This window comes from Lepidochelys kempii, chromosome 1 (genome assembly GCF_965140285.1).
Source record: "Lepidochelys kempii isolate rLepKem1 chromosome 1, rLepKem1.hap1, whole genome shotgun sequence".
Lineage (NCBI taxonomy): Eukaryota > Metazoa > Chordata > Testudines > Cheloniidae > Lepidochelys > Lepidochelys kempii.
In genome coordinates, this window is record NC_136380.1 from 60,621,118 (window position 1) to 60,765,296 (window position 144,179).

The following is a 144,179-nucleotide window of genomic DNA, read 5'->3' on the forward strand; positions in this document are numbered from 1 at the left end:
ATGGTTCTAAAGTGTGTATTAATGTTTCACAAAAAGAAAAGGAGTACTTGTGGCACAAATGTCCAAACAGCCACTAAATTGGCAACACTGCATGTAACTAGTTCACAAAACGGGGTGGGGGGGGTGTTGGGGAAATTCGGGGGGGGGTGTAGGAGGGAGCTTAGGGAAATCCCTGCCATCAGGTGCTCACAGTATGACCTCATCAGGTAAAGAGAGAGGGCCAGTTTCTCTGCTGCACTCAGCATCCTCTTGGGACTGCAGCATAAGAACTAGTTACAGCTTTCTAATCCTGGGACCAGTTATTCACCAGCCCTGATGTCCTTTACAGTGCCTCGGGCTGCTCTGAAATAGGTCAGGCTGGTTCCAGACACACCCCGGGGCTATGGGAGAGCAGTGTAAGAACTACTGCTACTTCAGCTTTTTATCAGCTGGGGACTCCTCCATTTGGGGGAGCTCCGGGAGCTTTCCAGCAATGCAAAGGGGATAGAATCTGGCCCAGCGCTTTCATTGCTTGAACCTCCTTTGGCTCCACTAGCCCCTAAGTCAGAGAAACCAATTGGGACTGAGATGGACTGTTCAGACTTGTACATCAATACAAAATGTTTTCGTGCTCACACTCAAGCCTTTGCTTTTTCTGAATGTCTTTTTCTTTCCAGTGATCAAGTGTTGTGTGCTCTCCCACGATCAGACAGACAAGCTGAATTCCTTCAGAATTTAACCACCAACTTTGAGGTAATTTTTTTCTCTATAAACTCTCGGCTAAATTCTGCTCTCAGGCACACCAATGCCATTCCACTGGGAGGAAGATTTAGATCCCCCTTTCATTCTCTTATGTTATATATTTTTTTAGTTTGTAGAAGCGCAATAGATGCTTTATTTCCATCAATTTAATGTCTACTGATTGAGATGAGCAGATTCTGTTGACTGATAACATTTTATCATATTATATCAAGCACCCGATTTCAGAATTATGTAATTGATTTTGTATATTAGCAGCAACAAAACAAAGATGATAAAGTACTGACATGTGATGGTTGGTAAAATCATTTGTCAGGAAGTCCCAGGAGCATAAGCTGATGCAATTTCTGACTGTATGACTTCTAGGACCCCGACACGCAGGACTGGATTTTACAGTACTTGGTGGTGTTTTGCTAAAGACAGAGTTTAGATAATAAGAATCTCTTCATCTAGAACTCATAATCTCTTAGAACACCAACAGGATTTTGTGATTTCCATCTGCCATTACAGGAAAGAGCATTTAATTAAAATAAGGCATCCAATTTTGTTCTAAAGCACTTCCCCCATTATTTCATCATATTTTCGTTTGAAGTCAGCACCCCATAATGAAAAGCATAACCATTTCCCCAATCAGTGTCGTTACCAGGATCCCTCATGATGTGTCCTGATCATCAGAGCCTTTAACAGCCCCTGTGCCCATAGCCTGTCTCTGTCCAATTTGCTCCCCTGACTCCTGTTGCCCTCCCACCCTTCACCTATCCTTCCCCGCTTCTTATCTCCCTCACCAACTGCTCCTATCCACCTCCTCCACACCAGCTCCCGTTTCCCTCCCCTTTCTGCTGCATCCCACCCTCTACCTGTGGATCACCCTCCTCTCTCTCCAGCTACTGTAATCCCCTCTTCCCTCACTCTGCATTCCAGTGTGGCTGGGGGTGTGTGGGGGGGGCACGGAAAGCAGAGGAGAGACAATCTCCCTGTACGCAGTTCCAGTCCATGGTGCCACACCCCCTACATGCCAGAAAGAGTAAGTAAAGGGTTTCATGCTGTCTGGAGTGCCTCACAACTGAGAGTGCCAACCTCAGGACAGACTGTCAAAGACAGGGCAGACACCCCAAACTGGTGGTATGTTCTGTAATTAGATTTCACCTACCCAGTAACGAGTGTGAATTCCTGGATCACTATAACAGTCTTACCATGAAGTCACAGACAGTCCTCTTTGACTCTCCAGTCTATCTTGCCACTCAGACAAACTGGACTTAGTGATAAATGGTCACTTACACCAAAAACCACAAAATAATCAGGTTGCTTTCAATCCCAAAAGACCAGTCACTTACCACAGATCAATTGGTACCCTAGCTCCTACACCAAAGACAATGCCTGAAGCCAATCTGTCTAAAGGTGTAATAGCTAGGAAGAAAATTGAGAGAGTTATTTATAGATTAAAGCAAGCAAACATACACAAATGAGTTACCATCTACAGTTCCTAAAGATGACAGAGATATAGTTATCTGTCAATTCAAAATGTCTTTCCGGGCAGACCTAGGGATAACTCCTGGGGATTAGTTTAGTGTCTCTGGCCCTGTGAAAATTCAAACAGCAAAGAGATCACCATTTCTTCTTGTGAGCATCTCTATATGACCTTCCCCCAGAGATCAAGCCAATGGGATGAGGGCTCCTGCACGTAAATTCTTCCTGGGTGGCTGGGGCAATCAAAAAAGCTTTTTGTCCTTGATGGCTCATTAAGTCTTGATAGTCCTTCTCGATGGGCAAAGGAACTACTCTTCCCGTCTGACCTCACAAGTTCAGAGCAGGCATTTTACAATTATAAAACAAACTTATATTTTACCTTTTAGCATGGAATGCAGATGTTACAAATGAGATTAATGCATGCAGCAACTTACAAGCATTTCATAGAGTCTAAACACTAAATACATTCTTATAAGACTAATACCTATTTTGAACAAAATTAACATACAGGTGAGCTGGTTTGGTTTCCAGCTATGGGTTTGTCAGTTCTTAGTTAAAGCCTATGGCCTTGGCCAGAGCTGGCATTTGATTTCCAGCATCACAAAGGGAAAGTCTTGCTCAGTTCCTGCAGAACTGGGTTGAAGCATGCTCAGTGAAGGTAGAGCATTCTGTGATTTTCCTGCCAAATTCTAACTAGCCTCTACTGATCATGTGTGAACTGAGAATGTTCAGAGGGTTATAACTTGGCCACATTTGGGTGGATTTTCAATGGGGATGCCAAAAGGCATAAAGGTCAAACCCATGCCAAATTTCAAGTCCCTGCTCCAAAGCATGAGGGCACTAAAGCTTCTTAATTAAACAGCTGTAAGAACTTTTTTAACATGGGCAAAACAATGAATTCTTGTTCTCAGAAACAGTGGAGCTATTTTAGCTGAAACTTAAAAAATAAAAATCAGCCTGAGGCTGTCATGTGGCATGGAAATTTTTACCACAATTTAGTAGGCCAGTTTGGCAAAGTTAAAAGCAAATGCAGTGGAAAACTGGGTCTTATAATGGGAAATATCAGGCAACCTTAAATATAGGCAGTGCTGCCTTTAGTAATTAATGGTATATAGAAGATAGAATGACCACTGCCGTTCATCTCCTAATATAAGAACAAAAAATGTCTATTGAAACTGAAAGGTTTCAGAATATGTAACATTTAAGCATAACTGACAAAGGAAATAGTTTTTCACACAATACTCAATTAGCCTGTGGAATTCATTGCCAGAAGATATCACTGGGGTCAAGAGGGTGGCAGGATTCAGCAAAGCATTGTACACTGACAGAGTTATAATAATAAATATCTGAAAATTAATGAGAGTTTTGGAAGGGATATAAACTGTCATGCTTGTGGGCATAAGCTAACCTCTCTCTGGGGGCAAGTTAGCCCATCACTGCCTCCTGCAGAGATTCTTGTGTCTGCCTCTGACATTGTTAGTATTGGCCACTTTGGTGACAGGATACTGGACAAAATGGACCAATGGTCTGAGCCATTCTGACAATTCCTGTGTTACCTGGATTACTTCATTCACCTGCTAGACTCTATGCTAACTTACTTATACCAACTTAGACTTCATTGTACTTCCTTATACTCAGACTTAGTAGGCCAGATTTAGAGAAATATGTACTAGAAGGTTGCATGTTCTTAAAGTGGTTATTGAACAAATACATACGTTGATGCAATATATATTTTAGTGGGGCTGGAAAGAAAGTGTAAGTTATACCAGTTTACACTCCCTCCAGATTTAGATTCACCTTTGAATACGGCCTTCATACTGGGTATTCAAGACTAGCAGCTTAATTGATTGCATTCAGATTGTATGATATGTCTCCTTAAAACTAATTTAAACCTCTATTGTCCTGCCTATACTACAGACTGAGGACTAGATTCACAAAGGTACTTAGGCATTGTGGGCCAGAGGTGCTGATTTTCTAATGTCCCAGGGGAGTGCTTGACTCCCATTCCGCCCCAGACCCCACCCACACTCCACCCCTTCCCCCAAGGCCCTGGCCCCACCCACCCTGCCTCTTCCCCCCTATCCCCAGGCACCTCCTGCATACCATGGAACAGCTGATCACAGCGGGTGGGAGGTGTTGGGAGGGAGGCGAGGAGCCGATTGGCGGGGCTGCCGGCAGGCGGGAGGCACTGGGGGTGAAGGGAGAGATGCTGACCTGCAGGGCTGCCAGTGGGTTCTGAGCACCTCTATTTTTTTCCCATGGTTGCTCCAGCCCGAGAGCAACCACGGAGTCAATGCCTATGTTGCAGGCCTTACCCCTAGTCTGCCCCTGAGATAGGCACCCAAGGCTAGATTCATATAGGGGACGTAGGCATTGCAACTCTTAATGTTTTGTGCCTTGACCCTGGTCCATGCCCCTGTGTGGTGTAGTTAAACTGATCTAAGACCCTATGTAGATAGCGCTAGATCGGACGGAAGAATTCTTCTGTCAACCTAGTTACCATAGGTATAGGTAGTATCTACATTGAAGCACAGCTGAGCCACTGTCACATTTTAAGTGTAGACAAACCCTAAGAAAGAAGAGTGAGAAGCAGCCTAAGCCAGCCAGAACGGAGGAAAAGTGAAAGGTTTCAGAACATGTAACATTTAAGGATAACTGATAAAGGAAATAGTTTTTCACACAATACACAGTTAGCCTGTGGAATTCATTGCCAGAAGATAGCAGAGGAAAAGTGTGGGGCTTAGAGCCCAGGTCTTCAAATGTATTTAGGTACCTACCTCCCACTGATCTGGATCTTAGGTGCTCCCCCTGCCTGGAACCTCTGCATCAGGGCAGCACTTTCTCACAGAAAAATAGAATGACACCCTTATTATTATTTTTTTAAAAGTGTGTGTGCCCCGAATGCCCAGCATTTCCATAGGATGTAAGAAAACCAGCTTTGAGTTCCCACTCAGCCTGATTTAGAGCAGGGACTCTAACCCAGGTTGCTTGAATCCTAGGTTAGTGCCCTCATCACCATGCTATGAGGTATTCTCGGGTAGGTCTCTTGCTCTCTCTCTCTCTCTCTCAGTCGCCTGCTGAAGCTGTTCCAGTTTAAATGAATAATTAACTATTCACTGAGTCAGAGGGAGACTAACTTTATAGGCCAGAAGTCAGGGCACTTAGCTAGGATGTGGGAGACTCAGGTTCAAGTCCCTTTTACAATAAATATTTAATTATTTTATACAAAGAGGAACAGCTTCTGCAGGAGAGGTTGAGAAAAACCCAGTCCAGTGTACCCAATAGCCCCGTGATTAGGGCACTCATCTGAAGTGTAAGCAGAACTGGGTTCAAGTCCCTACTCCAAATTAGGCAGAGTGAGGATTTAAATGTGGTGAGTGCCCTAACTACTAGGTACTCTGAACATGTACTCTCTCTGTGTGTGTGTGTATATACGTGCATGCAGGGCCCAAGCCTGAAGGTGTGCTGTGCATGTGGCTGTGGGATCAGGTCTGCTGGAAAGACAGGCAAGGAAACACACAGTTTGAGAATCCCGCTTGGGGACTGCTAGGACTTTGGCTTGCGCTAGGTCTCCAAGTAGCTATTTAGCTATGGGGTGGCATCAGGACAAAGGCAGTTTTGTGCATGCCCACCAGCAGCAATGTCAGTGCCTATTGGGTTAGGCAGAAGCTAAGCACTAGTTCTGAGAATGTCTCCAGCCTCTAATGGTGGACATAAGCACCTAAAGAGGTGACTAGGTAGCCAAGTACCTTTCGGAATCTGGCCCTTCATCTTGTTTAAAATTTAGAATATATTCTCCAGAGGCTTTCTGTACGTTGGTTGTTTCAAAGGCTATAGCTACATTGCACTGCAGTGCAGGCTATGGAGGTATGAATTGCAGAGCACACCAAAATGTTGGGTGCTAACTGCCCCATGTGGATGCTGCTGGTGTGAACTAAAAACTACCTAGTTTGCATTAACATCATAGGCGTCAACTCCATGGGTGCTCTGGGGCTGGAGCACCCATAGGGAAAAAGTGGCAGATGCTAAGCACCCACCGGCAACCCCCCTCAACTCCCCTTTTCCTGCCCCAGTGCCACCTGCCCGTCGGTGGGCCCCACCGATCAGCACTTCCCCCTCTTTCCCCGCATCTCTTGCCTGTCACGGTCAGCTGTTTCACAGCGTACAGGGGCTCTGGGGAGGAGTGAGGGCACCGCACGCTCCGGGGAGAGAGCGGAATGGGGTGGGAAGAGGCAGGGCAGGGGTGGAGCGGGAAGAGGAGGGGGCTTGGGAGAAGAGGTGGAGTGGGGGCAGGGCCTGGGACAAAGTGGGGGTCAAGCACCCCCCAGCACATTGGAAAGTTGGCACCTGTAATTAACATAGTCCTGTATGGTGCATCAAAATTAATACAATATTCAAAGTGTAGTTGCACCAGATCCAAGGAGAGAAGAGCTATTATTTACCTACTTCATGACACGTTGATGTTGAATATGCAGCAAAAAAATTGCACTGGCCTTTTTTCGCATTATAAATTCATGTCTAATTTGCTGTCCACTACCACCCCTAAGTCTTTTCAACATTATTGCTTCCCAATTTTCAATCTCCCACTGAATAGCTGAGTTTCAGATTATTTTATTTCATTAACTTTCATTTTCCTAACTTGAATTTTACTAAAATGAATTTCATTTTATTTTCTGCCCAATTTTAATCTCTCTAGGCCCCTTTATATTGCTGCTTCATCTGGATTTATTTTGAAATCCCTTCTGGCATTTGGTTCAGCTCTAATCAAAGTAATCACTGAATACAATAACTGCAAAAACTAGTCTGAGCTGCATTAATTCCCCAAATACCCTCAGGAAAAATAACCCTCCACTGATTTGAGGATTTGGATTGTAATAATCAGCTAAACAGATATATTAAACTAGTAATATTATATCATGAAAGGTGATGTTCCTGCCTTTGTTCTTGATTTATGAATTTATATTCAGCTGTTATAAATTTTTCTTACCCACACACTTTTCATTTTCAGCAATAGCATGATGTGACAGCACAACACATGAAACTGCTTCCCACACATGACCTACTAGATTGAAAACATGTATTGTGTTTTGATCATGTTCAGAATGTTTACTAAATGGTAAAGTATTTTTTCTTTCCTTGTGAAAAAAATTGTTCTTGGAAACTTTGTAGGTTATTCTCTGGAAACCTGATTCAGCTGAAAACATTATGAAGAACAAAGAAGTCCATTTCTATGTCAATGTGTCCGATATAAATGATGTGAAAGCTGAGCTAAACCGATCCACCATCCGATACAAGTATGATTCTTATTTCTTGCTGTGAAGATATGAAATCAGAAATTCAAGCCAATTGGCGACACTGCTTAAGAATGGTTTATGCTTTTTGTTTGTTGTTCAGAGTTTTGATGGACGATGTTCAAGAAGTTATCAAAAAACAAACTGTCAATGATACAGTCAACCCCCGCAGTTCTGCATCCTATTATGAACAATATCACTCTCTGAATGAAGTAAGATACGTTATATTTTTCTCATGATCCTTTATGCATTTATTGTTATTTCATTAACAAGGGCTTAAATTTAATTTGATGATGATGGTGATATGGACTGTCTGGTGGAGATATGGACTGTTACATGACAGCCCTATAGGGGAAACAATTAGATTTGTATTGATTAGCTAATAATAGTTCACTTTAATACAGTACCTTTACTAAAGAAGGATCCAAGCACCTTACAAAACACACTACATAAGAACCACTTTACCCACCAACTGAAATCATATGAGAAATTTAAGGTAGGTGCAATGTAATTACCTAAAATGAAATTTGGTCAAGACATTTTAGATTTCATGTAAATGCTCACACTAAGTCTACAATCATAACTTCAGTTGCTTCTGAAAATGGTAATTCCAATGGATCATTCTGTAGTTCACCTAAAAAGGCACTCTGCATGGTGCAGTTGTGTATTTCTGCCAAAATTGCCTTAACATGGATTGAATGTTCACTCCAAAGAAGTCTTTAGTAAGAATAATGTGGAAAGCTCATTGAAAGCAAGGTTAGGGAAAATGCAAAGATAGGAATATGTTTTTCTTTCTTGATTAATATCTTTTCTTCCTTGCTGCTGCAAAAAGTTATGCTAGATGACCTGCTGCGTGTTTTACATCTCTAATCTTCCACCTGTGATTTCATAGAATCATAGAATATTAGGGTTGGAAGAGACCTCAGGAGGTCATCTAGTCCAACCTGCTGCTCAAAGCAGGACCATTCCCCAACTAAATTATCCCAGCCAGGGCTTTGTCAAGCCGGGCCTTAAAAACCTCTAAGGATGGAGATTCCACCACCTCTCTAGGTGGTGCTTCACCACCTTCCTAGTGAAATAGTGTTTCCTAATATCCAACCTAGACCTCCCCCACTGCAACTTGAGACCATTGCTTCTTGTTCTGTCATCTGCCACTACTGCGAACAGCCTAGCTCCATCCTCTTTGGAACCTCCTTTCAGGTAGTTGAAGGCTGCTATCAGATCCCTCTCACTCTTGTCTTCTGCAGACTAAATAACCCCAGTTCCCTCAGCCTCTCCTCATAAGTCATGCCCCAGCCCCCTGGTCATTTTCGTTGCCCTCCGGTGGACTCTCTCCAATTTGTCACATGCCTTCTGTAGTGGGGGGGGACCAAAACTGGACACAGTACTCCAGTGGTGGCCTCACCAGTGTCGAATAGAGGGGAATAATCACTTCCCTCGATCTGCTGGCAATGCTCCTACTAATACAGCCCAATATGCCGTTGGTCTTCTTGGCAACAAGGGCACACTGCTGACTCATATCCAGCTTCTTGTCCACTGTAATCCCCAGGTCGTTTTCTGCAGAACTGCTGCTTAGCCAGTCAGTCACCAGCCTGCAGCGGTGCATGGGATTCTTTCTTCCTAAGTGCAGGACTCTGCACCTGTCCTTGTTGAACCTCATCAGATTTCTTTTGGCCCAATCCTCCAATTTGTTTAGGTCACTCTGGACCCTATCCCTACCCTCCAGTGTGTCTACCTCTCCCCACAGCTTAGTGTCACCTGCGAACTTGTTCAGGGTGCAATTAATCCCATCATCCAGATAATTAATAAAGATGTTGAACAAAACTGGCCCCAGGACCGATCCCAGGGGCACTCCGCTTGACGCTGGCTGCCAACTAGACATCGAGCCAGTGATCACTACCTGTTGAGTCCGACAATCTAGCCAGCTTTCTATCCACTTTATAGACTTTTCATTCAATCCATACTTTTTTAATTTGCTGGCAAGAATACTGTGGGAGACCATATCAAAAGCTTTGCTAAAGTCAAGCTATATTACATCCACCGCTTTCCCCATAGCCGCAGAGCCAGTTATCTCATCATAGAAGGCAATCAGGTTGGTCAGGCATGACTTGCCCTTGGTGAATCCAGGTTGACTGTTCCTGATCACCTTCCTCTCCTCCAAGTGCTTCAGAATGGATTCCTTGAAGACCTGCTTCATGATTTTGCCAGGGACTGAAGTGAGGCAGACTGGTCTGTAGTTTCCAGGGTTCTCTTTCTTCCCGTTTTAAAATATGGGCACTATATTTGCCTTTTTCCAATCGTCCGGGACCTCCCCCGATCACCACGAATTTTCAAAGATAATGGCCAGTGACTCTGCAATCACATCAGCCAACTCCCTCAGCACCCTTGGATGCATTAGATCTGGACTTGTGATCTGGAATGGTGGCCAAAGCATGAAGGGGCATACAAGGATGGAGTTCCAAGGGGTTCCAAAGAGGATGGAGCTAGGCTGTTCTCAGTGGCGGCAGATGACAGAATAAGAAGCAATGGTCTCAAGTTGCAGTAGGGGAGATCTAGGCTGGATATTAGGAAGCACTATTTCACTAGGAGGGTGGTGAAGCACTTTCAAATATTACACTTTCATGATAAAGAGATTGTACTTGTCTGAAGTGAATTGAAAAATACTATTTCCCTTGTTTTTCATTTTTACAGTGCAAATATTTGTAATAAAAATTATAATATAAAGTGAGCACTGTGCACTCTGTAATGTTGTGTTGTTACAGAACTCAATGTATTTGCAAACGTAGAAAAACATGAAAAATATTTAATAAATTTCAATTAGTATTCTAGTGTGTAACAGTGCGATTAATGATCAATTTTTTAATTGCGATTAGTTTTTTTGAGTTAATCGTGTGAGTTATTTGCGATTAATCAACCGCCCTAGTTTAAAGTATGTTACCAAAATGTTCCCCTTTCTGAAAAATTAGGGTGAGGTTCCCCTGCTTGGCCCACTCTTAAAATGCAGTGACAATTGTCAAGGAGAGATTACACAGGGTTACTTAACACAGGGGGTCATCACATAAAGATGGGAATGAATTGTGTATACTGACTATATTTGGGTGTACATTAGGGTGGTCTCTTAAGACAGGAGGTCACCCAGGGCTTGATCCAGTGCCCACTGAAACCAGTGGAAAAAGCTCCATTTACAGATTCTTAGATTCCAAGGCCAGAAGCGACCACTGCACTCATCTAGTCTGGCCTCCTGTGTAACACAAGCCATACAACATCCCCAGAATAATTCCTAGACCATCTCTTCTGGAAAAACATCCATTCATGGTTTAAAAATAGTCAGTGATGGAGAATCCACCATGAACCTTTGTGATTAGTTCCACTAGTTAACTACCCTCACTGTTAAAAATTTACACATTATTTCCAGTCTGAATTTGTCTAGCTTCATCTTCCAGCCATTGGATCATGTTATGTCTTTCCCCGCTAGATTGAGAGCCCATTATTGAATATTTCTTCCCCATGTACTCATAGACTGTCATCAAGTCACCCCTTAACCTTCTCTTTGTTAAGCTAAATAGTTTGAGCCCTTAGAGTCTATCAGAATACAGCATGTTTTCTGATCCTTTAATTGTTCTTGTGGCTCTTCTCTGAACTCTCTCCAATTTAACAACATCCTTCTTGAATTGTGAGCATCAGAACTAGACACAATTTTCTAGGAGTGGTCACACCAGTGCCAAATGCAGAGGTAAAACAACTTCTCTGCTCCTAATCAAGATTGCCCTTTTATGCATCCAAAGATCGCATTAGCTCTTTTAGCCACAGTATCACATTAGAAGCTCATGTTCAACTGATCATCCACCACGACCACCAAATCTTTTTCAGAGTCACTGCTTCCCAGGATAGAGTCCCCCAACCGGTAAGTATGGTCTATATTCTTTGTTCCTTCATGCATACATTTAGAGTTAATCATATTAAAACACATATTGTTTGCTTGCATCCAGTTTACCAAATAATCCAGATCACACTGAATCAGTGACCTGTCCTCTTCATTATTTACCACTCCCCGAGTTGTTGTGTCATCTGTAAACTTAATCAGTGATGATTTTACTTTTTCTTTCAGGTCACTGATAAAAATGTTAGATCGTGTAGGGCAGGGATCGGCAACCTTTGGCACGTGGTCCATCAGGGAAAGCTGCTGGAGGGCCAGGCCAGTTTGTTTACCTTCAGTGTCTGCAGATTTGGCCGATTGTAGCTCCCACTGCCCACAGTTCGCTGTTCCAGGCCAATGAGGGCTGCGGGAACCAGGGCAGGCTAAGGGATGTGCTGGCTGCTGCTTTCCACAGACCCCATTGGCCTGGAGCGGTGAACCGTGGCCAGTGGGAGCTGCAATTGGCCGAACCTGTGGACGCTGCAGGTAAACAAACCGTCCTGGCCCGCCAGTGGATTTCCCTGATGTGCTGTGTCATAAATATAAAGGGATGGGTAACCACCTTTCCGTATACAGTGCTATAAAATCCCTCCTGGCCAGAGGCAAAGTCCTTTTATTTGTAAAGGGTTAGGAAGCTTAGGTAACGGGCTGGCACCTGACCCAAAATGACCAATGAGGGGACAAGATACTTTCAAATCTGGAGGCGGGGGGAGAAAGGCTTTGGTCTGTCTGTGTGATACCTTTGCCGGGAACAGAGCAAGGATGGAAGCCCTCCAACTCCTGTAAAGTTAGTAAGTAATCTGGCTAGAAAATGTGTTAAGTTTTCTTTGTTTTGGCTTGTGAAATTCGCTGTGCTGGAGGAAATTTGTATTCCTGTTTTTGTGTCTTTTTGTAACTTAAGGTTTTGCCTAGAGGGTTTCTCTATGTTTTGAATCTGACTGCCTGTAAGATTATCTTCCATTCTGATCTTACAGAGTTGTTCTCTTATCTTTTTTTGTTCTTCTAATAAAGTTCTGTTTTTTAAGAATCTGATTGGGTTTTTTGGATCTTAAAAATCCAAAGCTGATCTGTGCTCATCTTGTTTATTCTCAAGACTCCCCAGGAAAGGGGGTGTAAGGGCTTGGGGGATATTTTGGGGAAATAGGAACTCCAAGTGGTCCTTTCCCTGTTCTTGGTCTAAATCACTTGGTGGTGGCAGCATTTTATCTAATCCAAGGGCAAAGACTTTGTGCCTTGTGGAAGTTTTAACCTAAGATGGCAGAAATAAGCTTAGGAGGTCTTTCATGCAGGTCCCCACATCTGTACCCTAGAGTTCAGAGTGGGGAAGGTGTTATACCAATAAAATAAAAACCAGCAGGAGCTTATTAAAGTGGAAAAGGCAAAATGCCACATTTATTATGAATACAGAAAGAATCATAGTAAGCAGTTAGTTATAGCTTTAACATTCCATTCAATTTCATATTTATTCATACATTCATTCATACACACACACACACACACACAGGTTCTGCAAGGTTGTTATCATAGTTACCAGCCTTAGAGTTGCTCATGCCAAGCCACTGGCCAGGTGGCCTGGACATGAGGAGGGAGCAGGGCCTTGTCAGATGCTCAACTGATGCTCCTGGAAGTTGGTTTGCAGAATCAGACCCCAAAGTTCTCACTTTCTAGAGTCCATTTTTATAGGAATTTTTTCCTATGCCAGTCTACAGGAATTGCTTCATCATGCTGTTGCTGAATCAATCAGCAGATGTCACATTCCTGATGGCTCCGTGCTGCCAGATGTTATCTTGTTCTTTGGTTCTCCCATTCTTGAGGCTGTTGGGTGGATTCCAGTCTGCCCTCCGGGGGTCCTCTGTTATTTTTACTTGACGCCTTCTTCGGCTGATGGACACTGGATTCTTAGGCTGGCACCTCCCTGATCATTCAGTTATTATCCACACCAAGCATCCATCCACATAAATCCTCTATCTCTATTTTAATCACAATTGTTAACAAAGCGAGATGAATACAACAAAAGGGCGGGGAGTCTCTGGGTGCTGTTTCTGTTGTTACAGAGTATTGCTTTGAGTCTCTCTCTGAGTGAGTAGTTATTGTTACAAAGAATTGCTTTGAGAACAGAAAGAAAAGGAGTACTTGTGGCACCTTAGAGACTGCACTGAATGCATCCGATGAAGTGAGCTCTAGCTTATGCTTAAATAAATTTGTTAGTCTCTAAGGTGCCACAAGTACTCCTTTCCTTTTCTTTTTGCGAATACAGACTAAAACGGCTGCTACTCTGAAACCTTTTGAGAATAGACTCTGTCTTAGAATGTACTAACACAATTAGCAGCTTGCAAGTTTCACACATAGAGGGAGAGAAACAGTACCAAAAACCAAGAGACCTCTTAATTAGTAATACCCTGGAATTTAAACTATGGGGAATCAAACTCATTTGTGATTTTAATACAGAACTTCTTTAATATGATCCAACAAGGGAACCCTGACAGGCTGCATGCCAAAGGTTGCTGATCCTTGGTGTATAGCCAGGAACAGATCCCTGTGGGACCCCACTAGAAACACATCTGCTTGATGATGATTCCCCATTTACAATTACATTTTGAGACCTATCAACTCACCAGTTTTTAATCCATTTAATGTGTGCCATTATAAATGTGAATCTTTATATCACTCTAGTTTTTTATTCAAAATGCTATGTGGTACCAAGTTGAATGCCTTACAGAAGTCTATTACATCAACACTATTACCCTTATCAACCAAACTTGTAATCTCATCTAAAAAAGATACCAAGTTAGTTTGACAGGATCTATTTCCCATAAGGTCATGCTGATTTGCATTAATTACCCTCCTTTAATTCTTTATTAACCAAGATCTGTATCAGCCTCTCCATTATCTCGCCCAGAATCAATGTCAGGCTGGGACTGTAGCTTTTTGGGCACCTAGTAAGGTGTTCATAAAAGATTCCCAATTACCATTCACATTCTTGTGATTGAATTCTTCCTTCCAGCTGATCAGGATCAAAATTGTTTTAATCTTTGTGAAACTGGCCTTCAATGAATGTTAAATTAGGCTCCTAATAAAGATAATCTTTTGTGCAGGTTATACTGTATATTTATATTCCACACAAAAAACTATGTTAAAAAAACATTATTAAGATTGCAAAGTCAAGCACTCAGAAGTTAGAAAATGCCAGAGTTAAGGTTCCTGTGTACTCTTAATTTGGCCCTTTGTGGATATGCATTAGCACACAGTCTTCAAGTATCTGATCACATACTATTTATTCAGCACAAGGAGCTATGAGACGCTCGAGCATGCTCAGTGAGGCTGGAATAGTCAGCGATTTTAGCTGGTAAAATCAGAGAAGTCTCTACTGAGTATGTGCAAACTGTGATTTTTCAAAGGCATATAACTTGGCCATATTTGGGTGGATTTTTACAGGGATGGCCAAAGGCACATCCTTGACACAAAGGTCACCCCCTGCCAAACTTCAAGTACCTGTTCTAAGCATGGGGGTGCTAGAATATTACGAAAAAATATTAAAAAGGTAACTAGAATTTTTTAACATGTGCAAAACAACATTTTCCTTGGGCCTTTTTGGCAGTTGTTGTTTTTTTTAAACAGCCTGTGGCTGACATTTGGCATGTAAAATTTCAGCCTAAACTTTTAGAGTTTAACAAAATTATAAGCAATTGAAAATAGGGTCTCATAATGGGAAGTGTTAGGCAAAACCTTAATAAATACCCAGTTCTACTGGCCTCACATACAGTCAGGGATGATTGAATTTTTTTTTCTAAATCATGGAGGAGAAACAGAAGAACAGCTTAAGAAACTGTATTTGTTGTAAAATGTCTTACACGTCTATGTTACAGGTGTAATGAATTGAGTAAAAATTCAGTTTGAACTAAAGGCTTTGGTCCTAGATAAATTATCCTAGTATAATCGTATTTTAGCTCCTTTCCTAATTTGATCTTGCAATGTCTTGTTTAGGGTTTCTGTGGTGGAGCTGGGAAAGAACAGATAAATCACAGAGTACTGCATTAATAACTTTATTAACAGTTTACACGTTTTCTAATTAAGCTAAAAAATGAAGGATCAGCAAACTGGAAAAAAAATTGAGAACATAGTATTTCTGCTCCAGCTGATTTTATATCTGTTGACATAACATGTATTCAAGATAGCTGTCAGAAAGTATCCACTTTTCAATCTTCATTTAATTACATGAAAATGCACGCACAAATTACTAGAAGTGTAACTAGCCATTTGCATATACAATTACTTGATGTGTGCAGTAAATTAGATACACAAATATGCCTGTATTTCTCTAAACACCTAATTTTGAACATAAGGCCCAAAACATTTAACTTTTTTTCCACATCCAGTTAATATTTCCCCATAAAAACCTTCTTAATGAATATTTTGTTGACATTCTTCCAAGTTTCCATATTGTGTTCAGTACAGCACTTTTAATTCATTCTTTGGTTTTATATATTGCCTTTAAAAAGTCTGAAAAAAATTATCCAAAAGCGTTCTCTGCCTTTTCTCCCCTACTCAGACAGCTTTTAAAGAAACCTATCTTGTCTCTTGAATGTGTTATTTCAGGCCACTTTACCTTGAATGGTCCCTAAAAATACATGCTAAATACTTATGCTAAACTATCTGTTGGAACTTGTATTTAATTGTGACACTCTTGGTACCTTTCCCAGACGTGACAAAGAGCTCCGTGTAGCTCGACAGCTTGTCTCACTTATAACAGAAGTTGGTCCAATAAAAGATACTACCTCACTCGCCTTGTTCTTCTTTTGTCTCTCAAATTGTATGAGATAGAAGAGCTGGCTATGGATAATTAGCCACTGATTGCGAGTGGGAACTTGTGCCGCTAAGTCATGTAAGCACTTTGGAAAAATCCCTCCTTCCCTTTCTAAAAAGAAGGCACAGCCATGCATTCCTTGCAATGAATGGGAAACCTGCCATTAACTTCAGTGGGAATATTTCCTGTGCATGGAGAGCAGAGTTGGGGCTGAAGACTTTTAAACTGAAACTATATTTGCTAACTGAGCCACTCCATCTTTATAGATATATTCTTGGATGGAAGAAATAACAGAGATGAATGCTGATCTCCTCCAGAAACTGTATATTGGATCCTCGTTTGAGAAACGCCCACTTTATATATTGAAGGTACCGTTATGATTTAATGTGCGCTCTTTTTTCTGTAGTAATTTAAACTATAGGTCTAGGGTTTTTGTCAGAGAGAATTTTAAAAAATGGTACTAGTAGCTCAATCAAAAATGGTTTTGATAGAAAAATGTGTGATTTTTTTTTTTTAAGTTTTGTACTGTTCCACTCCTCCCTTCCCAAAAGTAAACAGGGTGCCGCTAAACTTTGGCATACAGAGTGGGTCAAATACTGCTCTCCTTTACACTACAGTAAGTCATTTGAGATACTGGGCACATAAACTAGTGTCAATGAGATCAGCATCCAGCCCAGTGTCTCCTTGAGAATGCCATGCAAGAGAGAGGGAAAGAGAGCACTTCCTTTTCTTGTCTCTTTCTTCTTTTTGTTTACTGTTCTATTTCCATTCTCATGTGCCCTTTCAACATAAATAAGGCTGTAAGAAAATCGCGGGCCACAATTTTTGTGTGGAAACTGCATCTTTTTATAGTTGCCGCAAATTTGAGTGGTGTTGCGACCCTGTGCACCACATTGCAATGACACTCACTCAAATTTGGCCCAAATGGCCTTCTGCCATGCTTGCCTCTGAGAGCAAAATAGGATACACCATGTGTCCTTTTGTGCTGCTGCCCTGCTTTGGAAGGCTGCATGCCTTGGAAGAAGGTGCTGGAGTTTACATGTGGGTGTGCACCCAGGGCTGCTGCTCCTGTCCGGGTACTCAGAGGGGGTCTTCATTCCTCATCAGGAAACAGGCTGAGAGGAAGCCTGAGAGACCTCCAGGGGAGTGTCTGCCTAGTGCCATGTTGACACGCTGATTGCACCAAAACCACAACTTTAATAAACAACAACTTTAATGAAACCAACAAACAAACAAAAATCCACAACTTTCTTACAGCCTTAAACATATCATATTCTTTCATTAGCTTTCGTCTAATAGAGACAGAACACCAAAAAGTGCCATATGGATTGACTGTGGTATCCATGCAAGGGAATGGATTTCTCCTGCTTTTTGCCTGTGGTTCATAGGACATGTGAGTAGATTTCATTACAATATTTAAAACAAAACAAAATACCTTGATCCTATTTTCCTTCTCTTGCAAACTGTGCTCTATCTCAACAACTTCCTATTCAATTTAATGCAACAGCACTGAAGAATAAAGTGTCTGCATAAGACAGAGATTAAAAAGCTCAGTTTGTATAGCAGATATAAGGGTAAATTTTTCACAATAGCAGTAAGTTAGGCCAAGTCTTTCATATTTATGGAATGGTCAGGAGTGGAGAACACAGGTTATTGTATTTCAAACTAAACCTATGTCTACACTTCAAGCTGGAGGAGACATACCTATGCTAGCTCTGACTAAGCTAGTGAGCTAAAAATAGGAGTGTAGCTGTGATGGTACGAATGGCAGAAGGGCTAACTACCCTGCGTACGTGCCTAATATCTCGGACGGTATCATACTCAGGGCAGCCAGCCCCTCCTGCCACTATAGAACATTATTTTTTGTGCACTAGTTCAATCAGAGCTAGCATGGGCATGTCTCCTCCAGATGGAATTTACACCTCCAGCTTGACAATGCAGACATACCTTAAGAGTGCATTTGAATGGTAAAGTCCAAATGTAGAGTTACCCAACTAGAAGGTGGAATAACAGTTTGACCACTATGAAGTTGAATGGTATATAGAGAGTAAAGGCATCAGAATAAACACAAGGGTCTAACTTCAGCCCTCAGTTACACCTATAAAACTCCACTGAAATCAGTGTGGATCCAGAATTGGCTGGCAGTATGTGAAGGAGTTTAGATACGAGATTTCAAAGGAGCCTACAGGAGTTAGGTTCCCAAATCTCTTTGAAAGTCCATAGGATTTGGGCACCTAACTCCATCAAGCTCCTTTGAAAAAGGTCAGCCTTAAACACTCCCTTAGGAGCTAATGCTAATTAACCTCTTGTTGTTGGTCTAAATGATGACCAACTGTGCTGCTGTCATGCCACTGAAATGTACCTGTAACATCTGTAAGCAGTTAACAAATTGAGAGAAAATGTAAACTCCCTATCTCCTTCATCTAATTTACCTGAGCATTTTAAATTCAATCCAAAACTTTATTCCCATGTCACTTTATGAAGGAACACTTTTATTAAAATTGTCACAAACATAGCCATACACATTCCAGGTAGTAGCTTCTCCTTAATGATGTTTTGAATTGTGTTTATAGGCACAATAAAGACTGCCACTTTATATTCACATCAGAGAAAAACAATTGCCAGGGAATAAAAAGGACAGGAGAAGTTACAAGAATAGGACATGCCAAATGCAAGACATACGAGGGGGGAAAAAGATACTATTAAACTTAACTCTTTATATTTAGTAACCCAGCTAAACCTATTAGGGTACAATTTACCCTTATGCAGAGGACAAATAAAAGGCTTAGGTGCCACTTATGTCCCACTTGAGCCCTCAACATAGGTCTTAGATGGGACGTAAGTAGTGCTAGGTCTTGTGGTGGTCCTTTGCACAAGGATGTATTTCATTTTTAATAATTTTAAAAACCCCAAACAATGCATACTTGCAACAGCCATTTCAAATGCTATTATTAAGCAGTTTTAGTGCATGTGGCAACTTTGGAGACTTACACTATTTATCTGCACAAGCAGCAAAAGTACAAGCTTCCTCACCAATATGCCTCAGTCCTGGCCTAGAGTGACCACCCAGTTGGGTAAGCGGACAGCTGAATCTCCATTTTAATTGAATTCCAAGCCTCTCCCTGCTAACTAAGGTTTTGGTTGTAGTGGTGTCTTCTGTGATGGGGGTATTTTTCCTCCAGGGGCTGGACTGATGCCGCCACCACCATCCCATTATTATTTTACATAGGGCCAGCTGAGGACCTGTCAGGTGCCTTTCAAGGATGGTGAGGAAAACATTATTATAAACATTATGAACAAGTTCTTTTCATGTTCTATAGACAACCTACTTCCGTGAGAAAGATCGGATCATGACAAGACTTCTGCAGCATCTTGATTTCTACGTCATGCCTGTGATGAATGTAGATGGCTATGAATACACATGGACTACTGTACGTAGGTTTCTAGACAGACCGTGGAATATTCCAGCATGTTATTCACAAGTACTGTGAGGGCTGATATACTGGACAGATTTAAAGGCATACTTTTCAAAGTGCCATATGGCAATTTTGAGCCCAAACCTCTTAACTCGCACTTGGAATTTCTCTATTCTTTGCCCCTTCACAATAGTTACTGCAAATTTGTATTTTTAACTCATAGAACACAGGCATTTTCCAAATCCCAGGTCAAACCAATGCTCTGGAGTGTCAGAGCATCCACCCTATGATTTTAATTCTTTTGGATGTCAGGTGATAACTATGGTAGGCTCCATCAGCAAGACTGCCAATACTATGACAATCCACCATAAGGGCGCAAAGGCCTGACTGAACAACTCACTTCTCCTTTCTGTGGTCTAAGGCCAGATAGTATAGTTTTCCCAAGACTTGTTGTTTCAAGTAAATGAATGAGAAACAGGTAAGCTCAGACAACATCCCAGTGTCTTATCAGGTATTTTACTTACTCACTATGAGAAGAAAGTTCAACAATCCCAGAGGCTGAATGATTCATTTGCTTTATGAATTTATCTTTTTTCTTAGTTTCCAGATTCCCTTTTTAGGCAGAAACCTGTCTTTTCCATTTCTATAAACTTTGGGCTATGTTTTTAAAAGGGCCGCAATCCAGCCTCTATTTGTGTATGTTCAACTTTATATATACAGTCTTTACAGGCTACCAGTTGCACCCACAATTCATAGACTTTACATCTGATATACCCAATGGATCTCAATGTGTGCATGCAAAAGAGTTTGGTGTATGAAAATTCTATCATTAGCAGTAGTTCACCTCCTAGTTATAATGCATAGTGCCATTGAAATCAATGGAGTGAGATTAAGGTAACAGGAGAATTTGGGTCATGGAGCCACATTCTAAAATACTGACTCAATTTTTACTTTGTCCTTATGTGGGCAAACTCCCATGGACCTCAATGAGAGTTTGACTGAATAGAGACTGGTTAAGAATGTCACGATTTCCCCTTTTGTATGCAAGAATTGTGCAATCTTTATTTTAAACAGCATCTTTTGAAATTCTCTTAATTACCCCCCTCAGAAGACTTTTAACAAACTCTTTCATTAAGCTCAAATGTGGTTTTGATTTGCAGCTGTCAACTTGGGTGTCTGGACAAATCTTTTGAGTCCTCCCCTATTTGTGTAGTCCAAGTTCTAGTCAAATCAGAATCATTATACCAGACACAACCAGGCGTTGTGCTGTACACTTTTCGTCTTGTTACCTAGCATGTTTAGCATTACTTAATTCCAGTACCTGGAAAGATAACTGGGAGCAAATAATCATGTAATCAATTTGCAAACAGCTAGAAGATAATAAGGTGACAAGTAAGTCAACATGTTTTTCAAGAACAAATTGTGTCAAACCAACCTAATAGCTTTCCTTGACAGGGTAATAAGCCTTGTGGATAGGGAGGAAGAGGTAGATGTGGTATATCTTGACTTTAGTAAGGCTTTTGATACCATCTCGCATGACCTTCTCATAAACAAACTAGGGAAATACAACCTAGATGGAGCTACTATAAAGTGAATGCATAAATGGTTGGAAACCATTTCCAGAGAGTAGTTTTCAGTGGTTCACAGTGAAGCTGGAAGGGCATATTGAATGGGGTCCCGAAAGGAGCAGTCCTGGGTTCGGTTAAGTTCAATAGCTTTATAAATGATTTAGATAATGTCATAGAGAGTACACTTATAAAGTTTGTGGACAATATCAAGTTGGGAGGGGTTGCAAGTGCTTTGGAGGATAGCATTAAAATTCAAAATGATCTGGACAAACTGGAGAAATGGTCTGAAGTAAATAGGATGAAATGTAATAAGGACAAATGCCAAGTACTCCACTTAGGAAGGAACAATCAATGGCACACATATAAAATGGGAAATGACTGCCTTGGAAGGAGTACTGCGGAAAGGGATCTGAGGGTCACAGTGGATCACAAGCTAAATATGAGTCAACAGTGTAACACAGTTGCAAAAAAAGCAAATAGCATTCTGGGATGTATTAGCAGGAGTGCTGAAAGCAAGACACGACTTGCTTTCTTCCACTCTGCTCTGCACTGATAAGACCTCAGCTGGAGTACTGTGTCCAGTTCTAGGAGCCACATTTCAGGAAAGATGTGGACAAACTGGAGAAAGTCCAGAGAAGAGCAACAAAAATGATTTAAGGTCTAGAAAATGAGGGAAAGATTGAAAAAAAATGGGTTTGTTTAGTCTGGAGAAGAGAAGACTGAGAGGGGACATGATAACCGTTTTCATGTACATAAAAAGTTGTTACAAGAGGAGGGTGAAAAAATGTTCTCGTTAATTTCAGAGGATAGGACAAGAAGCAATGGGCTTAAACTGCAGCAAGGGAGGTTTAGATTGGATATTAGGAAAATCTTCCTAACTGTCATGGTAGTTAAACACCATACAAATTGCCTAGGGAGGTTGTGGAATCTCCGTCATTGGAGGTTTTTAAGAACAAGTTAGACAAACACCTGTCAGGAATGGTCTAGTTATTACATAGTCCTGCCTTGAGTGCAGGGGACTGGATTTGATGTCCTCTGGAGATCCCTTCCAGTCCTTCCCTTCTATGATTCCATGCAGATAACTAGCTTATTGTTTTATAGGCTCCCCAAATCTGCTTTTTTGCTCCACTTCATTGGAGGTTTCTAGCCTCGACATCTAGGCATGTAAAAGTTGCATTTTCACTAGCAAGTGAAATAGTGATAAGCATTTTTCTAAACTTTTATGTAAACCCACATTTTTGTGTCTCTGTCCACAGAATCGGTTGTGGAGGAAGAGCCGCTCAAAGCATGGCAACAACAGGTGCATTGGTACCGACATGAACAGGAATTTTGATGCAGGCTGGTGTGGTACGATGCAATTTTCTTTATATTTTATTACAGACATTTCCGTTTTAACCTTCAAAGTTCTTCACTTTGAAAATATTTTTATTTATCTATTCATAAAGTCATTTCTGATATAACGATAATGTACCTTAGTAATGAACTTAATAAAAATGTTTATAACAAGGTCACGAGTCCAGACAACAATTCCCAGTTTTGCCATATACTTCCTGTATGGTTATCTGCAAGACACTTAAGCTCTATGTGCCTATTTTCCCATCAGTAAAATGGAAATAAGGAAACTTCCCTACCGAGTGTTGTGAGGATAAATTCATTAAAGTTTGTGAGATGCTAAGCTACTATGCTGTTGGGGACCATATAAGATTTAAGAGTAATATCAAACGTAAAATACTTAATCAGTACAGAAGTTGGAGAAATCAGTACGTTTAATAGGAAATGTATATGCTGTGAATATTAATTACAGCAGGGATTCATATAGCACATTTAATTTTCAAAGTGCTCAAAATGCTTAGCAACTCCAACATCATCTCTATTTTAAAAGTGAGGAAACAGGCACACTGAGGTTAGAGCATAAGTGGGCAACCTGCGGCCTGCAGGCCACACGTGGCCTACCAGGGTAATCCGCTGGTGGGCCACCAGACATTTTGTTTACATTTGCACGGCCGCCTGCAGCTCCCAGTGGCCACGGTTCGCCGTTCCCAGCCAATGGGAGCTGCAGGAAGCGGTGGCCAGCACATGGCAAAAAAGGGCACCTTTACATGCAACAGACTTACTTTCTGGGTATACTGAGTCATATCAGATGACTTCAGTAACTAAAGTAAGTTTCTATTTTGCGGAACCAATATAGCTACCAGAAAGCAAACAGAATTCTATTCCTTCTTGGACATCCTCAATAGAATTGCTTATTACATTTCAATAATATACACCTTAGCAACCCCATTGAAAGTAATGGGATTGCATAGGTGTAAATCACAACGTAATCTTGGCTGCAGACTCTTCATTATCGATGATGGTTGAGTTTTATAATTCTTTTTAAAATATTTTTTACTTAAACTGAACGCATCTGACACACAATCATTGTGAAACAATAAAGATGGAACTCAACAATTTCAATTTAACAGGTATTTTTCAAAGTAGAACCACTCTTTAAAGGAAGGGCTTCATTTTCAGAGGTGTTGAGCAGGTACAATTACAACTGACTTCAGTTGGCATTATGGACCAGAACACATTAACTTAAAGCAGAACCAGATCCTGCCAGAACAAGATATGCAAAACCTGTCAACATATCTCCACTGCTATGATGATCACCACCCCAACAACACAGCTATTAAGATCCATGGGTCCTACACATGCCTATCACAACGTGTGATGTACCTCATCCAGTGCACTAAATGCCCAATAACAATTATATGGGTGAAACCCTCAAACAGAAAAATGATAAAAGACATAAACACCATATTGCCTGTGTGTGAACAATTTTTTACAAAACAATCACTCTATATGTGACCTCTCAATCCTCATTCTCAAAGGAAATCTGCCCATGATCTTCAAAAGATTAGCTTGGGAGCTTAAATACATAACTTTGCTAGACATTAGAAATCATGGACTGAATAGAGACACTGGATTTATGGCATATTACAACAATCTGCAACCCACTAACAATGCCCCCACCTCCGCACCCAGCTGCCTTTTGCCCCCATCCCTTCCTTTCCCCTCTCTGACTGGAGGTGAGTTAATGGGCCACTTCTCCTTGAATGGTCCCTTGAAATATGTGTTAATTATTTATGCTGAACAATTTGTTCCACCTTGAATTTAGCTGTGAAACTCTGAGGGCTGTGCCGCTGTAGCCCTTAAGTGAAGACGCTCCTCTACTGACAGGAGAGAGCTCTCCCATTGGTGTAGTTAATCTACCTCTCTGAGAGGCAGAAGATCTCCTGTTGACATAGCGTTGTCTAAATGGGAGTCTAAGGTCAGTATAACTACATCATTCAGGGGTATGGATTTTTCACACTCCTGAATGATGTAATTATACCGACCTAAGTCTGTAGTGTAGATCTGGTGTGACCGTGGTGCCTGGAAGGGCTTCACTGAGAATGCTTATTCAGGGCAAACTACAAAGTATAGGGCAGACAATCCCCAAAACTAGTGATTTATTCTGTAATTAGATTTCACCAAGCCAGTAACCAAACATCTATCGGGTTACCAAGAAGCCAAAATACAGTCCCCTTTAAGCAATCCAGCCTTTGGCTCCCACCCACACAGCCAAGTCTAATATATTGAGGACTACTAAAAACCTAATTCACATTATATAAAGTTCTACCAGTGCCAAGAGACTGGACACATTGCTCACCAGGTCAATGAATATATCAGATCTCACCCAAATACACACTTATAGTCAATCTGTATTAACTAAATCTAAGATTTATTAATAAAAAGAAAAAAGAGAGTTGCTATGGTTAAAAGATCAATATACATAGGGATATGAATAAAGTTCTTAGGTCAGTTTCATAACAGAGATGGTGAGGCTGCTGATTTGTAAAAATCCTTCTGGAATCAATTTAAAAGGTTATAATCCAACAGGCAGTCCATGTGCAGAGTTTGTTCCAATTTTACCACTTCCCCCGGTAGTTTGTGCCAATGGTTAATCGCCCTCACTGTTAAAAATGTGTGCCTTATTTCCAATTTGAATTTAGCTAGCTTCAGCTTTCAGCCATTGGTTCTTGTTATGTCCTTCTCTGCTAAATTAAAGAATCCCTTCGTACCCATGTTTTCTCCCCACAAAGGTACTTATACACTGTAATCAAGTCACCTCTCAAACTTCTTTTTGATCAGCTAAACATATTATGCTTTTTAGGTCTCTGAATGTAAAGCATTTTCTCTAGCCCTCAAATAATTTTTGTGGCCCTTTTCTGTATCCTCTCCAATTTTTTTAACATAAGGCAAGGTAGAGGAGAATCAGGCCAAGATGCTTAAATGGTGCAATAATGATACATGCAGTAATGATGCATCCAATGTCTCCCAGATTCTATGCTCACTTGTATAGCATCCTAATGCTTTATTTTGTCACTGAGCCATGAGACAATTCAGTATATACTATAAGAACTCAACAGGTGACATTGTATCCTCTATTTTATTACAGGTAGAGGTGCCTCTCATAATGATTGTCATGAGATATACTGTGGACCCTATCCTGAGTCTGAACCAGAAGTGAAAGCTGTAGCTAATTTTCTCCAAAAGCATAAAAATCACATTAAGGCATATATAACTATGCACTCTTACTCACAGATGGTACTGTTTCCATATTCCTACACTACAAATAAAAGTAAAGACCATGATGAGCTGGTAAGTGTTACCACTTATTAAGTTTCGTCTATACCTCCCACCTTCATCACCTTGCAGGAATGGACATTTAATGAGAAATGTGAATGACGCCTTCAGTAGGCTTTAAGTCTGCTCAAGATTTGGGAAAATTGATTTTTTGATGGATAAGAGCATAAGGAAGCTGGTTGTTGGCACAACCGCTATATGATTACAAGAAAGTATTCTAGTTTTGGAGGACACTGATAAGATGAAAGTGTTTATTCTGGATGAATAAGGTAGCCTGACTTTCTGATATTTTTAAGGCATCGCTAAGGGGGCAAAGTAAAGGTAACTTGGGTACCTTAGTACTGCATTTCAATACATTCAAGTGCAGGTTTCTTGTAAGTTTTTCCCTATATCTGAACCTACTGAGTCTGTAACATTTTTTAACTCTGTTGCTCTTGAATAGTGTGCATCCATAACACTGATAGGTGCCTGCAGCCTTTACTGCACCTTCTGTAAATCTTTTTCTATGGGAAATATGTTTAAATGGTCTTAATGGTCTGATGGAGACAAGCCCTTTTTTACAGATCTTGAGGTCCTCAGGAGGACAAGCAGATCATAGGTAGTCCACTGAAGCAGAACACCTCTTTGATTCTGCAGGTCATGAAGTTGTCCGCTAGCCGGGGTCCTGGGGCTAAAGGTCTCCTAAGGCCTATATAAAAGAAGTCTAAGTCCTGTGAAGTTCTGGAGGTCCACACAATCAGGGATCCTCTCTCCTGCAGAGTCTAGGAGTTGCGTAGGATCAGCTCCCGTTCTATTAATCAACAGGATAAACAGGGGAAGCTGGGAAGTGAAGAACACCATTGTTCTTTTTCCTCCACTGGTTAGCCCCCAAGTCTTCAGGTTTATCTAGATTAGGAAAAGAGATCCAGGCTAGGTTGGAGTTAGCCAATATATGCAGGCCAGTTAGGCTACTTGGGTTGCTGAAGAGCCTCACAAGATTTCCTGGGGTAAGGAGTAAAAAGAGAAGCCCCACAGAGTAAAGAATCCTTTCCTTGCTCCCTCTGGCCAATTTCCTAGTGCTTTCCGTGCATGGAGGAGTGGGTCAGGGGTTCTTTACTCCAAGTGCCTCCTGCATGGGACCAGGGAAAGAGCAGGAAGTGGCTGACAGAATGGGGAAGGGCTTTTCACTCCATGGGACCTGCTATGTGGAGACACAGGACATCATCAGGGTGGACATAGAATCATAGGGTTAGAAGGGACTGCAAGGGTCATCTAGTCTAACCTCCTTCAAAGATCCAGGATTTGGATTTTCAAAGATCCCCCCCCCCCAGCACCTCAATCCTCTGCCCTAGCCCCGAGCCCCCTACCACACTCCAAACCCCTTGGTCCCACTCCCATCACACATCACCTCCCTATTGGTACACATAACAAAATCATTCCACACATGGATATAAAAAATTGGAGGGAACATTGCTATCCAGCCTCCTTTTGAAATCCTCCAGAGAAGGAGCTTCCACAACTTCCCTGGGCAGTCTCATGACATTCTTTATGCCACAGCATCCCTGGCATGGAGCCAAGCAACAGCAACAGGTGATGGGTATTTGGGATTGCTCCTCCATGTTGCCTCCAATCTTCCCATTCCATCCGTTCTTTCCCCACACAGATCTTAGGTCTTTAAGGAAGATTTTAAAAATTAGCTGTTACTGTCTCTTTAATGGAAGTTTTTTTTCTTTTTTTAAATTAATGGGCTTTGTACAGTGATACAGTAGGAACATAGACACTGTCATATTTGATCAGACCAGATCTCTAACCAGTCCAGTATGCTGTTTCTAGCAGTGACCAGTGCCAGCCTTCACAGGAAGGAGTAAAAAATCTTGTAGCTAACATGAAATAACTTGCCTCTAGGGGAATGTTTATTCCTAAGCCTCCTCAATTAGTGACCATCTTATGGCCTGAAAGTTGAGGGTTTATATCCCTTTTAAATTATTTTTTTATCCTAGCTAATGCATTTGTGAAAGAGGGTAAAGAAAATATAGATTTGTCACATCTTTACCTGTGAAGCAGAGATGTGACATCCTGTAAACTAATTACAGAATAGTTCATTCTAGTCAGTTGTTCAAGGGTAGTGTACAGTTCCATTATTAAATCCTTTTTTGTATGCTTCAACATTAACTTTAACTTAAAATACTTAAAGGTTACTTAAACAACCTTTTGGAATTGGAATTGGAAAATACAGGACAGCTACACAGAATCATGGATTTGGTGATGAGTTTGCTGTCCAATTGCAGCATAGATGCTATTTGTATCATGGACATAACCTAACCATGTTTAGCCACATCTTATAAGCATTCTAAAGCCAACCACATATTCACATTACAAACTGCAATGCAGCCAGGTCTGGGGACAACCATGCTGTAAACAGATCCTCTCTCTTTATTATACCCATAGTGGATGGTTACAATGCTCTAACAGAGTCAGTGTGAAACACTTTTACTAAATTATAAAAGTTAATTAATATTTTATTGATTTCAGCTATCTGTGGCAAATAAAGTAGTTCAATCTATTAGAAAAACAACTCACAAAATATATGAGTCTGGCCCTGGTGCACAAACTATCTGTAAGTATCATTTTTAGTACTATAATCAGTATGACAGAATATCCTCTCTACCACAAAGCAGTGTGTAGGACTGAGACCACGGTTGCAGATAATAATCTGTTTCCTTTTCATTCTCCTACAGATTTAGCTCCTGGAGGTTCAGATGACTGGGCTTATGATCTTGGCATTAAGTATTCTTTTACCTTTGAACTTCGGGACAGAGGAACACATGGATTTTTGCTTCCTACAAATCTAATTAAACCCACTTGTATGGAAGCACTTAGTGGTATCAAAGCAATAGCTTTACACGTTACCAACAATGTTTAATGTGCTATATTTTAATTTGGCATTTCATTGCTTGAATTGGTAATTTAGGTGACCCGATGGGCAGTGTCATTCATTCGAGTGTGGTTTTTTTTTTAGTTCACTCAAATAAAAGGAATTACTTACTGAGTTATTATAATTATTATTTGTTTAGGAGCAACAGGTTGGTGTTTCATTCATTATCTTTCACCTTGACATATATTAAATTGCTTCACAATTTGGCTTAAATGTAGCCATCTGTAGAGTGAGAAGGGTAGTGACAGATAAACTACAACCGTGCAAATGCAACCTCCCAAGCCCAATAATATTCAAACAAATACATGTTGTCAGTTTTAGTACCTCTTTAGTGTTTGCTTTTGGAGAATTTTTGAATAATCCAGTTCACTCACACCAACAATGGTGAAAAGCAACTTTTAAAACAAATTGTAATATTTGTACCTGAAGTGCTTGTGTAACCCACTGATGACAATGTTACAGGTACCTCCCTGTGCCAGATCCACAGAGGGTATGAATGTCTTACAACCCCAGCTAGAGAGCCATGGCTCTGTAGCCATGATGTAGCCACGTATGTTTTTAGCACTAGAAGTCCCTGGTTTAATCCCTCATGTTTCGGCCAAGATGGTGGCAGTTACCTTTGAGGTGCCTCGCCATGGAAGTGGGAACAACACCATATGACTGAGCTAACCACTCACTATTACGCAACACAGCTCAAATGTCCAATATTCCCAATCAGGCCAGCATCTGAACAGACTGAAGAGATATGCCTATGGAAAGTCCAGTCAAAAAGGGAAACTCGCAGTATCCAGTCAGACGTACTGACCAGACACCAAAAGTCTGCTTACTGCGGGGCGCTGGAGGTATCACGTGATTAACCCTCGCCAGTCCCTGCATAGCCAGGGCCGCCTCCTACCTACAGGCAGGCACCTTGTCAGGCTGCAGCAGCTCCTACCCCAGCCTCGGAGCAAAGGACGGCCAACTGGTGCGGGAGGGAGATGAAGGTGATCCAGTAAGCGATGGGGAGAAGGGGTGAGTGACGAGGGCGAGGCTTTGGGGAGAAGAGGCAGAGGAGGAGCGAAGCCTGGGGGAGCAGCTGGTGAAGGGGGCAGAACCTCAAGGGATAAAGTGGAGCAGGGGTGGAGCCTTGGGGGGAAGAGGCAGGTCAGGGGTGAGGCCTTGAGGGATCCCTTTACCAGCAATTAGAAAGGCGGCAACCCTACTTCTCTACCCCAGGCTAGGCCCCGCCCCCCTCATTTCAGGCCCCGCCCCTTCTCTTCCGCTGACCAGGCTCCTCCCTCATTTCAGGCCCCGCCCCTTCTCTTCCGCTGACCAGGCTCCTCCCTCATTTCAGGCCCCGCCCCTTCTCTTCCGCTGACCAGGCTCCTCCCTCATTTCAGGCCCCGACCCCTTCGTTTTCCCTGACTAGGCCCCACCCTTCCGCATTTCAGCCTCGACGTCTCGTCCCCCGCCTCATCGTTGCCCTGCGCGGCCGGAAGTTGCGCTGCTACGCATGATCATGGCGGCCCGGCGGCTTCCGGTGAGCCAAGGCTCCTCCTCCCGACGGCGGCGGCAGCAGCGGCGGCGGCGCTGGGGCCGGCCGGTTCGTTGCGCTGCTTTCCCGGCAGCCCCTGGGCTTGGGAAGCGCCGTTCGGTTGCCGGAGCGGGCCGCGCTCCTTGTCTTCCTCCCCGTGTGGCTCGGCGCGCAGGCCCGGGAGGACGGACTCCCCCCTCGCCCCCTCCCACCCTCTCCGCCCCGGGCGGCGGCGGAGGAGGCGGCGGGGACCGGCCAGGCAGCGGAAGGAGCAGGTGAGTGTGGCGCCCCGGCGGGGAAACCGGGCCTGGGAGGGGCGGGGCTCCCCCCCGGCGAATAGGCCCCTCCCCCCACCGCCGCGAGGAGCAGGCCAGCGGGGCCCCGCATCCCCGTGCGGCGGGGGGAGGGGAGCTCGGTGCTGGCGGCGGCGCCTCCCCACCCGCGCCGCCATCCTGCGCCCCGCGGGCCGGCCAGAGCGGCTGCAGAGGCCGGGGGTCCCGGTGGAAGCGCTGGGCTGAGGGGCTGTGGCTTGGGAGGGCAGCGGGGCCGAAGGGTGATGGCAGGTGGCTCCCGGGCAGGGAGTCGGAGAGCAACTGGTGGGGGGCGCGGGTTGTGCCAGGCCATGGGGGGGAAGGGGGAATCGTGATGCAAGGGCAGGCGGGAGCGGATCGGCCCCAGGCTGTGGGGGCGACTCTGCCCTGGCGCTGAGATGAGAATGGGGGGCGGGTTGGGAGAGAGGAATGGGGGGAAGATTGTGCGGGGTGTGATTTGTGAGAAGAAGCAGGGGTAGAGCTGTGGGTCAGACAAGGCACCGATCAGCCAGAGAGCCTGCGACACTTGAACTGCCAGCTAGACCTGCCATCCTACCATTTCTGTGGTTGATACTTTACAGAGGGGAGCCCTGTTGTGGGCTCCTCATTGCCTCCCAGATATGTGATCTCTGTCCTCTGTGGGCTTCAGGGTACTGGGGTCCCTGTCACAGCTGCTGAGAGTAGTGAAATGTAATCAGCCTTTTTAGCTGAATTTAGAACTTGTCAGCCCTTATAGCATTGATCCTGAACCTTGGTGCTTTTGTCTTTTCTTTAAAGTCTTCTGTCATTGACGACCATCTAGAACTTGTAGTTTAGGCCAGTGGTTTTCAACCTTTTTTCCTTGTGACCCAGTTGAAGAAAATTGTTGATACCCGTGACCTAACATAATGATATCTTTTCACTAGAGTTTTCATAAAATCATAATATTGCAATACATTCCAGCTTAACTCACTTTACATACCTAACACTAGACATTAGTCTTAGTAAGCTATGGTAAGGAGTGTGGGAGGTGGCCCAGAGTGGGGCAGAGGGTGGTGTGTGGGGGTGAGTGCTCTAGGGTGGAGCTGGGGATGAGTGGTTCAGGGTGCAAGAGGGGGCTCAGGGCTGGGACAGAGAGTTGCGATGCGAGGGTGAGGGCTGTGGGATGGCGCTGGGGTTGAGGCGTTCAGGATGCAGGAGGGGGCTCAGGGCTGGGGCAGAGAGTTGGGATGCGGGAGGGTGAGGGCTCTGGCTGGGGGTGCAGGCTCTGGGGTGGGGCCAGGGATGAGGAGTTTGGGGTGCAAGCAGGCTGCCCAGGGCTGGGGCCAGAAGACTCCCCCCCGTCCTCTCCCTGCCAGCAGCAGCTAGCTCTGGGTGAGGGGCCTTTCTGTGTCTCCCCCTTCTGGCTCTGGGGCTGGGGGAGAGGCCCGCCGTAGCCCTGCAAGCCCCAACTTGCTCCCCACCCCCACCTCTCTCCTCTCCAGGTCCCTGCTGTGCGGCCCTTGAGAGCTGCTGCGCAACAACGATCTTTATAATTTTAATTAGCTAGTCTGTTATGTGTCTGACATTCCATGACCCGGTACTGGGTCATGATGCGTACTTTGAAAAACATTGGTGTATGCTGATGGCCCAGGTCCTCAAAGGCATTTAGGTGCCTGATTCCCATTGAAATCAACAGGAGTCGGGTGCTTACATATCCTTGAGGATATGGGTTTGTGTGACTAGTATTATAGATTCTTCCTTTTGTCTCCAGCATCACACCTGGGGATTTCTACTGGCTCCTCGCTAGACCTAGACCATTGCTTTTTTTTAGATTGGTCTGCTTCAAGACATTTTGCAGTGTAGATTCTACTGTACAATAGATTGTGTGCTACTGAATGGGACCTAATGGGAACTGGCCGTTGCATTTAAAGACAAAGGACTTTAAAGACAAAGGTCCTCAAAGAATCAATCCTGAAGCACTTGCATGAGAGGAAAGTGATCAGGAACAGCCAGCATGGATTCACCAGGGGAAGGTCATGCCTGACTAATCTAATCGCCTTTTATGATGAGATTACTGGTTCTGTGGATGAAGGGAAAGCAGTGGATGTATTGTTTCTTGACTTTAGCAAAGCTTTTGACACGGTCTCCCATAGTATTCTTGTCAGCAAGTTAAGGAAGTATGGGCTGGATGAATGCACTATAAGGTGGGTAGAAAGCTGGCTAAATTGTCGGGCTCAACGGGTAGTGATCAATGGCTCCATGTCTAGTTGGCAGCCGGTATCAAGTGGAGTGCCCCAAGGGTCGGTCCTGGGGCCGGTTTTATTCAATATCTTCATAAATGATCTGGAGGATGGTGTGGATTGCACTCTCAGCAAATTTGCGGATGATACTAAACTGGGAGGAGTGGTAGATACGCTGGAGGGGAGGGATAGGATACAGAAGGACCTAGACCAATTGGAAGATTGGGCCAAAAGGAATCTGATGAGGTTCAATAAGGATAAGTGCAGGGTCCTGCACTTAGGACGGAAGAACCCAATGCACAGCTACAGACTAGGGACCGAATGGCTAGGCAGCAGTTCTGCAGAAAAGGACCTAGGGGTGACAGTGGACGAGAAGCTGGATATGAGTCAGCAGTGTGCCCTTGTTGCCAAGAAGGCCAATGGCATTTTGGGATGTATAAGTAGGGGCATAGCGAGCAGATCGAGGGACGTGATCGTTCCCCTCTATTCGACATTGGTGAGGCCTCATCTGGAGTACTGTGTCCAGTTTTGGGCCCCACACTTCAAGAAGGATGTGGATAAATTGGAGAGAGTCCAGCGAAGGGCAACAAAAATGATTAGGGGACTGGAACACATGAGTTATGAGGAGAGGCTGAGGGAGCTGGGATTGTTTAGCCTGCAGAAGAGAAGAATGAGGGGGGATTTGATAGCTGCTTTCAACTACCTGAAAGGGGGTTCCAAAGAGGATGGCTCTAGACTGTTCTCAATGGTAGCAGATGACAGAACGAGGAGTAATGGTCTCAAGTTGCAGTGGGGGAGGTTTAGATTGGATATTAGGAAAAACTTTTTCACTAAGAGGGTGGTGAAACACTGGAATGCGTTACCTAGGGAGGTGGTAGAATCTCCTTCCTTAGAGGTTTTTAAGGTCAGGCTTGACAAAGCCCTGGCTGGGATGATTTAACTGGGAATTGGTCCTGCTTTGAGCAGGGGGTTGGACTAGATGACCTTCTGGGGTCCCTTCCAACCCTGATATTCTATGATTCTATGACTTATCTTCACTACAGGGGGGAGTTATGCTAGTATCTGGAATTGATGTAGCTTAGGTCAATTTACCACAGTGTCTTCACTCCACTGCCTCAATGGGAGACTCTCTCTGGTCGACTTGCCTTAATCTTCTTGGGGAGCTGGAATAATAGGGTTGACTATCGATGTAGCGGGTTTTCACTAGATCGATCCCAGCAGTGTCAATCTCCCCGTAGTGAAGACCAGGCCTTAGTATGGTAAAAGTTGTTTTGGGAAGTGGCTCCCTACCTTTTCAGACAAAATGTGAAATACCATGCATATAAGACATCATCCATACTTTTTTTTATTGCTTACCTTTTTCTGTAATCCTAGGGACTGAATTGTTGCATTTTACCAATAGCACGCTAACCCCAATTCACAAATGTAAACACATTGCTATCAGAAAAGAAGTACTTGTGGCACCTTAGAGACTAACCAATTTATTTGAGCATGAGCTTTCGTGAGCTACAGCTCACTTCATCGGATGCATACCGTGGAAACTGCAGTAGACATTATATACACACAGAGACCATGAAACAATACCTCCTCCCACCCCACTGTCCTGCTGGTAATAGCTTATCTAAAGTGATCATCAAGTTGGGCCATTTCCAGCACAAATCCAGGTTTTCTCACCCTCCGCCCCCCCCCCCCCCAAACTCACTCTCCTGCTGGTAATAGCCCATCCAAAGTGACAACTCTCCTTACAGTGTGTATGATAATCAAGGTGGGCCATTTCCTGCACAAATCCAGGTTCTCTCACTCCCTCACCCCCCTCCAAAAACCACACACACAAACTCACTCTCCTGCTGGTAATAGCTTATCCAAAGTGACCACTCTCCCTACAATGTACAATGTAGGGAGAGTGGTCACTTTGGATGAGCTATTACCAGCAGGAGAGTGAGTTTGTGTGTGTATGGGGATGGGGGGGGTGAGAAAACCTGTAGCTCACAAAAGCTCATGCTCAAATAAATTGGTTAGTCTCTAAGGTGCCACAAGTACTCCTTTTCTTTTTGCGAATACAGACTAACACGGCTGTTACTCTGAAACATTGCTATCAGTTACTTACCATTATTGGTCTATACACTTAAGATGATAAAGATGCTTTGTGTTAAATAAGAGGTGTAGTTTACTTAAAAAAGAAGCCATGTTCATAGCAGAGGGTTGTAAAAACCCAACTCTGAGTAATTATTTGTTGCATGTCAGACACAAATTTTCATGTGTAACTTGAAGACTGGTAATTTGGTTTTAATTTTAAGTTGACATTCCAGTTTTTGTATGTTATGCATCTGAAAATTGGCTTCTCTATATGAACATACAACATTTAACCTTTTTTTAGCACTCTAATGTGTGGAGAAAAGTGTCATTATTTATCTCTTAATGACATTAGTTTGCTATATCCCAGAATACCGTAGCATAATCAGTGTACAGTTAAATTTTTAAAAATATTTTCAATTTAAAAAAAGACTTGTTTTCTAATGGGATATTATTTATAGCCAGAATTGGCTTAGACTTGCTGGGGCCCAGGGCCAAAGCCCACCCCTGAGAGCTTCAGCCCTGTGCGGTGTGGCTAAGGTTACAGGCCTCCTGCCTGGGGCTGAAGCCCTTGCACCTCGGCTTTGAAGTGGGGCTTGGGCTTTGCCGCTGTACCCACCCCCTCACACGCTCGGTGGTGAGGGTTGGCTTGGCTCAGCTTTGGTCCCCACTCCTGGGGTCCTGTAGTAATTTTCGTTGTCAGAAGGGGGGTGTGGTGGAATGAAATTTGAGAACTCCTGATTTATAGCATTTTAAAGATGGACACTATTCAACATGGCAGAGGATGATAACTTGTACAGTCAGGCAATACACATAAATTGCCTTGCTTGTTAGTGCCACCTTATTATCATTTGTTCTTTTAGTTTTTACATTTCACTTAGACAATGAAAATAGTCTACTCAGTGCCACTTTTGTTTATAATCAGTTTCCATTTACTCTCAATTGCTAGCTTTTCTACTGAAGCAGGATGCTATTATTGCAAGGGAAAGTGTTCGTTTTTTCTGCTTTTTAAAACAAAATCAGTGATAAATCAACAATGTTTCATGTGAACATTTTTGTTAACTTTAGATTTTGTGAAATTGTATTTTTACAAAATCTAAATGTTGGACTACATTTGAATTATAGGTATATCATTACTATTAATTTAAATGTACACTATATTCTATCCTGAATCATGGCATAGTATCATAGTATAGCAGCTGCTGTTACTTAAGTAAACCCAGTGGGTGTAATCTCCTTCAAGTGTGTAATAAAAACCAATGATTTAAAAAAAAATTATTTGTATTGAAATTGGATTTTTTATTTAAATACCAACTTATTTAAAAAAAAACTATTTAAAATTAAATGTGAAATTATGACAGTTTATTAAGGCCTACATTTATTATAATATATTAAAATAATGTAAAGTAAATATTAAGCAGTACACGTTTGCTACAGAAGTCTTAAAGAAAGTCAAACCACTGAACTGGTGGAAATCACTGACTAAGCACCTAGAACCAGAATTTGTTGAAGTACTAGACCAGCTTTTGACAGCAATAGTTTCTTCTGTAGGTGTAGAGAGAGTGTTTTCTTCATTTTAGAGTGGTAGCCGTGTTAGTCTGTATCGGCAGAAAAAACAAGGAGTACTTGTGGCACCTTAGAGACTAACAAATTTAGTGGGACCACTTCATCAGATACATGCAGTAGATACATGCAGTAGAAAATACAGTAGGAAGATACATATAGATACACACAGAGAACATGAAAAAATGGGGGTTGCCATACCCAACTCTTAACGAGACCAATCAATTAAGGTGGGGTTCTTAGCAGCAGGAGAAAAAAAAAACTTGTGTAGTGATAATCAGGATGGCACATTTCAAACAGTTAACAAGAAGGTGTGAGTAACAGTAGGGGGAAAAACCTATCCTTGCAACAAAGCCCGTTGCCAACTCTGCCCACATATCTATTCAAAGGACACCATCAGAGGGCCTAGTCACATCAGACACACTATCAGAGGTTCGTTCACCTGCACATCTACCAATGTGATATATGCCATCAAGTGCCAGCAATGCCCCTGGACACTCAATTACAGACCTAAAAGTTGCAATTATTCAACAAAAACATTTCAAAAACAGACTCCAACGAGAAACAGCAGAACTGGAATTAATTTGCAAACTGGACACCATTAAATTATGCTTGAATAAAGAGTGGGAGTGGATGAGTCATTACACTAACTAAAAACTATTTCCCCATGCTAATTATCCCCCTACTGTTACTCACTCCTTCTTGTCAACTGTTTGAAATGGGCCATCCTGATTATCAGTACAAAAGTTTTTTTTTCCTCCTGCTGATCATAGCCACCTTAATCGATTGGTCTCGTTAAGAGTTGGTATGGCAACCCCCATTTTTTCATGTTCTCTGTATATATATCTATATCTGTATATCTATATCTTCCTACTGTATTTTCCACTGCATGTGTCTGATGAAGTGGCTTATCCCATGAAAGCTTATGCTCAAATAAATTTGTTAGTCTCTAAGGTGCCACAAGTACTCCTCGTTCTTTCTTTATTTTAGTTTATTCAGCTAGTTCAGTTCCATGACTATCTTGAACGACATGGTGACTAGAAACAATCAATTCAATTCACTAACTACAGATAATACTTGCTTTGTTTAATAAATCAGTTCTAAATGCAAAATGTTTTCCTCCAGGGTAGATTGGAAGAGGCCCTGGAGGTTTTTTGCCTTCTTCTGTAGCATGGGGCACGGGTCACTTGCTGGAGGAGACTCTGCTCCTTGAAGTCTTTAAATCATGATTTGAGGACTTAAATAGCTCAGACATAGGTGAGAGGTTTATCGCAGGAGCGGGTGGGTGAGATTCTATGGCCTGCATTGTGCAGGAGGTCAGACTAGATGATCATAATGGTCCCTTCTGACCTTAATATCTATGAATCTATGTTTTGGTAAACTTTTTTCTCACATACTCAGTACCTATAAGGTAATTTATTAAACTAATACAAAAATTTAAAATGCTCTTTGTGCATTTAATTGAATTTGTTTCCATCCAAATAGTTTGACACAATTCACAAGTAAAAAAAATTAATCATCTAGTAAACAAGAAATGCATTGTTCGCCATTTTCTAACATCATAAAAAGGGAAAAAATAAGATTCCAAATACATGCAAGTTAAATTATATACAGTAAAAGCTGTGTTATTCTGCACTTTGCCAACTGAAAAACTCTAGAAACCAGCATTTTGGGAGGGCGTGCAGGACACCGTCTCTGGGAGTGAGTTTGGGTGTAGGAAGGGGAAGGGGGTTGGGGTGCGGGGGAAATTTTAGGGTGCCGGACTGGGCAGTGCTCACCTTGGGCGCCTCCCTACAAGTGGCAGCATGTCTCTGCTGCTGCTGCCCCCAGCCCGCTGGCTCAGCAGCTCCCATTGGCCTAGGACAGTGGCCAAGGGGAGCTGCGGAGGTGGCGCCTGCAGGCGGAGGCAGCGTGCAGAACCGCCAGAGCAACAGGGACATGTCGCCGCTTGCGGGGAGCTTCCCAAGGTGAGCACCGCCTGGATTTGGTGCCCCTGCCCTGAGCCCACTCCCGCTGCCAAACTCCCTCCCTCTTTGTTAACCGGAATTTCTGACTTACCAGCACACACACAGATATCTCCAATCCCATTCTCTCAACATGCCGAATAACAAAACTTGTACTGTAACAGCTTAAATAAGTGTCTGTAGATATAGTGTATCCTTCTGGTTAGCAAAAAGAAGTACCAAATTTTGTGTAAAGGCTGTATTTACTTGGAAATCAACATATTTTAATGGTTACCAGCTAATGAGAATCCGCCTTTCTTTAGGAAAATAATTAAAAAGTACAAATGCAATACAATATTAAAATCCATTATTTAAATTAAGGTTTCCTGCTTTTTGATTTAAATCATGATTAATATTGGTGATTTAAATCACTTTGATTTAAATTGTTCCACCCGTTACACATTATCATTAACAGAAGGAAGGAAAATATTACCCGAACGTTATTATTTGTATTGTTGTGGTGCCTGGGAGCCACCGTCATGGATCAGGACCCCGAACGAAAAGGCAGTCCTTGCTCCAGAGAGCCTACTATCTAACTATAAGAAAGAGACAACAAATGGATACAGATGCATTGATGGGGAGTACATGTGAATTAATTTGCAATATAGTAATACAGTTAATTCTGTTCACTAAATGTTATGTGTCATGCACTTGAAAAAGCTTCATTAATAATAAGTCATCTTTTGTACTGCAGAGTGGTATAGAAGTATCTACAAGAGAATAAGGTATAATTGTGTTCATGGTGTATTGCTATTTTTTTATAGTGCCGCCTTTGGATTGTATATAAATGGGGGGGGAGGGGAAGCAGTATTTTGTTGTTAGACAGTTTAAATAATACAATTAACCCTGTAAATTGATTAAGTATTATAAAATTGATTTCCCTGTCCTGTTTTCCTTATTATTTTTCTATGATATTCATTAATAGTGATAAGATGTCATCATGGAAGTTGCAAACTTCTAAATATTCCTAAATGTATTTAGTTACTAAGTTTTGTCATGTCACTGAAATAAATAGTTAACAGTAATTCCTTCTATTTAGATTAATTTAAAAAAGATATTTCCCAATTTTGTGCATTTAATGTATTTATTGACCGAGTTGGAAACTGTTGAGTGCTTAAGGCTCTATCCTCACTGGGGCTCAAACAAAATTTGTTGAACAAGTTGAAAGAGGAGACACAGAAGCAGATCAGATGGGATCAGGAGTCTGAACTGCATTGGTGATCATTGTAGGACTGTTTTTTCTTTGGACTGTGGTCAAGCAAGTGTAAAAGCACTTCTTAGAGAAACCTAGGAAGAATTAAAGTAATTTGCTGAATTTTATGGGGACACTACATTTCAATTGCTCTTGGCTATCTGTTAAATTGTTGGCTGAGAGAGTCAGAAATAAAACTTCCCCCTTAAAATTTTGGAATCCCTCCTTCCCTCTGCCTATACAAGAGTGCATATGGAGGAAGGCAAGGGGAATGTTCCTTATTCTTGCCACAACATAGTCAAAAACCAATTTTCCTCACTACTTGCATGTAAAATATCGACTGTATTTTGTGCATTTAATTTCCTTGGTTGTTGAAGAATAAAAAATTAGTGATTCAAATAAATGCATTCTACTTAATTTCATAAATGTGTGTTACAGTATATTTGGTTCTCAGATATGCTTGCCTCTGTCTCCATAACCATGCTTGGGCCCTGATCCTGTAACTGGCTCCAAATGCATGGATCCCCATGGAAGTCAGTGGGCCTTTATTCTAGGGTCTAGGGTCTGACGATGCAGATCTGATTACAGGATTGAGACCCTTATGTGCACTTTGATGGTCCTTGAAAGCAACATGCTGTGCGCTCATAGCATGCTGTTTTCACTTGGAATGGTTTGTCTCACCAATTTTTTTTCGGTTAGCAAAGTACATGATTCTCGTTGACAGCTGGAAACGTGCCAAAATTTAAAAATGGAATTGATCGTATGGTATCTGAACACATGCATACAAAACTCCATTTAAAAAAAAAACTTGGTGAAGTGTGAAAACACTTTTTCCATGTTCACAAAACTCAAATGGCTGAATGGAGTTTAACTAAAAATTCTTTTGGCTCAAAAGAGTATGAAGCAATTATGGTCCAAAGTGTAATTTTTGTGTGAATGTTATAGGTGCCTAATAGCAGGTAGTTAAAATGAAAGTACCTCTTTAGTCATAAGTATGCTGTTATTATCACAATACTATAAAAGATCTATCCTTTTAAAATTGAAAATCATCTTAACTTTTCTGTAGCCATGAATTCTAAAAGTTTATTAGTTGCTGAGTGAAGAGTAAATTAAAAATAACCAGTTCTGTTTGTTGCCTTTGTTTTTTTGAAAATAAAGGGGCATTCTTCTTAAAAGGCAAGATGAATGGGAACCCCTTATCAGTGTGTTCCTATTCCATATATCATATGCTTCTACTATGCTCCTGTGACTCCTTTTTGTGCTAAATAATCTCATTTTACTCCCCTTTCATATGTTGACCCTCCCCCCATCCCATGCCGTCTTTCATACTGTTCTTGTAAACTTTTCTGTTTCAGATGTCTCTTTTAAAATGAAGCCTGTGAAAGTGAATGCAGTATTTGATGTGTGGTCTTACCATTAATATATACAATGCCTTTTTAATATATTCTGTATTCTCTTCCTCCTCCCCCCCCCATCCAAGGATCTAATTGCATGGTACCTTAAAAATTATCCAGGTGTTTCGTTCAGTCTAAACTGTAGGGAACAACCTTGAACTGGAAGGGAGCTGGGCTAGTCTGGACTTGATGTTTCATTCTCTAACTTCGACAATTTATCTTTAGACTTTTTAACCACTGCTGCACATTGAGCTATCCACAATGACTCCTAATTATTTTTCTCAGAAGACTGGGCTAATTTGAACTCATCATCTATATACAAATTGAAATAATTTCTCCTGGTGTGCATTACATTGCATTTATTTACATTTCATTTGCTGTTATATTGCTCAGTCTTCTAGCTTCAATAGAACTTTCTGGAGTTCCTCAATATTCTCCACAGTTTTTACTAACCTAAATAACTTCTTGTTACTGGCAAGTTTTACTATTTTGCTGTCTGTCTTCACCCTTCAGATCATTAATAAATGTTAACCATTGTTTCTAATCCCTAGTACATCCTACAATTAACTTCTCTCACAGCATGTAGCAACCTTGCGCATACAATAAAAATGTGGTAATGTGAACATTGATTATCTGAAAGAATGTTATGTCCCAAGCAAAGATTTGGATAAATAGTCAGGGGACTGGGAAAGCCTCTTGCAGAGCCCTAAGCTGTCTCCTGCAGTTTATAGAAGGGTTAAAGAGCTTAAGGAGTTCAGTGTCTAGTTTTCTACAGAGAGAGAACATTACCCTGAAGTCAAAACTCAGAGAAAGAGCCAACATTCAGATAACCATGAGAGTCAGATAACGAAGTCTCAGTGTAGTGAAGAAATCTAGAGACATTGTCAAAGGTGCAAGAAATGTAAAATGTAGGTTACATTAGTAGTATTTTTTTCTTATGTAATGGATTTTTCTTAAAACTGCTTGTGGATTGTTTTCACACAGATTGGCTTTCCCAAGCTGATTTTTCTGTATAAATTGATATCACTTAAACAAATGGAGAATCATTTTGGACTCAGTTCTCCTTCCTTTGTAGCCTCTTTCTCCTGTCTCATATCCTCCTCTCCCCTTATAGCTTCCCTCCTTGGTCCCAGGTAAGACAGATTATGGCTAGGAAGATTTGTCAAACGTAAGGTGTATCTGTTTGCAAAATGTATTCAGTTCTTTTAGTAATCAGAAGTACATCAGCATTCTTTCTTTCAAGCACAGCAGTTGCAAACAGCCATACAATAACAAACCAGCATGAACAATGAGCATGGCTAAAGTATGGCAGGGGAGAGGAGAGGATGGCTGCCAATAAATTGTCATAAACAGTGAGGGGAGAAATGGGAATTCCTTAGAATCGTTAAGTTGCTAAACTGAGCCCTCTTTACCAGTCAAACCCCATCTCTCGAAAGAGTGATTAAATACCATTCAAAGTGCTCTTTACACTTGAAATCAGAGGTAATGGCCAAACACACATGACCAAAGAAAGCAGCTGTTTTGTGTTTGCTGCCTGAATGAGCAGAACAGCATCTGATGTTCTCCCAAAGGGATGTTGGGGAATCCAAAGCAGGTCATAGAATAAAATTTAAAACTTTCCTTGTTGGTGTTCAGTTGACTAGTTTGAACCAATTTTGTTGTTAATCAAAGGCATCCCTTTAATCAGGTACATTCCATTTATTTATGATTCTTCCGTTCCATTATTCGTCACCTCTGCAGAAATTCTCCTGTAATTTATAGCATAATAAATTTTTCTTGTGAATTCAGTGGCAGTAGCTCCAAACTAAAGGATTTTACAGTTTTGCTTTTTTTTTTGGTTGAAGTAGTACAAAATGTCAAAAATTAGAAGGAAGGTCACAGTGGAAAATACCAAGACCATATCCGATAGCACATCCCGAAGACCCAGTGTGTTTGAAAGGCTTGGACCCAGCACTGGAAGTACTGCAGAGGTGAGTTGTAAAAGTGTTTTTCTCTTCCTTCCCACCCCAGCATCTTCTCTTCCAGGATATTAGTGGGGTAGAGTTGTTCATGAGTACTGAATATTCAGTCATTAGTCATGTTAGTAAAGGTAAAGAGAACACATTCACACTTAGATGTTCAAGATATTATTAATCTTTAGATTTTCAAATTACTTGTGGTGTTCCAGCTTCTAGTGAGGAGCGGTAACAATGTACATTTACTAATATTTTTATAAACCTAAATTTTTTATCTGGCAGACTTAATGCTCATTGTTGGTTTTTAATAAAGTAAATTACTGGTGGATGGAAATCTCAGATAAATGGGAGTAAATGTGGACTCATTTGTTTGTTCTGCCACACTCACACCAATGGTATTTCCAGAAATGAGTGTGAAATTCACCTAGTAATGTCTGTCTCTTAGACACAGTGCCGTAACTGGCTGAAGACTGGCAACTGCCTCTATGGGAACACATGTAGATTCGTACATGGCCCTTCACCACGAGGTAAAGGCTATAGCAGCAGTTATAGAAGGTAAATCAAGAACTCACTTTGAATTGTTCACATGCTGTAGGAAAATAGCTTTTTCAAATGTGTCTTCTGTAAAAATTTGAAATGCTGTGGTGTGCCTAATGGTATGTTTTATCAGTAACCTTATTGGATTGTGAAGCTGCTGAAAACAAGTAACTTGGCAAGACACAGTGGGTTTTCCCTGGATTTTCTTGTGTGTGTAACTTTTAAAAATAATTAATAAAGTGCTCTGGATGCAGATTAACTTCTTTTTCATAACAGTGTTTTAACCTGCCTTGAAATGGGACATGCAAGTACTTTAATAAATGGATTTTTGTGTAGTGTGTCACTGCAACTTCTGTCTTCCTCTCTTTCTGCTACTAAAATGCTGTTTTGCAACTGTTAAGGCAATACTTTCAAAATCACAGCCCATATCCCTTTGCCTTCACCAGTAACAGTATTTTTGTTGGAGAGTGAGGTGGCTGTTCTTTTTCTCCAGTTGTGAGGAGACATGCTAGGACAGTGGCTCTCAACTTTTCCAGACTACTGTGTCCCATTCAGGAGTCTGATTTGTCTCGTGTACCTCCCAAGTTTCGCCTTATTCAAAAACTACTTGCTTACAAAATCAGACAAAAAATATGAAAGTGTCACAGCACACTATTACTGAAAAATTGCTTACTTTCTTATTTTTATCATATAATTATATATAAAATAAACCAATTGAAATGTAAGTATTAGAGCAGTATAAACAAGTCATTGTATGAAATTTTAGTTTGTACTGACTAAGCAAATATCTAGATGAGCTGATGTACCCACTGAAAGACCTCTGCTTCGCCCCAGAAATACACATGCCTCTGGGTGAGAACCACTGTGCTAGGATAGGAAAGTGTGGTTTCATGACCACCTCTGCAGACAAATGTCCAGCAGAGAGATTAAAAAAATGTGCCTTTGTTAAGTAAAATGAATGCACTTTATAATGACTTATAATATTATACACAGTGCTATCTTTCAAAAAGGGCACTGTGTAGTAGCATGAGTCCATGCTGCCTAACCAGAACTGTATTCAGTAAGCCTGTATCATTCTTTCTGAAGGGAAAAAAATGATTTAATAATTTTCACTTCAGCACCTTTCATACAAAGATGTCACAAACATTAATAATGCTTCACAATGTCCCTTTGAGGTAGGAACTAGCCTCACTGTATAGATGGGTGAACTGAGGCACAGAAGTTGAGTGACTTGTTGAAGGTCAAACAGAATGTCTGGCATGGATGTTATGATTCTATTCCTAGCTCTGTTTCCCATTTCTATGCCTTAATCTTAAGACCATCCTAACTGTCATTGCTTATAAAGCTGTAGCAACTGGGATACAAAATACAAGTTATCTTTAAGCTTTTTTCTCAGTATGCAAGGGAACGTATTGTAATGTTATGTGCTGAATTCTCCAAACAGCAAAGGAAGAGAGGTGCTTCACATGTAAATGATTCTAAACTTACCTTTATGTGCTGAATGTCACTTTCCCTTGCTACAGTATTTGGAGCATTGAGTGTATAGCCCTTCTTGCTCATTTTTTTTTTAAAAAGATGTTTACTTTTAATGGCTAGCAGGTTTTTTTGTTTTTAATTTTTTGCTTCATATAAAGGCATGAAGTTATCACTGGTATTCAGGAATAATGTTGGTTTACATCTTTGTTTATATTAACTCTTTTCTCCTGTAAGTTTTATATGAAAGTCAAATTACATAGCTTGCTGCTTACTGACTCGAAACTTTGGATAAGTGAGCAACCAGAGCATTTGGAAGCTTGCTTTAACTCATCTATAGGTCTTAGCAAGGCACAAGAGAGTCTGTTCTACACTAAAGAATTTTGGCATCTTCTGTACCATTTTGTATCAGGGAACATCTGTCAAACACTATGTTCAAAGAACCTGTACAGTTATACTGTCTCCAAGTAAGTCTTGTAAATGCTTCCGTCTGCACTATTTCAGCTCAGACATTGTCAGTTCTACGGTATCTGGGAAGCCCAGGTGTTATGGTTGCACTGGGTCAGTTGATCCTCTCAGCGTAGTCCCATGATTGTCTTGCAAGCAATTTTGGTAGCAGAAAATATTGCCACCTGTCCCTGCCCCTCCGATTCCAGGCCTGCCCAAAAGAAGCCACAGTGATACTTAATGTATCTATCCTGACCATTACACCCTCCGCAAACCCTAACCCTAGGGTAGGAAAACAGGACACATATTAGCTTCTTCAAACTTCAGAAACATTAACATAAAACTTTATTTGTACTTTAATATTCCCTGTTCTCTCCCCATGGGCCTTGGTCTGTTAATGACAATCACAACATAAAATAGATCATCAGAGAGACACATCGGTACATATGCTGCATTCCTCTTGAGAAAATTTAATAACACACCAATAAATTACTATGTACGTTACTGGGGGACAAGGATGGCATCACGGTAAACAGCTGCCTGAGCCCTATCTTTGAGACATCAGAGTTACTCCACATCCCAAAGTGAATCCTAGTTCTCTACTTACCTGCTAATGGTACCTCAGTAGCCAGTTGTTCATCACTCCTCATATACTACCTGATGTCTGGTACACCTTCTTGAGGGATCATTTCATGACGTGAGGCATGAGGTACAAGATGACTGGCTGGACTTCATTACTTTTCCTGGAGAGATGTCTTCCCTCCGTGTCCTGGATTGTTATAGCAGAATCCAGGCACATAGTGCCATCAGCAGGTGTAGGGAGATCTGGTTGCCTTCTGCAATAGTGTTGTCATAGAGTTGTTTGAAGGCACAGCCCACGCTCATCGCAAACTATGCAAGCTGTACAAAACCACTTGAAACAATTGTTGGAACAAACCACCGATGAAACCAAATACAGCGTAAAGTTAACAGGTACAAATATGTGTATGATGTATTGAGAGGCACGACTAATAAGAGAGAGATGAACTGAAAACTCTGACGCAACCTTAATTACTGCCTCGCGACCACTCAAGCATAATATGCACACAGAATATACGCTATATATAAATATACATTGTACATGTCTGTGGTGTAGTTTATATATAAATCGAACTTAAACATTATTTAAAAGAAACAATTTCCAGTGTACCAGATGAAACATTTGTAGAAAATTCAGTCAGTTCATGGGGGTTTTTTCTGTGCCCTAAACCAAAGTACCCAAACCAGCCAATGCCGCCTAAGCAACCACCTGCTAAGGAGTAAACCTATTAACTTAGTTTCACCAAATTACTTATTTTTACTGTCTTTGTTGTTTTGTTATTTGCAGGGGAAAAGGGTTTACCTTCATTTCACCTCAGTGTTTATCTCCCAAAGCAATAAAAGATGACAACCACACAATGCTTTTTTCTGCTTCTAATTTCCTGATGGCCTTCCTCATCTTAAAGTAGTTTTTAATAATGCCTAAATAAATTGAGCTGTTTTGGTTTCCAGCTTTTTCCAACTTAGAAATGTGTATTGAGAGTGGTGGGGTTGGTGGGTTTCCTCACTTATCCTGAAACTTAAGGAGAAAGCCCTACGCATTCTAGTAGCATCAGATTCTTGCTGTTGGAAGGTTCTGTTGCTTCTCTGATTTGCCCACAGAGGGTATTATGAGAACAATGCTTCAACCAGTGTTCTTGTGGCAAAGTATGTCATCCTTAGATTATATATGTAATCTCTCTGCCATGTAAATGAAATTTGGTCAATTCCACAAGTCCTCCCTCATGTAGCAAGTTTGGGATTTTTGATGGAACTCATTTTTAAATAAAATTGACACAAAACATTAAAAAAAACCACTTTTTGTAATGCTGAAAGCTATTTGTGGGGGGAACGAGTAGCATAGAGCGTCTTTGAAAAAATTTTGATACAGCTGAAAGGAACTTGTTTTAGAGGATTAAAAAATTACTTTTAAAAATGAGCTATAATTTACTTAAAACTGTAAATTTAAAATATGGTGCAAGTACACATATTAGGAAGGTGACTTTTAATTATATTTATGTGCAGGGTATTTTGTTGATTAGTACTGCTGGGAAAGAGAGCAGATGGAAAAACCCCTGTTACTGTTGAACCTTTCCCCTGACTTGTGTGTACAATTTTGCTGCACATTAAATATATTTAAAAGCAGGAGGAGGATAAATAGGAGTCACTGGCCTTTTTATTGGATCTTTTTAAGATAGTACCTTATGGCCATATTTAACATTTTAATGATGGAAAATATTGCAGAAGAGAAAATTGAAACATAAATAACAAGGCTTCAAATAAGCAATTTTTAAAAGTAGAAACAAATTTTATTTTTGTTCTAAAATAGCTGCATGTACAGGAAATACTTATTCCCAATCCCTCTAGGAAAAAAACAAATGCTCCGAGAAGTGGTTTTCCACCTTTTTTTCATTTGTGGATCCCTAAAAATTTTCAAGTGGTGGTGCAGATCCATTTGGAAATTCAACCTGTGGTCTGTGGTTCTCTGCCACAGAAGTCTTAGACTGAAAACTGGCTGAACAGAATTCAACTGTAGATGTTGCACGTGCTTGGCATGGCATTTGATGCAGCTTGAGAAAGGATGCTAACCTTTGGGCTTCTGTGGTAACAATAACACTTCTGGGTTTTGACCTGTAGGTGGGGGTAGTCACATACTTTTTATTGATAAGAAAAATTTCCCTTTTCTGGGATCTGAAACTTTATTTTCATAGTCACCTTTTGCAGATCCCTTAGACATAGTCTGTGGGCCCCCAGGGGTTGAAAACTTCTGTCCTGAAGCAAATGGAAGTTTCATTATTTCAAATATTAGACAGGCTTCCTGGAGCTAGTAGTTGATCAGTATCTTTCAGCGTAGCTATAACAAAATTGGTAAAGATATAAAGCTAATAACCTTACAGAATTATCTGAGATGAGCATCAGCAGTAGGAATTAACAGCCATTGCGGATTCACACAGCTCAGTATTCAGCTAGGTTTATTTAGTGAGAACAATAGATGGCTTTTAACTTAAAAGGCCGTGCATATCATTCACTTCAGCCCTTCTGTTTAAGGACTTGTCTAACCACAAAAGTTGTACTGATTTAATTGTACAGTTATATTTGGTATAAAGGTGCCTTATTCCAATACAAGGTATTCCCTAAGAGGGGGAATAAGCTATATTGGTATAAGGCACCTCTATACCATAACTACATCTGAACTAGGGGTGTTGTACTGTTGTAACTATTTCAGTTTTTAAAAAAATCATACACCTAGCAGGATAGTTATACGAGCACAAAAATTGCATGTAGTCTTGGCCTTAGGGTGCAGGTTGTTGAAACCTGAATTCAAGTAGGCTTCCTTTTGTTTGCAAAAAGGCCAAGGCAATGTGTGAGTGGCAACTTTGAATGATCTCTGCTCAAAGGCCTGGTCTATGTTCAGAGTTGCACTGGTTTAAATAAAAGTATGGTTTTTCTTTAAATCTAGTGCATCTTTGAATTTATACAGAGCCAGAGATAACTGGAAGGGTTTAGTGGGTCATGAGTGTGAAAACTAGAGCTAGACAATAGTTGGGAAAAGGGAGACCTAGTCAGCCTGGCTGGAATTTTGAATACAGTTGTGAAAGTGAAGCTGCATCTGAGTTATAAGCTGCACTCAGCCCTGCATATGTCAGTTTAATTGGACTAGTAATACAATATTGTACCAAGTCATTTTGCTTCCAGTAAAAAAATAACCCATTCCTGAAGTTCAGTCTTTCTTGACTGCTAGGAAGCTGTTACGTGATTTTAATTTCCGAAAGCTGTTTAGTAACACCAAACCCATTAAGATTTAACTAGTTTTCCTCACTTTTGCTGGGTGGGGATCTTAGGCGTCATGACTGAATTACTTAAAATCAAATTTTGTGAACAGATTTTTCTATAAAAATTAGTTACAAAAATCAGTAAAGGAAATTGAGTGTCCTTTTCCTTAAAAGGAAGTGGCTACATCATATGTCTTTCTGCCTTATACAGGTCACCAGAAAGGCCCACTGGGGATCTTCGGGAGAGAATGAAGAACAAGCGTCAGGACGTGGAGACTGAGCCACAGAAACGAAATACAGAGGAATCGTCCTCTCCCGTTAGGGTAAGAATGGAGGGCATGGAATATCCAGCCTCCCTCAATAGCAGTAGGTTAGTGTGTTTCAGAAACATGGTCATTGTGAATTGTTTAATATTAAATAAATAACATAATGTGTTATAAAATATTTAATTTCATATTTTATATTAAATATTTAGTATTTAATATTATCGTGCATCTGTATAGTAGTGTCTTGAAAGTTACCAGAATTCCTTACAAATTCCACAAGCTGAAATGCATATTATAAAATTTTGACATTTAGCTACCTCCAGTGTGAAACATGGAAGCTATTTAACAATATAGCAGAACCTTTTGAAATTGTCAGTAAAATGTACCAGCCCCGGCAAACACCTACTAGCTCATTTTTACTTTAAACACTGACATGTATAAAGCACCCACCCTTATTCACATTATAACACATCATTTACTTGTTAGTCACCCCCAACTCCATCTTGCTTATCAGAAAACACCCCCTTCATAAGCCCATGTAGTCACTACTCCATGTATTCATTCCCCTGCTATTTTCCCATCATTCACCCTGGTTCATCAGTTTTTACCTCTGCAACAAATTCACCAATTCTTGTTCTCTGCCATCGTCCAATCCCATTCCCCCAATCAATTTTTTTCTCAGCGAAGTCTATATCACCTTCTCCTCCACTGACATTGCTAATGAAGAGAGACAAAGTTGGTAGAGCTCCTCTGCAATTGGACAACAGCTGGAACATTGGTTTACTTTTAAGTATTTAAATTTTTTTCACAACCAAAAGGGCTAAAACCTTTTTGTTTTTAAATGAATGTTTTGAATTCTGCGAGCGTTGTTGGCATTATTTCTCTTCTGGGTCTGTTCCTTGCTGTATGTAAGTGGAAATTTGAAAGACTGCTATAAAGGAATCAACAGGAACTGCTGTCACTAAAGTTACATAATGGTTTCCATTCTAACCTTGTTTTCAGTTGCTGATAACTTGCTGAAATTTTCAGTGCTGTCAACTCTCTACACTAAGGTGATTTTTTTTTTAAGTTAGAGCAAAAATGGTTCAGTTCTTGAGTACAACGAGAGTGGGAAAAGTGTATTTTTCCCATGAATAAAAAAAGGTGTTATGACTTAGTTGCTGTGTGCAACCTCAGTGTGGACGTTTTTTGAGCACTTAACTAGGCAGCTATAATATTCTATTCCTGTAGTAACCGAAGACACACACAAAAAATCCAAGATAATCTTTTAAGTATATCAAAAGCAGGAATCTTGCAAGAGAAGTTGTGGATCTGCTGAACTACCAGTGAGTAAAGGGAGCAATTAAGGAAGATAAAGACTTCGCAGAGAAGCAAAACTAGTCCTTTGCCTGTAGTGAAGATTGATGCAATGTTGGGGAGATAGCTACTCTGGACATACTCTTTTCAGGTATTAAAGATGAAGCAAAGTCACAGAATGAGTTGTCAAAAGAGGTGGTGCTGGAACAAATTGATAAAGGGCAATGGGTCACCAAGACCAGTCAGTAAACAACCAAGAGTTCTGAAGGAAGGATGAAGTGACTGAGTTGTTAACGAAAATATACAGTCTTATAACAGCTACTATTCCAAAGGACTGGACGGTCGCAATTGGATCTAAAAAAAAAAAAAAAAAGCAACCTCTAGAGGTGAAGTTGAGAATCAAAAACTAGTAAGCTTTATTTTGAAATAAGTAAAGATAGTTACAAAACACTTTTTGGAATATGATATGATAGGGAAAATGAACACCGCTCCTGTAAATTAAAATTGTACTTCTTTATTCTACTAGAATTGAAACTTGTCCACAAAATAGTGGCTAAAGGAGAACTGGTTGACATAAATTGGACTTGAGTAGCCTCTCTTGAAACAAAAGCTTTCTGAAAGAACTAAACAGTCAAGGTGTGATTAGAAACTGGCCAAGAGACAGAAGACAAAAAGAAAGAAATGGTCAGTTTTCCACAATGGAATGCTTCAAGGAGATTCTGGAGAAAGGGTTGAACAGTAAGAAGACAATTTGCAGAAGATAAAAAAATATATGTAGGTTAGTCAAAACTAGGGACAATTATGAGGAATTTCACAGGAACCTAAAAAGGAAGCCGTTTTGGGTCAGTACAATGGCAGATGTAATTCAGTGTTAACAAATGCAAGGTAATGCACATTAAAGGGAGTAACTTAAAGCACTCATTCACATTACTGGGTTTTAAAGTAATTGCAACCACTCAGGAAAAAGACCTGGGATTATTGTGGATAGCTCAATGAAAACATGGTTCAATGTGCAGTAGTAGTCAAAACAACAAACAAATATTAAGATGTATAATTAATGGAGTAGAAAATAATTCTTAAAAAATGCCATGATGTAAATTAATAGTCCACCCTCGTCTGAAACACTGTTTGTTTCTGATCACCCCATCTGAAAGAAGATATAATAGAAGATGATGTCTGGAAGGTGAACAATGAGGTGAGAATGGCACTGTTCGGAGAGGAGCCAAATAAGCGGGGACGTGATAGAGGTATATGATAATGAACGGTAAATAGATTGTAAATTAGGCACTCCTGTTTACACTTTCTCATACTAGAAGAACATGGAGTATTCCAATGAAACTAAAAGACGACAAATGTAAAAATAAGGAAATTTCTTACAGTATGTGTAAGTAACCTGGGGAACTCATTGCCATAAGGCACAGTCCAAGAGTTTAGTATGTTTCATAAAAGGACTAGACAGTTACATTAGATAGGGGGAAAAAAACTTTTTTTAGATGGGATATAAATCCTCATGCTTCAGCTAATGAATAACTGCCTGAAATTAGGAAGAAACTTCCCATATGAACTGGATATTCCATAATTGTCCATTTTGGGCATTCTTGCATCTTCCTTGGACCTATCTAGCTCCTGGCCACTTTCAGAGAGAGTATACCGGACTATGTGGACAACTGCTCTTATCTAGTCTGGCTATTCCTATGTTCCTAGATATTTATATGGAATTATTTTGTATGCAAATATAAGTAAGTGTATGCAAAATGTTTTATGAATAATGGGACAAGATCACTGTGCTTACAATCTAATTTAGACAAGTATAATACTTAGAGCAGCTCAAATGTGAATATGAGCAGATGCATTCTAATTGGGGGCTTGATACTGGGAAATTTCACAAAACATGAAGAGTGTGGATGGGTTGGTGCACGTAGTGGGAGGCAGTTCGAAGAGCAGAGGCAGCATGAAGCTGAGAGGGAGAGAAGGTCTTAAAGCATGCAGTTAGGCAAGATTATTGGGAGGAATGTAAGGCGTATGTATGTCTAATCCATGTACTTATACTCTGTCTATCACTGTGGTATCTGAATGTCTGATGTGAGAACAGATACCAGCATGTAGTAACATGTTTGTGACTGGAATGGAATTACTGACCATGTGAATGAGAGAGACCATTGGAGTCTAATAATGCAGCAAATAAGGGCCTCTTAGAACAAAAACACCTGAATTCTAATCCGTTTTACCACTGGTTTGCTGACATAGGGAACGTCCTTAATTCTGTTTTCCATTATCTTCTCTAAAGTGGAGTCAGTACCTTCCTACCTCAGTCGGGAGCTTTGGAGATTAATCAGTATTTGTGCAGTGCTTTGAAGTGTAACATATGTTATGAAAGCTAAATAGTGTTGTGCTTGTCCAAAAGATTCTAGCTACAATCAGTAGAAGCTTAATTGTACTAAACGCCAAACCTTCTGTGGTTTAGAATCTGTGTACATATTTCAGTTTATACTAGTATTGTGTGCACATGTACTGATAGGTTATTACTACACCGGGTAAGCATAAGACATTTAGTATAAAAGAATTGCGGGATACAGAAGAACCATGAACTTTCTCTCAATTAACATTAGTAAGGTAATGAAACTTCTTGGCTTGACATCCTTACCCAGGCAAACTTCATTGACTTTAATAGGAAATTGCTCTAGGTATGGATCAGGCCATAAGAGTCCAATTTTGAGGTGCTGCACACCTTTTTTGAGAGGCAGAGCTCCTACAACTCTGATTTTAACTAGGAGCTCAGTGTACTCCGCATCTCACGGAATTGGTCCCTTAAGATCTGATATTTTTCTAAGTACCAGATCCCTTTAACTTCTGCATCAGGCCATTAATCTGTAAACATACCTCTGGGGAACAGATTCTTTTCCAGTAGCTACATTTTGTGAATGATCCCATTGTGCCTCTGAAGCCAAATGGAGAGGGGGCTACTCAATTATTGTCTATGCTTACAGCATGGTTCCATTAATAAAGTTGTTATAGAAGATAAAAATTTTAAAGTGCTGTGAAAGGCTCTATTCTTGCTCAGTTTTCTGAGCAAGCACTTCCTTTTTCACAATCTGCGGAAAGGGTTGAGTGTTTTACAATGCACCCAAAAGTGTATTAAATCCTTCCAAATACAGATAAGGCAGAATCTTTGCCCAGAGGTGTTTACCAAATAATGAGGAGCGTACCTTCCCTGTAGGGAAGTTTGAAGAAAGGGCAACATTAATAAGGTTGCGGGGTTTCTCAGCAAGTCTGGTGCATACTTTGATGGAACAAAAACAATGTTTTTTGCGTGAAATAAAACTAAAATGAGTAACTAGAAGACTTGCCACTGGATGTGTTCTAAGTCTCATGGAAGTAGTATGTATCCAGGACCTATTAGGGAAATAATAACTTAGATTTTTTAATTCTGTCCTCTAGAAAAATACATATATTCAACAATAGGAATGTATAAATTGAGTGGTGTTTCTTAAATGCTCTGCTTATTAAGCTCTGATCTCTTTTGACAACTGAAAGGATGAAGTTGTTTAGCATAACTACAGGTGTACTGTGTGTTTCTTAAACTAGAATAATAATCGTAAGTTAGCTTACTCACATAACTGATTGTGTAGCTGTTTTCACTGAATTTATCGGTAATTAAAGGAAGAACTACTTTCACAAACATGCTTGTTCCCCATTATATTATAGAGGGCAGACTGTCCCATCACAACCGCCATTCTGCATTTTGTTATTTAGAGGAAAGAATATAAGCAAACTGTTTTTGAGGCTTAGACTTGGTTGTAGATCTGCAATAATAGTTAACAATGCAATTTGGGCTCCAGTAATACATGAATTAGAGATTTAGGCAAAGTATATCGCATACAGCTTTTAATTTTTGGAGGATAAAACATTCTGTTGTATTAACAAGTTGTGTTGGTCTTCAGGCCTTCTAGCTCATATAAGTGCACCTACTATGCTGACAAGTTATTTTGTATATAGGCTTTGAGAATGTAGAGGTGTATTGGAGTCAATGTGTGGAGGATCTGCCACTATATGTGCAAACTTCAAATTGCTAGTTACATCCACTCTCAGATTTTTACTGAAGCATCAATGTCACATTCCATTAATATTATTGCTTAATTAAGTAGCAGGTAATTAATGGTGAATGTAGGCTGTCAGCATTATAAAAGAGGGTGTTTGCAGACTGGATGGAAAAGAACCTTGGAAAATGAAGAATCTCTAAGGGAAAAAGGCTGCAAATGATGTTCGTTCATAGACTTGCACAGCTAAGAGATTTCTGTAATAGGGCTGTCTTTTTCAGAAATGTGTATTTTGGCTGAAATGTTCCATACTTGGCCTTAGACCAGGTGCAATTTTTCTTAGAAAGCTTGATAAGTTATTGTCAGCTGCTCAGCTGACGTGAACATGGTGTACACCACTTTATGTCAATGAAGGTAATGTGATTTGCACCAGTTGAGGATGTGGCCTAGCATTTTTGAGATATCCAACCATGAATAAGGAAAAAATAAAACCAGTTCAAAACCAAGCCCTTCATATAACACATGCTGCTTTTAATTAAATTTCACCTGAGTTCTTAAATAATAATTGCCTTTGACATGTTCGAAACAATTTGTCTGAGGAAAAAATGTGTATAGCATTTGAGAAAGCATTTCACTTAACTTTTGAACAGTGCATCAAAGAGAAACTTCAGATAGCTGTGCACTGAAATAAACATTTGCATATTTATTTCGGAAATGGCAGTGTCAAATAAATTCACAGTATTTTCACGTGGTAGTGCATTTTGTAAAAGAAAATAAATTTTTCTAGAAGATATACTCTAGGAATTATTTTGGGGAAGTTCTATGGCCTGTGTTGGGGAAGTTCTGTGGTCCACAGGAGGTCACGCAACATGATCATAATGGTCCCTTCTGGCCTTGGAAGCTATGGAAATCTTAACTGAGACTACATTTAAAACTATTAATGCAAAAACCAGGAAATAGAATGTTGTGCAGTTGGGAGTGATTATGTGATCTCGTTTCCTTACTGTAATTCTAAGATGCTGATTGAGGTCTGAAATCAAACCCAGTTCAAGCTACCAATAGAGAGAAATTAAGTGTCCGAGTTGGTTTCTGGGTAACTTTTTTTCTTGACTGGGCAAGTGTTCTAGAAGTCTGTAATGAAGGCCCATAAAAAGAGGCAGAATAGGCACCGCATTTGTAGGAGGTGGGGCAGAGAGAAAGTGGTGGATCTGCAGTATACTCCTCCTCCAAAAAGCCCTCTGGGAAGCAGGCATAGAGACAGTGCAGCTCAAGAGCAGCTGTCATTGGCTACTGGGATTGGGTGAGCGGAGAGGAGCAGCATAAGGCTAGCTGTCTTTTTGGTGACTTTATTTCTGTAAGATTGACCTCTGTTTTCCTTGTGGATCCATGGGGTTCTGTGCCCTTACAGTATGTAGAAAGACTTTAACTTGTTTAGGCCAGTAAAATACATAATTGAGATGTAAAGGTGTCAGGAAAATTTTAGCCTATTATATGTTTTTAATTCCCCACCCCACCTCCACACAGGGCTTTTTGGTACTTTCCACAGGCTTTAGCCTCTAAAGGAATAGGCAGTTAGTTATCCATTGTCAGTTCAATCCTCAGGTGCTGAATTGTAAATTGCACATAACCATTCTCATTTAAAATTGTATTACTCTTTTTCTAGCTGTTCTAATACTTCTAAATGTTTACTAAATTTCTCATATAAAAATTTCTGGTCTTTAAAACTGATCTGATCTTTCAGTCTCCATTGTAAATATCACTTTCTTGGCCTACCCTTCAGTCTTTGTTGACTTCACCTGTATGAATGTTTTTCCTCCCGACCCACTGATTACGTGAAATTACGTTAGAATATTTTCCCAGTGTAATTTGCTTCTTAGCTGAGAAGATATTTAGACTAATCGAACTAAAGAAAACAATTAGTTTAATTCTTTCTATAAAGCACAAAATACTGTGCAAATTTATTGACTTCTGTAGGCTTCTGTTTTAAAAAATTGTTACTCTAATTCAGCATTTTTTCCCTGTAGAAAGAATCTTCAAGAGGAAGGCATAGAGAGAAGGAAGACATCAAAATTACGAAGGAGAGGACTCCAGAAAGTGAAGAGGAAAATGGAGACTGGGAAACAAATAGAGAAGGTAAATTGAATTCAAGTAAGACTCTCCATTTAATCTATTACAATATTCCAAATACTACAAATTCTCAGGTTGTAGAAAGTTTTGTCCATTCCAATGGACTGATATGTTGACTATTCATGAATTATTGATGAATAAGGATTGTTTCAATTTATCTGTGGACAAGGAATAAATTTAGTGGTTGGGATTGGATCAAGTCATATAATTAGGGTTGGCAGGAATTTGACTTTTTTTTCTCTATACTTTCAATAGATATTGGTTTATATTTAAGCATTTTTTAAGATTTGTATCTATTTAAATTTTCACAGTTGTGGGAAATTGAGTGCGTCAGACAATTATTTAATGGCAGTAGACATTAATATTAAAAAAATTAAAGCTTTATAAGCATTACAATCAGATGATGTCATGATCACATGTCAAAATGTACAAAGTAAATATCCTTAAATCAAACTCTGATTTCTCAAGCAGCATTTTTCTTACTTTGCCTATCAATAGAAATATTTGTTGGTTTGTGAAATCAACATTTACTGACATCTGCCATTAAAAATCTAATACTTCCAAGTTAAATATAATACAAAACAAGAGGTTGTTACTGTCTGCCTTCTCTCTCAATCTGTTTTGAAACTGGATGAACAAGACATCAGTCATAGAATTGTTTGATCAGTACATAAGCAAAAAGAAATTGGCCCTCAGCCACTGACTGGCTGGCAGGGCCTTTCATACCTAGGTCACTGGTTCAAATCCAGCTTACATCAGTTGTGGCTGATTAACAGCTGATCAGTGAAATTAGGTGTGTTTACCTCATTTAAAATAAAAAAAAGACTCCATTTTGCAACAATTTTTATGTTTGCCTGTCTCACTGAGCACAAAAACTAAATTATGTTTGCACATAGCCCATATAGGTCATTGTTGAAGCCCATTGTCAGGGTGACAAAAGAAAGCTTACTACTGCTCCTTGTTCTGTTGTCAAAAAGAGGATTTTGGTGTCCAGGATCTCAGTCACAAGCACTCATTTTTTAGCTTTCATTTAACTAAAAAACTGTACCAACTGTTTTTTGGATTGAGACAGAAGTGGTGATCTTCCACCAGAATTGTTCCATTTCCCTTTGTTGCGGGAGATAGTTGACTTGTTCTGACTTACTATGAAGTTATCCTGGTTTCCGGTGAAGCTAAGTGATATCTACATAACTATGAAATACGTCATGCTATTGTGAGTAGTTGAATATTATGATGTGTTTTGCTAGGTTCTGTACAAACATAGGACAAAAAGATGCTGCCTGTCCCAAAGTGCTTATAATCGAAGTATAAGGCCTGGTCTACGTTAGAAAATTAGGTGTGCATAAATAAGTCACTCGGGTGTGATGTTTTTTGAGAAGTATGACTGTTTAAGACCACTTATGTCATATATTGCCTGTCATCTTTTTTAAATAAAGACTCTGATAATGGAGAAGTTAATTATGATTATGACCATGAGCTGTCTTTGGAAATGAAACGTCAAAAGATTCAGAGAGAACTCATGAAGCTGGAACAGGAAAACATGGAGAAGCGAGAGGAAATAGTCATTAAAAAGGAGGTTTGTATCTTGAAAATAGGCATGTGTTCTTATAACTAATCAACAACCATTTTATGTCCTTAGAGTCCTAATTGGTTTCTACATGACTGGAGCCTCTATGTGTTACCACGGGGCAAATGATAAATGACTGTTGGGCATAACTTTACAAATACAGGGCTGTGTTCTGGCTAGCCTTTCTGTGTAGACAGGAAAGGAGGCAGATAGGAGAGGAACTTCGGGGCACAAATCATTGTACACTCAAACTGGCTGTCCTGAAACCTGTGAAGTACATGTGAGAGAGGTCTTCTCCATGTCTGCCCCCATTGGGGTTTAGGAGCTGTGAATTTATTTCATATGCTTCAGTCTGGACCATTTTATCTACGTCAATCCCCCATCTGCCCTCAGTCTTCATATTACACTGGATTTTATTAGGCATAATCTTGGTGGGTGGTTCATAATTGGAAAGAATGTCTGTTTGGGGTGGGGGACCTTAAGAGCCAGAATTTTTGGACTGTAGGTAAATCTTACTGGAATGCAATTTTTCAGGCTAACTTTAGTGTAATAATTAGAGCCATTTTATGGATATGAAATGTAATGATCTGTTGGTTGTCGTTTAATTATGTTGTAGGTCATTTGTGCAGCATTTTCTTTAAGATCAGCTTTATTTTAAGATATTTTAATACTAATGTAATTAACTACTTCTGCAGAAATATGTGGTTAGTATGTCTGAGGCAGATGGTGTGTCAGTGGTTATTACTATCTAAAGTTTGAATAATATTAGGATCCTTATTCAGGATACATATACAGCACATGAGTATTTGGTTGTAGTTTAAACTTTTTCTTTATCCAAGATTTCTCCAGAGGTGGTTAGATCTAAATTATCACCATCTCCTTCGCCAAGAAAGTCTAAATCTCCAAAACGAAGGTCAAGTCCCAAATCTTCATCTTCAGTTAGTAAGAAAGAGAAGAAGACTTCTACAGTGTCTTCACCGCTTTTGGACCAGCAGAGGTCAGTAGGTAGACATACATTATGGGTAGGGAACAGGGTGGTATGTCGATACATTATGAAATGTTTTGTGCTAATCAGTGGATATAGCTACTCATTTTCATTGTCCCTTAAGGTATGGATTCAATGAACCAGTCTTGAAACTGTAGATTTTTGCAGAGTTCACAAAAATCCCTGGGACAAGGCAGCAAATATATGTCTCCATTGATTTTAGTAACTTGTAGATTTTTCATTGAACATTGTTTCTTTAAATGATGTGAACTGCTTAGAGCCTGTGAGATACACTGGAGAAATCTAAATAGAAATCAAATTACATTTGTTCAATGGTGTGGGGTGTTGGTGGTGGTTAAATGCAAGTTAATCTAGGATAGAATTGAAATTTTGAAGTTTGCCGAGTCAGGTGTTCTGTTGACACTACATATTGCTATAAAAGAGATAATACTTGACCTTCTAGGTTAAGGAGTGAGCTGGAGCATTATAGCACTGGAAAAGGGAGACAAGAGGGAATGAAGTAGGCAAAATCACAGGCTGTTACAACTAGGCTTTTTGCCACAAAAAAATCAATCAACTAAAAAAGATCTTGCTGACTCTAGAACCTGGGAATCCATGTTTAGCTCCATTAGATGTGAGGAAAATTGCAACCCTAATACAAAAACAGGCACCTATATTTGCCAAGCAAATTGCCTTTGAAGCAAGTTATGCTTAAATAAGGGCACAATACTCGTAAATGTTGGTTTTGCTGTAAAAGACTAGTATAAGGGATTGCTTGCTACAGTACTTTAAGATGCAGTGACATCTAGGTACTAATATGTTTGTATCTGTTTGTGACTGACTTATGAAAAATACATATGGGTGTAAGGAAATACCTTTGCATTTCCTTATAATTCATGGTGGAAATAAAATGTTCAATATTTATTCATAAAGCTCCTGAAAATATGGTAGGATGCTTTACATACAAGGAATGAGTGATCCCTACCCCAAACAGCTTAAAATTTAAGGCACTGACCCTGCAGTGTATTGTACACAGATGTATTGTATGCAGTTGCAGAATCTAGTGTTAAGCGGACAAGATGCAAATGATTTTGGTGTTTTGATGCATGCAGTTTTACAAGGGCATTGTAACTTTGGAAGCTGTAATTACACATTTGGGAGCAGTTCCAAATTTTGCAAGCCTGTTTCAGAAATAAGGGTTATAAATTCAAATGGCTATGGGAGACTTCAAAGGAGAGCTTGACATTAATTTTCCTTTATATTCACCATTCAGTCAAGTACAGCTGTAAGTGCCACTATCTGCTGATGGAATAGAGAAGTCTGCCCCAAAAGCTTCAAAGCGCTTGGCTCTGTAAATTGGTGCTGCTCGTATCTGAGTGATTAACAGATATTTTACTTAGTCTTGTAAATAGCTTTTTCTGGTATTTTGATACATTTAGGAGTTCCAAAAGCACCCAGAATAAAAAGAAGGGTCCTCGTACACCTAGTCCACCTCCTCCAGTACAAGAGGAGACTCCCCTGGGGAAAAAGCATAAAGAAAAACATAAAGCAAAAGAGCGTTTAGAAGAAAAAACAAGAGAGGGGAAAGAGAGAGGACGTGACTTTGAAAGACATAAGGAGAAAAAAGAGAAACAGAGGTGAGTTCTGTTGCATTATTAGGTTTTTAGAATTAATGTAACCTTGCTTAGGTTGTCTGCATTTCTGTTAAATCTGTAGTTCATATTGCACTAAATAGAGAGGGTTTTACATTTGACTTGCTGCCAACGTTTCTCTGAATTCATTAAATATAATAAATGCATTGTATATTGGACTAATAAACTACAGCTAATAGTTGTCACTTTAATAAAAATAACTTGTTGAGATGCTCTTCTGAAGTAGCTGTCATGTTTTCCATCAGTGAGTCAGACCTTGACTGGTGGTCCAGTCTGGGGTCCTCCTCATATCTTCATTCTAAAGCCATAATTTTTCCATTATACCTTGAACTTCCCCTTGTAGAAGTATACTACTTCACTTCTTCAGAATATCAGGTCAGTGGACCTATGAAGAGAAAACACTATTATTCCGCAAATTGGCCATTAGGAGGCATTCTCCTGTCCCTAAAGCCTCATTTAGTAAATCTAGTATTTTAGCAATGCTGTTTCTTCAAAAATTGACTCTTAAAAGTCCCTACCTTTTGGGATGCTTACATTCTCTGTATTCACCCTAATACCTGCCCACCTTATCCATCCCTATACCTATATGTCCACCTGGGGAAGGAAGGTCATATTCATTCTCTTTGCCCCTCTCCTGCCCCCTTCCCCCCCAATATTCTCTCTCACACAAAAATAAGATGTATAGTGGGCAGTTTGCTATTACTTTGTGAAGGCTAAGGAGTTTAGGAAGACCTTTGCATTCTGTCATGAGCTGATAAAGTAAAAAGACTCAGAAAGGTGGTTGGATCTGAGGCAGTGTTATGCCCCTCTCTGTAATTAGTGGCAGAAGGTCACAAGCAGTAGTGGGGAGCACTCAGTGCAGCTGTGATAGAAGCAGGAGCCTGTGTGCGTGTGGTACCATGATAGCAGCAGGTACTTCCATGGCAGTGGCTGCAGCCCTGTTATAAAAATGTCAGTGACCTTTGTGTGTGAATTTTTAAAGTTACTTAATATTAAAAACAAATACTGGAAATCCTCCTGATCTTTCAGTAAGCCAAATGGCAGTTCAAGATACCAGCAGTCCTTTTCTTCCTTCAGAAGCCATCATTAAGGTCCGAAAACGTGTCTGAACTTTTTAATAGTAAATTTCTGATTTTACAGAATTCATTAAATTAAAGCAACAAAAACAACAAATTCCCTATTTGTATTGACACCTAGCTGCTTAACAAATTACAGATAATATGAAGGGTTCAGGCTTCACCCTCTTTGTATTAGATTGAAAAATATATTAAATGGGATCTTCTGGAAGAGCACTATATGATGAACATAATTTCATATATGATGAACTGATTATTCTACCAGAAGTAATTCTTGATCCTCTACTATGGGTATGGTCTTGGAGCTGACTTTAATTGATTGGAGATATACTGATCCCATATTGTGCATGCTGAACAAGCTGCTACTTCTATGTTTCTTAGAGATCCTTCAGAAGGCTCCCATAGACCGAAGCGTTCTCCAAGTCCTGCTGATCATTCTGGCAGTAATTCCTCTCCTTCCAGAGAATATTCACCTCCTGCCTCAAGGAGAAGACAAACCTCCCGAGCTCCAGCCAAGTCAACTACACACAAGCATACTTTCTCACCCTCTCGCAGGTGGGAAGTTAATATATAGTTCTTATTTTCCTAAACAATTAAAACTTTCCTGCCACCATATCAAGTCACTTTCTCTTTGGTTAGATTACATGGTATCAGTGTTCTTTCCAAACGTGAGCCTTTTGATACAGAATTATTTACCCTAGTAGCAGTGTTAAAGAATAATCTACTTTACTGTTAACATGAGTAGCTGTGAATCCCTGGTCCTTCAAACTCTTTCTCACCCGCATAACTTTAAGCAGATATGTAGTTCTGTTGTCTTCAGTGTAGTTATTCAGGTGAATAAAGTTATGTACGTGCATAAGAGTTTGCAGGATTGGGGCCTAAATTGTCAAAAACAGAAATTAAGAAGTCAGTGTTTCTTGCCACAGGGATGCTGTATATAGCTATACTTAGAGTATGTACCCAAGAAAGAAAATGTATAATTTGTCTGCTGCATGTTACCAGGATTTCTTGAAAGCACCTCATATTTGGTAAAATAGCTATGTTGTTGGGGAAAACTGCATGTTTCATAAGCAACAAAGTTTTTGTCGTGTAATCGAAGGTGCTTTTTTTCCCTGAAATATTTAGGTTTTTTTTCTGGATGACTTGCTCTTGAATATTATCTCAAGATCAAACTAGGAATATAGAGTGGTTATAACAAACTCTTAAAGTATCCTTATTTTTGAGATAACAGTAGATATGCATGGGAGAGAGGAATGCAATTTATATATTTTAGAAATTAGAAGGATTTTATTTTCCAGTTGATGGCTAGAGGGCAGAGAATATAGAAATTATTTTATTTTTTTCAATATTTTTTTTTGTATTGAGGGTTTATTATTTATTTTTATAGTATCATAAAAAAGTGCATGTGGTGACTATTTTAATGATGTGTCCTACAGGTCTGCTTCCCCACCAGGGCAGCATCACTCTCCCATATCATCAAGACATCACTCCTCTTCATCACAATCAGGCTCCTCTGTTCAAAGACATTCCCCTTCCCCCCGCCGTAAAAGAACTCCTTCTCCAGCCTATCAAAGGACAACTTCCCCACCTGTGAGGCGTTCTTCCTCTCCCTATCCCCCGCGCTCTTCATCCTCTCCTCAGAGAAAGCGAAGTCCTTCAAGACATCAATCCCCAGGGAGAGAGAAGGGGAGGCATGATCGTGACCGGACTTCACAGTCGCATGATAGACGCCACGAAAGGAGGGATGGTACGAAGAAGAATATGCTTTTCAGAAACGCTTTACATTGCCCCCAAATTGTAGTTAGCTGACCATTTAAAAACCTGATTATTTTAATCGTGTCATCTAATGTGCTCCAAGCAGTGAGACAACACATTGGTTAAAATGCCAGCAGACATCTATGCCAGCACTCCTGTTCCTGCTGTATCAGGGATAGTGCAAAGGGGAGAGACTTTAACAAGAATGATAGTTTAGGCAAGGTCTCTTTCATTGTATTAGGTCTCACCTATATGATATGTGTTTAAGTCCAGAATGGCCTTCATTTTTTCTCTCTAGCATTTAACCCCCTTTCCTGTATATGGCAGTGACTGCACCAATCACAGTAGGATAGTGGTCTTCTGTCAAGATGCCAAATACCTGCCAGTGGACCAGCTGAGAGAAAACTCTAGAGTTGTAAATGACTGTCTCCCCTTTCACCAGGAAGAGCCCAAGTATATCATCCAATCCTCTCTGATGACTCCTTCCGTGGTTTTTAGTTAGCTAAGTGCAAAGGAAGATTATAGCACTCCCTCTGCCACATAGCCTATCAAGTCTTGATGAACAAAAATACTGTCACCCCCAAACCTATGAAGAGAACATTTGTCAAGATTTATAGACCAGCTATAAGACAATACAATAGAACCCCATTTATCTGACCTTCCATTACCCGTCTCTCCATATTAACCGAACAACCAGCGCGCACAGGTCCAGAAGTGAGCGATCTGTCTGGTAGCCGCTAGATGGTGCTGCAGTCTCACACTTTCCCATTCTGGATAATCTGAATTTTTGATGATCCAGTCTGGCCCCGGTTCCAATTAGATCGGATAAATAGGGTTCTGCTGTGTATATATAATAGGAACATATTGTGAATAAATATTTTAAAAATCAGGTTTCAGTGGTGAGAGATCTTAACAAAGATGATAGCGTAGATACACTCTGAGCACATTGTCAGGTACATAAGGAATTGAAAAGAGAAATTACCACAAGAAAAGCACTTGAACTCAGCACTCTGTAAAGGAATATGCTCCTGGTCCTAAAATTATTGCAGCAAATTATCATCCTAACACATTTTGAAGTTACTGAATACATTTAATCTCTAAACAATGAAATGTGATACTCACTAGGTCACAGATTCAAATCCATGGGGGAGATTTTTCTAAAGCAACAAGGGTAGTTAAGCACCCAACTCCAATTTGTGCCTTTGTAAATCTCTCCCCATAGGCTTTTATGTAAGAAATCTAATTTGCTTGTATCATTTTATATCCTTTCTACTTTGGATTGTTAAAATCTAGTATTACAGACTTTAATCAAGCTGAATATTACATTTAAATTTTTTGTTTTCCAGAAACTAGAGGAAAAAGGGAGAAAGAGAGGGAAACCAGAGAGGAACGAGATTATGACCAAGAGCAGAGTACCTCCAGGGATCATAGAGATGACCGAGAATCTCGGGATGGAAGGGATCGGAGGGATACCAGGGATAACAGAGACCGCAGGGAGCCAAGGGAATCTAGGGACACTCGAGACTCCAGGGATACAAGGGATTACAGCAGAGATAATAAAGATAGCCGTGATCAGAGAGACTCACGTTCTATACGAGATACCCATGACTACAGAGACAGAGAGAATCGAGATACCCATAAAAAGGAAGACCAGTATCAGGAGGAACCACGCAGTTATGGAAGAACCCATGGTAGAGAAGAGAATTCCCGTGCTGACACAAGGAATGAATCCAGAAATGAGTCAAGAAATGAAACTAGAAGTGACCGGACTGGCAGAAGTCGAGGCAGAGGTCCAGAATTATCTGACAAAGGTACTATATGATTGATTTTTTCAATGTCTGTACTACATTATTTGATGATGAATTTCTGCCAAATAAGCATATGCTGTTAGAGCTATCTTAAGTGGTATTTTCATCAAAACAGAACTGCTATTGCTTAAATGCATAGCACTCCTCTGTTTTCCATTCATTAAAACAGTGTAGCATTGGCATCCTGCGCCACTCTGTTTAATGTATCTGCAACCTTAGCTTCTCCCAAGGGCCATGAAATACAAATAAGAGCCTGAAGTGTAATGAAAGACTAGCAGAGGCAGATTCTCTAACCATATGCATTGCACAACCCCTCCTCCTTCTTCTCAAATACGCATGTATACCCAGGTTCAACTTCTCCTCCCATTTTTCTCACATACAAAATATGTAACTTTATCTATGGCTTTCCAAAACCCGTTCCATTGTAATTTGTATTTGAAGAACTGTTAATTCTTTTATATTATCACCATTTGGTCATCTGTATTCATTGTTTTTTGCTTTGGTTTCTTATTTTTAGTGTAACAATTTTTTTATTTTCTTTTTTAAAAGCTTCCAATAATTTTAAAATAACCTCCATTATCTCTTGACTGTTTGGTCTGCTCATTTCCTTCTGCACATTGTCTGCAGGCTTATGTTCTTCTAAGGACAAATTTCTGCCACCTCCTTGCTACCTTATTACCAGTCAAAGCCCTATACTGTAACTAGAGGAAGTTGATTTCTCCTGAAAATAGAATACAGTATTTGGGCATGGTGTATATAATTTGCAGCTGCCTAGAACACAAGTGCAGCATCTTAATTCTGGTTTTGGTAGGTTGTCATTTCATTATCCCAAATACGTGTATCAGATTTGTTAACTATAAACTTTTAAATTCATCAGGATGGGGAGTTGAGCATTGAAACAGTTTTCTGTGTCAAATAGAATTTAGACTTTAACTTCTGTTTCAATGGTATAATTAAATGAACTTAGATATTTTAAATCTTATAGTTAATTGTTGTGAAATGTCAAGGGATTTTCTTACACCTGAACTCTTACGGCGGGAGAAAATGTTTTCCATAGGAAGTAGGGCAACCAGAGGATCTCAAGTTGACAGTCATAGCAGTAGTGGCAACTACCATGACAGCTGGGAATCACGGAGTAGCTATCCTGACCGAGACCGCTATGACAATCGAGAGCAAGCAAGGGATTCATCCTTCGAAAGAAGACATGGAGAAAGGGACAGACGTGACAACAGAGAGAGAGGTATGCAAACATGCATGCACTAATTCAGAAACATACAGCTGACCTGATATTGGAGTTTGGCATCAGTCTTGTGCTGAGGCTAATGAAAATTGACATATCTAGTACAAATGGTCATTAACACAGCTATATAATATTTGCTTTTTTTCTCCCAGGACTGGCTTATGGCATTGCCCCACTGCTGTTTTTATTCATTCATTATGTTTTAAGCAAACAGCTTGGGGTGACTTCAGTGTAAAATGAATAAGTTGAAAAGAACTGCACATTTTTCATTGTTATTTTCTGGAGGATGTTACCTGTTTATATACATGAGCATGTGCCTACTGTCGCATTTCAATACAATGTTACTTGTTGATATAGACTCATACAGAATATTTTTTGTCTTAGTATTTAAATATGCTGTTGCAAAGGTTTAGCTAACCTTGACTGGCTACTAAAGTAAGGCACAGTATAATACTGTGATTAATACAGTATGACATTTTATTGACTTGGGAATTTAATATTGATTAATGCTTTGCTGTGGTCAGTGTCATATGGCTAATAAATCTTGATACAGATGCTGGTGAGGATGGGGAGAGTCCAATTTTTTATAAGCGTCTGCCATTTTGGAATTAGCATGAGATACTTCATTTTCATAGCAGAAAGAGTGCTGAAATTGTCCCTAGGGTGTTTTGTTCTAACATTCAGTCTGAAGAGTCATCCTAGAGTTGGCTTCTGAAAAAGTTGGCTTGCTGACTTCCTCAGTTAGCAGAACAAGAGAGCTTAATTAAAGCAAACTCAGGGTTGAGGGACAGTGAGGAGAATAAATGTAAACTTACAATGAATTTTTGATCTTCAGGGAGCTTTTGATTGTGTTGGATGTGGCCATTGAATCCCAGATGCTGCCTGTGTTCATTCCTTGGCACTACTCTGTCAAGTTTTCTTCTCTCCACAGAGCAGCACAATATGTCATGTCTTCTGTTCCTGTGAAAAGCTCTGGAAGTTTTTCTAACTGCTGCTCTGCTTTAGTTTTTCTTCTACCTTCAATGAAGGATTTTGTTGAACCTAATCCGCAGCTTCCTTCTTGTCCTTAGCCTACGGATTGCAGTCTAAAAGTGTCCCGGACATTGGCAGTTTCTAATTACTTTTTATCTCTATCTCCTTTGCAGTAACCAGCTGATTAAATTATAGTGCAGTTTGAACTTTCATGTCTTATTGAGTCCTAAGTAAAAATCTTAAACTTAGAAGTAAATATAAAGATACCAGTAAAACAAAGGAAATTTATGGGAGGCAAGCCATTTGTTTTAGAGTGAAGTGCATTTCATTAGGACAATAAATGTTTGTAAGGAGCTCTAATAGAATTAGTCAGGCTTAAGTATCTTTCCTTAGCTCCTATGGTTTTACTTTGCTCTGTTTCTAAAAAAAAAAAAAAAAAAAAAAAACCTGGAGTTTTTCTAACATTAAAATCTTCTCCAAGAGTTAATTTTAAGTACCGATTTACATGATGTTTGAGAAATACTAAGACAGTGCTTTAAAAAGGGAACACATACGAGAAAATTTTACTTCTTTCCAAATGCACTAGGAGTCGTTTTTAATATGGTTTAAAATACAGATTTTCTGGATTAGGTATCGTATATTCAGCTAAAACAGAAATACTTTTAAAGTTAAATCTGATGTTTCGAAACACAAGTATAGTGTTTCAAAGGAGAAAGATGTGAACGTATAGTGCAGTAATTATTAATCCATCCATACCCATGTGTATTTAGCAAATATATACTTCCAGATGTCTGTCGTGTTTCACATTTAAGCATTGTTTGCAGATACTTAATACCACTCCTCATGGCAATACACTGTGGAAAAATAATAGTTTAAACATGAAGAACTTGAATTACAGTGTAGCACTATTGCAATAAGTGGTATTGAAATGATGTGGGCATACCAGCATAAAGAATGTAAATCCTGTATCTGGACCCAAGTTGCCTGAACTAACGATTCATATCCAAAAAATGATTGTTTCGGCCATAGCAGGAAATGTCATTCCTATTTACTTTTAATTTTACCTGGAATCAAGGGAGCATTAAGTCATTATTAATTCACTCGCAGGTGAAAATTGATTAAACTGATGGGAACGTATGTTTTATTGACTCAGTTCTGTTCAAACTCCACATGTATGCCCCTGAAGGATATTCTCTCAATAATGTATGGAGATATGCATTATGTCAGCTTTGCAATAATGGACAAAAAATCAAATCTGCATTTTCCTTTATTCATACAAATGTTTCCTCCACCCCTTTACATAAAGTCTTTAGCATATGCCGTGGAGGATTTTTCCATTATTCTTTACTAAAATGGAATTAAGATAACAGTATAGTTATTGATGCAAATTAGTTGCAATTTATATCCACTTAAGTGAGATTTAGATGTCTGCAACTATGTATATTTTTTGTTGCTAAGGACCTAGGCATCAGAATTTGTCTTCCTTTCTAGTCTTTCCTCCTCCCCTGCTGCTGCTAATATTCAAGTTAAATAGGGCTTTCCCTGTGATTCTAGACTAGTTATTTCCTATTTACACATGTATTCTTCCCCCATCCATCACCACCAGTTCCTGTGGGCTATGCCTATAACAGCTTTGCATGTGAAGCCGCAAGGAATGTTCGAATGATTTCAGTTCTGATGTTTCCAATATTTCCCCTTTGCTTCCTTCTCTTGGTCTGAGTCACCTGAATGATCAGATGATGAGCCACTGGGCCAGTCTGTTTCATATTTTTCTAAGTATTGAAAGTGCTGGCTAGAGGGACCGTAGAACTGAGAATGGATTGAAGTAAAGTAAAATCCTGCATTCTTTAATAGAATGATAAACTTCATTTTAAAATGAGTGTCGTTTTAAACATCTGTTTAATTGAAATCGTATAGAAAATATCTGATCATGCTCTTGGCAATAGTAGTAGTCAAATGGCAAGCAGATAAAGTTTTGAAATTACTGGGAATAGACTTATACAAAATAAAACCTTTATAGTCATGGTTTGTAGTGACCTTAAGCTTAAGTAGAAAAGACTTAAATTTCTTCATTTTAAAAATATTTCAAGATAGTGCCCTTCCCCTCATGTCATTCAGAACCTTTTCCAGCATTCTGTAAGAAGCTTCTGGTTTATGTTTAATGCAGATATATAGATAGTATCCTTCTACTTTAATAAGAATACAGAAGCTTCTATTCTAATTTTAAATGATTAGTGTACTGTGAGAGGCATATCCATTTAATTAGTCACTGGCAGTGAAACTTGACTTTCTTTACAGATCAAAGACCAAGCTCACCAGTACGGCACCCAGGAAGGAGCGATGATCTTGAGCGTGATGAAAGGAGAGAAGAACGAAGGGTAGACCGGGTTGATGATAGGAGAGATGAAAGGGCCAGGGAGAGGGAACGAGAGAGGGAGAGAGAACGAGAGAGGGAAAGAGAGAGAGACCGGGAGAGGGAGAGAGAAAAGGAAAGAGAACTAGAACGAGATCGTGCCCGAGAACGAGAGAGAGAGAGAGAGCGGGACAAAGACAGAGAACGCGAACGGGACAGAGACCGAGACCATGACAGAGAGAGGGAGAGAGAGCGAGAAAGGGAGAGAGAGAAAGAAAGAGAGCGAGAGAGGGAGGAACGGGAAAGGGAGAGAGAACGAGAGCGCGAGAGAGAACGAGAGCGCGAGAGAGAACGGGGTCGCGACAGGGATAAGGAACGAGAACGTCCGAGAGACTGGGAGGATAAAGAAAAAGGAAGGGATGACCGCAGAGATAAGAGAGAGGATGTCCGAGAAGAAAGGAATACAAGAGATGTCCATGAGGAGAGAAAATCTAAGTAAGTGATTCTGCATGTGATTTATTTTCTCACCAAAAACGTAAAATACCATGCGATCCTTTAATGTTTCATGGTGTAACTGTTTCTGTTTTCATTGTTGTAAACCAGATATTTGCTACGGCACAAGTAGCGGCACCTGCTAGTAGTAGCTTGTAAAGGTTATGTGTTGACGCCAGAGCCCCTAGCAAATCTCTGAGAGTTCACTTTGTCTCATTCAGATGTTACTGTAGCAGATCCTAGGTTGTGGTTGTGTTGAGATTCTTGCTTAAAGGTGAGATGAAACCTCTGTTATGTGAGAATAAGATAGCATATCCTCCCTAAACTTACAGCATTTACTCTTTAAATACAGAATTAATTTTCTTTAAAAATCTAATTAGTTTAAATAATTAAAAAGTTTAGAAGGATAATATAAATTTTGCACTTAACGTTTTTCTTGATCTTTCTGGCAAATAAATTCTTGATTCTCCATTGGAGTGATCTCTGTGTATTTCCACTTGTAGGATGCACGTCTGAGTTTTGTGAACTGTCTTTAAAGCAGTGCTCAATGGGGCTACAAGACTAACCCCAATCAGTTCTTTATGTAGCCAGCTGTGGATATTGGGATCTTTTCACTGCACTCAAAGCAATTTATTGGGTTTTATTCAAAGCTCCTTTAATTTCTCATATATTGTTGGTTAGCTAGTTTGTAAAGGAAATAGCTTGCACTGTTTCGCTTTTAGGACCAGTTCCTCAGCTGTCCCAGCAATACTTCAGTTTCATGCTCTGGATCAAGCTGCAAATCATCTCCATTCCACTGGCACAATTAAATAGTTTAATGAAAGGGTTAAGTTTATTTGTGCTTTCTTCGGCTATGTCTGTGCTACAAAGCTAAGTCGACCTATGTTAGGTCGACTTAGAGCCACCGCATTAATTATTGCAGTGGCTGATGGCCACACAACCCTCTTTCTGTCAGTGGTGTGTGTCATCACCAGGAGCGCTTCCACTGACTGAAGAGGGGCAATGTGGGGGAGTGAAAGCGAGGGTTCTCAACTCCATGCAGCTCCACACTGCCACCTCAGGCTTCTCACCTCAGCACTCCCAGCCAGGAGCAGGGGGCAGCCGCCTCGGGCTTCTCACTTCTGGCGGGGAGATCCACACCCATAGTTGGGTCAGCTGCCATGCTCCCAGCGAGCAGCCAATGTAAAGAATGCAGGGTCTTCTACACAGATGCTGCATTGCCCTAACTACACTGACATAAGCCCTACACCTCTTGTTGAGGTGGTTTTATTGTGTCTGCATACCAGGGGAATTACATTGGCAGGAGAAGCATTTCAGTGTGTTACACCTTCACTGTTTTGTCTACAAAAGTTAAGACCTCAGTTGCTAGTGCAAAACTGTGGAACTCCTACAGGAACAAAGAATTGCCTCAGACCTTTCCACTTTCCTTTCCAAGTAGAAGGCATGCTTATAGATAAATGCAAATAAACTAGGGCCCAGTTTAACTGTTAGTCTAAGTTAGAGCAATCTCCAAGCAGCTTATACTATGTGAAGTTGCAATAGCCCTCAAGGGCCCATTCTGCATCCAGATGTACAGCTGTATTCAGGCAACCAACCTCTCCTTGACTCTAAATTACCAGTGATTCCAGCGCTCCAGTAGAATCCTGAGCTTTCTAGTCTTTGCAGCCTGAACACCACTTGAGTCATGCAAAGGAGTGGGAACAGGGGCCAGACTCTGGTCCTTTGTTTTTATTTTGGGCCTTCGTCAGATGTGTCTCCAAAGACTTGGACAGGAATGCCAGATTGATTTAAGTGGTATTCATCATGCTGCTCCTTCCTCCTGGAAGTAGATACACACGTCTGTATGTATGTACTTCCTGGGAAAAGCTTTTTTCTCTGGATCATTCTTGGTGTGGAGGGCTGTCACACTTGGAACCCAGACCAATAGGCAGTGTGGGTTCTAAGCCTTTCTTACCAAGGTGATTTTATAAATATGATCCAGGTCACAAGCAAAAACCTGTTGGTGTATTGGTGCAGAAGACACCTTTGGCACCAAATAGATTTGTTCCTGTGGAACAATGTGTGACTACTCCCACAGTGCCAGGATCTTCCTCAGTGCTAAGAAAGTTAGTTCCACACCCAAAGGCCATTGAGTGTGGGCTCCTTGTTGGCTCCATCTCTTCTTCAGCCTCAAGCAGGAACTCCTTTTAAGGTCACTTCTGTGTCATTTTTGGTTGTCTTACCAAGGGCAAGAAAAAGGTCCTAAAGGGGTTTTGGTACTGGAATTCTGAGCATCAGCCTAGAAGAAAGAGGATGAAACATCACTAAGGCTGTGTCTACAGTGCGCACTTTACAGCAGCACTGCTGTGCTACTACAGACGTGCCATTGTAAGTGTCATAAATATAAAGGGAAGGGTAAACCCCTTTGAAATCCCTCCTGGCCAGGGGAAAGCTCCTCTCACCTGTAAAGGGTTAAGAAGCTAAAGGTAACCTTGCTGGCACCTGACCAAAATGACCAATGAGGAGACAAGATACTTTCAAAAGCTGGGAGGAGGGAGAGAAACAAAGGGTCTGTGTCTGTCTGTAGTCGTCTTTGCCAGGGACAGAACAGGAATGGAGACTTAGAACTTTTAGTAAGTAATCTAGCTAGGTATGTGTTAGATTATGATTTCTTTAAATGGCTGAGAAAAGAATTGTGCTGAATAGAATAACTATTTCTGTCTGTGTATCTTTTTTGTAACTTAAGGTTTTGCCTAGAGGGGTTCTCTATGTTTTTGAATCTAATTACCCTGTAAGATATCTACCATCCTGATTTTACAGGGGGGATTTCTTTATTTCTATTTACTTCTATTTTTTATTAAAAGTCTTCTTGTAAAACACTGAATGCTCTTTCATTGTTCTCAGATCCAAGGGTTTGGGTCTGTGGTCACCTATGCAAATTGGTGAGGCTTTTTATCCAACATTTCCCAGGAAAGGGGGGGTGCAAGTATTGGGAGGATTGTTCATTGTTCTTAAGATCCAAGGGTCTGGGTCTGTAGTCACCTAGGCAAATTGGTGAGGCTTTTTACCAAACCTTGTCCAGGAAGTGGGGTGCAGGGTTTTGGGAAGTATTTTGGGGGGAAAGACGCGTCCAAACAGCTCTTCCCCAGTAACCAGTATTAGTTTGGTGGTGGTAGCGGCCGGTCCAAGGACAACGGGGGGAATATTTTGTACCTTGGGGAAGTTTTGACCTAAGCTGGTAAAGATAAGCTTAGGAGGTTTTTTTTTATGCAGGTCCCCACATCTGTACCCTAGAGTTCAGAGTGGGGGAGGAACCTTGACAGTAAGGTATGCAATGTAGCTGCTCTTTGTCAACAGGAGAGAGCTCTCCCGGTGACAAAATAAAAGCACCCTCAACAAGGTGAAGTAGCTTTGTTAGTGGGCAAGTGTCTCCTGCCGACATGGTGCTGTCTGTACTGGTGCTTTTAGTTGGTAAAACTTTTGTCGGTCAGGGTTTGGTTTTTTTCACACCTCTGATCAACAAAAGTTTTACCGACGAAAGTGCAGTGTAGACGTAGCCTAGGAGTTTAAGGCTGGTGTGGCTGAACTGCCCACCATGGTGCTGCAGGTTATGACTGCCCCTCTGGCATAGCCTGTGTTGCTGATTCATAGGATTCTAGGTATCTGTATGGGCTAGTGTGGGACCTTTGTCACAAAAAACATTGATATTAAGATCATCTCAGAAACAATACTTAACAAGGTTGGAAGTTCCCTTTGTCTAAAACACAGTGATCATCTTAAATAATGTTTTGTTTAAAAGTTGGGAAGTCTCATCAAGGAAAGTATTTTAAGTATTTGGAGTGCAAACAAAACTGATCTTACTTGAAACTGTATTGCTAATGACAGGTTTCAGAGTAACAGCCGTGTTAGTCTGTATTCGCAAAAAGAAAAGGAGTACTTGTGGCACCTTAGAGACTAACCAATTTATTTGAGCATGAGCTTTCGTGAGCTACAGCTCACTTCATCGGATGCATACCGTGGAATAATAATAATGGAATAAATTTTACACTTTTTGTATTGCTAATGAAGCTAGAAAATTGTGGGACATCTTTTAGTACCTTGTATTTTGAGAGAGGTGCATAAAGTACAGGTGGTGGTTCTGATATTTACAGAGGTGATAAAGAAATACAGCTGTTTTTTTTTAAAAGGAATCTGCATGGAATTTGCATTTATTTTTTCAATATAGGAAGCGTCACAGAAATGAAAGTAGCCCTAGTCCTCGTCCATCACCCAAGCGCCGCCGTGAACATTCTCCTGACAGCGATACCTACAACAGTGGAGATGATAAAAGTAAGTAGAAGTGGGTTGTCTCTGCCACAGTATATAGGCTAACCTGTAACTATGAAGAAGTTCCTTGCAATCTTAAATAGAAAATGAGGGATTAAGCTTTTCAAAGTGTCATCTCCCTGTTTTTTCATTGTAAGGCTGTTTTTCTTGTTGAGTGGTGGGGCTACATGTTTGACATATTGTTTATTCTATATGCTAATTTTGTTATAATATATTGGTATTGTCCTGGGGCAGCAACCTCAACATTTGTCTTTAAGATGCATATCTATTAAAAGTGGAAAAAATCCATTGATACTCCAGATGTTTAAAAGCTTGAAGAATGTAGCTGGAAATAATGGATTGCTTTGATTGACGCTTCCTTTGGTATGTACAGGATGCACAAAATGTGTATTTTCCCCTTCCTGAACAATAAAAATATATATCTTTTCCACTTGTAGATGAGAAGCACAGGCTGTTAAGTCAGGTTGTGCGACCACAAGAATCCCGATCTCTCAGCCCCACGCACCTTACAGAAGACAGGCAGAGTCGAAAGCCAGAGAGAAAGGAAAGTTCAAGACGTTACGAAGAACCAGAGTTCAAAGAGAGGGTGTCTTCAGGAGATAAGCAGAGAGAACAAACAGAAGTCACTGAAAACTCACGAACCAGGGTTCAAGAGAGCTTAGGACATCACCCTTCTGAAGAACGAGATGCATCTGATAGAATACATGAGGAGAATAAGAAGAAATCTAAAGTGCAGAAAAAGACCACAAAGAAGAAAAAAGATGATGACATCGGGGTGGAACGGTACACTGAGTCAACTGTAGAGGAGGGCCAGGTCTTTTCACCCAAGAAAATTCCAAAAAAGAAGAATGTTGAGAAGAAGCGTAAGAGGTCAAAGGGTGATTCTGAGGTTTCTGATGAAGAAATTGTCCCGCACCATAAAAAGAAAAAAGGCCCAAGAACTCCCCCTGTAACAACAAAAGAGGAGTTGGTTGAAGCAGTAGCTGAGAAAGCTGTGACAGTAGAAGCTGCTCCAAAAAGAGAAGAGACAACATTTAGTGACTGGTCAGATGAAGATGTTCCAGAACGTGGTGAAATCATTGTTCCAGAAAGAAGCACTGAAGAATCCCACAGGAAAAGCCACAGACTGAGGGGAGACAAGGTAGAAACCCCACATGTTACTATAGAAGATGCACCTCATCGCAAACCTGTGGATCAGAAGCGCAGCAGCAGTCTTGGTAGCAATCGAAGTCATACATCAAGCAGACTTCGATCACCCTCCAATGAATCTGCTCATCGCAGTGGAGATGACCAGACAGGTCGGAAAAGGGTCCTGCACAGCAGCTCCAGGGACAGAGAGAAAAAAAGCTTAGAAATCACTGGGGAACGGAAGTCCAGAATTGATCAGTTGAAACGAGGGGAACCCAGCCGCAGCACGTCTTCAGGTAATAAGATACTGTCCTAACGAGACTGATTTATATCATACTGTGTGAAAGTGAATAGACTCCACTTCCAAATCCTTCTAGCATGGCCTTAAGCTCTTGGTTCATTGGATATGAAAGGAAAAGTCTCTTCTGCCTCCATAACAAAATTAGAGGGAATTGAATATTCCTTCAGATTATGATTTAAAACTCTTGGCATCAATGGGGATGAATTATCCCTTTGCTGAGCCTGGAATATTCAACAAGAAATAGCAATTTATGCTGTAAGGGTTAAAACATATCTGTAGAACTAATTAAACTTTTAAATTAGAAAAGCTCTTATGCTAACACAGAGCACAGTAGTAATTTGATTATATAAAATGTATTTTAAAAATTATAAACAAATAGAAATTAAATTTTAATACTGAAATTATGAAATTATATGCATGAAGTTAAATTTTACATGTTTCAGGGAGCTATGTTCAACATGGTTCCTGAGAGAAATTTGTGGTGAAGTCATTAGGTTGCGGCCCTTAATAGTAAGTTTAATACAAATGAAAATCATCTTTGCCCTGAACCAAAATAATCAGTTGGAACTGAATTGCTTAGCTTTATGCCTGTGGAAAGTGAGAAAAACGGGCAAGAAATTATTTAAGATGTTAGGTCCCTTCATTGGAGAGTTACTGGTCTCATGAAACGAACTGGCTGCTTGAGAGCTCCAGCTTTCTTCTTGCTTCCTGTACTAAATCATACGTAACTTAGCAGTACTGAAAATGCTTTTCACCCACTTGGCAGAAGGGGAACAATTAGATGTTTGCCTGATAGAGTTATCAGTGGACGTTCTTCCATATGAAAAGAGAGCAGGGAAGAAGTAAGAGCAGCCTGGATGTTGTCAGGACAAAATTGGCATACTTCTGTGTCCCAAACTCTGATTTATTTTTTAACCTTTTCAGATGGCAGATAATTTTTGTTGACACATAGCAATCTGAGATTGCTGCTGTGGGGTTGAAAGACTTGACCTGACCCCTGACCAGATAGCATTGTTTTTCAAGTCTCTTCCCCCCCACCCCATTTGTTTCAGGTAGGCTGTTATATTGAAAAAATTTTCTTGCTCTAGAGGGATGATCTTCAAACTTAATTGCTAAACCATGAACAGAGGATTCAACCCTCTAGGACGTTAAAATATGTCCCCATATTATGTATCCTTATTTTATTTACAGATTCCATTTTAAGGTGAAATCTCCATCAACACCTTCTGTGGTGATGTTTCTGTTGTCCAACTTATTCCCTACAGTCTTCTGATGAAAAAATGTGGCTGTGACTTCCAGTTGTCTCCTCAGAGGTCTGGACAAGCCTCCAGAGTATTCTCCTGCACTTTCTAGTCCAGTTCAGTTCAAATTAGGATAATAATCCTACCAAGCTTCTCCTAAAACGTCTTGATTTAGCATCAAGAAAATACATGGACTTTGTGCCACACTTTTTAAACCTGATGGATTCAAATATGTAAAGGTTTGCCATAAACAAAAGGAAGTATTTTTTCACACAACACACAGTAAACCTGTGGAACTCCTTGCCAGAGGATGTTGTGAAGGCAAAGACTATAACAGGGTTCAAAAAAACTAGATAAATTCATGGAGGATAGGGCCATCAATGGCTGTTAGCCAGGATGAGCAGGGATGGTGTTCCTAGCCTCTGTTTGCCAGAAGCTGGGAATGGGCGACAGGGGATGGATCACTTGATGATTACCAGTTCTGTTCATTCCCTCTGGGGCGCCTGGTGTTGGCCACTGTCGGAAGACAGGATACTGGGCTAGATGGACCTTTGGTCTGACCCAGTATGGCCAGTATGGCCATACTGGCCCAGTATACTGGCCCAGTATGGCCAGTTCTTATAGTAAGATACTGTCAAGAACACAAATATACCCATATGAAAACATTTCAAAATAAACAGCATTTACACATACTAATTAAAGTTGTGGATCTTTAAATACAATAACAAGCTTTTTGTAGGTGATGGTTTCCTTTAAGTGATACTGGACACAGTGGAATATTTGTTTTAAACTTTCTATTGTTTTGCAGAGAATTGGGCAGCGGTTACTTGGTCCTCTGTCTCTATCCTGTACTCTTATTGCTGGGCAGTGGTTATGTGTGATGGCCTGACAATACTGTCGGCCTTTCTACTGGGTCTTTAACTTCAGTGAGGGAAGAAAGCTATACTGGTAGCTCTTAGTTAATAAACATGTCAATCTTCATAACTTGCACATGCCTAGGACCTTTCATTTAAAGATTGTTGAGGGCAGGTAAGGAATGTATAGAAAATATTTTCACCCTCTGCGGAAATATGGCCATGTCTGTTTGAACGAAGCTGTTTTTAACATTTCATGCAGTGCTACAAAGTACTTCTTGTAAGTGAAGAATAGTCTCTGAATGGAATTGCAAGGAGAAATTAGGCAGAAACCATTGCTTGATTTGAAATGGTTGATGATTACAAGTGATCAGATAATTGGTTTTCCTCTTTTATAGGTTAGAACGCACCCTCCACCAACACACTATTTCCTAAAACCATGCTGAAGAATTGGTTCAGTACTGACTCAAGGGGGAAATGCGAAATTCTTGCCACAGTTTGGTATATCCTGGAGGGCCCCAGTCAAATGTCAATCCACATCTTGATTTAAATTGACATATGATGGCATTACAGAACAAGTTTATTTGCCAACCATGGCTTTACTGGATTTCAGAATGGCAAATTTTCAAAATGTTGACACTTGTTTTCCCTCCTTTTGTTTCACATACAAAATACAGAAATGCCTACAGTTTGATTTTAAAGAAGCAGTTTTTAGCTTTTGAAAAATGTTTCCGGGGGGGAGGGGTTAATTAAGAGAGAAGTCATGCCCTTGAATAAGGTCAAATACATAGAGGTGATTTTTGTGAAGAAATCTTCATTCTGTGTTGTTCTTGCCCTCAAAGGTCTGTTTTGACATCAGAGTTTGTAAAAATGTTGTGTTTGATATTTTTGTCTGTTTTGATACAGATAAATGTGTACTGCATTCATTTGCTACAGTCATGTCTCTTTAATATTTTATTCAGATCGTCAAGATTCAAGAAGCCACAGTTCACGAAGAAGTTCTCCTGAATCAGATCGTCAGGTCCATTCCAGATCTGGGTCCTTTGATAGCCGGGAGAGGCTTCAAGAACGAGATAGACATGATCACGATCGTGAACGAGACAGAGAAAGGAGGGATGTAAGGCAGAGAGAATGGGACCGGGATGTAGATAAAGACTGGCCACGGAATCGTGACAGAATCAGAGAGCGAGAGAGGGAAAAAAGAAGAGACTTGGACAGGGAAAGAGAGAGACAACTTCCTGATACTGCTGAAAGAGACAGAGACAGGGACAGAACTCTTGACATTTCTTCTCAAACAGAGACAAAGCGCAATGAACCAAAACTGGACAGGGATCATGAAAAGGAATCTGATGGGGTTTGCCGGGACACTACAGCTTTGGAGAAGGAAAGGACAGAAAAGGACTTGGGAACTTCACAAGGATTTGAAGATGGAAATGAAGCTGAGAAAGTGGAGAGCTTAGAAGGTGAGATGTTCTGGAACAGAAACTAGTGTGTCAATTATTTTACTCCTTCCCCTTTTAACATAACATCGAACTACAGCATATCAGAATAATTTTCCACTGAAAGGTCACTCTCTGATATGCAGATTGGCTCCAGCTTTTCCACTGTAGAAACAGGTACCCTGAGACATAATCCCTATGAGTAGCTTTTTTAGCATGTGTTTCGTTAATTGTGTACTTCCAAAGCAGCCTTGAGACAAATAAACATAAATGAGACCTAATTTGCTTAGGCACCATATTTCTGAATAGTCAGGTGGTTTAAAGAACAAAAATTCCCTTTTCTTCATCACCCCCTTACACTATTAGCCTTTTTGTCAGTGTGGGAGTGGCAGCTAAGGAGGATATTGGTAAGAAGAGTTAAAACGGAAAACTGTAGAGAAATAGAAAGCAGTTTAGGAGAAGAAAATTGAGTCTTATTTTCCTACATTTTTTAAAAAAATGTTGCATCATTAAAGGGTAATACTTGTGATGTCTCAGTCTTGCTATTTTTTCCCACAGAGCCAGTTGCCGGAGAACTGATGATGGTACAATTTTAAGATGTGTATAGTTCTTAGCATATAGATCGATAGGTCTTGTCCAGGAATAACTTCAGAAAAGTAATTTTATTCAACACAAATAAAATTTGTGAGTTTTTCTGGCTCTGAAAAAATGTGCTTTGGTTTAAGAAACAAGGTAACATAGACATGGGCGAACACTTCAGGCGAAAACTACGTTTAAAACCCACTGAGGAAGAGCTGAACTAAGTCGCTTGAGTCTGGCACTTATCTAAGAGAGATTGAATTGTCTGGTCCATTATGAAGCAGGGAAAAATTCTATAACCTGTTTGGAAAATCTAAAAGAACAAGCACAAATTTGTGACTGAATAAGAAACTGTATTCTCAGTGCATGTCTCTGACATTCAATAAATTCTTCCTGCTACGTTTATATTGTCCATACCTTCTCCCAAAGGATCACATACTTTCCTTCCCTAATTATTTTGTCACTCAGTTTTTCCTGATTGTATTGTGTTCTTTTTAGCAGTCTGAAATCTGTTTGTTTATATTTACCTTTTTAATTATAGCACAGTTTTAATTTGTGTGTGTCAAGGAAAAGAGAGAAATTAATTCACTTCCAGTAATTCAAAGCAAAATATTTCTTAAAATGGGAGCTAAAACAAAAGGGTGATGCACATTCTTTCTCCTATTCTTTCTACTGATTATTACCTAAGAACTTTGGTGGTTAGGTTTGCATTATGGCTCATGCACATTTTGTGTGCCACATACGTTGTTTCATAAGGAGGTCATTCGATTTTTGAAAATCAGAAAATATCTGCTCTACTCAAGCATGTAGTTGAGAAAAAATGTGAACGGCTGTGTTCAGTAGTACAGTATTAAGAGGGTCTATTAGAAAATAGAGGATGTATCATGAAAATCTGGAGTTTGTTACATAAGTTTTGACACTGAAAATTATGATGAGATCCAGAGTGAAATTTAGTGTAGATTCTAAAATTTCCCTTTCGAGAGAAAAGAGACTGTGTCTTAATACAACTTTCAACTCTGTTGTTGGTGCAGCACCAGCTGTCTTTTTCTGTTTAGGCTACAGTCATTGTGTATAGGCCTAACATAAAATGTGTGAGGATTTAATTACTTAGTTATGATTTTGTGTTGAACGTTTAATGTGTTTGCATCAAGTGAAGACTTTAGTGATGCCAGAGATGCTGTACTCCCTGCAAAGCAGTGACAGGTGTTCTGAGTAGTTAATTTACACTCTTACTATTGTCTTTCCCGGAGTTTTCTGCATTGATTTATAATTTTTTAATGTATCAAGGGCAAGCAAACTATACCCTTGGATGTAGCTTCCACACACACAGAGTTTCGCTTCTGGGCGAGGAAGAGAGGTGGCAGTATTTCTGCTACACTCTGCAAGGAGAGGGTATCTGTACATTCCAGCTCTTTCTTGATCAGAGTCCTGCTGGCAGAGGCTGCTCACTCAGTGGATTGAATCAGTACATCTCCTAGGTGCCCAGATCCAGAAAGTCTACTCCTGCTTGTCGATGCTGTCTTTGAGGTGACTTACGGAGTAGATGACCACCAGTTGGCTGTACACATCCTTATCTGGATTGTGGGTGCCCATCTGGAGTGTGGGTTGCATGTGGGCTGTGCTGGTGAATTACTGCTTTGGGTGGGCTTTCAATCCCAGAGGAGGGGCACAGTCCCAGCCATTTCTCCATGGGCTGCAAGATGACATAAGTTATTGTAATTATGACATCAGTGTGGTGTTTCTAATTCAAAGGATAGAATTTAGGGGTGATGTGTAGGGTAGTATAATTTGTTTGCAAATTATCAAACAAGCAAAACAGAGACTAAGAGAACCTGGTGTAACCATCTTCAAGCTCCTTTCTACACTTCCCAGAAAGGGGCTTGAAAGTGTAAGATACACACACCTACCTTCATGAAACTTGCACCACTTTCTGTATTCCTTTTAACCCTATTGACCCTGAGTATGCATGCTGCCTAACATTGCACAAGTAGAAATTCACTTGAGCCAGGTTAAATTCAAGGGTTTATTATCTGTCAGGTGTAAAAAATTATTTGACCACCCGCAGAACTGAACAGCTTCTATCAGTGTTGAATGTGCTTCCACAAGAAAGCTATCAGGTTTATTTGCTCAAGCCTATACATGCAGTAGCCTAGTTATCAGGATGCTGAAATGTTAAAAAATTACTGTTTTTAAGCTTGCAGTGCATGTCTGTTTCTGTAGGAGGAGAAGATGAGTCCAAGATAGATGATGTGCAATCACTGGGATCTGCTGCTGGAGAATATGAGCCAATCAGTGATGATGAACTAGATGAAATTCTGGCAGATGATGCTGAAAAGAGGGAGGATCAACAGGAGGATGAGAAGATGCCAGGTAAAATATATATAGTAAATCCCTTTTTACTAGCAGTTGAATGCAAAAATTGGACCAGCTGACTCAACGATAAGTATCTTTGTATCCCATTCATTATTATTACTAGGGAACTGGTGTGTTTGAAAGGGACATGAAATTTTAGATACTGTAATGGTTCCAAGATTCATATTTTTCAATGTATCTTAATGAATTGAATGCCTATCAACCTACCCAATGTAGGAAAGGCATTTCATACTAAATCCTGTGGGATATGTTCATGCTGGCTACAACATACCTGCTATGTTAGACAAAAACACCGCTCCAGTTCTGTCCAGTAAATCACATGTCTCCTTAAAGAGCAGATATGTTTTATTGCCTGCACCAATGCTGCAGCAGAGAATAGCAGCCAAAGGTCTAATCAGTTAATTGGTCTAATACACCAATCAGTTAACTATTTTAAATCAGGTCCATTGTAGTGTGTTCCTAGTTTTATTATGATTTCTATGCCTACTGAAGTGACTATTTCCAGACCCGCAGATTCAGCAGAGCCTAAGCAGTTGCTTCATCAGGAGGTTTCAAGAATATTAAAAACAGAAATTGGGTTTTCTTTTTAAATACAAACAGGAGACCTAGATTTTGGAGGAATCCCTTAATCCAGTTTACCACCACCATCTTGAGTTTGACACCACAATCTTAATTCTGAAATATGAAAGAATTCACCTTTTGAGAGGGCTTCTGAACAATATTCAGCTGATTTATACTACCTTTAAGCCGCCAGATGAAGCTAGCCATTCATCATAATAAGGGATGACTGTGATAGCTCATTCTCCATTGTATCTTTTTGCAGATCCTGTTGATGTCATAGATGTGGATTGGTCCAGTCTTATGCCAAAGCAGCCAAAAGAGCCACGGGAGCCTGGGGCGGCACTCTTAAAATTCACACCATGTGCTGTTATGTTGAGAGTTGGCATTTCCAAACGACTTGCAGGCCCTGAACTCTTCACCAAAATTAAAGAAACCTGCCAGAGAGTTTTAGAAAAACCTAAAGGTAATTCTGTTTCCCTCTGGGATAAAATGCCATTTCAGGATTAGTAAAGTAACAAAGCCGTAGATGGGATGATTTAGTTGGGGTTGGTCCTGCTTTGAGCAGGGGTTTGGACTAGATGACCTCCTGAGGTCTCTTCCAATCCTAATCTTCTATGAGTCTATAAAGTGTCTTTGAAAAGAATGAACTAGTAAGCGTTTTAGTTTCAAGACGCACATAGATATTATGTTGATACTTGCCGGTATAGGTGTATATTTGTATTATTGTAGTGGCTCCATTGATTTAGGTTGATTTGTGTTTACTTTTTCACCTATTCATATCCATGGATCTCTTGCTTCCATCAGTGAATTGAAGTACAAAAGGAAGAAAACCACTTTTGGGATTCTCGTTTGCTTATCCATTTTCTAGCAAGTGCTGGAATTTAATTCTCTAGTCTTTAGTTGTTTCCTCCCCATCTACTATTTACAACTGTTTCTTCTTAGGACCCAGGTCTCAGCTGTGAAACATGCTCTTTGAGCAACAGCATCTGGTACCTTGGCAGACTCCACAGGCTGGTTACAGGCTGGCTTTGAAGTTGCCTGTTGGTCTGTCATTTACTTGAGTTCCTGATCAGCCCTCTGGATTGTCTTGGCAACTTCATTGTTATTTTCTTTGACCCATCCTTGATTCTGAGTACCTTTTTATTTCTACCTTGTCTGAAAAATGTCCTGCTCAGCTTGGTCAAAAGATCACTCTGTAAGTGGATTAAAAAAATGTATCCTCATGCCCTGTATGCATTCTGCCTAGATCTCTGCATTAGCCTTCGAACCTTTATCCGTTAGACTTGTCCCAGGTCTCTTGCTTTTTACAGTGCCATATGTGAGGCTTCATGTAAAATGCTCATGCTCTCTGCCAAGCACCAAATAAAACAGTTTTGATATCTAGATGTCACTGAATTGTACCTAAGGCCATGCTTTTTTTCTGTAGTATGTCACATTATACTTTGTAACTCAAGTTTTTTGATCACACTGTTAAGCTTTAATATGTTATCCTTTTGTTTTTACATTAATCAGAGGTGAGTTTGGATATGTCCTCTCCTTTTTATTCTTCGATGGATGGCAATGTTATCTGGGTTAGAGGTTGTGACCTGGAAAAGAGTAGAAGGAAGCTCAGGTCCAAATCCACACTTCTCTGTGATTCCCCCAACAAAAAGCAGTGGCAATGGGGCTGGCCTCCTCTGTTGCAGCTGCCCACTGACACTTCTGGCAGAGATATTCTACAGAATATAGAGGAAGTATTAATGCTTCCATTCCGAATAGCATTAGCAGGATAGTTTTTTGGGGGTGGGAGAGACTCCTAGGAAGAGTGTGGTGGTTAGAATATCTATTTCCTAACTTGTTCTCCATGTTTCCCGGGCACCCTTTTGCAGAGGGAGATGTGGCAACTGCACTAGGGAAAGGGGAAATAATTTTATTAAGGTGATGTTGAAGTAAAAAGAAAACGGTACAGAGTTTAAGCATAGAAGTTTCTGGTTGTCAGGGAATAAGGTACAGATTATCAAGGGGTGTGAAACTTGGTTTAGGAATGGGTGGCGTAAGGAATACATAATCTGCAATCTCCCCAAAAAGTTTAACGGGTCAAAGTACAGACATTGAAATATGAGGATATGTTGTTCATATAAAGGCTATGTTCAGATGTGGAGTATGATGAGTGGATACGATGATGAGGATGGATTTAGCATCAACAGGATAGTTTTTTGGGGGTGGGAGAGACTCCTAGGAAGAGTGTGCTGGTTAGAATATCTATTTCCTGACTTGTTCTCTATGGGCACCCTTTTGCAGAGGGAGATGTGGCAACTGCACTAAGGAAAGGGGAAATATTCTACATCTCACATCTGTTTAGCTACATCTGGCCCATTTTGATGGTGATGTCATACACAAAAGGGGAACATAGGACTTTGATTAATGCCAACTTTGAACCCCCTTGTCTTCACACTCACTCATCTGATCATCGAGGAAGCCCATTCTTCCGTTCTAGAGCTGTGCCCAAGTTTTTAACCCTTAGTTATGACTGCCATCATAATCCTTTCTCTACAGTGCTGAAGGTGAAAAGCACACTCATTCTAGACTCTTCTATTTAATGCTGCTCCACCAATCAGTGGAAAGGGTGACATGAGGAACTGTTGTTTGTATTCTTCTCAGAGGCCAAGAGTCACCTCGTCTCCTATTTCCTCCAACACTGAATTCAACTTTAGGCAAGAATTTAGAAATAATACGTGACCAGGGAGTCTATAAATCACATGTGAGAATTTTTAACTTCACCAAATTCACTCTTCTGTGGGACAAAAATATTTCACAGTCGGCAAAGTTATTCTTATATATGCTGATCATCTCTTTGTAGATGCAGAAAATTTGTTTGAACATGAACTTGGGGCCCTGAACATGGCTGCATTACTGCGAAAAGAAGAGAGAGCAGGTCTTCTTAGTAACCTTGGTCCTTGCTGTAAAGCCCTGTGCTTTAGAAGGGATTCTGCAATTCGCAAGCAGCTAGTGAAAAATGAAAAGGCAAGTGCATGGATTACATAAAGCATACAAAATATAAGAACATGAATTGTCTTTGCCTTCAAAATATTTCTACAACGATATAACTTTTTCTTCTGATATAGTTTACATGTCATTGCTGATCTATCTTTCTGTTCTCACCCCCTTCCATGCACAAATAATGAGACTTGGGAGAATTTGATTAGTTTTTCATAATTTCAGTGGATAATATCAATGTTTGTATTTAAGCATTTTTTCAATTTGTATTGATTTAAATTTTCACAGTTGTGCAAAATTAAGGGAGTGGTCAGGTCAAATTGTATTTGGCAGCAGATGTTGACGTTCACAAAGTTGAAGTTTTATAACCGTTAAAACACAGGTTGTCAACCTCACATGTCAAAACATACTAAACGAATATTCTTAAATCAAAGTGACTTCTCAAGCAGCTTTTTTTCTTACTTTTCCTATTTGTACATTTTGATTATTGATGGAAATATTTTTTTGTCTGTATGTATGTGGTAAAATCAATGTTTACTGACTAAAATGTAATGGAGGACGGGCTTCCATTGGTATTAAGTGGTCATGGGGTTTTTATTTTACTTTAGCCTAAGAGATTAATTTGAGATGTGTGACTAGGGGTGGGTGCTCCCTCATATGCTAGATTTGAATTAAATTCCGGGAACACTCTTTTGTAAAGGTAAAATATATAAATTAAAATAATTTAAAGATGTGGTTGCAGGGATGGTTTTTGAATAATCCCTTGATGTCTTTGGATTCTATGAGCTTTTGTACAAATAGTGTTTTTAAAAGTATAGTTTTCTAGTTTAGGAATATTACTGAATATTTGTTCCTGTAAAATATTTTCTCTAAGGATTTGTCAGTTGTCACATGCTGAATTAGGTGTCCTGACTTTGCATGTCAATAGAAAAGGCAAAATTACTATTAGAATTAATGCCAGGAGGAACCATTTCCAAGAATATATGGTTATTTATTTAATTATTGAGGATATTTGAGTCTAACATCTCAGCTCACTTGTCAAAAAGCCACTAATTTTTCTTTCTTCAATCCAAACAGGGCACAACAAAACAAACTTACACGAATTCCCCAGTAGTAGACAGTGACTTGTTAAGGTTGAGTCTACGATTATTTAAACGCAAGACTGTGTGCCAAGGTCCTGGGCAGGAAAAAACAGAAGATACTAAACTTCCACAGCCAAATATCCAGCAGGAAGTATGTGTGTCTTAAGCCAGTATCCACTTTGGAACTCCTAGTTTATCTCCCATCAGTAATGTTGATATTTATAGCTTTTTGAACTTTTTGATTTGGTTGGAAAGCAGCTGTAAGACATGGGACAAAAGACTGTTTTTACAGGTAATTCTATTATGTGTTTGGAGGGAATAACTAATAGTAAAAATACAAAGATCTTTGTTTTCAGGTCATTTCAACTTTTATAACATTGAATCTTACACTGTAACACATACCTGTTTTATGCATCAAGTGTAATAATTTCAAGGTGTCCATTTTTAGAAGTCTATTGCATCACCTGATATTAAAGGAGGAAGAAAACTGTCTGTGTATCTTTTTTTCTCCATTCTGAAATCATTTTTTGTGGGACCAGTAATTTATATATTATTGCAGATACTTAAAAACAATGTGACCATCAACGTGAAATCAAATTCAGCTTTTTTTAGGTAGCTCTGCATAAAGGCAACCATTTTGTATGCTTTCCTAGTATGCAGGCATCCAGCTCTGTTATGCACACAAAATGCTAATAGTGTACCTTTTAGAGAATCATGTTATTTTTTTAAAGAAAATATGCAGCTTTGTTGTATGCATACATATAGGTATAGTTATACCTGTATAGGATATGCCTTTGCATAAGTTTTACAATATTGGTTTTATGCTCATTAAACTAAAACGTGGCCCATATAAAACTTACGTTCTTTCTATCTCTCTCACGTTAACATTTTTGGAATGGCTTATATTACTTTAATTCTGTTGGGGTCTTCCCTACGTGTTTTATAAGCTATTAATCTCTTTTTATGATTTAATGTGTATTTTAAACACACACCAGTAGTTTAATCTGAGCAAGAGTTAACGTACCTGTTCTGTCTAGGCGTTAAAAGTGCTCTAGCTTATTTTATAGCTACAAGGCAACCTTTGAGCTGAATGTATTAAATCATAGCTTCCAATTGTGTTAAAGCCTATTTTAATCTCCTTTTCCAAAACACACGTTTCATTGCTAAAACAGTCTTGTTTAAGACTGCAGTACACAAAATAGATTCACTGTTTGGTCTGTAATTACAATGAACTTTCTTTATTCATCTTCTTTGTAAAACAGTCAGAGTCTATATACACATTGAACGTGTAGAAGAATATATTTCACTTTGCCCTATAAACAATGCAAAATAGAGTAGGTTTGATGGGCTAGTGGTGAAGTGTTTCACTCAGTAGCTGTTTGAATTTAGGGCCAAATGCAGCACTGATATATACTCTCATCTAATGGTATTGCATGAAATCAGCACTGAATTCAACCCTAGTAATTAAGTATGCTCTTTTGCTTCCAGTGTGACAAGAAATGTGAGTGCTGTGGAGAGGCTTTGCTCTGCCTGTGAATGTAGAAGTGCATTACAGTGCTCTGCAGGAAACCTGGATGCTTTGGTAGTAGCAGTAAGGGACTCTGAAAAAAGTTCTATGCAACGCACTTGCACAGTCATTGCAACAACAGGCTCCAAAAAGTGATGTGAATGTGTTTATAGGTGGGGAAGTCCTCTGGTTTTGGAGAACATAAGAGTTGCCAGGAATCCTGTCTGAGAGAGGCCAATTCAGAATATAAATTATAAAACCCTCATAGTGCATTTAGCTAATTTTACAATAGTTTAGGGAAGGGGAATTTCACTTCTGTCCTACATCCTGAACCATTCCTAATGTTATCAGGGATTGCATCAAGAATAGCTTCTCACCTTTCATGAGACTAGCTGTTCCAAGGAACCATTTTTTTATGGCATTACAAACTGTTTTTGCTGATTTGTGTCCTGAAGTGACATTTCTGTAGCTGAAGTGGCTCATTGTTATGGTTCAAGCAGTCTCCACAAGTTCTTGCAGTGGTGACTCATTACCATCACTTTCAGTGTGGTGTGATCAGTCATATGCACACACTGCACAGTATTTGTATTCTAACCTGGAATTTCTGTTAATATGTAGTCCACCCTATTGATGATATGCCCAGCAGGTGCTAGGAGGTTTTCAGGCATCTTTTATTTTAAAAAAAAACTAAAACAATCCTGGCTCTGAAAAGGCTGTAGTGCAGTATTTCTCAGCCTGCCGCCTGTGGGCCACTTGCAGCCCAAACAGCTCACAGCTGTGGCCCATGTGACATCCTCAGTACCATACAGGTAGTATATATATTGTGTGAATGCAGCCCACGTTATACATAGAGGGCTGCATATAGGGCCCACAATGGTAAATAGGTTGAGAACCACTGCTGCAGTGTATATCAGATATAATGAGTGTGAGCAACAACCAATGAGATAGAAATGTGACAAAAATCAGTTCTTCGAGTGATTGCTCATGTGCATTCCACAATAGGTGTGCGTGCTCGCCCCATACACCGGTGCTGGAAGTTTTTTTCCTAGCACTACCCATAGGGTAGCACCCCTAGCAACCCCTGGAGTGGCGCCGCCATGGCATGGTATAAGGGGAGCTGCATGCTCCCCCCCACCTTCAGTTCCTTCTTGCTGCCAGTGAAGGTGCATCGGAACTGCTCTGCTCCAGCTTTGCTGCAGCTTCCCTTTTGGACTCTGCTAGTTCATAGTTAGTAGTACATGTAGTTTAGTGCGCCCGGGGTCAGGGCATGCCCCGAGCTTTAAGTCGTGCGACGCTTGCGAGCAGTCGATGCCCGTGAGTGATCTGCCCATGGACTGTTCATGCTGTCTGGGGGGAAACCCATCTCAGAGATAGCTGCAAGATTTGCAGATCCTTCAGGCCTCAGACCAAGGAGGAGTGGGACATTCAGCTCTGAGTCATTTTGATGGAGTCGGCCTTGACCCCAACACCGTTGAGCCACTCCGAGTCAGCACTGAGCACCGCGGTGTTGGTGCGCAGTGACCCTTCAGTGCCTTCCACCAGCCGGCACTGCTCCCTATCCCTTGGACACTCCAAAAAGGCTAAGAAGAGCTCTTCTCCCCCGAGACACCGGAGCAAGACCAGGGGCGAGACTAGACCCATGTTGGGCAGCTCTCGGTCGCCATCGGCCTCCTGGCCTCCGACTCAAGTTGAGCAGAGTAGCCTGGCCCACCCTTAGCCGACCTCCGTGAACATCCGGGTGCCCTCCATGCCAGAGGCTCTGCAGGCGGCTCGAGATGTTATGTCTCTACCGGTACCGGTAGCACTGCCGTCATCAGCTTCCTGGTCCAGAGGCAAGCCACAGCTCAGACCCCTGCAGTTGCCGCCTGGACGGTACCACTCAAGGTCTAAGGAAGGATCCTGATGCCATTCCCCACTCAGTGACTGCCCTGTGTGCAGTCCGCGCTGGTCCCCGTCAACCCCCACCAGGTTGTCTGGCTGGGTACCAACTGGCAGGGGTTCCAGGCTCTGCCTCAAGGGACCATAGACCTTGCAAGGAGAGCGTGTGCCGTCAGGGCCGGGACAGACAGGACCGGAGGTCCTTGACTCTGAGAGGCTACCATAACTCTTCGCGGTACGGGCATCAACGCTGCTCCCGTTCTTCATCTTGCTCAAGGTCCCAGCCACAGCACCATTCCCGCTGTCCCGGGCGTCAATTGCTGGCACCTTGCCATCGCGGATCCGCCTGTCAGAGCCAGTCACGGAGCAGCTGCTACTGGCAGTACTCCCGCTCCTCCATGCCGGGATCACAGTCTTGTGGTCAGTACCGTTCCCGACGCCACCGCACGTCCTGGTCTCGGGATAGCGGCAGATCATATGCCAGCCCAGCCTCCCTTTGCAGTCAGTTGATGGGCCGGGCTAGTCAAGCTGAACAGACTGCTCCGCCGGTGCCACAGCAGGTGCAGTGGAACTGGGCTCCTTGACTGGCACCATGGTACCAATGGGCCCAGTGGCCCCCTGTGACGGGTTGGATCACAGAAACCCCCTTGGGGACTGCCACCTGATGTGCCAAGACTACCTCTGAGCCCGTTTCCCTGGCAGCTTGGGACTTCAGTGCCTTGCCTGGTTTGAGCCAGACACGCTAGCCTGCTACAAACACAGACCCAGATCTGAACTGTGTCCCCCAAAAGCTGCAGGCTTAACTGAAAACAGCTTAAGAAGTGCTGCTGTCTCCAGCACTCAGATACCCAACTCCCAATGGGGTCCAAACCCCAAATAAATCAGTTTTACCCTGTATAAAGCTTATGTAGGGTAAACTCATAAATTGTTCACCCTCTATAACACTGATATTGAGATGCACAGCTGTTTGCCCCCCCCCCCGTATTATTAATTAACCCAGAGTATGTATTAAGTAAACAGTGATTTTATTAAATACAAAAAGAGGATTTAAGTGATTCCAAGTAGTAATAGACAGAACAAAATGAATTACCAAGCAAAATAAAATAAAACACGGAAGTCTAAGCCTAATACACTAAGAAAGTGATTACAGATGAAATCTCAGCCTCAGAGATGCTCCAATAAGTTTCTTTTACAGACTAGCCTCCTTCTAGTCTGGGTCCAGCAATCACTCATACCCCTGTGGTTACTGTCCTTTGTTCCAGTTTCTTTCAGGTATCCTTTGGGGGTGGAGTAACAGCCAATATTCATAACTTCTAATACAAAAATGATACATGCATACAAATAGGATGAATACATGCAGAAAAACATAACCTTTGCAAAGATATGTTACATGGCATATCTAGCACAAAACATATTCCAGTTATGTCATATTTACACTCATAAGCATATTTCCATCAAGCATTATGGGGTGCAACATCACACCCCCAACGCAGCCCCCAGTGGTGGCTCGCTAAGTGGCTGGAACCTTTCTCAACCTCATAAGAAGGAGTCGGTGGAGCGTTTATCCCCGGTTCTGTGCCCGGAAGGGGACCAAGTGGTGGGACCTACAGCACTAGTGGGTATGCAGAGTACCACACCCCCATCCTCATCCTCCCTGGATGAGGCAATCACAGCCCCTCTTCCGCCTGTTCCACAGGAGGACTAAAATCCACCAGGAACTGTTGAAAAAGGTGGCATCGAGCCTCAACCTTCAAGCCGAGGAGGTGGAGGAACCCTTGGACTCCCTCTTCAATGTCCTCTCGGCTTTGGCACCGGGCAGAGTGGCTCTCCCACTCCATGAAGGGGTGGCAAAGATCTCAAACACTTTGTGGCATACCCCGGCTTCCTTGCCCCCCATCTGTAAGAGGGCAGAACGGAAGTACTTCGTGCCCACCAAGGGGCATGAGTACCTGTATACCAACCCTGCCCCCAACTCCCTAGTGGTTGAGTCAGTCAACCACAGGGAGAGGCAAGGCCAACCACCCCCTAGTCTTAAGAATAAGGACGCGAGGAGCCTGGATCTATGCGGTAGAAAGGTTTATTAGTCCTCGAGTTTCCAACTGACGGTGGCGAATCATCAAGCCCTCCTGGGGAGATACGAGTTCAATTTGTGGGTCTCTCTTCCCAAATTTGAGGACTCCCTACAAGAGTGTGACAATAAAAAAAAAGTTTAAGGCTCTGGTGGAGGAGGGTACGGCTGCTGCCCGGGCGGCTGTCAGGCAGCCTCAGATGCCGCACATACAGGTGCAAGGTCTGTGGCCCATGCAGTGTCTGAGGATGGCGTCATTGCTCCTGTTGTCTGGATTGTCCAGCAAGGCACAGAACTCCTATCTCGATGACTGGCTGGTCAAGGGCAGCTCCAGGTCGCAGGTGCAGGATCATTTGGCACTCCTGTCCACCTGTGCCACTCTGGGCCTGTTGGTAAATGACACCAAGGCCACGTTAGTCCCGGTGTAGCGCATAGTTTATTGGGACAGTTCTGGACATGATGTCGGCCAGGGCCTCTCTCCAACTGGACACGTTCGAGACCCTAAGGGAGCTCCTCAGCACAATTACAAGGTGCCCCGTGACCACAACCAGAGCGTGCTTCCAGCTCCTGGGTCGTATGTCGGCGTGCACATATGTGGTTTGCCACATCAGATTCAGGATATGGCCCCTCCAGCTCTGGTTGGCCTCAGTGTTCTCCCAATCCAGAGACCCGATGGACAAAGTCCTCACTGTGCCTGAACCAGTGATCACCTCTCTGTGATGGTGGTCCTCCCCAGGAAACGTACTCCACGGGGTCCTGTTCAGGGGCCAGCCCCCGTCAGTGGAACTGGTGTCCACCATGTCGGACCTGGGGTGGGGAGTTAATGTGGGGAATGTTCAGACCCAACATCTGTGGTCCACGCAGGACCTTGCCCTGCATATAGATGTCAAGGAGCTCACGGCGGTCCGTCTGGCATGCGTGGCCTTCCACTTGTACCTGGAGGGCAGAGTGGTTAGGGTTCTCATGGACAATACGGTGTCAATGTTCTACATCAACAGGCAAGACAGGGCCCATTCCTCAGCCCTCTGCCAGGAAGCCCTCAGGCTGTGGGACTTCTGGATAGCTCACGATGTTTGCCTGGAAGCCCACCACTTACTGGTTGCCTAGAATTCTCTGGTGGATTGTCTGAGCTGAGACTTCTCTCAGCGTGAGTGGTCACTACACCTGGAGATGGTGCACAGGCTTTTCCAAACATGGGGCATTCCCCAGGTGGACCTGTTCGCGACACGGCAGAACTGCTGGTGTCCCCACTTCTGCCCCGATGGGGGGTGGGCATAGGCGCCATCTCCAATGCCTTCCTCCTGTCCTGGTCAGCCGGTTTCTCTATGCCTTTCCCCCAATCCTGCTGATTGGCAAGGTCTTGGAAAAGATAAAAGCGGACAGGGCCCAGATCCTTCTGATCACCCCAGCATGGCCCAAGCAACATTGGTACAGGACTCTCATGAGCCTGGCAGTTGCCCCGCCGTGACCGCTGCCATCCCGCCCGGACCTGCTATCCCAGGACCAGGGCTGCCTCCTCCACCCCAACCTAGCGGCACTCCACCTCACAGTGTGGCTGCTCAATGGTTAGGCCAGGAGGAGAGGACTTGCTCAGAAGGGGTTCAGCGCGTCCTCCTGGAAAGCAGACAGCCCTCCACGTCGGGCCTACCTGACAAAGTGGTCTCGGTTTTCCTGGGGTGGGCAGCTGATCGGGGCGTTTCACCTGTGGCTGCTCCGATTCAGCTCATTTTAGACTATCTCCTTCAACTTAAAGCCCAAGGCCTAGCGCCCTTGTCCATCAAGGTGCACTTGGTGGCCATATTGGCCTTCCACCCACTGATGCAGGGCCACACAGTGTTCTCCCATGCCATGACTGGCCAATTCTTTAAGGGTTTGGATTGTCTTTTCCCATACGTTAGGCCCCCAGTCCCGCAGTGGGACCTGAACTAGATGCTGACCAGGTTTGCGGGTCCCCTGTTTGAACTGCTAGCTACAAGCTCCTGGTCGCACCTCTCATGGAAGGTGGCCTTCCTGGGGGCGATCACATACACTAGACGAGTCTCGGAGCTCTGGGCCCACTCGATTAGGGCGTAAGCCTTGTCGGCTGCATTTTTGGCTCATGTCCCCATCCAGGACATTTGTAGGGCTGCCATATGGTCTTCAGTTCACACGTTCACTTCACATTATGTGATCATCTCCCAAACTAGGGAGGACATCGGGTTTGGCAGGACTTTAGTCCCAAGTGTCTCTGAACTCCTACCCACCTCCAACAGATATAGCTTGGAATCACCAATTGTAGAATGCACGAGCAATCACTCGAAGAAGAACTGGTGTCCCCTGTTTGAACTGCTAGCTACAAGCTCCTGGTCGCACCTCTCATGGAAGGTGGCCTTCCTGGGGGCGATCACATACACTAGACGAGTCTCGGAGCTCTGGGCCCACTCGATTAGGGTGTAAGCCTTGTCGGCTGCATTTTTGGCTCATGTCCCCATCCAGGACATTTGTAGGGCTGCCATATGGTCTTCAGTTCACACGTTCACTTCACATTATGTGATCATCTCCCAAACTAGGGAGGACATCGGGTTTGGCAGGACTTTAGTCCCAAGTGTCTCTGAACTCCTACCCACCTCCAACAGATATAGCTTGGAATCACCAATTGTAGAATGCACGAGCAATCACTCGAAGAAGAACTGGTGTTCCACATCCCGCCCTCCTTCCCCTCTGTCGGAGTTGTCTGGCAAGAAGGAACTGAGGGTGGGGGGAGCGTGCAGCACCCCTTATACTGCACCATGGTGGTACCACTCCAGGGGGCACGAGGGGTGCTTCCCTACGGGTACTGCTAGGGGAAAAACTTCTGACACCGGTGCACGTGGCAAGCATGCACACCTATTGTGGAATGGACATGAGCAACACATCTCGGAGCACACTAGTTACGGAAAAGGTAACGGTCTTTTCTATTTGGTTATTCTTCTGGCCCTTTCCATCCAGAAATTTTTCTTTTGGGCATTTATAGAATCCTTATAAGTGGCTGTCTAAACCTTTCATGCTGTGGATCACACTAGAATACAGATTGCTGCAAGGCTACCAACTTCTTTTTCAACGACATATTCACCCACTGATTACTTCTAAAAAAAACATTCTATAGCCAACCAGGAAGGTCTCCATAGGCTGGAGTTTGAGAGCCATAGCCTACCTCCTGGTACACCCTCTAGCCCTGTGGTTAGCACATTCACGTGAAAGAGCTGGGTTCAAGTCCCCGCTCTGTGTGGGTCAGAGCAGGGATTTGAACTTAGGCCTCCCATATTGCAAGGGAGTGCCCTAACCACTAGGATTATTTTGGGGTCCAGCTGTCTCTCTCCCCTGTTGGAGTTGTTCTTTGAGTGCTTGTTCATGTCCATTCCAATCAGGTGTGTGCGTGCCGCATGCACGCCAGCCGGAAGATTTTTCACTTAGCAGCGTCCATAGGGTTGGCCTGGGCGCTCCCTGGAGTCACGCCTTCATGGTGCCCAATATAGGGCCCTGCCAACCCCACACCCCTTCACTTCCTTCTTACTGCCAGTGATGGCTAGCTGGACCATCGTTCGCTCTTGAGGTATAGGACTGCTGAGCAACAAGGGACTCAGGGAGGCAAGGAGTAAACCAATCTGTCTAAAGGGAAATGTTCAAGAGGTTGTTCAAACCAAACAGAAATCCTTCAAAATTTGGAAATTTGACACTAGGAGGACACATTATAGCAGGCAAGATGTTAGAAGGGTTAAAATGGAATTCAGAGAACAAATAGCCAAAGGTATAAAAACAAAAAGATCAGAAGAAGGCATCTCACTCTTCCCAACCCTCCAAAAGTTGGTCTGTTGGTTTCCGAGGGGCTAAAAGGAGCACTTAAATAATTTCTTGCATAATCTTCACCACAGAGGATGTTTGTGAAGATACTGACTCCTGTCCTGCTCTTTTCTGGCAACAAAGGGCTTGTTGTCACTACTGAGTTACATTGGTACAGTTGCACCCATGTAGTGCATCTGGTGAAGATGCGCTATGTTGATTGGAGAGCACTCTCCTATTGATGTAAGTACTCCACCTCAATGAAAGGCAGAAGCTATTTAGGCGGGAGAGCATCTCCCATCAACATAGCATGGTAGAGACACTGCTTTAAGTCAACGTAACTTACATTGCTTAGGGAGGTGTTTTTTCACACCCCTGAGTGACGTAAGTTACATCAACTTTAGTGGTAGCGTAGACAAACCCAAAGATGAGGTAATATCAAAGACTGAAGTGTCGGAAGATGGGCTAGAACAAATTGATGATGTAAAAAGCAAGGCATCACTAGACCTAGATGGTAAACATACAAGAATTCTGAAGGAGTTCCACTGTGAAGTGGCTGAGCTGTTGGCAAAAACAATCAATCTCTCATTAAAAACAGCTAGTGTACGAGAGGAGTGGGTAGCAAATGTTGTACCTGTATTGAAAAAAGGCTTTGGCATCATCTGAGTAATTAGACTAGTAAGTCTTACATCTGTACTGGGCAAATTTGTTGAAATGATCATTAAAAATAGAGTAAAACACCTGAAAGTTAAATAGAATAGGGTCTAACCATGGCTTCTGCAAAAGAAAATTTATCCCTTATGTATTAGAATTCTTTGAACATGTCAAAGTAACGGGTACGGGACAACCAGTTCACTTAGTTTGTTTAGGCTTGCAAAAGACCTGTGATGTGGTCCCTCATGAGGCTATTAAAAAAACTAAATAGTCAAGAGGCAAAGTATTGTGGATCAAAAGCTGGCTAGAAGACAGGACACAGAGGATAAATGGTCAGTTTTCTTCATGGCAAAAGGTTAACAGTGGGGGTGCTTCAAGATTCCGTTCCAGGTCCCGTGTTTAATATAATAATGACATGGAAGAGTGGTGGTGAGAGAGGAGCAAGTAGTGAGGTAGCAAAAGTTACAGATTATACATTTATTTAGATAAGTTAAAACCAGAGAAAACTGTGAGGAATTTCAGAGACCAAACTAAAGTGAATGGATAACATGCTGGCAAATGAAATTCACTGTTGACAAATGCAAATCAATAAACAGTGAACTATTAGCACGTCTTTCAGGGTTCTAAATTAACTATATCAATCCAGGAAAGGGAGCTGAGTATAACTGCAGATAGTTTAATGAACACCTGTGCTCAATGTACAGCTGCAGTCAAAAAAGCAAACGATGTTAGAATGAATAGGAAATGGGACAGAGCATAATATGGAAAATGTCATTATATATCATCAATAGTGCAGCCTCATCAAGAATACTCTGAAGTATTCATCCCATCTCAAAAAGAATATTGCAGAACTAGAAAAGGTTCAGAGAAAGGGACAAAAATGATTTAGGGACATGGAAAAACTCATCTAAAACGAGATTAAAATGATTGGGTTTGTTTACCTTGGCGAGGAGATGAATGAGAGTACATGATAAAATATATGAAATAATGGTACGGAGAAAGTGGACAGGGAGCTTTTGTTCTTCCTGTCTCATAACACAAGGAGACATTCAATGAAATGGAGAAGTGGCAAATTCAACTGATAAAAGGAAATATCTTTACGGGGAATGCTACATATTATTGTGTCCACACTGAGCAGCATGTGCTCTGTTCCCCACTGCAAGGCAGTGGTACCTTTCCTTACAAATTTTGTCTAAACATTCACTGACTGTCAGAATCTGAACTCAAAAGTAAACTGGAAATTATAGAATAATAATTTTGAGAAATATTCATCCCTTTCATTTTTTAATTGCTGTACTCTAACCCATTCCCCCTTTTTTGGCACACAAATTTGAGTCTGTACAGTACGTTCTAGAATGAGTGAGTGCTTAGCAGAATGATTCATAAACATACATTTTATTGGTTTAGTTCACTGCATACTTCTAGTAAACGTGCTAAAAATTGGAAAGCTATCTGAGGCATCTTAACATAAATTACTGTCTCCTGTGGTCCAGGTGGAAGTGTGAGATCTTGCTAGATCTCCTGAAGACTTAAATATACTGATATTAGCAGTGGTCTTCGTCATCTCAAACAAGTGAAAGGCAAAATTGCTACATCCCTTGTGCATTTTTATGGGGATACATGAGTGTTTCAGTGAGAGCACTGGAGCAATGGCCTCTCAGTGCATATGCAAATATCATCAAAGGAAATACTGCATTGCTGCTGTGTTTGTTCATAAGGAAACACTCAAGTTAGGGCAACACTTGAGTACCTTTTTAGGAAAAGCAATTTCACATTGCTCATATACCATGGTAGCATAAAATGGGCCCATTTCACATTAATTTGCTGAAGCCTGTAATAAAATGTACTGGTTAGTTAATGAATTAGGTAGCTGGACAAGGAATTTCATAGTCCAATTTTTTTTTTTTTTTCATTTGGCAAGGGGTCTACATCAGTCCTAGCCTTAAATCAACCACGCACTTCTGGATGAAGAGGAATAATCACCTTTACATATGGGTGATTCAACTCTCATTTTCACTTGTAGAAAAAAGTATGAACTGTGAAGAGAATGACATGACTAAAATGACATACTCCCAAAGTGGATAAATCTAATACCTGGAAAGATGTTTTCCTTCTGTGCTTGCTTTTAAATAGCAGAAATTGGTTTTCAGCACTGTAGTCTTTAAGAATAGTGAAGAAGACTCTCTTTTGTTTTGTTTGTCTTTACAGCAACACAAATATTTCTGACAATGTTCAGAGCAACTAGTCAGTGGTGTATTGATTTGAGTGTCAAAAGAGGAGTAAATGTAACAGGTTAACAGCACCAGCATACTCTTTTGACTGTTGTTGGGCCCTGATTACCCCTGAAATGTATTTTTCTTTGATAGGAGGTACAGTTTTCTGAAGGGGATGTGTTTGAGACCAGCAAATTAAATGGAGAGCAGGCAAAACGTCTGTACTGGATTTCTACTCATCTGAATTATTGAATTTCTGTAATCATACAGCAGCAGCAGCAAATAGATTCTGGAGCATTCCCAAGCATGACACACTGTACTTGATGTGTTTTGTGATTGTGGATTTAAATAATAAAAATAAAATAGAGCAGTCTTTGGAAAGAATTAGACACCTGCTATTTGACCCCTCTGCAGTAACACATTCTGGAATGTGGTCCAAAGTACTCCTCATGGCAGCCCATGGTCTATCTCATCTTTAATCTGAGATGCTGTACATCAGCAGATGATGATCTATCTCGATCAGAGCTGCTTCCCGCAGCATTGAGAGAGCACCACACAGTTCACGCATGGGGGTTGGGCTGAGGGGCTGTAAAATTGCTATGTAAACATTCGGGCTCGGGCTGTAGTCTGAGCTCTGGGACCATACAAGGTAAGAGGGCCCCAGAGCTCAAGCTCCAGCCCGAGCCCAAACATCTACATAGCAATTTTTAGCCCCACTCCTGAGCCCTGTTGGCTGAGACAGCTGACCTGGACCAGCCACAGCTATGCCATGGATTTTTATTTCAGTGTAGAGGTACTCTATGAGATCAGTACCTATGGTCTCCTTAAGTAAAGTCTGTATCCAAGTTGACCACTAGATGTCTTCAGTACTGGGAAGACACCACACAACCACTCAAATTATGCCAAGTTCACCACCTTTATTGAGCAGCTGCCAGCTGAACAGCGTGAACAGTTTCAGGCTATTAACGAGGGCAAACTGTTAGCTAGAACATCACTACAGGCCTTGCTGGATGTGACCAACACTGCTGCTCAATCCATATCTATGACAGTGGTCATGCAGAAGGTGTCCTGGCTCCAGCTGTCCGGATTCCCAAGGGAGGTCCCAAATACAGTTGAGGACTTCCCTCCAATGGTCTCATACTGTTCACTCAATCCAATGATGAGTCCTTGTATATCCTTAAGGATTTCAGAGCCACCTTGAGATCCCTTAGGATGTACACACTTACAAGCAAATGAAACTTTAGCAGATCACCAAAGATCCCACCACGCTCCATTCTCAAAGTTTCAGAGACCTTATGAATCACCCTGGAAGAAATCAAGGTTCCAGAGCAGGAGACCATCTACTTCTTCTGTGTCCACTATTGAGCATCCATTATCATCTAAATGACTGTTCTGACAGGCTGGTCAAGGACCCAGAACAACTCCATTAAACTGAGCTGCATCTATACCATTCTACCCACCTCCCTCCTTTGGAGACAGTCTCTCCCACTTTCAATCCTGATGGGAGCAAATATTGTCAGCCAAATGGGTGCTGGAGGTTATAAAACAGGTACTCCATCCATTTTACCTCCTTCTCCTCTATCTACCTCTGTTCTTCATCTCGCCTCAGGAACACCTCTCACAGGTACCTTTTAAAGCAGGAAGTCAATTCCATTCTGCACATAGGAGCTGTAGAACCATTTCCAGTTCAGCACAGAGGGGGAGCGGCTTTTTACTCCAACTATTTTTTGGTCACGAAGAAGAATGGGGGATGGAGGCTGATTTTGGCTGTAATACTCCTAAACAACTTTGTGAAATCAGAAAAATTCAGGATGGTGTCTCTCACAGTTATAATTCCATCATTACAACTGCGGGACTGTTTTTCAGCCCCCAATCTTCATGATGCCTATTTTCAGATTGCAATTCATCCATCTCACAAACAATTCCTGAAGTTTTTGATAGGTCAGGATCACTTCCAGTATCATGTAATTCCTTTTGGCCTTTCTTTCACCCCAAGAGTCTTCTTGAACATATTGGCAGTGGTTGCAGCTTACCTTCAGCACCTGGGGATGAACTGGCTACTCAAGGGCCAATCTTATAATGAAGTTTTTGCTGTCATAAAGATAAGATCCCTGTTGTGTTAGCTAGGTTTGCAGCTCAACATTGAGAAATCCACTTTGAGGCCAGTACAAAGACTAGAATTCATAGGAGCATCCTTAGATGCAATATCACCCCAGACTTATCTTCCCTTGACAGATTCTTGATGTTAACAAATCTCATCTCAAAGATTCAAATCAGCCCACAGACATCAAGAAGAATTTGTCTTTAACTACTCACTCATATGGCAGCTTGCACCTTTGTGACACAACATGCCAGGCTCTGCCTTTGATGTTTTGGGCTGGCTCAGGACTGTTTATACACTCCAAACAAACACAGCCTGAACAAGCTGGTGCTGGTCCCTTGTCAAGCATGAGAGTTTCTCAATTGGTGGAAAGATCCAGATAATGTCTGCATGGGGATTTTATTTGTTCAACTTCCTCCTTCCATCACCATAACAACAGATGCAACCCTGATGAGCTGGGTGGGGCAGGAGCACCTTTAGGGACCTCCACCACTCAGAGCAAATGGTCTGCCTAAGAAGCATGGTGACATATCAGCCTCCTCAAGCTGAGGGCAGTCAGGAATCCTTGTATCCACTTCCTGCTTTTAATCAGAGACAGGTCGATAAAGATCTTGACAGACAGTATAGCCTTGCATGTTTTACATCAGTCAACAAGGAGGGGTCAGATCTCCTTCTCTTTGTGCTGAAGTGATGAAGCTCTGGAACTGGTGCATAGCCAATTGCATTCTAATCTCAGCAATTTACCTCCCAGGGAACAAAACAGGATAGTGAATGACCTCAGATAACACTTCTCCCACAACTATGCTGGGAGTTAGATTCCTGGATTCTCAATCAAATCTTTCTGGCTTGGGGATTTCCAGAAGTAGATCTCTTTTCCATGGTTAACAACAAGAAATGTAAACACTTTTGCTTGAGGGGGTGGGGGAGGTGTTAGGCCCTTTCTTATTGGGAAATGCCTTCCTTCTTCAGTGGACAAGAGGCCTTCTATATACATTTCCACAAACACCCTGGATTCTGAAAGTGGTAAAATCAAGCAAGATCATATTAATAGTTTCAATGTGGCCCAGACAGACATGTTTTACCCACCCACTTGTCAGGTAATCAGCCTTCCACCCATGCCTCATGTTCTTTCTCAAGATGCTGGTAGGACTCTTCACCCAAATCTGAAGATTCTTCTTCTCAAAGTTTGGCTTCTCAATGGTTTGTGAGAATAGAATCTACTTGTTCTGAGGAGGTACAACAGGTGTTATTGAACAGTAGAAAAGATTCCACAAGCTATATTTACCATCACAGGTGGAAAAGGTTCAGCCTTCCGTGTGTCCAGAGACATTTTCCATCTGCTCACTCTTCCCTCTCAATACTTCTAGATTACCTCCTAGAGACCAAAAAGACAGAACTATCTATGAGTTCTATCAGGGACCACTTGGTGGCTATGATAGCCTTTCATTCCCTGGTTGAGAGATTCTCAGTTTTCGCTCATCCCACAACTGTAAGGTCGGAGAACCTTTCCCTTCCAGTTAAGGAACCCACTCTGATTTGGAATTGGAATTTAGGATTTTATGGATTCTCCTTTTGAGCCAATGGCAGCTACTTCCCTCATTAATTTACCTCTGAAGATGGCCTAGCTGGTGGCTGTTACCGCTGCCCAAAGGGTTAGAGAAAGAGTCTCTAATGGTTGTGTGCCCTCCATTTACAATATTTTTCAAGGACAAAGTTTTATGTCCACATACAAAATTTTTACCCCAGGTGTAACATCAACCAAGATATCCATCTTGTGGTTTTTCCCCCCCAAAGCTGCATGAGTCCAGAGAGGAGGCTGTTTTGCACACTTTGGATGTTAGGAGGGCATTAGCCTTTCGTTTGGACAGAACTAAGTAATTTAGAAAATCACCAGAATATTTGTGTCCCTTGCTGATATGTCTAAAGGTTTGGCAATTTCCACCTAGAGACGCTCTGGAGGGATTTCTGATTATACTATGTAACTGCAGACATAGAGCTGCCTCCTAGGGTATTGGCCCGTTCCATGAGATCTCTCTTTATATATCTATGGCATTACTCAAGAGGATTCCTATTCTGGACATTTGTAAAGCTGCCACTTGGACCTCCATACATACTTTTCCCAAGCATTCTGCAGTGGCCCAGTCTTCTAGATTGGAAATGTTATCTTGTCTTGAGTCTTGAACTTGGTTCCAAAGGCTCCCCTCCTGCACTGGGGGCACTGCTCGGTAGTCACCTGAAGTGGAACACCCTAAGGACATTACTTTAAAAAGGAGAGGTTATTCACCTTGTGCAGTAACTGGAGTTCTTCAAGATATGTGTCCATATGGGTGCTTCACCACCTGCACTCCTTCCCCTCTGCTTTGGAGTTACCTCTGGAGACTTTGCGATGGAGAAGGAACTGAGGGCAATTTGCCCGTGCAGCCCTATATAGCTTCCGAGTGGGGCACAGGGATACATAAGGTGCATGCACTGGTCAAACAGAGACTACTACCAAGTACCTCTGATTAAAGTTGCATGGGGTGTGAGCATACCTGAAGTGGAACAACCATAGGGACATATATCTCAAAGAACTCCAGTTGCTGCACAAGGTGAGTGTAACCTCTTCTTTCCAGTGTTCTTACTCACTGTCACTTGAATCTCTATTCTTTGATAATAAACGTATTCTTGTTTTCACTATAAATATATCTAATGCTGTGGTGTTAAACAAGTGCTGGTCCTGGGTTGAATCTTACAAGCTGGTTAGACGTGTTCCTTTGAGAACAGCAGGCCTGGTAATTCTGTTGAGTGTTCATTGGAAAGGGGGAATGCTCAGTAAACTTGAAGCTCGCTGTGTGCCTATCCCTACCCATACAGGGCCATCAAGGCCTGGATTGTATTGCCTGTGCTGCTAAAGCCTCATAGTTTCAGGGAGCTGATCTAGAGGAGCCAAAAACAAGGGCTTCCTCTTGCTAAAGGCAGGTGTTGGTGAGGTGCCACACACCCCTGAGTATCCTCAGGGACGCTACACCCACCCTCTGACTTTCTCTTGAAGTTAGCATCGCTACCCCCTGCTTAGCGAGCGAGGTTCAGTGTAAGGTGACTCCCTCAATTAAGGCATATTAAGTACAGTTCTGCTGTCTGTTATGCTAACAATAAGGATCATTAACTTTCACTGCTCCTGCATCCAAGACTAAAATGGATTTTAACCCAAAACACCAAAATCAATCTCTTTGGCAAGGCAGGTCTGTCTGCTGATCACTGAGGCAAAGTAGGTGTGTCTATGCAAATACAGTTGGTTCCTGAGGTCTTTTCCCCCCAGTTCATCAACAGATAGTAGAGGAAAGCTCATTCAGACCCTGGCTTACACTAGATAGATAGATAGATTTTATTTGTTTTAAGCAGATTATAACAATGCAAGGTTTGCAGGTACAAGAGAAGTCCTTTAGCTACAGTCTTCACTGTGTAGTTGAAATTGTCTGCTTCTGGCAGTATCTTGTGAGAGAGCCTATGAGAAGTCAGCATAACTCTTAATAGGGGGTTGTATTTTTATTTTTTTCACTGCAAATCTTTCCAAGGCACAGGTAGTTGGTGAAATCAGTTGGATACTAGTCATCAGCATCTAGCAAGGGCTCTACCAGACTTTACAATAGTAAGTTTTAATGTAGCTTTGAGTCTTTATATTTGATAGCCAGGCCTATTTATAGACCTTAGATGTTTCTCACCTGCCCCAGCCTCCACTTCTGCTGTGGTTGTGGCTTTTGTTTGCTTGGTAGTGGAGACATTTATGCTTTCTGGAGTGTAGGTTAAAAGGAAATGATTAAATGTTATTAGATAGCAATAATAAAAAAAATTAAATCAAAATGTTAAACCAAGAAATCTTAGATACATTTGAAAATGTATTAAAAAGAATTACTTGCTATAAATTTTGGCCTTCATTCTAAATGAATTCCAGAACCCCTTTAGTTAAATGACTGACTTTTTCCATCTGTGCTGCCATAACAGCATCTTGTGGATAATTATTTATGAACATTACTCCTGTTACAAATTGTGAAGTAGAATTTAAATCAGCAATAAAAGCTGCAAAAATCATTAAAACAATTAACCAGCTTGCTAGAACATTCACCACTGTGGATCTTGCTTTAGGAAGTTAACTAACAAACCTGTTATTAACCACTGATGAGGAGCCATTTTGAAGAGATTATTGCTTAATTAATCTTTGTATAGAGCTAATAAGAGTGTTAAATGGGTTCCTCGGATTGGATTGTTAGTATAGGATGTAAGTTCCCTGAGGCAAAATCTTAATCAATATGATATTAAAGTTAGCCATTCAACTAAGAGGCTATTTTAGTCATTTAGAATTAAAAAGACGAATAATTTCATTAATAACTTGATAAGATTCAATGGCTCTATATATGTGAATTATTATGGCCTTCCTGAAGGTCTTCTGCCATCTCCTTTGGAAAGAAAGCTATATTAAAATCCTCATTTAGATTTAATATTTTTTTCATCAGTCCCTTCTGTTGCAGCATAAATGTAACTTGTCACACTTATCTGTAGCAAACAGGCTACAATGGGGAGGAAGTAGCAACTGATGCCAATGCTAATGACATTCATTCATGTAGCCTCAAAAAAATAAAAATAAAATCAGAAGTCTGTTCATATTAGTAAATGAGATGAACATCACAGTTGGGTACAGTGTGATGCTTGGAGTGACAAGGCTGTTCTGGTCTTTCTTACCGTTTTTAGTGGCAAGGGCTCAGGACATAGCAGTATGTCAATATTTACATTATAAACCCCTGTTTTCAAAGGTTTAAGATTCAGTGCGTGGTGAAAGTTATTTAATGTCTTTGTCTTTAACTCCTAGTTACATGTGTTATACATCTTGGGGGAGAGGAGAGCAGAATCCATAAAATGGAAGACTGGAAGGAAATAGTTTGCTGTCCTTGAATAGCTGGTGTCTATAATTCAAAGCTGGCATGATTTAGTACTATTTTACACTGTTATTCCACAATATTGAGTTAGGTCCTTACAAATCTCTACTTTATTTTAGTAACATTTAAAATATTTAATCAGCATATGAATGGTTTTCATTATCTTTAGTATATATGTTCCTCACATGTTTAAATAGTTTATACACTGTAAAATCAGCTCAATTACAGATTTACAAAATACAACTAGAGCTGTAACAGCTTTTTCAGTTAAAAATACAGACTAACCCATGTATCTGCAAATCTGTATTCTCTGAGGTAGGTTTCTACTTTCTCTAAAGTGTTGCAGGTCTGAGGTTTAAAGGAAACCTACAAAGGCCTGGATTATTTACAGATAAGGCTGAAATCTTATTGTTTAGTTGACTCCATTGTAACTAGACTTTGCAGCTCAAACTGGTTTATAGTCTTTCCTTGTTGCACACATAACTCTGAACAGCATTGATAGGAGTGATGTACTCAGCAAAATAGAACGCCATCATAGAAAGGACCACCCATTTTTTTGTGGCTTTTTGCCTATATTGTCCATATGGAAAAATTTAAAAAATATCCTAGCCTTATCTGCTTGCTTTGCATGGGTTGGAGGTGGCTCCTTCACCTAGTCTTTATCCATTAAACAGAAGTCTAATAGTCACTAATGCATCACACTGTAGCAACATAACAATACCTTCCCAATTAGCATATTCCTTGGAGACTTCTAAATAGTGCCTCAATTCATTACCAGCATCAGATGATCAATATGCCTAACCTGTACCTTGGATATCTCTCTTGAATTATTAAGGTACTTTGTTAGTCCTAAGGGAGTACTGTATATTTCTGAATAGGTTCTAGTCCACCCTGAATTTTATCATGTAGTAATATCATTTATGATTGCAGAATTCCATAACACTTACTGTTCTTTTAAGGAGCGGCTCTTAGATGACCATCAGAAATAATATTTCTGTGGGTAAAGGATTTATATTCTATGGACAGAAGAGTTGGAATTAATCGGAAAGTCATTGGCTAGCATAACATATTCCTATGCCTTTATACTGACAGCATCATGATTAATAGTAACTGTATGGAAGGAAAGTACAGCTAATTTAGGGAATGGGATTGGAATACTCTGGAGACAATCTCTCAGGAGTACCCACAGCGTATCCCCCAACATCAGAGATGTTATTTTTCACATCTCTCATTTTCTCTCTCCTTTCTGCTGACCTTTCAATGCACTAACTGAAGCTACTCTTATGTGTACAAGCAGCATAATGACTTGACATGTTTGTTACAGATAATTAATACTGCACCAGTTGGACATATTCTCAATTATGATTTCTTCTGGCTTTATAGATATCAAACTGACAAGCTTCCACCATAGACAAGAGTCTAAGAAGATGTATATAGGGATGCTAAATGGAATAGACCATTTAGTGGGTCTTATAGGCTCTTTATTGCATTTGTGTCTGCTGCTGATTCTGGCTTTCTGAAATAGCCATCGGCCAGCTGAACTGGTGAAATTGAGAGCAGCCTGGTGCTGTGTTGTGTGTCTCCTAGATCCACCATCCACTAGGTTGGTCATATGTTTCTGTCCTCAGTGAGAACTCCCGGTGAATCTTCCAGAGGCAGCCTTCCTCTACATTTAGAGTTAGGTCCATAGAGAGTCGGAGACTATGCAGTGGTTAAGCAGCAAGGCTATAAGCAACTCAGCCACCCCCTTCTCCAGATATTGTCACTGGGGAAGGCGTCTGTACTTTTGTTTACTTTCTCTGTAGGAGAGGGGAGTGCTGAATGGTGGTAGGTAGAGGACACAGGAAACAGGATAGAGGGAATGTGACAGAATGAGCGTCTGGGAAAAAGAGTGAGGGAGAGGGAAAAGGGTGAAGATTAGGGAAGGGAGTGGATGGGGTAAATAGACTGAAGCAGGAGGGAGAGAGGCAGAATAAAAAGAGGAGAAAACATGGCAGAATGGATACCCTTTAATCTCTTCACCAGCTGCCAAAACACTCCCATCTGCCCCTCCTTGAAACTAGACATTCACCAGTTTCCAGCGGTTATTTGGCTAGGAGTTGGGTAACTTCCACAGTTAAATCCCTTTGTGTGTATTGCCTTCTTCCCCCTCTTTCTACAGGTCATGGGCAAAGTCATCACTGCCAGCTCCCCACATCTAACTGTTTCTATTTTCAGCAGCTGTTCGATATAACGTGGTGGTTCCTAATGGAAACTTGCTGCTTGAAGCACCACCCTCCTTCACCCCCGTTGTTTTGAAAGTTCCCACATTTTTAAGTGACCTTCAGATTTGATCAATCAAGTGTCCCCGCAGGATGGTTCTCTCTGACATTGAACCTGCTGCAATGTGGCGCTGTGCAATAAAAAGAGGAATTAACGGGCATTTAAATTCTGAAATTAATGGAGAGAGGGTCTGAGTCGTCTGAACATCTGTTTTCAAGGGGGCCTTCAATTTGCTCTTGGTTTTTAACCATGTGGTCATTATTCTTACTCATGAGCTAGTAACGTCCTGTGTCTTGGAGCAGACACGAGGTTATGACAAAGCAGCCTAAATCATCTCATGTCTGTGCGTTTGTTTGTTTTGTTTTTGTTTGTGGGCAATAGCAGCAGCAGCATTTGGCAAATAGTTTAACCATTTTGAACCTAGGAGTCTACATACCTGAGCAGACTCCATTCGGCCAGTGGGAGCAATGCTTCAGAAGAGGATAATGCTTTTCCACAATGCATAGGGCAGGTTGTGCCGGGCTCAGGTCTGCAGCTCTCTGAGAGCAAATTCTGAGGAGTGTGAGAAAAGTGTTCTTTTAAAAAAAAAAATTCATGTTTTCGCTTCCTTTTTAAATCTTGCCCATGACTTTAATGCTCACGAAAGAGGTCAGCCTACCTGGATTGTGGGTTGGTGGGCAGAGTCCACAGAAAGAATGAAAGGTCCACTCCCTCAGATGTGAGGGGCCACAGAGCCCAGCTTACAGGGGACAAAGAATGAAAAAACAGATGTGGAAGTGTAGGTCACAGAGTCAGAACAAGGAATCCAGAGGGGGACATTAAGCAGAGAAACCCAGAAACTGCCCAGTGCTCTGAGAATGAGTCCAAGGAATCAGTGGACAAAGGAACAGAAGCAGCCATCCCTCAACAAAAACAGTAGGGAAGGGGAAGCTACAGAGCTGCTTGGGGGGACGGGGCGGGGGAGTAGTGAAATGGTGACATCACAAGACCCAGGAGAGTGAAAGTTGAGCAACTTGACAGGGATGGGATTTTTTGTTAGACTACTTAAAATGTATGTACTTTTAGTTTTATTTTAAAACTGTTTTTGCTAACACTTACTTGACCTCAGTGATTGACCAACACTTTGAATAAAGGGAACTTTTGTTAAGGTTTTAACACCCTCCCGTCTTCCATTAGGATGCTATCTCTAAGACCTCCCACACATCCTCCAGCAAAACCAGAGAAGAGTAGACTTAATGTTCCTGATATTCCTAAGGGAAAAAACAAGCAGGAAATTTTTTAGAACAAATTGAACAAAATCAGGTTCTCTTTCTACACTATAAAGGAGTGAAAAGGGAGCACAAACCAGTTTCTTAATAACCCTTTGTAGGTCTCCTTTAAATAGAGTGACCATATTTCCCTATACTGAATATGGGACACCTGGTAAAATTACTCGTATTCAAATGAGCTCAAGGGCCATTAATTGTACAAACGTTCAAATTAACATCAAGTTGTCTGAGCCCCTGTTAAAAAGAAATACTGTGTAGCTGGATTCTTTTTATTTACCTTTTTATCTTGAAGGCTTTAGGGTTCACACAGGGAGAGGTAACACACATTTTTACCCCCTCCCCCCACACACACACACTCCTGTACACCTCTCTCACACAAGGAGGGTGACCGACTGACCTGATCTTCTCTGTCTAGCACTCTCCGCCCTCCATGGCTGGCTGAGCCCCCGAGACAGACCCGCCTCTCCTAGTATCTGGCACCGTGTCCTCCCAAGGCAACACGTGGGGGGTCATGCATGGTCACCATGCCTCCTCCCCAGACTTCCTCCAGGGGTCACATCAGAATGTGGCCAGCAGCAGCCTTTCGACACTGTGTGGGAGGGAGGGATGGGAGCTGCTTTCAGTTGCAGGGGAGGAGAAAGGGGAAGGGACGACCTGGCCCCTGTCTTTGCAGAGCTCATCTCTTCCCCTCCCCTCCCCTCCTGTGTGGCTGGAAGCAGCTTGTCCCTTCCTGTCTGCAGTGTTGAAAGGCAGCTAGCACCTCCAGGCTGCTGCTGGCTACCACCACCAGCCACCGCCTGTCCCCCAGCTACAGCACGACAAGATGGGGTTAAGCCCTAAAGATGCATTATGCACCAGGGCCCAGGGAACCTCACTGCAGGGGCTTCAGCGAACCCAGCCAGAGAGGCGACTCAGCAGAGGAGGGTGCCTAGGGCATGGAGCAGCCCCGCGCTCCCTAGGGGCAGGATGCAGGGGAGGTGCAGGTGAAGAGGGTGCTAGGCCCCTGCCCTGGGGACTGCTGTGGCGCCTGCAGGTTCAGGGCATGAACAGGCTGGAAATCGCTTTGCCCCCTTTCTGCCCACCGCCACTCCAGAGCTTAGCTGACGGGCAGAGAGGCTTCCCTATGCCAGTGCTATGAGAGGTTTTGGGCTGGAGGGTCTTGGGCTTCCCCAGGGCACCAGCCCAGCCAGAGGCAGTGGGGGAAGGAAGGAGCCCGCTGGCCAGGCTGTTGGTGAGCTGAGCGCTCTGAGCAGGAACTGGTTCTCTACACAGCGCTGGGAGTGGAACATGCCCCGTCAGGGGGGAGGGATATGGAGGAGCAGTGGGGTTGGTGGGGTGAAGGGGCAAAGCAGGAAGAGGACAGCAGGAGAGGGAACATGTAAAGGGCTGACGGGTGGGCAACAGAGGTGACACGTAACTGGTCGCTGCCTGATGCCTGCCCACACTCACCAGCCACTCAGCTTGCACCGTGTAGCCAGTGCTGGCCGGAAATGGGACTGGGGGTGGGGACCCGCTGGCCAAGAGCCAACACGCAGGGGGGCTGTGCTGATGGACTGGCAGGGGAGTGGCTGGCCCCACACAGTGCATCTTTTCCCCACCTCCAGCCTCGCCCCCCCACCCCCATCATCAGCCACTGGTGGGCGAGCGGCTGGCGAGCAGGGAGCAGGACACGCCAGTACTTATGTGAGGGAGACAGAAAATATGGGACAATTTGTCTGTTTTTAATAAAAAGTCAGGACACCTGCAGGAGGGCTTAAATACAGAACTGTCCCTTTAAAAACAGGATGTCTGGTCACCCTACCTTTAGCGTTAGAAGGACTACTGTAAAAATGTGATGGCTGTTAAAAAAAGGCTATATAAAGGAACCAGTTTAATTCCACACAAATAAAGCTAAACCTGAAATATTCTTCATCTTTCCTCATTATGGATAATTTTGTCAACAAGCAGCTGAACACAAGGCAACCCTAAACCCTATTGCTCCTCAGCTGCAGCATGCAAAACTCCTTTGTTTTAATAATAGTTACAGGCTGCAGCAAGGAGAGGGTGTATGAGCTGGAAAACCTCATTAGAATGGAATGAACAAAGGACAACATTTTAGCTTCATCTGTAAATTTCCAGGGTCCTTGCTGTGCCTCCTATAAAAGTTAATTGTCCGTAATGACTCCTCTGATTTTAACTCTCATGCAGGGAAGGTTCTGGAAGAGTCTAGTCAAGAACAGTGCACCAAGTGGCTGCAGTAGGATTCTATTATTGCAGCCAGACAGCAGAATCTGGCCTTTTGGGAGTAACGCGTCCGGGGAAATAGATGGACGTACGACTATGTGGATTATTTAAGCCTGCACAAGAACAGAGCTTCTTGCACTTCTCTTTGGGACTTTAAAAGCCTGGTAAGAGGGTAGTTTATTCAGATTCAACACCCATTGCTGAGTTAGTGCCTCTTGCAGTGGCTTCTATCTCTGAAAATCCATTAGTTCACTGGCTTTAATAATCTCATGAAAGGTAATGAAGCATTTTAGGTTTTCTGTCAAGCTGAGTTACATAGCATGGGTAGGGTGGTTATGATGCAAGGGTATAAGAAAATCTCAGCCAACTTTTCCAAGATTAAACTACTCTTGCAGCAAATCAGGGAAGACATTTAGAAGCAGCTGTGGTTCAAATTATTACTCAATTGAAAACACTCTTTTCCTTCTAGGACCCTGACTCTTTGTGTTCAATTTGACTGCTTTCTTACTAATCAGCAGGTGACGTGATTTAAATCAAAGCGATTTAAATCTCCAATTTTAATCATGATTTAAATCAGCAAGCAGGAAACCTTGATTTACATAATCGATTTTAATCGTGTTTTGTATATATATTTTATAATTATTTTCCTAAAGAATTCTCAGTCGTTGGCAACCATTAAAACATGTTGATTTGCAATTAATACACTAAATTTTGGGGTTTCTTTTTTGTTAACTAGGAGGATACATTAAAGCTATACACATTTATTTAAGCAATTATAGAGTTTAACTTTTTACTAATGTATTGATTTTTTATTTGTGACTTACATTTTTAAAAAAATCTAGGTTTTTTTAAACATCAATTTGTATCCACCCTACTAATGAGCATGGACTAGGAAGTAACACTCCCTGAAGGTATTAAGAGGCCAATTTTTCAAGACGGGATCAACATGTGTGTTGCCACCAGCAGATTGTTCAATGCAAAGGTATCTCTGCTTCCAGCTTTTCTCATTTTCAGCCCTTGGGCATGAGCATGAAGAGCTGACCACGTTTCCAATCTCAGATCCAACTCCTTTTCAAACCATTTAGTCCCTGAAGGACTTTCCCAGGGAGTTAGTACAATCAAACCCTGGACTTTCTAAAATCTTGAACTGAGGTAGCACAAGAAAGCTCAATGTAAATGAAAGAGGGCTTCTGAGCATGGCAGTCTCCTCCCCCTTCAGATGGGCAGTTCTGGATGCACGTTTTATGTTCTCCACAATCAGAATCTAAACATAACAACAGTTTTAGAGGATTTAAAATGCCTGAGGCCAAAAAGGCTGACATTAGGCATCTCTCTGCTACCAGTCATCAAACACTGATTCCTGTGTATACGCTAAATTATAGTTCTGTGACAGCTAGATTCAGCATAAAGTTGTTGGAAACCTTATGCAGTTTAGCAAATAATAGGGAGAGACTAAGAAATCAACAAAAAGAAAAGGAGGACTTGTGGCACCTTAGAGACTAACAAATTTATTTGAGCATAATAAATGCTTAGTCTCTAAGGTGCCACAAGTCCTCCTTTTCTTTTTGCGGATACAGACTAACACGGCTGCCACTCTGAAACCTAAGAAATCAACATGTCACACAAATGTCTACTCGTAGTATCACTGATTTAACAGGCTCTGTTGTTTTTTCTTGTTGGGTTAGCATCACCCTTAAAAATGGCTTGTCTGCCAGGCTGCAGCCACTTCCAAATTAATAACAACAAACAAACCACTTCTGTCCCCAGCTCTTCTCAAATCCTTCACTGCCATGGTTTGTTTAACATGGCCACAGCTGTATCCGAAGAGTCCAGGCTTGTGATAAGGATCGGTTTTTCGCTTTTTCCCTTTTAAACAAGCTACCCAAGAAAATGTAATTTACACACAGTGAACTTTGGTTGCACTAAGTATTTAAGTCCATCAAGTTCCCAGTGACACTTCCTGTCTGCAAGTTTCAGATAAAGACAGGGAGCTAAAGTAGCTTAATGGATTAAAGCAATTGCCTTTGCCATCTAGACACCTAGGTTAGAATCGGATTTAGGATCACAAGTGAAATTGTTAATTTTCTTTGGGGGGTGGAATAAAATGAGTTGTGTGGATTACCACTGCTGCCTTAGCAACCTGGACTACAAACTTCCTGGCTGAAGGATGAGGTGCAGTTGTCATCTGTGTCTCTGGGTGAGGGTGTATGTAATGACTATGACCTTGTTGAATCACAGCTTCTCACACACTAGGCATGTGGGCTGCTGATGAAAGGGGTCACCATCCGTCACATTTCTAGCCATAAATCTTTCACCTGTCAAGAGCTAAATTCAATCCTTCCCTTTAACAGGGTTAAGAAAGTTACAGCGAAAGAAAGCAAGGTTTTTTTATATATAATATGAGCTTCTTATCATGTGGACTATATTCTGACCTGCTTTACACTATATACACTCCTATTGATGTCTATATTGTAGACCACACATTATATGCTTATTAACTCATCTATATAGCTGGGAGTAAAATACCTTTCCAGCAATGATTTGTGGGTTTAGTGGTGAGGAACAAAAACTAGGGGAACTGCCGTCCCTACTTTCACATCTCAGTGGTGTACAATGCTCCTCTCACAGCCACATAACAGGATTTAGTAGTATTTGTCATGCTGCCTGGAGTGGTTCAAAACTGTGAGTGCCAACTTCAGGACAGGCTGTCAAAAAGCAGGGCAGATGCCCCAAACTGATGGCATGTTCTATAATTAGATTTCACTGACCCAGTAACAAGTGTGAACTCCTGAAGAACTATAACAGTCTTACCATGGCATCACAGACAGTCCCCTTGGGCTCTCCAGTGTATCATGCCACCCCAGCAAGCTGGACATCGTGATCAATGGTCACTTACACCAAAAAGAATCACAAAATATTCAGCTTGTTCCCAGTCCCAAGAGACCAGTCACTTACCCCAAACCAATTGGTACCTTATATCTCACACCAAAGATAACACTGGTAGCCAATCTTATAGTAACCTAACTTAGGATTTATTAACTAAGCCCTGGTCTACACTACAGGGTTAGGTCAAATTTAGCCGTTTAAGTCGATTTTATAATGAATGCGTCTACACAACCAACCCCATTCCGTCAACCTAAAGGGCTCTTAAAATCGACTTCTGTACTCCTCCCCGGCGAGGGGAGTAGTGCTAAAATCGACCTTGCTGAGTCGAATTTGGGGTAGTGCCGACACAATTCGACAGTATTGGCCTCTGGGAGCTATACCAGAGTGCTCCAATGTGACTGCTCTGGACAGCACTTTGAACTCCGATGCACTAGCCAGGTACACAGGAAAAGCCCCGGGAACTTTTGAATTTCATTTCCTGGTTGGTCAGTGTGGCGAGCTCAGCAGCACAGGTGACCATGCAGAATCGCAAATGAGCTCCAGCATGGACCAAAAGGGAGACACTGGATCTGATTGCTGTATGGGGAGAAGAACCTGTGGAGGCCAAACTCTGATCAAAAAGCAGAAATGCTAATATATATGCCAAAATCGCACAGGGCATGGTGGAGTGAGGCTACAACAGGGACACACAGCAGTGCTGCGTGAAAGTTAAGGAGCTCAGGCAAGCCTACCAAAAGACAAAGGAGGCAAATGGTCGTTCCGGGTCAGAGCCCAATATATGCCGCTTCTATGATCAGCTTCATGGCATTCTAGGAGGGGACCCTACCACTACCCCACCACTGTCCATGGACACCTGCAAGGGGGGAGTCTCATGCAACAGGGAGGAGGATTTTGTGGATGAGGAAGAGGAGGAGGAGGAGGAGAATGCACAGCAGGCAAGTGGTGAATCTGTTCTCCCCGGCAGCCAGGACCTTTTCATCACCCTGGAGCCAATACCCTCCCAAGGCGGGATCTCTGACCCTGAAGCCGGAGAGGGCAGCTCTGGTGAGTGCACATTTGTAACTACAGTACAAGATTTAAAAGCAATAGTATTTATGTTTGATTTTCCCTGAAGACTTGGGATGCATTCGCAGCCAGTACAGCTACTGGAAAAGTCTGTTAACGTGTCTGGGGATGGAATGGGAATTCTCCAGGGACATCTCCATGAAGCTCTCCTGGAGGTACTTTGAAAGCCTTTGCAGAAGGTTTCTGGGGAGGGCTGCCTTATTTCATCCTCCATGGTAGGACACTTTACCATGCCAAGCCAGTATCAAGTAGTCTGGAATCATTGCAGCACAAAGCATGGCAGTGAATGGTCCTGGGTTTTGGTCGCATTTAAGCAACATTCGGTCTTTATCTTTCTGTATTAGCCTCAGGAGAGAGATATCATTCATGGTCACCTGGTTGAAATAGGGAAATTTTTGTAAGGGAACAGTAAAAGGACTCCGTTCATGCTGGGTTGTTTGCACTTGGCTAAAAGGGATCATCCCGGAGAATAGCCATGTGGTGGGGGGAGGGGTGAAGGGATCATCCCAGAGAATAGCCACGCGGTGGAATGGGGGGAGGTGTGTGCTGAACATCCACCCAAAAACCGCAGCCCCTCCTTTTAAATGTGAAACCTGATCGGCATTGCTTGCTATGGGAAAGGATGGCGCTGCAGTTTGAAACCATTCCCACATGTTATGAAGGCATAAGAAGCCAACCCCGCATACCAAAAGGCTTACCATGGCTGCCTGGAAACCGAATTCTGTTGCCCAGCTGCGTGTGATGTGTCACCATACCGGCAGGCGCTTAATATAAAAGGCAAAATGCGACCTTGTACCTAAAGCACATGTGCTGTCTGCTGTGAATTGCTTGATTCACTGTGAAAGAGTCAGAAATGTTCTCAGAAATGTATCATCTTAAATTTTACTCTCCCTTTTTATCTCCCCCACTTTCCAAATGTTTCTATGCTCCCCCTATCATCTCCGTTCCTGAGGTTATTGCAGATTAGAAGGCGAAAAAAACGCACTTGTGATGACATGTTTTCCGAGCTCATGCAGTCCTCCCGCACTGAGAAGGCACAGCTTAATGCATGGAGACATTCAGTGCTAGAGGCCAGGAAAGCATTAAGTGAGCACGAAGAGCAGAGGCAGGAGTGCGAAGAGCAGAGGCAGGAGGCGAAGAGCAGAGGATGCCGAGGCTAATGGGGGAACAAACGGACATGATGAAGCATCTGTTGGAGCTGCAGGAAAACCAACAAGAGCACAGACCCCCACTGCATCCATTGTATAACCGCCTGCCCTCCTCCCCAAGTTCCATATCCTCCTCACCCAAATGCCCAAGAACACGAGGTGGGGGGAGGCTCTGGGCACCCAGCCCCTCCACTCCAGAGGATGGCCCAAGCAACAGAAGGCTGTAATTCAAACAGTTCTGATTTGTAGTGTGGCTACAATAAGCAATGTGGCCTTGTCCTTCCCTCCTCCCGCACCCCACTCCACCCAGGCTACCTTGTCAGTTATCTCACTTTTTTTTTAATTAATAAAGAAAGAATGCATGGTTTCAAAACAATAGTTACTTTATTTCCTTTGCCAGTTGTGATTGAAGGGGGAGGGTGGTTGGCTTACAGGGAAATAAAATCAACAAAGGGGGTGGATTTGCAGCAAGGAGAAACACACACAACTGTCACACCCTAGCCTGGCCAGTCATGAAACTGGTTTTCAAAGCCTCTCTGTTGCGCAGTGCACCTACCTGTGCTCTTCTAATCACCTTGGTGTCTGGCTCCTCAAAATCGGCCACCAGGCTATTTGCCTCAACCTCCCACCCCACCGTAAATGTCTCCCCCTTACTCTCACAGATATTATGGAGCACACAGCAAGCAGCAATAACAATGGGAATGTTGGTTGCACTGAAGTCTAACCTAGTCAGCAAACTGTGCCAGCGAGCTTTTAAATGTCCAAAGGCACATTCTACCACCATTCTGCACTTGCTCAACCTATAATTGAACTGCTCCTTACTACTGTCCAGGCTACCTGTTTACTTCATGAGCCATCGGAGCAAGAGGTAGGCTGGGTCCCCAAGGATAACTATTGGCATTTCAACATCCCCAATGGTTATTTTCTGGTCTGGGAAGTAAGTCCCTTCTTGCAGCCTGGAGTTCCTAAAGATGCGAGCATCATGCACCTTTCCCGGCCATCCCACGGTGATGTTGGTGAAACGTCCCTGTGATCCCCCAGTGCTTACAGCACCATTGAGAAGTACCCCTTGTGGTTTACGTACTGGTTGGCAAGGTGGTCCGTTGCCAAGATAGGGATATATGTTCCGTCTATTGCCCCAGCACAGTTAGGGAACACCACTGCTGCAAAGCCATCCAGTATGACCTGCACATTTCCCAGAGTCATTACCCTTGACAGCAGAACGTCAGTGATTGCATTGGCTATTTGGATCATAGCAGTCCCCACAGTAGACTTGCACACTCCAAACTGATTCCCGACTGACCAGTAGCAGTCAGGCATTGCAAATTTCCACAGGGCTATTCCCACTCACTTCTCATCTGTCAGGGCAGCTCTCATCTTGGTATTCCTGTGCTTCAGGGCAGGGGAAAGCAACTCACAAAGTTCAAGGAAAGTGGCCTTATGCATGTGAAAGTTTCACAGCCAATGTGAATCATCCCATACCTGCAACGCTATGCGGTCCCACCAGTCAGTGTTTGTTTGCCGGGCCCGGAATCGGTCTTCCACTGTATCATCCATCCCACTGCCGCCATGACGTCCCAATTTCCACAGCCCGTGCTTTCAGGAACATCTGTGTCCATGGCCTCATCAAAATCCTCCTCATGCTGGTGTCTCAGCCCAGTTTGGCATATACGCCAGGATAATGCGCGAGGTGTTTACAATGCTCACAACAGCAGTGGTGAGCTGAGCGGGCTCCATGTTTGCCATGGTATGGCGTCTGCATGGGTAACCCAGGAAAAAAAGTGCAAAACAATTGTCTGCCGTTGCTTTCACGGAGGGAGGGGAGACTGACGACATGTACCCAAAATCACCCGCGACAATGTTTTTGCCCCATCAGGCATTGGGCTTAACCCAGAATTCCAATGGGCAGCGGAGACTGCGGGAACTGTGGGATAGCTACCCACAGTGTACCACTCCGTAAGTTGATGCTAGCCATGGTATTAAGGACACACTCCGCCGACTTAATGTGCTTAGTGGGGACATACACAATTGACTGTAAAAATTGACTTCTATAAAATCGACCTGATTTCGTAGTGTAGACATATCCTAAAAGAGGTGAGAGAGTTCTCTACAGGTTAAAGCACAAATGAGTTACAATCGATTGTTACCAAAGGTGACAGAAATGTAGTAATCTGTCTAACCCAGGTTGACCCTAGGGATCTCCAACCCTTATGAGAGTCCAAACAGCAAAGAGATAACTATTTTGTCTTGTGAGCATATTTATATGACCTTTTCCCCGTAATTCAAACCAATGGGATGAGCACTCCTGCACGTAACTTCTTCATGAGTGGATGGGCAACCAACAAAGTTTTTGTCATACAATGGTTCATTTAGTTGTGATGGTCCTTCTTGATGAGTGGGGGAACCACACTTCCTGCCTAGTTTCACAAGATCAGAGCAGGCCTTTTCACAATTATAAAGCAAAACTTTCTATCGCAGGATACAAACATTGCAAGTAGGATTAATGCAGGCAGCAACTTACAAGCACTTTATAGAATCTAAAAACTAACCACATCCTTACACGTCTAACACCTATCTCAAACAATACTAATATATAGGTGAGCTGGTCTGGTTTCCAGCTATGAGTTTGTCAGTGCTCAGCTGATTCCTACAGGCTTGGTAAGAGCTGGCACCTGGTCTATCAGCATCACAGTATTATTTGTGTTATGGTAGCATCTAGGATCCAAGTCATGTAGGGCACCCTGTTGTACTTGGTGCTGTACAGACATGTGACCAAGACACTCCCTGTCTTAGAGAGAGCTTACAGTCTAGCTGTCAATCAGGAGGTGACAGGCAGCCAAACCAGCCCTACAGATGGGAGGATATTCTCCCTACACATGCAGACCTCCCTTTTATGTCACAGGGAGGGAGAGCAAAATATCAGAGTCAAGTCCTACCATAGAGACTGGAGATAATTTTGTCCTCTATTTACTGGCTTCCTAGCCAGAGCCTCTCTGTGTCTGTCCTCGGCTACACACTTTTGCTGAGAAGCTATTGAATTTTTCAAGCCTGGGTACGATTTTGTTTTTTGAGGTGGGTAGTTCAGCTTCTGCCTTACCCTTTTCAACAAAGGTAGAAATATCTTTTATCTTTTAAGAGTTGTGTGTGATAGTCAGTGTCTGTGTGTGTGCACATGTGAAATTATTCATATGAACCTATCTGAACGGTGACATACACTTTGTGGAGCCCCGGGTTAATAAATGAGATTCTACAGGGTGTGAAGGCAGCCAACGTTTGGTCCCCAAAGAATCCCAAAGTACTTTACAAACTCTTCGCGCACCCCTTCCCCTCTCCCCCCCATGCACTTCACCCACAGCTAAAAGACAGGCCCTTCCAGACTGAAACACAGCAACTTTTTAGCAGTAACTACACTTCTGTAGTTCTCTCCACAGGTACCGTTGCGGAGAGTGGACCAGATGATATGTCTGGGGCGAGAAAGCAGAAGGAGACTCCGCTGGTTGGAAGGCATGGGATGCGATGTCCTGAGGTTGGGGGTTCCACGACCACCACTCCCAAGAGGAGAAGGCGGGTGGTGGTGGTCGGGGACTCTCTCCTCCGGGGGACTGAGTCATCTATCTGCCGCCCTGACCGGGAAAACAGAGAAGTCTGCTGCTTGCCAGGGGCTAGGATTCGCGATGTGACGGAGAGACTGCCGAGACTCATCAAGCCCTTGGATCGCTACCCCTTCCTGCTTCTCCACGTGGGCACCAATGATACTGCCAAGAATGACCTTGAGCGGATCACTGCGGACTACGTGGCTCTGGGAAGAAGGATAAAGGAGTTGGAAGCGCAAGTGGTGTTCTCGTCCATCCTTCCCGTGGAAGGAAAAGGCCTGGGTAGGGACCGTCGAATTGTCGAAGTCAACGAATGGCTACGCAGGTGGTGTCGGAGAGAAGGCTTTGGATTCTTTGACCATGGGATGGTGTTCCATGAAGGAAGAGTGCTGGGCAGAGACGGGCTCCATCTTACGAAGAGAGGGAAGAGCATCTTTGCCAGCAGGCTGGCTAACCTAGTGAGGAGGGCTTTAAACTAAGTTCACCGGGGGAAGGAGACCAAAGCCCTGAGGTAAGTGGGAAAGCGGGATACCGGGAGGAAGCACGGGCAGGAATGTCTGTGAGGGGAGGGCTCCTGCCTCATACTGGGAATGAGGGGCGATCAGCAGGTTATCTCAAGTGCTTATATACGAATGCACAAAGCCTTGGAAACAAGCAGGGAGAACTGGAGGTCCTGGTGATGTCAAGGAACTATGACGTGATTGGAATAACAGAGACTTGGTGGGATAACTCACATGACTGGAGTACTGTCATGGATGGTTATAAACTGTTCAGGAAGGACAGGCATGGCAGAAAAGGTGGGGGAGTAGCACTGTATGTAAGGGAGCAGTATGACTGCTCAGAGCTCCGGTACAAAACTGTAGAAAAACCTGAGTGTCTCTGGATTAAGTTTAGAAGTGTGTGCAACAAGAGTGATGTAGTGGTGGGAGTCTGCTATAGACCACCGGACCAGGGGGATGAGGTAGATGAGGCTTTCTTCCGGCAGCTCACGGAAGCTACTAGATCACATGCCCTGATTCTCATGGGTGACTTTAATTTTCCTGATATCTGCTGGGAGAGCAATACAGTGGTGCATAGACAATCCAGGAAGTTTTTGGAAAGCGTAGGGGACAATTTCCTGGCGCAAGTGCTAGAGGAGCCAACTAGGGGGGGCGCTTTTCTTGACCTGCTGCTCACAAACCGGGTAGAATTAGTGGGGGAAGCAAAAGTGGATGGGAATCTGGGAGGCAGTGACCATGAGTTCGTTGAGTTCAGGATCCTGACGCAGGGAAGAAAGGTAAGCAGCAGGATACGGACCCTGGACTTCAGGAAAGCAGACTTCGACTCCCTCAGGGAACGGATGGCCAGGATCCCCTGGGGGACTAACATGAAGGGGAAAGGAGTCCGAGAGCTGGCTGTATTTCAAGGAATCCCTGTTGAGGTTACAGGGACAAACCATCCCGATGAGTCGAAAGAATAGTAAATATGGCAGGCGACCAGCTTGGCTTAATGGTGAAATCCTAGCGGATCTTAAACATAAAAAAGAAGCTTACAAGAAGTGGAAGGTTGGACATATGACCAGGGAAGAATATACAAATATTGCTCAGGCATGTAGGAATGATATCAGGAGGGCCAAATCGCACCTGGAGTTGCAGCTAGCAAGAGATGTCAAGAGTAACAAGAAGGGTTTCTTCAGGTATGTTGGCAACAAGAAGAAAGTTAAGGAAAGTGTGGGCCCCTTACTGAATGAGGGAGGCAACCTAGTGACAGAGGATGTGGAAAAACCTAATGTACTCAATGCTTTTTTTGCCTCTGTCTTCACTAACAAGGTCAGCTCCCAGACTGCTGCGCTGGGCATCACAAAATGGGGAAGAGATGGCCAGCCCTCTGTGGAGATAGAGGTGGTTAGGGACTATTTAGAAAAGCTGGACGTGCACAAGTCAATGGGGCCGGACGAGTTGCATCCGAGAGTGCTGAAGGAATTGGCGGCTGTGATTGCAGAGCCATTGGCCATTATCTTTGAAAACTCGTGGCGAACGGGGGAAGTCCCGGATGACTGGAAAAAGGCTAATGTAGTGCCAATCTTTAAAAAAGGGAAGAAGGAGGATCCTGGGAACTACAGGCCAGTCAGCCTCACCTCAGTCCCTGGAAAAATCATGGAGCAGGTCCTCAAAGAATCAATCCTGAAGCACTTGCATGAGAGGAAAGTGATCAGGAACAGCCAGCATGGATTCACCAAGGGAAGGTCATGCCTGACTAATCTAATCGCCTTTTATGATGAGATTACTGGTTCTGTGGATGAAGGGAAAGCAGTGGATGTATTGTTTCTTGACTTTAGCAAAGCTTTTGACACGGTCTCCCACAGTATTCTTGTCAGCAAGTTAAGGAAGTATGGGCTGGATGAATGCACTATAAGGTGGGTAGAAAGCTGGCTAGATTGTCAGGCTCAACGGGTAGTGATCAATGACTCCATGTCTAGTTGGCAGCCGGTGTCAAGTGGAGTGCCCCAGGGGTCGGTCCTGGGGCCGGTTTTGTTCAATATCTTCATAAATGTTCTGGAGGATGGTGTAGATTGCACTCTCAGCAAATTTGCGGATGATACTAAACTGGGAGGAGTGGTAGATACGCTGGAGGGGAGGGATAGGATACAGAGGGACCTAGACAAATTGGAGGATTGGGCCAAAAGAAATCTGATGAGGTTCAATAAGGATAAGTGCAGGGTCCTGCACTTAGGACGGAAGAATCCAATGCACCGCTACAGACTAGGGGCCGAATGGCTACGCAGCAGTTCTGCGGAAAAGGACCTAGGGGTGACAGTGGACGAGAAGCTGGATATGAGTCAGCAGTGTGCCCTTGTTGCCAAGAAGGCCAATGGCATTTTGGGATGTATAAGTAGGGGTATAGCGAGCAGATCGAGGGACGTGATCGTTCCCCTCTATTCGACACTGGTGAGGCCTCATCTGGAGTACTGTGTCCAGTTTGGGGCCCCACACTACAAGAAGGATGTGGATAAATTGGAGAGAGTCCAGCGAAGGGCAACAAAAATGATTAGGGGTCTAGAACACATGACTTATGAGGAGAGGCTGAGGGAGCTGGGATTGTTTAGTCTGCAGAAGAGAAGATTGAAGGGGGATTTGATAGCTGCTTTCAACTACCTGAAAGGTTCCAAAGAGGATGGCTCTAGACTGTTCTCAATGGTAGCAGATGACAGAACGAGGAGTAATGGTCTCAAGTTGCAGGGGGGGAGGTTTAGATTGGATATTAGGAAAAACTTTTTCACTATGAGGGTGGTGAATGCATTACCTAGGGAGGTGGTAGAATCTCCTTCCTTAGAGGTTTTTAAGGTCAGGCTTGACAAAGCCCTGGCTGGGATGATTTAACTGGGAATTGGTCCTGCTTCGAGCAGGGGGTTGGACTAGATGACCTTCTGGGGTCCCTTCCAACCCTGATATTCTATGATTCTATGATTCTCAACAGTGGAGGTGGAGTGATGAATACAGAATCCTGTTGAAACTGCCAGCGGATTGTGAGTGTGAGTGAATCAGGGTAATGACAATGGGATATGTAGCCTCTAAGAAATCAGGCTGAATGCAACTGCACCAATAGTTGTCACCATCTGACTGTAGTGTTGTAGCCTCTGTGAAATTAAAGAGTTGAAGTCAGTCCAAGTCCCATGGGACAGGTATTCATTAGGTATCCTCCTTTTGCTGTCAGAAGGGGGTAATGCACTGATGGGCAGGTCAACTGAAATATCTTCTCTCCCTAGAAGAAATCCCATCTGGCTCAGGGTCAAAACATCTTGGTGGGGAAGTTAGCACTGCTATGGCACATGCCGTAACTGTTCTGCAAAGTTCTCATTCACTTTGAAAAGAGCAGGCAAATTAAAAAAAAAAAAGACATTAAACGGGTAAGATTCCCATCAGGTTACAAAACGTCTTTGATTGTGAAAGCACCAATAATTTACTTTCCATTAAGATGCTGAAGCTCTTCAGCTGTGCAAAGGCTGACGGTAACTGTTTTCTAAGCAATGAACCCTTTGTGTGTAAAAATATAGTAGGTAACGGAAAGATTAGGAAAAAAAAAAGTCCAGCCATCCCCAATATATAGAGACAATCGATGTCACAGTCACTGCATCTGGATACATGTTACTAGGAACATTCCATAAAGCTCAGGAGAACTTCCAGGAATTGCTGGTGTTGTTTTCACAATTCTTATGTCAGCTTTAACAATGAGGGGGAGAGGGAAATAATAAAAGAGGAAGATGGGGGCAAGTGTGACAATGCTTTAGTGTTCCATAAAGCCTGGGATAGCAAAGATGAAACCTTCGAGGGAACCCTCACTTTCCACTTACAGGCTTAGAACTTTCAGCTCTGTCACCTGCTTTTTTTGGTCCATCCTGGAGAAGTATTATAACTGAAAAAATGACCTTATTACATGCATCTGATGAATGGCCTTGCATGTGTTTGAGAATCAAGGCCTTTCACTAGCGTGACCCTCACCCCTGCAGGGGTCTGCAGTACTGGTAGAATGTATCTACAGGGGCCACTGGCCAACTACTGAAAAGCAGCTACACCCGGGGTGGAGCGCTGCAATCTTTCTGTGACAGCAACAGTATGCAGCACGTTTCTGAAGGGAAATGAAGGATAACTTCTCTGTCTAGGCCAGCAAAATTATCCCTGCTGGGATTTGGCCAAGACAGCACAATTAAGACTCTGCTTTTGCAAATGGATTATTTTTAACGTGAGAGTCAAAAGTGCAGGATTGAAGATAGTAGCAAGGATGTATGCATCCTTTTTTAACCTCTGTAGACAGAAGCTGATCCCATATTCCCAGCTGGAACTGGCATGAAACTTATCCATTCAAGGCCAATGCTTTAAACTAATGTTGCATTCAGTATGTCTGCATTACAGTGGAAATCATACAGAAATACTTGTCACAATCACAGTTAATACCCTATTAGTTAAATATGATTTAATAATGAATTGCAACGGCACATAGCCAGGATCATCCCAGGGCTTTAAAATGCTGGGTGCTAAAATATTCAGTCCATCATCATAAGCAAGATGACCATTACACTCTTTTGACATGTTCTTCCTATTGCCATTTCCTGCAGTTCCCTGATTTGTCCTCATTTTCACCCGGGTCTTTCCTGCACAAAAGCTGCTTAAAGTGTGATTGCAATCAAAAAATGGGAGTAAAACTGCCATTGCAGGGGTTCCATCTTTATTCTCTTGCAATGATTTCCATAGCAAATCTAACCAGAGCTACAAACTGCCCCGACATCTGAAAATCAAGCTGTTGTTCTTTCTGCCTCATACTCGGTAGAATAAAGATTCTTCTATTAGAAGCTTAATCATTCTTCTGATGGTGCAATGAGACTAGGGCTGCCAACCCTCCAGGGTTGGTCTGGAGTCAGCATCGATCTCCTGGTGACTATTGAAAGCAATCCTGGAGATTTTAATAGGCTATTTTAAGAAAATGACATTACGTTATGTTGGTGGTGTGATGGGGTGCACTCGCCCCGCACTGGACGGGAAGAGGTTAATGCCACATTGTGGGCTGAGGAGGCCATGCACCTATCTCCCTACTGGGCATGCTCCAGCTGTACCAGTATAAAAGAATGCAGCCCAGCTCAGTATGGAGGAGATGCTGGTGGGGAAGGATGTGTGCCAGGAGCTCCTGCTGGGGATGGCCGCCAGCCTGTGCTAGAGGGGAGTGGAGACATAGACCACAGCCTTAGACCCCAGCAGCCTATGGAGCCCCAGGGAGCAGCCACTGCTGATGACCTAAAAGATCTGAATGCCTCCTGGACTGCAACACCTGAGACTACGGTAGGAAGTGACCAGGGTCGGGGGGAGGGATGTTGGAGTGCTATCTCCCACGGAGGTAAGCTTGGAGTGTTTTGGTGGGACTCCCGGCTGAGCTGGTAGCTGGTTGTACCACTGCAACTAGGGCCCTGGGTCAGGGCCTGGTGGGGTCAGGTGGGTCTGAGCCCCCCTACTGGGGCCCCGCTGACCCTCTGGCCGGCAGCGACCATAGACTCTGGCCATTGGGCTACATTGCCCTGACAGTAGGGGCAAGTTTCATAGACTCTGGCCGGTAGGCTGTACTACCCCAAATGAGCGGGGCATTTTTCATAAATTCTGGCCATTGGGCCACTCTACCCCATTGCTAAGCCCAGACATGCGGACTTGAGCAGAGGGAGACAGGCACGAAGGCTTGTGTGCCAGCCCCTATTCCCTGAGAAAGGCAGGTGCATTTCCCTCCCCCCTCCTCCCCCGTGACAGGGTTAAGGTGGGTGGATGGGGTCCACCTTAACCCTGTCACGGTGGGGGGAAGGGGGAATCTCCTGGAATGGCATCAGTCAGAGTTGGCAACTCTAAATGAGGCAGACTGCTCTGTGATGGCTACAAAGGCTCTGCAGTGACTGAAAGCATTTTTTTTTCTCAGTGAAGCAAGCAGATACAACTTGAAATCATTCATGGGCCAATGTGTAGAGTAAAAAGGGGCTATTTTAAGATAGTAACTAGAGCTGGCTGGGATAAGATTCCCCCTTTCCCTGCAGAAATGTTGACAAAAATGGAAATTTTTTGTCTTTGTTGAACTTCTTCTGGTTTTCATTGAGAAATTCAAATTTTAGGATTTTGAGAACTGAAAAATCTTTGAGAACAGAATTTCTTTTTTTGTGTGAAAATGTCCACTTACTGAAAAAAACATTTTTCATTGGAAAAATGCTGATGGCTAGTTTTTGACCAGCTCTACTAGTAACTTTTAATAGAGAGGAAGTTCTCTTTTCAAAATGAACACCTCTTTCTTTTTGAGTTATTTATTTTCTTTTGACTCCTGATAGTGCCCCATCCCCTAATCACAATACAACCTCAGTTTATCAGTCACACATTAGGCCCAGTGTTATGAAAACAAGGGCTGGGCCTAGTTGCAGCCTTCAGAACCTATCGCTCTTCTGAAGAAAAGCAAAGATCTCATGCTACCCTCACTCAGCAAGCATTCAGTTGCCTTGAGAAAGTCCTGGGGAAACAGAGGAGTGTTGCAGTGTGACCAGAAGGTAAACAAATCCAGGCTGCATTGAACTGATGGGGGAAATGAGAAGTCCTCACTGAGAACACCCTGTCAGCAGCCTCCTCATGATTAAAGGGGACAGGAGCATCAGCTGGTCTCAGCTCCTGTGGGATCACAGAGGAACAGCACCTCATGATTGCTGTGAAAGGCTGGTAATAGACCTAAAAGTATCAGCCATGGAGACACGGCAAAGGAGATCCTCAATGAATGCTGCTAGCACCAGCTCTATAATAACCTGATCTGAAGCTTGATTTAGAAGGTGAAGGATAACCAGGAAAGATCAGTTGCTCCTGGATTTGAGTCACTAACAACTTCATGATAAGCTTGCCAAAAAAGGAAAGGTTGGAGTCAGAGTATTAGCTGGAATATTTGGTTGGACTGAGTGATGATTTCCCAAGCACAGGCTGGATTATTGTGTATTTCATGTTTGCTGGTAGCTCTCTTCTCTGAAGTTCTTGGGCAGTGGCAGATCCAGACTTCAACTAATAGGGACATGGATCCCCCTCCATGTATGGTGATGCTGGCTTCTCTCAGGACATTTGATTGTGAGACTGGACTGAAATCATGTTCATTAACCTCTGCTTGCAGTCCTTCACTGCAGTGCTGGAGAGATTGTCTTAAATAGGGTGAACTTATCCATAAGGTAGGGGGAGATGTCTTTGCAAAAGGAGGTACTGAGGTCTGACACTGATTGAAAGCATTCTGAGTTGATGATTAGTCAGGCCATTTACTGTCTGGACAAATACCACTGGTCAAAGTTTGGTGGACACTATGGTGGAGGAGGGGGATTCCTTGGTCTCTCTCTTGATAACCAATTGTCATCTGGGAGGAACTGCCCAATCAATATGTTCACACAGGCTTACTACAAAGGATAGTCACTCAGAATGGCTGATGGGCATTAAGTGGAAAAGAACAGAGCAGGGAAAGCATGAAGGGTCCACTAATTTTGTAGCTCTGACACTGCAAATCAGTAAATGGAATGACGTGCTGTAATCTACTTAACTACTAAAAGTCCAAGCCCTGGGTGGAAGGTAATTCAATGTTTAGAGACAGGGAGTAGTTCTGCGTGGATAGAATTTCCCTGGCTTCCCATTCATCTTCCAAACACGAACTGTCAGAAATGAATGACAGCATGATCTAGTGAGCAAGGGATGGCTTGGGAAGTTAGGAGATGCAGCTTCTATTCCTGTCTCTGCCACAGGCTTGCTGTGTAAGCTTGGACGAGTCACTTCACCTCTCTGCCCATTTATAAAATGGGGATAACAATGTTTACCTACCTTCTGGGCATTGGAAGACTCAGAATGAAATCCTGCTCTATTGAAGTTATTTGGAGTTTTGCATTGACTTCAGTAGAGCCAGTTGAGCATCCTGGTATTCACAGCCTGCACACTACTGCAATAATCTTGGTACAAAATATACCTTGTGTGGTATCATTTGAAAATGAATAACTCACTGATCATTAATAATCTTCCATGATGTATGTACATGGTGGATATTAAGAGTTATGGACATATGCTGGACTGAAAACTAGACAGGCGCATAAGGGGAGTTGGTCAACAGGTTGCTTTAGACAAAGGTATGCATATTTGATTCTCCAACCAGCCCAATCTTCAAGCAATGACAACAAAGGTCCTTATTTGCATAAAAGCAGAAACAGGACCATCAAGACAGCAAGGAGAGGAAGTGGCAAGAAACAGAACAATTTGCATTTCAGCAAACACAAGTGGGGGAAGAAGAGCACAGAGCTTCCTTCACCACCAGACTCCATGTTGTCTTCCTCATAGCTTAAATAAACTTTACTTTGAGGGGTAACCCCCAGAAGAACCCATTTCAAAGGTTTATTGGTCTATAAAGACAGAGGTGGTGGTTGTGGTGGTTCTGAACCTCCAAGTGAAAAATTGAATTGACTGATTTTATACAATATTACTATATTATAAGAGTGTATAAAGTGAGTCTTCATTGAAAGCTAATGCCATACTGGTGATTAATATCATTGTGAAATGTATGTATTAACACTATGTAAGGGGTACTCATTGATATTAGACTGTACAGTGTGCCCGGACAGAAGGGAATGTCACAGGTATCTGCCTCTCTCCTATGTAAATTAAGCATGGTGGAATCAGAAACCATGAAAGCTCTGTTCACATAGAAATCGTACAGAGGAAGGGGAAGCCCATAGGAAAAGAAGAACAGCATGAGGTCATCCTGTCTCTTAGAACATCTTCATAGAACTTTGGAAGATATAAGCAAGGACAGAAGTCATCTTTGGCATCTATCACTAGACAGAGGCAAGAGGCCAGAGCTCTTGCAAGTTGAGAAAGATGGGTCCTTCAACCAAGCGGGGGTTGAAGGCTCTGGAGCTGAATATAGGTGAGAAACCTGCTTAGGCAAAGATCTTTCACCAAGAAAGACAAGGGATGCCAGCACCTTGTGCTTTTGTGGAAGGTGCTGACTGAAGGAAAGTCAGACATACCAGGAAGAATAATGATTGGTGAGAGAAAACATCTTGAACAAAGCTTGAATCTTGCTAGATTGGGTTTTAGACTTCTAGAAGCATGCTCTGTTCTGTTTTACCTTCTACTTGACCTCACTTAATCCTATGTCTATTTTGTTAATACATTTATTTCTTTTTATCCATAAACCAAATCAGTGCTGTGTTTAAAGGGGAGGGTGTATTTACCCAGTTAAATTTACACAATGTGTTTTTGTGTTTTAAAGGAACAATCAAACCCTATATTTCTGTGAACTGTCCAGGGAAAGGCTGGACATGCAAAGCACATGGTTTTTGGGAAATTTTGGAACTGGGAGTGTGTTGGGAGGGATCTCCCTGCAAGTAATAACTAAGGTTGGTGGAAGCCAGAGTGTGGTGGGGCTGGGGTATGAGCTGTACAGCACACAGACACTCAGGGTGTGACCTGCACGCTGGCAGGCTGGTTGTGAGTATTCCAGGTTGGGAGCTATAACAGCAAAGCATTGTGAGGCACCCAAGGTTACAGGACAGGTGGTGACACAACCCCTCACTGGTCTGGATTGCACTCCCACACCCTGACAAGGTGTCACACGAGGATTTTGCCCTTAATTCCGTCTTCATCCTCATAACTGCTCTCTAAGGCTTTGTCTATACTATAAAATTAGGTCGAATTTATTGAAGTCAGCTTTGTAGAAAGTGTTTTTATACAGTAAATTGTGTGCCCACACGAAATGCTCTAAGTGCATGTAGTCGGGGTAGCACGTCTACAGTACCGAGGCAACTGTCAACTTCCAGAGCGTTGCACTGTGGGTAGCTATCCCACAGTTCCCGCAGTCTCCACTGCCCATTTGAATTCTGGGTAGAAATCCCAATGCCTGATGGGCCTAAAACACTGTCGTGGGTGGTTCTGGGTACATATCATCAGGCCCCTCCCTCCCTCCATGACAGCAACGGCAGACAATCGTTTCATGCCTCTTTTCCTGGGTTACCTGTGCAGACGCCATACCACGGCAAGCATGGAGCCCGCGCAGCTAACCGTCACCCTATGTCTCCTGGGTGCTGGCAGAGGCGATACTGCATTGCTACACAGCAGCAGCTTATTGCCTTTTGGCAGCAGATAGTGCAGTATGACTGGTAGCCGTCATCAACATATTCCAGAGTGCTCTTTTAACTGACCTCGATGAGGTCAGGGGCGCCTGGGCAAACAGGGGAGTGACTCAGCCAGGTCACTTCCCTTTTAAGTTTCGTCTCATGGCGATTCAGTCCTACTGGCAGTCCTACTGCACCGTCGTCTGCCGAGCACCCAGGAGATGACGATGGCTAGCGGCTGCACTGCACAGTCTGCGGCCAGCAAGATGTATAAAGATAGATGAAGTGGATCAAAACAAGAAATAGACCAGATTTGTTTTGTATTCATTTTCTCCTCCCTCCCTCCATGAAATCAACAGCCTGCTAAACCCAGTTTTGAGTTCTATCCTTGAGGTTTTGAGCCCTATCCTTGAGGGGGCCATTCTGTTTCTCGCAAAGCTACCCCCTTTGTTGATTTTAATTCCCTGTAAGCCATGTTGTTAGTTGCCCCTCCCTCCGTCAGAGCAATGGCAAACAATCGTTTCGTGCCCTCTTCCGTGGATTGCCCAAGCTGGAGCGGACACCATAGCACAGCAAGCATGGAGCCCGTTCAGCTCACCACAGCAGTTATGACCATTACAAACACCTTGTGCATTATCATGCAGTTTATGCAGAACCAGCACCTGAAAAACCAGGCAAGGAGGCAACAGAAGTGCAGTGATGAGGACATGAACACACTTTCCTCTAAAACCGCATTCCCCCACAATTTGGAGATCATGGTGTTAATGGGGCAGGCTCTTGCCGTGGAACACCGATTCTGGGCCTGGGAAACAAGCACAGAGTGATGGGTCCGCATAGTGTTGCAGGTCTGGGATGATTCCCAGTGGCTCCAAAATCTTTGCATGTGTAAGGGCACTTTCATGGAACTTTGTGACTTGCTTTCCCCTGCCCTGAAGTGCAAGAATACCAAGATGAGAGCAGCCCTCACAGTTCACAAGTGAGTGGCAATAGCCCTGTGGAAGCTTGCAACACCAGACAGCTACCGGTCAGTCAGTTATCAATTTGGAGTGGGCAAATCTATTGTGGGGGGTTGCTGTGATGCAAGTAGCCAACGCAATCATTGAACTGCTTCTATCAAAGATAGTGACTCTGGGAAATATGCAGGTAATCCTAGATGGCTTTGCTGCAATGGGATTCCCTAACTGTGGTGGGGTTATAGATGGAATGCATATCCCTATCTTGGGACTGGACCACCAGGGCAGCCAGTACATAAACCGCAAGGGGTACTTTTCAATAGTGCTGCAAGCTCTGGTGGATCACAAGGGACGTTTCACCAACATCAACAAGGGATGGCTGGGAAAGGTACATGACGCTCGCATCTTCAGGAACTCTGGTCTGTTTCAAAAGCTGCAGGAAGGGACTTTACTGCCAGACCAGAAAATAACTGTTGGGGACGTTGAAATGCCTGTATGTATCCTTGGGGACCCAGCCTACCCCTTAATGCCCTGGCTTATGAAGCCACACACAGGCACCCTGGACAGTAGTAAGGAGCTGTTCAGCTATAGGCTGAGCAAGTGCAGAATGGTGGTAGAGTGTGCATTTGGACATTTAAAGGGTCGCTGGTGCAGTTTGCTGACTCACTCAGACCTCAGCGAAACCTATATTCCTATTGTTATTGCTGCTTGCTGTGTGCTCCACAATCTCTGTGAGAGTAAGGGGGAGACGTTTATGGCTGGGTGGGAGGTTGATGCAAATCACCTGGCCACTGAATACGCACAGCCAGACACCAGGGCAGTTAGAAGAGCGCATCAGAGAAGCTTTGAAAACCAATTTCATGACTGGCCAGGGTACTGTGTGACACTTCCGTTTGTTTCTCCTTGATGAAAACCCTCCCCCTTGGTTGCCTCTAAATTCCCTGTAAGCCACCTGCTCTCCCCCCTTCGATCACAGCTTGCTTGCAAAGGAAATAAAGTCACTATCATTTAAAAAACGTATTCTTTATTAATTGATTATAAAAATAGGGAGATAACTCACAAGGTAGCCTGGGTGGGGTGTGGGAGGAGGGTAGGAGGGAAGGAAAAGGCCACTTTAAAACTTGTTGAATGACAGCCTTCATCAGCCACTGTCCTGTACTCTGCTATTGTGTCCCTCCACACAGCTCTGGCAGTGCCGGACGACTGCATGAGCTCAGAGAACATTTCACCGCACTTGTGGTTTTTTTTTTCACCGCCCTATCTGAGAAAGCCTTTGGGACAGAGGAGGGAGGCTTGAAATATTTGCAGCTGCTGGAGGGAAAAAAAGAGAGTGAAGTATTTAAAAAGATACATTTTACAGAACAATGGCTATAATCTTTCATGATGAACAACACTATTCACATTACATAGCACATGTGATTTGGTACAAGGTCGCATTTTGCATCTTATATTGAGTGCCTGCGGCTTTGGTGTTAGAGATCACACATGCAGTGCCGGGCAACAGAATTCGACTTGCAGGCAACCATGGTAAGCCATAGTCCTTTGGCTTCTGCAACCTGCATAACAGCAGCGCCCTTCTTTCCCATACCAAGCAAAGCCCATTGAGTTAGCCATTTAGTGCTGCGGTTTTCCTGTTAATATGCAGCAGCAGAAAGCAAACTAACCCCCTCCCCCCATCCAATTCTCTGGGATGATCACTTTTCCCATCCCCCCCCACTGCCTGGCTGGTATCAGGGAAGATACCTGCTAGTCAAATGCAAACAGCTCAGCACCAATGCCCCCACCACCACGTGGCTAACTGCGGGGAGGATTTCTTTTCAGCCACAGGCAAACAGCCCAGTAGGAACGGGCACCTCTGAATGTCCGCTTAATTAAATTCCCCTATTTAAACCAGGTTACCATGAATGATATCACTCTCCTGAGGATAACACAGAGATAAAGAACAGATGTTACTTTAATGCCAGCAAACACCGGGACCATACGCTGCCAGGTTTTGTCATGCAACGATACCAGATTACTTGCTATTAGCATGGCGTGGTAAAGTGTCCTACCATGGAGGACGGAATAAGGTTGCTCTCCCCAGAAACCTTCTGCAAAGGCTTTTAGAGTACCTCCAGGAAAGCTTCATGGAGATGTCACTGGAGGATTTCTGCTCCATCCCCAGATATGTTAACAGACTTTTCCAGTAGCAGTACTGGCCATGAATGCATCCCAAGTCCTCAGGGCTACTTAATCATTAAACACTTGCTTTTATAACATGTATTATATTTAAGAACGTACCCTCACCAGAGGTCCCTTCTCTGGCTTTGTTGGGTTGGGAGGGTATTTCAGTCAGGGTGATAAAAAGATCCTGGCTGCTGGTGAGAACAGTGTGCTGTGTGCTCTCCCCAAGCTCGTCCTCCTCCCACTCATCTTTCCCATCCTTGGCAAAATCCTCAGGCATGGCGGATAGTACCCCATCATCGGAGTCCACAGACAGTGGGGTAGTGGTGGCAGCTCCCCTAGAATTGTATGCAGCTCAGCGTAGAAGCAGCATGTCTGGGGCTCTGTCCCAGAGCGTCCGTTTGATTCTTTGGTTTTCTGGTATGCGTGTCTGAGCTCCTTAAGTTTCACGCGGCACTGTGTTGCGTCCCTGATGTAGCCTCTGTCCCTCACGGTCTCTGAGATTTTTTGAAATGTTTTGGCATTTCGTCTTTTGGATCATAGTTCTGATAGCACAGATTCCTCTCCCCATACAGCGATCAGATCCAGTACCTCCCATTCGGTCCATGCTGGAGCTCTTTTTTGATTCTGGGACTGCATGGTTACCTGTGCCGATGAGCTCGCCTGGCCAAACAGGAAATGAGATTCAAAAGTTCCTGGGGCTTTTCTTGTATACATAGGCCAGTGCATCCAAGTTCAGAGTGCTGTCCAGAGCAGTCACAAAGGTGCACTGTGGGACAGCTCCTGGAGGCCAATACCTTCAAATTGCGTCCACACTAACCCTAATTTGAAATGGCGATGTCGATTTCAGTGCTAATCCCCTCGTTGGGGAGGAATACAGAAATCGATTTTAAGAGCCCTTTATGTCGAAAAAATGGCTTCATTGTGTGGACAGGTGCAGGGTTAATTCAGATTTAATACTGCTAAATCTGACATACACTCGTAGTGTAGACCAGGCCTCAGTGTGTGTAAAGTTCATTGAGATCCTTAGACAAAAAGCTGCTATGTAAATATCCCATTAGTATTATTAGATTGAAACTGGGGTAAGAGAGATTTATTTGCATTCGTTAGGATGTCACTTTCCAGGTGGAAACAGAGTATAGCCATAAATCATCTTATTATTTAGCTAACAAAATGGAAAATGCTGGCAATTAATGGGTTACGAGAGTAAGGGGGACTAAGTATTTATAAATTGATGTGGTACCCTGAGGGCACCACTATTTGTAATAAAGTGTGTCTCATAAACAGATCTGTGCTACAGTCCTGCAAAGCAAAGTGGAGTTGATCTTTCCCAAATTAACCATAAATGAGACTGACACCCTCTAACACAAATAGAGAGACCCTCAGGGCTGCACTTATATTAATGATAGAGCATTGGGAAGTGATGTGGAAATGCAAGAATAAAGGATGCTTTCTGATCCACAGTGTATTTTAAAGAGGGACCTGCAGATTGAGGGAAACTTTCTTGTACAGGAGAGGAAAACCATAAAACTCTCATTTGCTAATTAGCAATCAATTTGTGTGGAAAGAAGGTTTGCTCCATCCCAGCTCTCTTCCTTTCCTGCAGCAAATTCAAAAGTCTGATTTTTCCTGACATGCATAGCTTCCAGCGGGAGCCATCATGAAGCGCAGCATTACAACGTCATGTCAGGACCCAGAAAAAAATGAAACTGGGCTGGAAGTGGAAAAAGGGTTTTATCAAAACACATAGTGCCTGTGTTGTATCTAGTGTCTCCTACAGGAGAGCAGGTGCTTGGATCCTCTTGAGATGACTGCATGTTGGTGTTTTGGGGATAGTGGGAAGCCACCAAAGAAAGGCAGAGGATGGTGGAGAGGCAGCAGAAGAAAGTCTTTGGAAGCATAGAGTCACATGATGGAAATGGTGACAGAGAACTGGGATTGTTTAGTATGCGAAGAGAAGAATGAGGGGGGATTTGATAGCTGCTTTCAACTACCCGAGAGGTGGTTCCAAAGAGGATGGATCTAGACTGTTTTCAGTGGTAGCTGATGACAGAACAGGGAGTAATGGTCTCAAGTTGCAGTGTGGGAGCTCTAGGTTGGATATTAGGAAAAACTTTTTCACTAGAAGGGTAGTGAAACACTGGAATGAGTTACCTAGGGAGGTGGTGGAATCTCCTTCCTTACAAGTTTTTAAGGTCAGGCTTGACAAAGCCCTGGCTGGGATGATTTAGTTGGGAATTGGTCCTGCTTTGAGCAGGGGGTTGGACTAGATGACCTCCTGAGGTCCCTTCCAACCCTGATCATAGAATAACAGAGTTGGAAGGGACCTCTGGAGGCCATCTAGTCCAACCCCCTGCCCAGAGCAGGACCAATCCCAACTAAATCATCCCAGCCAGGGCTTTGTCAAGCCTGACCTTAAAAACTTGTAAGGAAGGAGATTCCACCACCTCCCTAGGTAACTCATTCCAGTGTTTCACTACCCTTCTAGTGAAAAAGTTTTTCCTAATATCCAACCTAAACCTCCCCCACTGCAACTTGAGACCATTACTCCTTGTCCTGTCCTCTTCCACCACTGAGAATAGTCTAGATCCATCCTCTTTGGATCCACCTTTCAGGTAGTTAAAAGCAGCTATCAAATCCCCCCTCATTCTTCTCTTCTGTAGACTAAACAATCCCAGTTCCCTCAGCCTCTCCTCATAAGTCATGTGTTCCAGTCCCCTAATCATTTTTGTTGCCCTTCGCTGGACTCTCTCCAATTTCTCCACATCCTTCTTGTAATGTGGGGCCCAAAACTGGACACAGTACTCCAGATGAGGCCTCACCAATGTCGAATAGAGGGGAACGATCACGTCCCTTGATCTGCTGGCAATGCCCCTACTTATACATCCCAAAATGCCATTGGCCTTCTTGGCAAAAATGGCACACTTTTGACTCATATCCAGCTTCTCGTCCACTGTCACCCCTAGGTCCTTCTCTGAAGAACTGCTGCCTAGCCATTTGGTCCCTAGTCTGTAGCGGTGCATTGGATTCTTCCATCCTAAGTGCAGGACTCTGCACTTGTCCTTGTTGAACCTCATCAGATTTCTTTTGGCCCAATCCTCCAATTTGTCTAGGTCCCTCTGTATCCTATCCCTACCCTCCAGCATATCTACCACTCCTCCCAGTTTAGTGTCATCCGCAAACTTGCTGAGAGTGCAATCCACACCATCCTCCAGATCATTTATGAAGATATTGAACAAAACTGGCCCCAGGACCGACCCTTGGGGCACTCCACTTGATACCGGCTGCCAACTAGACATGGAGCCATTGATCACTACCCTTTGAGCCTGACAATCTAGCCAACTTTCTACCCACCTTGTAGTGCATCCATCCAGCCCATACTTCTTTAACTTGCTGACAAGAATACTGTGGGAGACCATGTCAAAAGCTTTGCTAAAGTCGAGGAATAACACATCCACTGCTTTCCCTTCATCCACAGAACCAGTTATCTCATCATAGAAGGCAATTAGATTAGTCAGGCATGACTTTCCTTTGTTGAATCCATGCTGACTGTTCCTGATCACTTTCTTCTCCTCTAAGTGCTTCAGAATTGATTCCTTGAGGACATGCTCCATGATTTTTCCGGGTACTGAGGTGAGGCTGACCAGCCTGTAGTTCTCATGATCATCCTTCTTCCCTTTTTTAAAGATGGGCACTACATTAGCCTTTTTCCAATCTTCCAGGACTTCCCCCAATTGCCATGAGTTTTCAATGATAATGGCCAATGGCTCTGCAATCACATCTGCCAATTCCTGTAGCACTCTCAGATGCAAGCATCCGGCCCCATGGACTTGTGCATGTCCAGTTTTTCTAAATAGTCCCGAACCACTTCTTCCTTCACAGAGGGCTGGCCACTTCCTTCCCATGCTGTGCTGCCCAGTGCAGTAGTCTGGGAGCTGACCTTGTTCGTGAAGACAGAGGCAAAAAAAGCATTGAGTACATTAGCTTTTTCCACATCCTCTGTCACTAGGTTGCCTCCCTCATTTAGTAAGGGGCCCACACTTTCCTTGGCTTTCTTCTTATTGCCAACATACCTGAAGAAACCCTTCTTGTTACTCTTAACATCCCTCGCTAGCTGCAACTCCAGGTGTGATTTAGCCTTCCTGATTCCATTCCGACATGCCCAAGCAATATTTATATACTCATCCCTGGTCATTTGTCCAATCTTCCACTTCTTGTAAGCATCTTTTTTGTGTTTTAAGATCAGCAAGGATTTCACTGTTAAGATTTCACTGATATTCTATGATTCTACAATTCTGTGATTCAACCTTCCAAACTTGATGCCTCCTCCCCATCCTGGAATCTCAGAACTGCTTCCCACCAGTAAGGCATGGAAAGAGACAAGAACTGTCACCTCCCTGTGACCCATCAGCTGCAAGGAAACAGCAGAGCTGACATTTAAATGCCACTCTTGTTCCAGCTTGCACAGCCCCAAAAGTGTTTTGCATGATTGTTTTCCTCATAAAAATCCTGTTCTGTGATCACATGTGCCTGCATAAAAAGCCCAGGAACAGAGTTCAATACATGCTTCATTTTATGACATACAGCCATGAATGCCAGACGTCAAGTGCTGGGGCTCACAGTGAGTTGAGGAAAAAGCCCAGCCTCAGCATCCCATATGTTCTCCCAACTTTCCCGAACAACAGGGAGCACAAGGCAAGCAGCCATGACTGTAGGGATATACTCCAAGTCTGTGCCATTTCGCTTCAGTAGGAATTGCCATTTCCCCTTCAGTCTCCCAAACACTTGCTGCCTGTGTCACATCACCAAAGTGGTACTAATGACTCTTTGTTGACATCCTGCTGATGTGACTATGGCTGCATTAGCCAGAGTAGGCTGGTTTGCCAAGAATCACAGCTGGAGCAGATGTGTTGGGGGAACAGAATCCCTGGTTGTCTTTTCCTTCACAGGATGGAATTTTTTAATGTCCTGGCATTATGAACCCTGCCAGGTCAGCCAACGTTTGCATCCGTAGAGCACCATCTGTGATCCACCAGAGCAGAGTAAGAATTTTGGTTGTAGAGCTCCATGGCCTAATTGTGAGGGCAAAGAATTGGGAAGGGTGTTCTGCCAATAGCCCCTGCACAATTTGGGAAATCCCAGCATTGTTCAGAACCCTCCATTATTTCAGGAACATGGCTCACAAGGGTCAGGAGCATTTGCTTCATGTTATGCCCACAGCCAATACATCTCTGGATGCTGCTACAATCTCCGCTTTGTTTTTAGACATCACCATCCAGAAAATGGAAGATGCAGCCACCTGAAGGCCCAGTAACGTCTCAGTGATGCAAAATGGCCACTATGGCCCTTAATCATTGTTATTATTTATTTGACATTCATATTGTGGTAACACCTAGAGACTTCATCCGGGGGAGGAAGGGGGTGGGAGAGGTTGTACAAGTACACAGCAAATGACCGATTTTTGCAGGCAGAAGATTATAAATTTTGCCAGAGAAATCCCACTTGAGGAGGGAGATGCAAAAATACCCATAGTCCTTTTGTAACACCAACACTAACAGTTTTGTAACCGGTCATCAGTAGACGGGATTGAACCTGGGAACCTCTGGAGCTAAATGCATGAGCTAAAAGCCACATGGCCCTTAGCTAAGACTGTAGCAGGCTCATTAATCTCTCTCTCTAAGTGGCCTCGGTGACACTAGGGAAGACAGAACACCACACCCAGGAGGTATGTGGGTTTCACTTGCATTGGCAGCTGCTGCTGGGCCACAATCGGATATCTGCCCAGCATGTATTCTTAAAAAGGTGATTAGCCAAAGAGCCAGGTGTGGATGCAAAAACACATTTATGATGGCATAGAAGCTGGTGTGTTGACACAAATGGAACCCTGTAACTTGTGGCTGTAAAACTGGCCATATTCCTAACTGGTTATAAAAACTTGGCTCTTTCTGTCATATGACTTGGGATTTATGCCCATATTATAATCACACAAAATCAAAAGGCCTGGCTATGTTTAAAAACCCATGAACAGGATTACCCCGAACTAGCCATTGAACCCTCAGGGGTAAGTCTAGAGACTATTTTCATTTAATTTTGCTTTTGTTCCATGCCGTGGTGTGTGTCTATTTAAGGCTCTTAAACTGCAAACTCAAGCACTGCTGGAAGAATCAATCAGTAGGGCTTTTACAGAGTCTGAAGCAGGCTGCTGGAGTTCTGCTAATAAAACATTCTTGCACTTGTGCCTTTGTGTAGGTGTTTGTGTGTGGATTTACTTCCCACAAGACTATACATTATGTAACTATTCAGCAAAGGAACGCCAGCTGGATGTTTTAATTTACACACAGTACCAACTGTGTTGCCAAATAATATCACCACGTGACCATGACTCTAATAATACTGAGTGCTTTACTCATTCACTCCCTGTACCAATATTAATTTATCTTCATCTCACCTCTGCTGGGTACTAAACTATTACTATCCTTGTTTTACATTTGGCTACACTAAAGCACCGAGAGGTGCTGCATAACAAGTCAGGGGCAAAACTTGGATTAGAACCGAAAAACTCCTAACTCCAGACCTTGTGCTTTTTCCTCTAAAGCCTGCTGCCTGACATTTCAGATATGCACATATTGTTTGAATTTGTTCCTCTCTTTAAATCAAAGAGGGCCTTTATTTTAATGCTTTACTAACCAGCCCATTAAGTTTTTTATTGTTCCTATAACCTACTTTGTATTTTTTCATTACCAACAGTAATGCACTGAATACATCAAATGAAAAACAGCGTCTAGTTATTTGGTTTGTTTTTAGTTAAAATCGAATGTGCCATATATATCCTAGGTGTACAGAGTCAAGTATGTATACTACATTTATAAAAGCAATGAAAGGAATAATTAAACTAAATACATCATAGCCACCTTTTCAAACCACTTGAACTGGGATGTTATGCACATAAAATGCTGATAGTCCTTCTGGCAAACTTTTAATACAATCATTTGGTTTGCACTTTAAATGCCTGGCATATTTCAACCCTGGAGGTAAATTAATCTCAGTGGGATTGCTGAGTAATTAAGAAAAAAGTGTCTCTAATGGCCTTGCTTCATGGAGGGGGTGAAATAACACCAGGTTATTCAGCTGATGATTCAACATCCTTGCATTTTTAAAAAAAAATGGTAACCCCGGCCAAGGCATGTCATTGTTATACTACATGGCATGCACTGCATTTCAAATAACTCAGTATTTCAGTGTTACCTGTATCATGATTTTTACATTTTAAATGGAATTTTATAAATAGTATAAATTCTCAGATTGACTTTCTTGCTATCCACAGAGCCCAAGTATGATGGCTACAGAATGTAGGTCAAATCTCATCTGTTTGATTCGGTTTTTGTGAATTGAGGTCAATAGCTTAATGGGGATATCTCCATGGCAGTGGGTAACAGTGATGAGCTGTTTGTCCTGTAGCCGGTTGCTTCCAATAGATACTGATGGCTTTAATTTTTTTAACATGGGCCCAGATATTATCATGATGGGCTTGATATAAATTATTGAAGTATTTTATAAAACTGTCTATAAATTCTGGTTTACTGGATACAGGGCGCTCAAATACTCTGGAGATAAGTATGGTATAAAAACCTAGATAGATAACCAGGAAAAAACAAACAATCCCATATGAATTACTGTATGACTATGTGATGTGGTAATGCTAGTTTCTATGCAGTGTTAAACCTAGTGCTATCTCTTACAAAGGACATTGTAGACTGTGGCTAAGGGCAGGTCTACATTGCAATTAGAGGGTGGAACAGCAGTTCAAGCTGACATCCTCAAGCTAGCTTTAATCTAGCTAACTTGTGGCCCTGATCAGTGAAGCCATGGCAGTGTGAGCTTCACTGCATGTCCACCTGGAACCCTGGGTAACTACTCACAGGACAAGTCTGTATTGAAGCATGCACGGATGTGGCTTCACTGCTCCGGGACGGGACCCAAACTAGTGAGATTAAAGCTAGCTTGGGTTTGTCATCTGAAGATGCAGTCACACCCTGTGACTGAGGTATAGGCATACACCTCTTTTAGCAGTGAAGATTAGGGTATTTGTACACCAAGATAGCTATCTCAAGTTGACTCTCTTGATTTAAAACCCTAGTGAAGACAAGGTAATTTTTACCTCATAGTAGCTAGTGGAGATAAATCCCACATAGAGGGCATAGCATTGACCTTGACTAGCTACATCAAGACCAAAACTACTGTACCTTGTCTCCTTTAGGATTTCAATTCAAGATAGCTATCTTGATGTAAAAATATACCTCTTTTAGCAGTGACGATATCACCTGTAGCAATGTAATGCCACAGCATTGAATAAAGGTCTGAATATGCCAGGACCAACATGGTCATATCACAGAGACAAAATTGGTTACACTTTCAAGAGCAGTCAGTCAGTTTCTGGGACACAGACCTTTGATTAAGAGATTCACAGCAAATTAGAACTATCTTCCCTTTAAATGACTATTTTAAACTACTCCAACTATTGTTGGGTAAGGGATGATTGAAGGAGTGGTTCATTTTTGTATTTAAAAAATTGTAGAGAGCTAGAGACAGAAGCTCCTTCTTACTGGTGATGTATCTCAAAGTAAATGAGTTGTATGTCAAAAGAGAGAAGGAAAAGCAATAGGGTGTTTCCAATAGCCCTTCTCCAAATAAAGGCTGTATCATGTCATCCACATTAAACTGACCTCTTCACTGAAATCCAGGCCATAATATGGCCTTTAGTGATTATTCTTGTGATATCACCTGGAACACACTATATTTTTAATGTATTAGGGCTAGCTTGAGCAAGCCTTATATTGGTGAGCAGATACCTGCATGAATAGTTCCAGTGAGGTACGTGCTCAACAAGGTGAGTAAAGATTGTACAGTCTAGCCTTTAGGAAGTAATGCGTGAGTGAAAATGTAAACCCAGGTTTGTAACCCAGGCTTGCAGCATTGAATATACTCTTTGCTACCAATCAAAGAACTGAAAGTATTTGCAGACAGGGCAGGATGGGATCTGTTGTATTAATGCAGATGGGATAAATGGGCCGAAGGTGCTAACATAACCCAGTCAGTGTCCAACATTAAACAGTTACACAAGGTCTAGGGTTGGTA

General features: G+C 42.2%; 2 protein-coding genes across 11 annotated transcripts; both read left to right on the plus strand.

Annotated features, from left to right (window-relative positions):
• The first annotated feature begins 567 nt into the window (after positions 1-567).
• Positions 568-28,770, plus strand: CPB2 (carboxypeptidase B2). Its single transcript, XM_073343084.1, has 11 exons — positions 568-732; positions 7,375-7,499; positions 7,600-7,708; positions 16,483-16,584; positions 17,502-17,609; positions 19,537-19,647; positions 20,170-20,172; positions 22,457-22,547; positions 25,681-25,883; positions 28,380-28,464; positions 28,586-28,770. The coding sequence occupies exons 1-11, from the start codon at positions 568-570 to the stop codon at positions 28,768-28,770; spliced, it is 1,287 nt and encodes a 428-aa protein (XP_073199185.1).
• A 1,495-nt stretch (positions 28,771-30,265) lies between these two features.
• ZC3H13 (zinc finger CCCH-type containing 13) lies at positions 30,266-88,229 on the plus strand. Of its 10 annotated transcripts, none has more exons than XM_073344606.1 (20): positions 30,481-30,570; positions 42,877-43,002; positions 43,433-43,542; positions 49,486-49,597; positions 56,898-57,006; positions 58,437-58,576; positions 59,407-59,564; positions 60,992-61,189; positions 62,662-62,835; positions 63,717-64,027; positions 65,382-65,846; positions 66,901-67,083; positions 70,354-70,903; positions 75,105-75,208; positions 75,643-76,629; positions 79,692-80,192; positions 82,968-83,117; positions 83,944-84,144; positions 86,521-86,684; positions 87,735-88,229. In XM_073344606.1, the coding sequence occupies exons 2-20, from the start codon at positions 42,886-42,888 to the stop codon at positions 87,903-87,905; spliced, it is 4,905 nt and encodes a 1,634-aa protein (XP_073200707.1). In that variant the 5' UTR covers positions 30,481-30,570; positions 42,877-42,885; the 3' UTR covers positions 87,906-88,229. The 10 variants fall into 10 exon arrangements, with proteins under 10 accessions (XP_073200732.1, XP_073200673.1, XP_073200678.1 ...); XM_073344615.1 differs by having other exon boundaries at positions 30,487-30,570; positions 42,880-43,002; XM_073344572.1 differs by lacking the exon at positions 43,433-43,542 and having other exon boundaries at positions 30,270-30,570.
• Positions 88,230-144,179: the final 55,950 nt, after the last annotated feature.

What these genes read in the sequence shown, in the direction of transcription:
- CPB2 (XM_073343084.1), top strand. Translation starts at nt 568, where the DNA reads ATGGACTGTTCAGACTTGTACATCAATACAAAATGTTTTCGTGCTCAC. An exon ending in GTAAAGACCATGATGAGCTG is followed by an intron (nt 25,884 to 28,379) that starts GTAAGTGTTACC and finishes TATTGATTTCAG; the next exon opens with CTATCTGTGGCAAATAAAGT. An exon ending in CCCTGGTGCACAAACTATCT is followed by an intron (nt 28,465 to 28,585) that starts GTAAGTATCATT and finishes ATTCTCCTACAG; the next exon opens with ATTTAGCTCCTGGAGGTTCA.
- ZC3H13 (XM_073344572.1), top strand. Translation starts at nt 30,275, where the DNA reads ATGATCATGGCGGCCCGGCGGCTTCCGGTGAGCCAAGGCTCCTCCTCC. An exon ending in ACGTGACAACAGAGAGAGAG is followed by an intron (nt 67,084 to 70,353) that starts GTATGCAAACAT and finishes CTTTCTTTACAG; the next exon opens with ATCAAAGACCAAGCTCACCA. An exon ending in AGTTTTAGAAAAACCTAAAG is followed by an intron (nt 84,145 to 86,520) that starts GTAATTCTGTTT and finishes ATCTCTTTGTAG; the next exon opens with ATGCAGAAAATTTGTTTGAA.